The following is a 144,179-nucleotide window of genomic DNA, read 5'->3' as shown; positions in this document are numbered from 1 at the left end:
TGATGCTTCCTGTCAGTCAAGAGGGAAGGGGGTTGCCAGGCATGTGGTTGCTTTGCAAGTAATGATTGTGGGGTGTGTGGTTAAGGGAGGTACTTCTGCATCAATCATCTAGCCTGTTTTTTTTAGCAATACTGTGCAGGACTTTACAGTTAGGACAGGTATTTGTTTTGGCAACTTTTGTCACTGCTGCTGATGTCAACAAGTGTCCATGTGTGTAATGTATAACTATCGTTGCAAAGAAACACATTTCATTCATAAATTTATATGTCTCAACTTTCACTATTTTGCAGAATGTCTCTGGTTTTGATTTATGTAGTTACCCTGTCTTTTTAACAGTTTTAATTTTCTGGTAAATCACTGAGGATTAGAGTCATTCATTCACGCAAAACAGCGTTTCATAATTCTTAACATTCAAAATATGCTTGTTGATGCAAAAACCTCTTATTCTGTGAATGTTTTAAGTTTGTTCCAATAATATTTGTGAATTGCTCTTGGTTTTGGTCCTTTGTATGCCCATAATGTTGAGCTGTCTAGAATTCTTGAGAAAAGAACTAGAGGGCTGTGGTGGTACTTTGTAGCTTATTCAGTTCATCTAATATTTGTTCCACTGATACATCATCATGGACTGAAGTCATGAAGTAGGCCAGATGTGATAATTTCATGCTTTTTATAGTGTACATAGATAGCTGGTGCATGCTGGGTTGTTTCTCTTAGCTAGGGTTTGTGCTTTGCTAGGAGACACATCCCAAGAACTAGGTCAAACAGTGGGGCCATATACTTTTATAGCTTTACTGTAAGCTTTATGGTTTTGCTCTGTCCTTCACAGAATATATTTTTTTTGTGGGGGAGGGGGGAGATCAATGAGGATTTTGGTCATCATGTGGCTTGTCAGTAATGGCTCCTACACCTTAGGCTCTGAAAGGGGATGTGGATGCAGAAACTGGTTTATTATCTTAGTGCACTTGAGACTTATGTGAAAATGGTCTCTCTTTGTTCTCTGCTCTTCCCTTATAGTTGATCTTGCCCAGAATCCTGAGCAAGAAGTTGTGAAATATGTTAAGAACAGGGATGGTCAATAACATCAAAAGGTAAAGAACAAGTCAGGAGGGGGAGTTGCTTGCTATTATTTAAGGACAGAGGTAGAACATTTAGCCCAGTGCAAACCCTCCTGTGCACTGGATAACTCCCTCCTTCCCTTTCCATCTAAGGCTTGAAGATTTATTCAGATAGCATAAGCACGGAATAGTGTGGCAAGGCAGATGATAAGTGCTGAGACTTAAGACCAAGTAGTTCTTGCAGGTACATCTAGTTTGGTGAAAAGGGGATTACTGTTCTTTCTCTGGCATATTTATGAACTTGAGGTCCCTAGAGGGCAGACTACAGTTCAAGAGTTTTAAATGTTAGCAAGGGTTATGGCACAGTTGGAATGTCAATCTGGGATATCCAAGATGTAGGCTGATGAAATGCTTAGGACTGGATGTCTGCGCAACTGACAGGTATTATAAGGAGCAATAGAGCTGTTCTTGTGGCAGGTTAGTTGGCTTTGTGTAGGCTGGTACCATTGTTGAATTTTCAATGTTACAAAATGGCAAATGTGTCAGAATTGAATTGCAGATGACAATATATATCTCCTAGGCAGACACTTTCTTTAAGAATGTGTCTAGGTAACTACACTCTGATTCTGAAGTTGTCTTGGATGGGCTACCTAGAGGGGAAAGGAAGCACAGGACCTCTGGAGAAATGTCTAGAAGCTGAATTGTTTATTCCATGGGGAAGAAAGAATCACAGGATGGATTTTGCTGTCAAAACAGAGATGTTGGGGATGTTCCAGGTGACATTATGCCTTGGGAGATAGTGCAGGTCAGTCAGCTATTCTCTGTTTTTTTTTACATACCTTGAATACTCCGGGTGAGGACAGATTGGAGGAGTTGTTGAGGGTTGCAGGCCAGGATCAAGACTCTCTGTGTCTGACATAAGAGACTGATAGCAACAATGAGAGAGTTTCTTCAAATCAAGGGGCATTAGAAGTACAGTCAACAGTCCCTCAACTTTCATTTGGGCAATTTGGCTGCAACAGTATCATGGAGTCTTGTGAGTTTTATCAAGCCCAGGGATTTGAAGTGGTATCTAGTTATTCTTGTGAGATGGAAGTGGAGTTTTCTTCATGGTTTGTATTCCATTGGCTGTGAAGGAGAGGATTTTAGACATATTTGACTTGATAAATGAAACAGGACCCAGGTACTCATGACTTTAGATAAGCATGTGTGGTGCCAGGTAAGAGGAGCCCTAGTAGAATTATGAAGAAACCGTAGGTCATTAGAGTGTCTGGGTTTGTTTACTTGTTGGTATTCATATTTGAAAAGGATTTGAAGCAGGTGCTTTCAATCTTGGCACATTTCCTGATCATAAGGGAGGAAGGAGGAGAAAGTTAAGAGGAAGTAATGCCTAATTGTGATCTGATAAGTGTTTTAGAAAGTTAAAGGTGATTGATAACCCTGAGTGCAATCCTTAGTGATATAGTTGGTTGGGTGGTATGATAGAAAGATCAGCGGTTCTTGATAACCCTGAGTGCAATCCTCAGTAATATAGTTGGTTGGGTGGTATGATAGAAAGATCAGTGGTTCAGGCTAGTGTTAGCGCTGAGTGGGAAAGCATATTGGGCTTTTAATGCAGAGACTTGTTTATGGTTACCTTTCAGGTTTTTGCATGTTTCTTCCCATTGTGGATGTCTGCATAGTATGGGAAAATGTTGGCATAAGGAATGAAATTGCGTTGAGACCAAGTTGAAAGAAAGTGTTAAGTTGAGGATGGTAGGTGATCCCGCTGATGGGGAAAGAGGAAGTGTTCTGGGCACAAGTTGTTTGCTGCCCTTTCAAAAAGTGGCTGTAAGGAGGGGTTTTGTACTCTCTTATTAAAGTGAGGGCTGCTGATGGATTGCACAGAAAAGGAGGTATCACATAAGTTACTGCATAGGTTTACCATGGGGTTATAATTCAAGTTAAGGTCTGGAGGATAAAGTGAGTTGTGCAGAATTTTCAGGTCAGTAAAATGTAAGGAACACACTGTCCAGTCCCTGTTAGACTAGGATATATGTGCAGCTGGAGTATTAGGCCCACTTTTTAGCCCCCCCATTTTCAAGTTTTAGGATTCCATCATTATGTGAGGGGACCAGATGAATTCTGCTTGATTCCCCAACATTCCCTTCTGGAGAACTGTTGCACTAGTGGTGTATAGGGAAGAAGCCCTGACTACAGCCCAGGTGACACTGGTTCAATTAGTAGCTCAACTGTTTGACAGAGTGGCAGGAAGGGATAGAGGTTACCATCCTAACTTGGAATGTGAGTGGTTTTGTGGGTGCCTCCTCAGACAATACCTTGTCAAGGCAGAGGACATCACAGCAGGAAGTATAGGACAAAGGAAGAAGTTGGGTAGGGACAAACCTGACCTGCCATGGAGGAGGGGTGATATTCCACACATTCCCCACTGCATGCTTCTTCCTTAGGTTATACCATGTAGAACCAGTGCAGGTGGGAGAAACAGAGTAGGTCATAAAGCAGAAAATCTCCTGGCTAGAAGATGTACAGCATTGATTCCCCCTCCAGGATACCCTTCAAGTCCTCTCTGGCCCCAGCCTAAATTTGACCATTGGACCAGAGGTGATTGGAGGGCCATTATACCCAGTGAAGGATGTGGTGAACTGGTTTGACTGTTATAGTAACAGAATCTAATTTGTTGAAGGAAGTTAGGTAGAAGCATCGCAGAATTAGATTGAGTAAGCAGGTCAAAGAAGACCTGGCAATTTGGAAGGAATTTTTGATCCATTTTAATGTTGTGTAAATATGACAGACAGATTTCTTTTCAGATGATGAACAGTTGTATATATATACACAGCAGATGATTAGACAAGAGATCTTATTTTTGTAGGTAAATAGTTTTTATTATGTTTGCCATTTGGCTGGCCAACTATAGGAAGATGGACATCATCTTTCTAGAACTGGGGCCTGTTCAGGATGCCACAGTTGTGTGGTAAGGAAAACTGTATAGCAGGAAGGCTGTTTTGCACTCTGATAATGAAGTGATAGTGCAGGTGTTTTTAAAGAAATCTGCTAGATCAGTTGTCATGCTGACTGTCTTGAGGAAGTTGGTATTTCATAGCCTAAGAATAAATGTATCATTTTCAGAAAGGCATATACCAGGATTGGCCCGAGAAGCAGAACCATACCCATAAGCAGTACCATGGGAGGACTGGAATAATGGCAGTTTGTAGCGGGATGGTTAGTTCACAGGTTCTATGCACTAACTAAAAGAAAGGTATATAGTGTAACGATATTAGCTATTTCCCTTTTGTGGAGGGTCTGCCAATACTGAACAGATGTGTTCTGTGAGGATAGTAGTTAGGTATTTTGTGTAAAGATGAGAGCTAGGTGAAGCAGTAAGGACAATGCAAGTGCAGTTGACTAGGTTCATGGGCTTTTTAGATGTCATGAAGCATTTAATGATTTTAAAAATGTGATGGGAAAGGATCAGAGGTATGGCTATGGACAGGAGACTTCCTTTAGGTAAATTGATGCTTGGGTTTTTGCTGAAAGGCTTGCACAAGGCATCTCTTAATTATGAATTATATGCCCTGTGAGCTACACTATTTGTTTTCCTGTAGGCCAGAATGATTTGGATCACAAATTACTAGGGATATTTACCAACACAACTCACAAGATGCAAAGTTCAAGACCACTGGCTTTGACCCAAAATGTTTATCCAAAGTATTTTATTCTCTAGCGCCTTTGTACAAAGCCTTCAAGGAGTTACCTTCTAGGAATTACTAGGGATATTTAGTTGGTCAGATTTATATATAACATAGGAGGCTGTTTTGATCTATATGGCAAATGTAAGACCTATCTGTCAGGTAAGAGTCACTGAGTGCTTTAAAAGGGAACAGTGAAGAAGGAATAGTGAAGAACAGCTTTTCTAAGATTTCAAAGTTATAAAAGAATGTTGTCAGTGAAAGGTGTAATATTAATATATGGAATGTAAAATGCTATGCATGATAGCTTAAGGTCTGAAGAATTTTTCCAACAGAAGGTTCAAAGAATAGAATAATGAGGTAGATGCTAACCTTGGTAGCACCTACTAAAATTTTAATACTGGCCAATTGTCTGTTATTTACAGTAGCAGAGATAAAAACTGACTCATATAAAGTTTTTCCTTACAATTGTCCAGGAAGACCCATTTTTTAATAACATAAAGTGAAAGGCTTTTTGCATCAAGAAAAAAAAAACTGCAGGTTGACTACAAATATATATGTTATGGTACAAAATTACTTTTAATAATATATTATTATCATGCCTGTTAGAATTACATGAATCTGTACTGGACAAGAATTGAGTTTGAGAATAAACATTGCTTTTGACCAGTTTAAATATTTTCACTACTAACATTTGCCTATGTATAATTATATAACTGTGACAGACCCTGAAACAGCTGACATTTACACTTCATTGGGGAAAGAATCATCAGAAACTCTTGGTGCTGGGGTTTTGTAAGACTTAAGAGTTATATCAGCATTTTGAATTTACTCAAAAATATAAACGTTTAATTTAGTGACCAAGTGATCTCTCTGTCCAATTAGAGTGAAACCGATAGAAATGCTTTCCTAAATCACCTGTCTCTGTCATGCAGAGGAATAAAGCCCTGTACTGAGCCAAGGCATCAGAGTTTGAATAAAAAACTTTCTTACTGGAAAAGTTGGGGGGTTGAGAGAGGTTTGAGTCTTTTTTGATGCACTGTCTTAAGGAGAAGAGTATGTTCAGTAGATTTGATTTTCTAAGACAGAAGCACAAGACAATTGCCTAATATAGGTCATCTGTTACAGAAGGGCATGTATCTGGCTATCAAGGTTCATTATGGCAGTCCTTTTTAAAGTTCATTTGAGGAAGCACATATTTCTAATAGAAGGGTATAGTTGACTCTCTTATTGCTGCAGGTCCTGCTGACACCTCCTTGGAAAGGATTAGTGAAGTATATTTGTATGTAGCTGTCTGTCAGGTGCCAGGATACACCATATCACACATGCACTCAAGTCTCTCAACAACAGGTACTGTTATGACTCTGTCATAGTCCATGTTGGTGTGAATGATTTGAGACATACCTCTCTGGACTATATGAAAAGAGATAAGACTGAGCTCTTGGACTATGTGTCACAGGCAGGTATGTCCCTAACCTTAAGCAGTATTTTATCTTTACCTAGGATGACACCTCAATACAAACAGAAAATGACTGATTTCAATAACTGGCTTACCTTTTGTTGTCATTCTAAGTGTATCCACTATCTGTCAGCCTGGGATGACATGATTGAAATGCCTTGATGCTTTGCCAGAGATGGTCTTCATCTATCTCCCCTGGGATTTCAGTTAAGGGCTAAGGCTCTTTCCATCCCCATAGTGCCTTTTTTAGGCAATATCTCAAGGACAAAATTTCCACTGTAAAAACTCCATGTAAAAACAACCTTAGTATTATTTTGCTAAATGCTAGTAGTCACAACATGAATCTGAACTCACTGGATGCTGTCCTCACCTTGGAAGATGCCAAAATTTGTGCCGTCATAGAGACCTAGTTCAAGGCTGTGGAGAGCACCCCAGCCATAGTCGGTTACACCTCCTTCCACATGTTCAGACCTCAAACTGAAGGCATGAAAACTAAAGGAGGTGGTGTATCAATATTCATTAAAGATAAATACACCTCCAGATTGGTTAAACAGTATGATTCCCTGGAGACACTTCAGGTAAAATTAACTATTGATGGGAACCTTATTCAAGTCATTGTCAGCTACAGGACCCCTTCCATGAATCAGAACACCTAGTCTGCCTATTTGGATCTACTCGAGTCTATTAAGATGCATCCAAACACCATGTTTTTTGGTGACTTTAACCACCCAAGCATTGACTGAGTAAATTACTCGTGTTTAAACTCACTTGCCCAAAGGTTCCTTGTCTTCATTAACTTAAATTAATGTGCTGGACCAGCTGGCTGACACCCCCAAAAGGGGTGCCAACATCCTGAATCTGGTGTTTACCAATATGGTGGACCACTGTAGCACCCCCACTGTGAGGTCCTCCCTGGTGAGATCTAACCACAAATTGGTCTCATTTGAAGTAAGTATCTTACTTGACCCCCCCCCCCCACAAGCAACTAAACTAAAAAACTTCTCCAAAGCAGATTATAACCTTTTGCAGGATGGTATAAATAGCTTCACTGCACCTCCTCCCTCAGATGGTACTGGCAACTATGCTGAGCTCTACACCAGTGCTTTATACAAATACCTGCATACCTGCATTGACTTGGCCATACCTGGTAGGAAAAAAACAAGCTACTCAAGAAAGAGAAAACCTGCTTGGTGAACAATTGCTATTAATAGGCTTTACAATAAGAGGAAGAAATTGCTGTCAGGGTAAGAGAGAGTGAGCCCTCCTAAACTGGAAACACTCTCTTCTCAGCTTAAACAAGCAAATACGACTTCTTGTGAAGTCCTCCAATGCAAACTATGAGTCCAAATTAGCTTCCTCAGCAAAGGACAGCCACATGCCATTCTATCCATAGTCTAAAAGAAAATGCCCAGATTTGTGCCAAACTGGTAGTTAATGATACCACATATACTGACCCTGTGGACATAGTTAACCTGTTGACCGATGGGTTCTGTGAAAACTTCACTCCCACGTCCTCGACACACATACCCCATGACATTCATACCACCTGTCTCCTACCTTGTATCTCTAAAGAGCGGGTTGTAAATGCCCTCTCAAACACCAAAAGCGCACCATCTATGGGACCTGATAGCATACCAGGATGCATCCCACATGGGCTCCAACATGAATTAGCAACACCATTGGGTAATCTTTTTATTCATAATCTAAGCACTGGCTTTCTACCAGCTGAATGAAAACAGCCACCATTATCCCCTTGCACAAAGGTGGTGCTTCCAATGACTCCAGGAACTAGAGACCTATTAGCCTGATTAGCCTTATCTAAAAGGCCATGTAACGTATCATCATACACCTTATAAACAAAGATATAGGTAATCTCCATATACTTGACCCTACTCAGTTTGGATTTGTCAAAATGAGATCATGCCTGTTAGACCTGGTGGACTTCTTCGAGATAGTCACCCAGCCCCTGGACGAAGGGAAATCTGTGCAAACACCCTACTGGGACTTAGCCAATGTGTTTGACACTATCCCCACTCAGGCATCACTGACAAATTTACGCAACTAGGCATCAACCCTTATATTGTTAGATGGGCCGCTAACTGGCTCACTGATAGAACTCATATAGTCAAAATAGGGGAATCCACCTCCAACAGCAGACCTGTAATCAGTGGTGTTCCACAGGGATCAGTCCTGGTACCTCTACAGTTTGGAAATAATTTATCTGAAGTACAAGCAAAAACTAAAGGTCTGTGGTTGACAATGTTTGCTGGTGACTGCAAACTGGCAGCAGTCATAGAATCTCCAAATGATGTCAACATCCTACAAGAGGGTCTTACACAAACAAATGATTGTTGCAAATTTATGGCCTTAAACACAATGCAAAACATGTGTAGTATCATTCCTTTCAGTAAAAGCGATGTTCCTGCTAACTACCACATCAGTAGCAACAGCATAAGTACACACTCAGCGGTGAGAGACATGGACACACAGGTTGATAGCAACCTTACCTTTGACCACCGTGTTTCCACAGTGGTAAGAAAGGCATTCTATATTGCTCATCTCATAAATAAGGGCATTGTCTCCAGAAAAAAATAAGTTATAACCCCCCTGTAATCTTCCCTCATCAGGCCAAAAATTGAGTACAATGCCCCTTTTGGTATGTACCTTTCTAAGCACCTGCAGCAATTGAAGAAACCACAAAGGTTCCTCACAAGGAAAATTCAAGGTCTTCGGCATCTATCCTATGTGGATCATCTAAAGTCAGTGTCACTTTATTCTGTTTCATACAGACTACTCAGAGGTGATGTCTGCCTTGCATACAAAGCAATCTCAGACCCTGCTTTATTGGAAAAGCTGCATATCCATAAGTCAAATGGTGCACAGGTTACTCGCTCTAAAGACCTTAACCTGATATTTGACATTAATAAAACCTGCTGGAGGGACAGATTTGTCTCCCAGAGGTTAACACACCTTTGGAACAGACTCCCACTTCATGTCAGAGTACCTCTGGCCCTCTTCAAATACAATCCAGATGGTTGGATAGGTGACCGTAAAGTCACCCAGGAGGTTCAATCTGTGTCCCTCTTGGACAGGGGCAATATGTGCAGATCATGGAAATAAGGATAAGACCTTGGCTCGGCTTGTAAGGGCCCTAGGGCCATTAGTCTAGTAACTTTCTATGATCCTATAGAGATATATAACTTATACATATATATATATATATATATATATATATATATATATATATATATATAAACTATACTGTAGTCTCAATTGTCTTGGAGAAAAGCAATGCCTTGGTTAAGTCTCTCGTTATACTAAAGCTAATGGGTTTTAGTGGCTCTCACTCTGACGAGAAATGAATGGGCAATCAAGCTCCCCTAAGATAGAGAACAACTGGGCAAATGAGACAGTGGTTTGATAGTCAACAGATATAAGGTTGTAAATAAGATATAGAGTAAAAGTTGTCTAGATCATCTTCATCAGTATGTGAGTTCTTACAAGTACAAATTATTTTCTATTACGAAAAACTGAAGGACGACTTGCAGTTGTATAAGTCAGCATTATTTGTAATCAATAATATAGCTTAAATAGACCTGGCAAAAAGTGGTGGGAAAAGCTGCCACTAAGCATATTTAGCATCAATTTTGATTCAACAATTGGCTAGTTTAAAGTGTGAATTGATGTGAGTCCATGCTATATGAATATTAAACATCTAAATGTATCTCTCTCAATAAACTGGCAAAGATCACTACTGAGTTATGGTCAAAATGTTTTCCCTCTTGCAGTTGTTCTTGAAGGTTACTTCAGACAATGCCTTTAAATCCAGCTATTTAATATCAAATGGAATGTTATTATCTTGATTTTCTGCAAAAGGGAACTTGATTCATTATATAATTTTCCTTTGACTCCCTTCACTTTACGTAGCTGTACATGCATTCAGTATCTTGGAGATGACACTTGTTTTCAATAAGATAGTTGTTTTACATTGAATTAAGGCTGATCTCTAAATGACTGGATTTTATTAAACATTAACATTTCAAAGCAACATACAAAAATATTTATCTATGAGCAAGATCTTTGTGATGACAGAGAAAGTAAAATTATTGCCCAATAGATACATAACATGATGTGAGTCAGAAAGATTAGGGATATCCAAACAATCATGTAATAATTGTACTTTTGCTATATTACAAGGCATAGGTATCCCACGGATTATCATGGGGTCAAATTGAATTCCTCTACCTAAAATGAAGTCATGGTTAGAGTAGCAGATATGTTCTGAAATAAATGCCTAAACAAGCTTAAGCTATCTACACATGGTTCATAAATTCAAACCATCCTTTCCACATAATCCTTTGACTGTATCACCTTGAAAGAAAATGTATTTTATTTAAAATGACACACCACATCTACTAATGCAGTTACCTGGCACAAATACATACAGTATCTATTTTTTTTTCCAGTAAATATCAAACTGGGAATCAGATATATCAGTTTTTTGAATGCGGCATACATTTATTTTCATACTTCGACAAAAATGAAAAACTAGTTTTCTTTTAGAAATCACCTGTATGCCATGCAAATTTCAAAGTGATATAATTAGATCAGCCACCTACTATAAATATAGAGTGCATTACAGGAATAGATAAAAACAGAATGTTGCCAAAGAGCTGACATGTCACTGCTGATTAATGAATACTGATAAGTCAAACCATGTTCTCTATAAACCTTTAATGTCAGGAAAATACAAAAAGCTGTCATAACAACAATTCAAACAGGATGAGTGCTTGACTGAATTAAAAAATTTTGGTATAGAATCATGCTTACACTTGCTTGATGTAAGGTAACTGAGATCAAAATTCTTACTAGAGCTAGCAGAGAGACAAACTTCTGATTGGAGCACATGACTAAATGTTGACATTCTTAGTGACTGTAACTTCTGACATAATTTAGAGAGACAATCCAGGATCACATGATTCAGACTGAGCCTAATTTGATTGTATGTAGTAAATCCGTTCAAAGTACTGAGTTAGTCCTTATATCCTTCTGTGCATGACTGAGGTAGACTACATGACAGGGATGGAGACAGATCTAAACCTATTCACAATAAGATGCCTGACAGCAGCTAAGAACACATTTGAAGAATCATTTTAAGTTACTTAGAGCTTATATAAATCTTATATTTTGGTGTCTTACAAGCAAATGTCAAATTTCTGGACTCACAGATTGCTGATAGTAAATTATAGGTCACTGTATTTGATGAATTGTAGCATCAAACTAAAGCCGTGAAGTTATTATAACTGGCAGAGGGAGGAGTTGCCATAACAGTTAAGGTCTTTACCCCACAGGAACAAGGTGCAGAGTTTGAGTCTGGGCAGGATTCAAGAAACTCCATGTAGGGTTCTTGTAGAGCCTACACTGAGTGCTTCTGTGTACACAAAGTTGTGTCGGTGGAGCGCCACTCAGTGCATAGTACTGAAGCATGGCACACTTGAACAAGACTTCAAGGAGTGCAACAGTCTTATTATGGCTAAGAATCCTCTTTGGGAATGTGGATAGCATTTCTGTGTAAGGTTGCTGTCTGTAGCATGGCAATCAGACCTCTTACCCTCCTACAGCAAGAAATCTGAACAAAGCTATAAGTAATGGGGTGACAAAGGGCCAAAAATAGGGGCAATGTTTAAATACTGCCCCTACAACCTTAAATGTTGATAGAATAACAGGTTTTGCAGTGGCATGGATGTTCCAAAGGGTATGAAATTTGAATCTTGAATGTCTGTCATTTTCTGAATTCAATTCCCAATGATTTTCCAGTGATTTGCCAAAACCCCACAAATTTTATGAGAAACAGACCAAAAATATGTAGCACAAATCTGGATATTCTGTGAAAATCTGTACATTTGAGAGGTATGAAGGGAATAGCTTTCCCTCGTTCAAAATTTGGCAGGGTCCAAAACACATTTAAATAAGGAAATATCATGCAAGGGACCCTGGCATAGATATGTAATTCCGCATTAATTAAGTTCATATATTTTATTGTTTTTCATGTCTCTCTTTTTTTGCACGTTTGCATGATGCTTAGCTCATTTGTGCATTCTGCATTTTATTTTCCTGTTTTTTTACATGTTTGCATAATGTTTAACTTGTTTTCAAGACTGGACCACCCATGTATCAGCCAGAACCCAGACAGCCAAAAATAGAAACCAGATGCATTCAGTTAATATCACTGGGCATTGCACAAACTTGGTAAGAAAGGCTGTGCTGCACTAACACTGTCAAGTTAACAATGAATACTAATATAGGGGATCTCATGTAACTAAACCTGTGGCAATAGGTGGTAAGTCTAGGCCTGAAATGCAAATGGTTTGGGGTTCTAGTACAGGGCAAGCAAACTTTTCTTTTACTGAGTTGACATTGCAGATTATAAAAATGAAGTGCAACATAGACAAGTGTTTTCTCAACCTTCTTATGGCAAGAGCTGTAAGTTTAGAACTACTGTACACATGCCATACACTTTTAATGTAGTTCCATGTCATCTCACATTTACTCTCAATCATAACACCTGACATGTAGCTGATATTAATATTTACATGTATGAGGGCTGAGACACTAACATTGTGTCAGTTATTTTTTCCTAGTCATTTATATGGGTATTGTGCATATATTATGAAAAGTATGACTCTGGGTATAATGTTTATTATTGATGCAATTACACTTCTGCAATCCCATTTGAATAACAGAGCTACATAAGTAACTGTATATCAAATCTCTTTGGAATTGCATATTTTATTGCCCACTGTTGCGTGCCACTTACATTGTGCACCCTGGCTTACCATGTTTGCGGGTCTATATTATAACATCGAATCTTACAAAGATTGAATGCTATAATATTGAACCAGTAATGTCGAACGTTGAAAACAGCGAAGGTGCAGGACACCGCATTCTTTCCCAGGGAAAGAATTTGGTGGGCCATTGCTGTGCCTTCGCCGTTTTCAGTGTTCGATATGTTGGAGCATTATGGGTCGGGTTCAGGTAAGTGTGCGATTGTGTGTAGGTTAGGGTTAGGGGGCAGGTTAGATGAGTTAGGGTTAAGGCGTGGGTGAGGTGAGTGTGCGATAGTGACGGACCTTAGGGTTAGGGTCGGGTTAAGGTAAGTGGATAGCTAGTAGTGTATGTAAAGTTTAGTTTAGGTTTAGGTGTAGGATTTTAAGTGTATGTGTGTGGATTGCTGTTTTTTGTGTGTGTTTGTGTTGTGTGTATGTTTCTCGGAATAGTGATTTTTTTCCCTGGGAAAAAAAATCGCTATTCTGACTGTTCGATGTTTGCAGATTTCGGTGTTTAAGGTTCGATATTATAACATTTGTTCTTTGTAGATTTCGATGTTATAATATAGACCCCATGTTTGCATGACAGTAAGTGGCGCACAGCTTTTTCAAATGTAGCAAAAAAACAGACAATTCACACTCTCAGTAAGCGCAATACATGCAATTGGTGGGAAAACATATATTTAAAGTGGAATTGGTGGGAAATACTCATTACACATTGAGCTTGATCTTTAGGAGACATGGCTGGTGTTGGAGAGAGTGTGCAGTTTTGTGTGCAGTGCCTGGATGTTCAGTAGTCCGAAGTTTTTGTTGGGCACCTAGTTAAGGAGTATGGCCTAGACCTATTGCAGCAGGACTACTCAGGTTCCCAGTGTAAGTCTGAGGCCTGAAATAGTTTGGCTAGGGCTTTGACCATTGTGACAGGTATCTCATGCACTGCTGAGCAGTGTCACCATCATTACGATGTCCTCTGTAGGAAGAAGAGGGATACCCTTAATCAGTGGATCAGGGAATATAGAGTGGGAAAAACGCCACAGATATGTAAGTATAAAATGCATTGATCGATAGTAAAAGTTATAGCTGAATATTTATTTATTTATTTATTTCACATGTGTTAACTGGCTTAGTCCAACTGAGTTTGCAAAAACACCCATTTTCAGTGAAGACCCGAGGGGAAAAGCCCCAGCAAACATAAGTAGAAATAAAATGACAACATAAAAACATTAAATAGCAATCACAATACAAAATAATTGTAAAAAAGAAAAGGTTAGTAACTATTTGCATTGCATTGATAGTAAGCAACCTATGTTCAGTGGAGACCCAAGGGGAAAGAGCCCCAGAAAACATATGCAAAAATAAACATACAGGTCAAAAGCGATTAAAATCAACACTGCAAATATGAAATTCATTATAAAGAGAAAAACAAAAGAAAAAAAATTATGAACATTAAGGATTGCACTGATAGTAGGGGATTAAAATTTATTACATATGAGAGTAAAAACAAAAAGATAATTGTTGTTCAAAAGAAGCACAATGTATAGACATTGATAGGAAGTGGGGGGAAGATAAATAGTATGGAGAATGGGAGGGGGCTATAGTAGGTCATAGTTGTAGAGCTGAGGGTTTAAGAGATTAGTTTAAGCAGAAGTTACTAACAAAGAAAGAAAGTTAGAAGATGCAACAGGTTATACAGTGGTAGAGGCTAAGACAACGTGTGGTCAATGCAATGGCATAATTTCAAGTTTAGTAGGTGGGATTTAAGCTCCTTTTTAAAACAGGGAAAGGAAAGGTTGGATCCAATATGGAGAGGGAGTTTGTTCCAATTTAGTGAGTCAGAGTGTTTGTTAAGTAGTTTGCTAATATTCCTTTTTGGTTTATGAACAGAGAGAGGATGCTGATCAGCACTCCAGAGAGGCCGGGGGGGTGGGGAGTAACACTGGAGGTGATAGCTGGGCAGGCAGAGGGCTTGTTGAATATGGAAAATGTAGTGTGGAGTTGCGATTGTAGGAGAAGGTGTGGAAATTCCAGCCACTGAAATTTGTTTAGTGAGATGCAGTTATGTGAAGAGAGTGGTTGGTTTAGAATAAATCTGGAAATTTTGTTGTACATTTGTTCCAGTTTATGCATTGAGGAAGTTTAGATATTGGCAATGATGGGAGAAGCATGTAGAAGACTGGGTAAGAGAAATGCCTGTGCAAGTGTGCATTTAGTAGCAGTGGTGAGGAATTTTTTTGTTCCTATAAAGTAGCCCAAGTTTTTTTTTTTTGATGGCCTGTTGTATGTGTAAGTCAAATTTTAGATGGTCATCAATTATTACCGCAAGGAGTTTGGTGTGTGAGGCAGGGGAGATAGTGGTGCCATCTAGGGAGGAAAGAGAAAAGTTGGATTTAAGGTGAGAGAGTGTCTGAGGTAGGAAGAGAAAGAGTTGAGTTTTCTTAGGGTTAAGGATTAGTTGATTGTTTCTGAGCCTTTTTTCAATAGAGATAAAGGAAGTCTGTGTTAGTGTTTGTAGTTCAGAGATAGTATGGAGATAGATAAGAGAGTAGAGTCATCTGTGTATTGTATTACAGATGAGAGACTGCAGGATGAATGTAGGTTGTTAGTAAAAATGTTGAAAAGGAGCGGTCCAAGTATGTAGCCTTGGGGTACTCCTGTTTGAACAGCAAGTGACGGTGAGAAAGCCTGCTGCCATTTAACAGCATGTTTTCTACCAATAGGATAGGATTGGAACCAGCCAAGAGTAGAAGGAGAGAGGTTTAGGTCTGAGAGTTTGTTAAGAAGGATGGGATGAGATACAGTGTTGAAGGCTTTAACAAGATCAAGGAATAGACAGGAGACGAGGAGGTTGTTGTCCCAAGCTTCTACAACGTTTTGAGTAAAGGATAATAAGGCAGTCGAGGTACTGTGTTTAGGGTGGAAACCATGTTATGAGGGGGTGAAGAGATTTTTGTGAATGAGATGGGACAGTAGTTGAGTATGTATACATTTTTCAAGGATCTTAGAGAGCGGTGAGAGAATAGCGATTGGTCTATAATTAGAAGGTTAAACAGAGTCACCACCTTTGTGCAGAGGAGTGGTATAGAAGGGTTTACATATTTCTGGTATGGTAGATTCCTGAATGGAGCGGTTGATTAAGATAGATACAGGATATGCGATAGAGTCAGCAGTAATTTTCAGAAACTGAGGGGGGAGTTTATCAGTGAAGGGAGAGCATGGTTTTAGTTTAAGAAGGAGGGATTTGATGTATTTAGTAGAAACAGGTGGCAATATAAAAGGCTGAGAGACAGAGGAGCATAGAGGTTTAGGGGGAGGTGAGGGTGACAAAGAAGAGTTGGGATGAGCAGAATTACCAGAGGGTAGGAGTTTAGAGATGTTGTCTTTGAAGTGTTTGCTGAGTAAGTCTGCAGTTTCAGAGGGAGAGTGATATGCGAAAGGGTTAGGGATGGTAGGAGAACCATTGAGGAGCAGGGAGTTGATAGTAATCCAGAATTTTTGGGTCATTTGGGTGAGAGCTTTAAAATTTAGTGAAATATTGGCATTTATCCAAAATAATACATTTTTTAAATGATTTCTGAGTTGCTTATAACCATGGAGAAAGGTGGGAGTTTTAGTGGTTTGCCATTTTGTCCATAGATCATCTCTTTCATGCATCAAAGCATGAGTAGCTTTCGAGAGCCAGGGTGCAAAATTGGATTTGGTTCTGATTTTGTGAGTTGGGGCAACAGAGTTTAGGGCATCAAAGAACATGTGGTTGAATTTAGCAGCAGCATCATTGAGCGGGAGTGGGAACGTTTTTAGGCAGAGAGTCTATGGTTAAAGGTTTCAGGGGAAAAGTTAGTCAGTTTCTTACAAACTCTGTAGAGATGGGACTTAGAATGATGAGGAGAGTGCCTTAAGATAGAGATGGGAGAATGGTCACTAATAGAGTCAGGGAATGTAGAAGGGTTACAGTAGTTGTTAGGAGAGTTGGTTAAGATCCAGTCAATTGTGGAACCAGTAGCATTTTTACTGTAATGGGTAGTGGTAGTGATCAGTTGTGAGAATCCATACAGGTTAATGAAATGTTGGGATGAGTGGCCAATAAGGGAGTTCCAATCTATATTGCCATCTCCAAGAATGACGGTTTCATAGGGGATGGAGTTGTTTATCCAGGAAAGTATATGTTCAAGGATAGGGATGTTTTTACCTGAGAGGATATAGATAGAGGCAATAGCAAACTTCCTATAGTTATTGATGTGGCAGTCTAGGAGCAGTACTTCAGCAGGGAAGAAACTAGGCAGGGTAATGTCTATAGGTGTTAGCGTCAGTGAGACAGAGTACAAGATACCCACCCCACCGCCTTTTTTGGATGCCCTATCAAACCATTAGATATTGTATTGAGGTGGCAGAAAATCAGACAAATTGATATGCGGTTTTAGCCAGGTTTACAATAAGGCCAGGATGTGAGGTTTATGTTGGGCCAGCCATGCGTGAAGTTCAGACATTTTGTTGTTAAGGCTTTGGATGTTCATTGCAGCGACAGAGACATGTTTGAGGCTGGAGATATTTGTGGATGTTGTTGGGGTGACAGCAGATGAAGGTGGAGGGGTAGTGGAGAGAGGGGAGGGACCAGGATTAGAATGGATGTCACCAGAAACCAGAAGAGCAAAGACAAGATGGAAAAGGTAATGGTGGTCAGTAAGGGGAATGGAGTACTTGAGTTTGGAAATAGGAGTAAGAGTGGGGTAGGCCATGACTATACTCAAGACTGATATTCATAATGGCATTCTGTTTTGTTTTTCTTTTCCACAGCTGCTGAAGAAAGGGCCTCGGATGTGAGGTCACATGGAGTGGGCCTGGCAATGATGAGGGAAGCATGTGGTATGCATGCATATATAAAGTACTGTTATTGTAGCTTTAACTTTTAAAGACAGATTACTTGTTATTTCAGACAGCTGTGTATAACTGAGCATGCATATCTCAACTGTAAAAGCAGTATGCATGCCTTACTCTGTAGCACAAAGCAATCATTTCACTTTGTCAAATAACAGAGAACAGGCATGTATAAAGTGTAAAGGGAAAGTCTGCATGCATTAGTCTGTAGTCCAAATGAAAAGATCAGTATTACAGTAGTCAGCGGTTGTGGGTCCAAAGACTGTACTTTCCACATATACAGTAGTGTGTGACAATAGTGTTATGTTTACAGCATTATGTACACAATGCTATTAGCTAATCATCATTATAGCAAGTTACTTTCAGACCTCAATACCTTTATTATGACTAGCCTGCTATCATGTGTAAGCATGCATATGTGCAGTATATGCACACATGAATGATTGCTGTCTGCAATCTAATCAGCACTACAGTGTCTTTCTGTTAGTAAATGAGTAGTCTTCAAAGTAGTAAAGAAATTTCTTAGGATTTAGTTGTGTTAATAGTAAAATGTAGCAGAATTTAGTGAAATATTTGTAGAAAGGTTTTGTATATTAACTGTGAATTTAGTAAAGTTTCCTTTTTCTCTCTCACCCTAACCCTTTTCTTCTTTTTTTATTGCTTAATTAGGACCTCTGGAATTACTATTTAACTCTAGCCTCCAAACAGGCTTTATGCCTCATGAATAGAGGAAGGCAACAGTCATCCCTCTGCACAAAGGTGGGCCATCTACAGACCCTGGAAACTACAGACCCATAAGTCTGATTAGTCTTATATGTAAAGCCATGGAAAGAATTATCATGGAGATGATCAATAGAGATATAGTAAACCTCCAGACAATGGAACCAACCCACTCTGTTTTAATCAAGGGCAAATCATGCATACTCAACCTGGTGGACTTCTTTGAGAAGGTCCCCAAAGCAATGGATGAGGGCAAAATTATTCACACTGCCTACCTTGAGCTGGCCAAGGCATTTGACACAATACCCCACTCGGGCATTGTTGACAAACTCAGGAGGTTAGGTACAAACCCGTATGTCACCCGGTGGATAGCCACCTGGCTCACAGACAGGACTCATGAAGTTAGAATTAGGGAGTCCACCTCTAAAAAGAGGCTAGTCACAAATGGAGTCTCTCAGGGATCAGTCCTTGGACCACTCCATTTTGGCATTTACTTCTCAGAAGTCAAGGCCAATGTCAGTGGTCTCTGGCTGACTAAATTTTCAGATGATTGCAAATTAGGACTGTCATTGAATCTCACACTGACACAAATGTTCTCCAGATGGGGATGACACAGACAAACAACTGGTGTCAGAGACATGGACTAAAATTAATTGCCAAGAAATGCATGAGTATCCTTTGGGAAGTCCTCCATCCCTGGTAACTATCATATTGACAACACACCCCTTAGAGCTGACCAAGTAGTCAAGGACTTAGGGACACACATAGATAGTAATCTAGCCTTTGATCATCCCATGTCTACAATGGTGAGGAAATCATTCTATGTGGCACAACTTATAAATAAAGATATTGCATCTAAGTCCAAGGAAGTCACTGTTCTACTATATTCGGCATTCATCAGACCTATCATTGAGTGCAATGCTCCCTTTGGTATGTACATAACCAGGCATATCCAACAACTGGAATGTCCACAAAGGTTCCTCACTAAAAGAATACAGGGTGTAAGTAATGTGTCCTATGCAGACCGCCTCAAGGCCCTATTCCTGTATTCTGTCTCCTACATGCTTTTGAGGGGAGATCTATGCCTGGCATAAAAGGCATTGCCTGACCCCACTCTGATGGACCTCCTGCATATCCACAAAACAAAAAGTACCACAATTACCCATTCTAAAGACTTTAACTTTGCTTGTGATATAAATAGGACCCACTGGAGAGATATGTATGTTTCACAGAGACTACCTCATCTATGGAGCAGGCTCCCCATCCATGCTAAGCAGAGTTCCTCCCTAATCCAATTCAAGTGCAGCTTGGACAACTGGATGGGAAACTGGAAATTCATCCCTGGTTTGGCACCTATGTGTCTGATGCAAACAGGTAACCTGTAAATGGTTCCATCTCCCAGGCCCATGCTTACACTTATCAAAGATATCAGAACTTGTCAGAGATTTGGGATGCATGGCTAGGCTTAAAATGGTCCTTGTGGTCGTTAGTCTAGTAAACACCTATGAACCTATGAAACTATAATTTGTTTTTATTTTGTGGTTCTTATGTTTAAATGTTGTATTTCTTTGTTTTAATTTATTATTTTTGACTTTGTATTTGTTATTATATAATTTGTTTTTGTTATTTTTGTTATGTTTAATTTTTGTTTTTATTTATTCACTTATTTATTTCTTATGTGTCTATTTTTTATTTTCATTTATTTGTATTTTATTTTATAAGTGTATGTTCATGTTTTTTCTTTTATTACTACACCACAGGAGTGTCCCCCATGATCTTCCTTCTCTCACTCCACCAGATACAGCACAGAGGCCCAGCATGTGTGGACTGAAGCCTGGCAGTATCCCGTCTGCTCTCCCTGCACTACCTGGGCTATCAAGTAGTTCTGCCCCAGTGTATAGGCCTGTGATCACCTATGGGACCAGTGATGCAGGGAGTGCATTTATCACCCAGGGTGATTTGCCAGGTATGATTGTGCACAGCTGATGGACACGCACCTATGCTAGATGGCGTACCTGTCATAGATGCACATGTTGGGCACTGCGACCGCCAGCGCAGTGAGGGGACAGCAGTGACAGATCCACTGGGTGAGGACTTGACTCCCATTGTCACCCATCCTGACATCCATGAGACCTTAATTTCCCCACCCTCACACCAACCATGGTGTTCACCCCACTCTTGTTTCCTTCACAATCCCTGTATCTTTTCTTGTATCTGTGTCTGTCAGCAATGGCTTCCTCAACTTAACAACTTGCCTGCCCTAGATATGCCTATGGCCCTTCCCCACCATTCCTCTCTCACCAAAAAAAGGGCACCTGCCCCCCCCAAAAAAAGTGTCCCATACAAAGCTCTCCTTTTCACACGTGTCTACTTGACACACTAGATTCGGTCCAATTGGCTATACAACATGATTACGTTGTTGTCACCTCTATCACTGGAGGTAACAGTCCAAATTCAGGTAATATTGTATACATCTGATCAGTTTTTCTATTGAAGAAATGGATATCTATGGTTCTCTCCTGTACCATTTCTGCATATCTTTTCACTTTTCCCCCTTGCTTGCTCCCCATTTTATCACTTTCGTATCTTCCCCATTTCTTTTCTTTAAAGAATGATTGATCGATGGTGAGTGATGTGCACCATCACTAAGCAATGGTAAGAGACAGTAGTATCAGTAAATGTATGTACAATTAGCATACACACTTGTAAAATTCATAATTGCACCCCATTTTGAACCCAGTACCATCCGCCTCCAACAACAAGGAATTAACCCTTCGAGACACACAGTTCTTTAGCAGGTGTATTTTATATAATCAGTATTAACTGTCACATGCCATGGTCATATTTACCCTTTGTGTTCCCCAGTGCTTGCTCCTTATATCACCAATATCATATTTTCAACATCAACGGCATATGAAGTATCATTGCACGATAGACATGAAAGTTTTACAAAGTGCACCGTCTCTATTTATTTTTATAAAGCATGTGTGTCATGTTGCACATCTCACAGCCTCACTAAGCAAGGCAAATAAAAATGTTAATAACTAATAATGAGAATAGTACGAAATAGTATTAGTTACAGCTTTATTTTGAACCAGTTTTATGTGGCCAAATAAAGGAACTTATCACTGGCTGAAGTCAGTTACTACCTGCAGCAACAGATTCAGTTAAGTAGCAGGTATATGCTGTAGCAATGAAGTCTGCAATTTTCTTAGTGTGTAAAATACACCTGCTACTTAACTGACTCTATAGCACCATCTGTTATTGCATTGATTCAGCCTGGTTTTGGTTCAGATGGTACTGGTTCAAATACAGGTGTATGTAACAGTATCACTTTTATTTGTAAAGAAATTTTATAAATTGGGATACTCATGAATCCATGGCACCATTTTTGTGGAACATGGTATTTGTTTGAATTATAGGTTTATATATAGTTGTAATTGCTTTTCCAGTAGGCGCCTGTCTTTGTGCAATGAACACCATTGCACACTATCACTCACCACTGGGCACAGAGTCTATAAAGAAAAGAAATGGGACTGACAGGAAAGTGGTGAAATGGGGAATGAGCAGGGGTTAAAACAAAGTAAAAGGAGGGCAAGAATTTGCAGGAATGGTGTAGAACGAGCCATAGCTATCCATTTCTGCAACAACAAAACCTGATAACATCTGATGACTATTAGCTGAATTTGGATTGTCACTTCCAGAAAAAGAGGTGACCACAACACAATTGTGTTGCATAGCCATTTGGATGAAATCAAGGGTGTCATAAAGACTCTGGTGTGACATGGAGGTATATGTATGCGACAAAATTTTTTTTTGGGACAGGTGCCCTTTTTTCCTTTTTAGCAGAGAGACAGAGTAATGTTGGGTCGGGATCTAGGTATGTGTGGTAAGGTGGGTATGTGAGGAAGCAATGGCAGACAAACAAGACATACTAGGCGAGACACAGGGATGATGAAGGACACAAGAGGGGGATAAACATCATGGCTGAGGAGAGGCGGGGCATCAAGAGCCAGTGGATGTAAAACTTGGAAACAGTGAGAATCAAGTCCTCACACAGTGGACTGTCATCACTGTCACTTGACTGCATCACTAGCTGCAGTGTCTGACATCTGCATTTCCTTGCTTTATTCAGAACAATGATGGACAGCAGTGTCTCCACCCAGAGTAGGCATGCACCAACTGTGCGGTGCACAATCCTATGCACCAACCTTGGCAGTTCATCACAGGGAATAAAATCACCACCTCTGCCACTGTTCCTAGCTTATCTTGTGAGGCAGCACTACTTGAGGGCCCAGGTAGTGTAGAGGCAGCAGAGGGTATGTTACCAGGGTGTATCCTTGATGTTCTGGGACATGGTGCCATAGCCAGTGGTGTGGGGGCAGGTGGCTCCTGTGGGACAGCTCTACCCCACTATGCTGTGGAAAAAAAGAAAAAAAAAAAGTACATAAGGGGCAGTGAGAGAGAAAAAAAGGAAAAACAGCAGCAACATCATAACTGACATACAAAGCAGTGACACAATTATTTCACTCTATTATGTTACCTTTACTATGAACAGTATAAAGTGCAAACAAACTTTTTTATAATGTGTCTGAATACCCAGTGGAAAACAAATCTACACTATACTACAGATTTCAGCCAGCAATCCTTTATGTGCCCATATATTGCTCATATGCAGGCTCCACTTCTATTAATTACATTTTCTAGCAGGTCATTTCTGCTACTGCTTGAGAGGTCTGCAGTTACAGTGCAATAATGATGAAAACAAAACAGTACTTGTTTATTTGATAATTGTGGTGTTTGAACTGAACACAGCTACTGACTACTGCCTACAGCAGTAGTGTTTTGTGCTCCCACAGAGTACTGCATGCATTCTTTCCTATTACAGTTGCAATATGTATGGTCTATGTTATAGTACTGTATTCATAGGACTCAAACTTGTACATCAATAAATCTGGACAATGTCATATGGAATAGGGGGCCAAAATCTGAAAAATTAGGGATGACTGTTTCATACTTGCTCCTACAAACTTATTAAGCTGATGCAGTAACACGTTTTGCATTTGCATGGCTTTTCTGAAGAGTCTTGGGGTCTGAATCTCACATGTCTGACATCAGTTAGTAAAGTCAGTCCTTAACCATTATGCAATTATGTGACTGAAAACCACAATTACATCTGTAACTCTACAAAGACTGGACAATCTGTGGGATTCTGTACAGTCGACAGGTATTACTGCATTACATACCAAATAAGCCCATACCTCACAACCTCTTAAAGCCACAAATGTGGACCAAGCAATTACTACTTGGGGTACAAAGGTGCACAAATAGCAACACATTTTACATATTCATGTACAAACCCTAAAAGTGATACAATAACAAGCTTTACAGTAGCACAGATGTTCTGAAAGGTATAAAGTATGAGACAAATGTAATTTTCTGACTGCTGTCCTCAATGCCTTGGCTAAGATTTGCTAGAAAAACACAATTTATGAGAACCAAACCAAAATTATGAGGCAACAATCTGAATATTCTGAAAGATCCATACAGCTGAGAGGTATTACAAAGCAGTGTTTAACTTTTAATACTACAATAACAGTGCGGTTGTGATGCATACATACCACATGCTGCTTGCATCTTTGCCAATTGACTTTTATGGGCTCTTACATTCAGATCATGATCTGCCTCAGCTGTGTTAAAAACAGAACAGAATAGAATACCATTATGAATACCAAGCCTGTCTATGTGCAGTTTAAAATATTACAAATAATGTCTGAAAGTCATGCTTACACATCTGAGGGGTGCCATCAGTCTGACATTCCTTGATCCAATGGTTGAGGGTATCCCTTTTCCTCATCCTGAGGTCACAGTAGTGGTTCCTATACTGTTCACCAGTGTGGGAGATACTAATAGCACTGGTCACAGGCCAGACTATTCCATGCCTCTGTCCTTGACTGAGCCATGATAGTGCCTCTGCAGGAGCTGGCACCCATGGTCATTCACTCTAACAAACACTCTAGACTCCTGTATACCCCACCTTTGAGCCCTAAATCTCAAACCCTCACCAGAAACACATTCCATGTCTGTCACAGAGCAAGTCCAATGTAGAATGATATTTTCCCACCAACTGAACATATCCGTGGTTACTCAGAGGGCACACTTTCTGATTTCGCAACATTTGAAAAAGCTGCCCATTACTTAGTGTCATGCAAACAGGGTGCAAAGGGTGCAACATGTTTCGCGTGATGGTAAATGATGCAGAATTTGGAAACGAATACAATTTCTATGTTATCTGAGATACAGGCAATTCTGTGACTTTATTGGTCCAATGAGAAGCACATGCCAAGCCAAATAGCAGGAATATACTTGCCTGAAAATAATACACATTATACCCACACTCATACTTTTGCTATTAACTAGGCAATACATAGATTAATAAAAATTTACATAACTGACACAATATTACTGTGTCAGTCCTGTGTCATATAAATATTATATAAGGTACACTAGGTCACCCCCTATAGGTGAGAGTGACTATAATGTGAATTGGTACAACATTAAAATTGAATGGCATATGCTATATTCGAACCCTAGACCATATGGATGTTAGTTTTGAACTGACAGCTATTGCCACATGAAAGTTGGGAAATTGTTTCTCTGTGTCAGTTCATTGCTAAATACTGCAATGTGACAACAGTGAAACAGAAATTGCACAAGTTGTACTCAACCCAAGGACCATGTAGACTTCATCCCTAGACTTAACACCTACTGCCACAGACTAAGTTACATAACATCCCCTAAGTTTGTATTCATTGTTAAATTCTTACTCTTAACTGTAGAGCAACTGAGCTTAGCAGGTTTGCACAATGCACAATTACATTACTAGAAAACATCCAGTTTCTATTTTTGGCTGTCTGGGTCCTGTCTGCTGTCTGGGTGGTCCACCCATGCATTTTGCGCAATGCTGGTCTACATACAAAACTGATTTGCATAGCCAAATGTGTTTGTGATTAGCAGTGCATCATGCAAACAATGCACCCCTACAATTCACCCCCCTTCATCCACTAAGGTAAGACAGAAGGTGAAAGAAAAAAGGGGAAATACAGTTTGTTACTACACAGGAGGTATGTCTGCAGAGGTCTGGATTTCCATTCTCACTCCAATGTACCTTCAAAAAACCAGATGGGTGCCTTATCCCTGTTGGCCACACAAGAAGCTTGACAGCAGCCAACTAAGTTATCCATCACACAACACTATTCCACAATGTATTTTAACTGATATCAAGCCATCAGCTTTTAGTTATACATGCATTATATGAAATAGATTTGGATGTACTGTACTTAGTGATCACACAACCTGTTAGGACTATTGCATGAAATTATACCAATCTGTGTTGCTTGGCCATTCAGCAGTTACCTGACCAGTATTCAGAGATATGCAGTGTGAAATCCAGTCTACCTTATTTACCTTACATTGTGTGTGTGTATATTAACTGAGAATAGTATGATATGCAGTTGTCAACAAATGAAGGCCAGGTTGGATGTCACAAACACCCATATACTGCTCTTTTGATGGTGGGAACAAAGGTTAATTTCTGTTATGGCACATGCAAGGATACATTGTTCTTATAAGGTGGTGGGCCAAACTGAGGTCAAGTTATGGCACAACTTTTCTATGTAAAGATATTCCATTACAAACATATGATTCTAAACTGAGGGCATGCATTGATCACCAGTACTTTTGAGAGTTATGAGTATGTGACTCTTGCATGCCTTAAGACTATTACTTTCTAATAGACACTCACATGTTACTTGTCTTTCTGTACATATCTCACACCTTTTACCTGATTACTGTAACACGTGAGGAAATGCAAGTACATGCCATAATAGTATTATGCATTGCAGTACAGGTCACTTATAAGTGCTGTGTCTGTACTCCACACTTTGTGACATCCCTAGGAAAAGCCAGCATGGAGTCTGCATGGATGCTTTATATCTTGTTGAATAGCCTCACAGGATTGGTTGATTAGCATGCAGTTCACCTGCTTATACAGTAAATAGCATCTCTGGAGCACAGACTGGGAAAGATACAATCCATTAATAATTTACTCCATTATACAAAGGCAAATGTGTAGCTAGCTAAACTAATGTTGAGGAGAGTTAGTACTAAGACAACCATATTTCTTCACAGTATTTCTCTACAAAAGATTATGGCACTCGAGCAGGTATGTTCCCATTTTGATACCTACATAATGCATGTGCTGGAATGCAGTTAAGAATAAATGTGAAGTAATGGCTTGCACACTTTAATCTGAATGCATTACTTAGAAGTGTAATTATGGCGTAGCCTTTGTTGTCAAGCCATTTCACAGGTGTGCACCACTAAGAATACCTGAAATAGGAATGCTGTTACAAATACATACATATGTTAGATGGACAGGTCCTTTGATAACACTTTTAGCATCTCAAAGATGTTTTGTTAGCACAATGGGCCTTTAGCATGTCATATTGTTTGGGGGGGCGGCAAAGATGAGTTAGTGGTAGGCCACTCAATAGACTGCACTGTTATTTTGAGTTTGTGAGCATATTATATTTACTGTTTTGGCACAAACAAGGATATGTTTCTCTTGTTGGTCTCCCTGTTCTACATCCTCCATCTTGTTATTTTTAGAAATATGCATACTGTTTCATGTTTCTCCATTGGGAATATTGACAGCTTTCTTTTACTGCTTTATTGGTAAACAGTTAAGTTGTATTTATGAGGTCCTCATGTATTATCATTCTTTTGTCTTGTAGGACACAATATGTCTGCTCACCATAAGCCCCCATTAACAGATGCAAAGAATGATCTGATAATTGATGCCTTAAGACTACATGCCGCTGTGCTGCTGTCCAGGGGACAGGCCAGTATGGCTGAGTGTACAGCCCTCTGGGATGAATTAGTGGCCAACATTAACACTGTTGGGTGACACAATTGCACATATCAGCAGGTGTGGTACAGAGCAACAGACATGGTAGTTGCTGCATGTAGGCATGCAGCTGCTGTGGCATGCAACCATCAAGTCACAGGTGGAGGCTCTACTTCAAAACCCCCTGTCACTGCCACTGAGGGATTCCTGGTGAACATTGCTACCCAGGACAGCTCCCAGCAATCCATGGCACATTATGTTCTTGATGTGGGTGCAACTCCTACATCGCAAGAAGAGATTCCGGGTATGTTTTGTTAGATGATAATTAGAATACTGTGGCATAGTGCCCTAACATCAATAATGTATATGTCTGTGTCAGGTGTTTGTTGGGTGGGTGGATTTAGGATTGCTATAGTTAGAAGCTTAATTTGAAGTCATCAGCTGCATTCAAGTTGACATTTGAGGTACTGCAGGTATAGAGGTGTAAATGTGTTACCCACTGTTTTACTATTAAATGTGCTGATGTTGCCATTACCTCTTGCTTTACTTATTTCAGGACCATCAGGAATACAGAGATGTAAGCCTCCTGCAGATGGTAAGCCTAATACATTTATGTCAGCACTGTAGATAAATTTCACAATATCAAGATATCTCATAACTTGTCCTCTCAGGCCTGTTGTATGTATTGCTGTATTGTCTGTATTAGTGACAGCAGTGTACTTTTTTAGCATATATTGCAGCCTCGTATTGCAGGTATTAATGTACTCCTGTGTTTCTCCCTTTTTATCACAGGTGAGCATGGCAGTGGGCGTGTGGGTAGTCTGATATCTGATGTCAGTGTCTCAACAGACACTGATGATGATGATGGCCAAACTGAGGCAAAGTTGGGGGGTACAGACATTGAATCTGGCACAGAGGATGACATCCAATGACCCCCTTCATTTTGCCTGGTTACAGCCAGTAGGCCTACACCTTCCCAGTCCACTGAGGCCAGAGATATTGGATAGGTTGAGAATGAGGACATTGATCAGGGGACTGTGGCTACTGCAGCTTCAGTGTCTGTTGAGTCTGCCTGTGGCTGATGTGTTGGAGAAGTGACATTCAAGATGGATGATAGGGGTACTCAGAGGAGGCCTGCGGTCCCTCCTCCACCTAGTGCAGGTGTTTCATTCCTTGTCACTCAATGGATGTTTATGGCCATCGTGGAAGTACAGGCATGTTCTGAAAGGTGCTTCAGACAAATGCTCAGGGTTCTAGATGTGGCACAGTCTGACATCAGTGACTGCCTCCACCATGCAGCCAATTCAATGGATCAGTTGAATCTCATGTTGAAACACAGAGTGTCTGTGATGGAACAAGTGGTTTATATCATGGACCATGCAGTGTCTGTGATAACATGTCTGCTGGGAGGGGGACATTGTCCACATGGGCAAAGGTCAGCCACACCATCTGCTGCTAGCCAACATGGCCATACCCTATCACAATCATGTAGTGACAGTACTTTCTCTGCACCATCAGGGAGTGTGCTGTCCACACCCAGACATGGCAGGCCATGGGTCATGGCTCTAGGTGTTCCCATGAAGGGAGTATGTCCAGCAGACAACAGTCAATGTTAGTCAGTAGCACTGCATCTGACCTTGGGTGTGGAGGTGCCAGTACATCTCCTGACAGAGCCAGGTCACATGGTCGGGGGGGCGACATTATGAACTGACAACTCTACCATGCACAGCTCAAACCTGTCTAACATACCAAAATGTAGAACTAGTACTGAGCTTGGCTGTGTTTATGCATACTGTCACACACCACTTTCATATGGAGGACCCCTACAGACACACACACACACACACACACACACACACACACACACACACACACACACACACACACACACACACACACACACACACACACACACACACACACACGCGCGCACAACAGTTACATGGTTCAGCCTGACTGCTTCCCTGTTCTTACACACACACACATTCAACAATGTTTTTTGTCAGCCTAGGCCTCCTGCCCCCCCCCCAAAAAACACCCTGTGTAAATGATGATAACCATGCCATATCCCTGATTTCTCTCTTACTAAAGCTTTGTACTAAAGCAACCACTGTAGTAGAAATACAAATGACAACACCAGATAATCCAACAGCATTTATTGTAGCAAAAAAATTCTGTTTGTGTAAAAAAGATACAAAATTCCCACTCTAGCGCCTTGGACAAATGCCTTTAAGAGAGTATAAGATTACGTTCCCACAATGCATATATTTATACAAAAAACATTAAGTAAAACTGATTAAATATTATAACAATTAAATAATTGTAGCACCCACTTCCAAATAAGTTCCCTGTTTAACTCTTTTAGGAACAGAGTACCAAACTTCAAGATAAAATTTGCCTCCTTTTGAAGCAGATTACTTTTTAATCACATGCCTGGAACATTTTTATTTTTTTTCTATAACAGTGCCTTTTAAATTTTTACCATCACTATCATAACACCTCTTAAAATGTAGCCCCAAAGGACTTTCTAACTTTTGATTCTTAATATTTCTGAGATGTTCTAAATATCTAACACGAAAACTGTTTGGTGTTCCCTATATAAAATATATTACATTCACATTTTAAAACATAGATAACTCCTTCTATATTACAACTATATACATCACATGGAGAATATTTTTGTCCATTTGTATAATCAAAAAAAGGAATAGTAAAATTACATATTGAACAATGTCCACAAGGTTTCATACCAAAGTAATGTATAGACTTTCTAGGCACTTCTACTGGAAATACAAACTGAGCATGAACCAGCATGTCTTTAATGCTTTTACCACAATATGTTTCTGGGGGAGAATTTCTGGCAGAAACCTATCCTGCAGCAAAAAATTCCAAAAAAACATAATTATTTCTAATCATTTCTCCAAAAACACATTATAGGTGGTTACAAAAAACATTTTCTCTACATTTTTATCACTAACATTTCTATCTGGTTTTCCATTATATTTACTAAAACTAACACAGTGGTGGCTTTGCAACACTCTATTCCTTGCTTTCTGCATAGACTGCGTGCTATAACCTCTTTTCTCAAACATTCTACATGTTTGAGATACTTCATCTAGAAGTTTTTCACTGTCATTTGTTAATCTGCTAATATGTAATAACTCATTATAGGGAAGTGCACTAGTCAAATGGGGTGGATGGCAACCAGTTCCGTCCAAAAAAATGATTAATATTATCAAATTCCCGATGAACATTAGTTCCCCTTCTTCACCCATATTAACATCCAAAAAAACATTTTCGCCACATTGTAGGCCAGAAAACATACCAAATCTGTTTTTATCAAGTCCCTGAATAAATGAAGTCACCTGAGATCTGCCTCCCTCACATAAAAAAAAAATTATATCATCTATATAACAAAAATATTTTATTACATAATGTTGAAAAAAGTCCATTCTGTAAAGATGTTCCACTTCAAAAGTCCCATAAAGAGATTTGCATACATAGGGGTGAAACCTGCCCCCATTGCTATGCCTTTAATGTGTTGGTATAGAATGCCATTAAACTCAAAAATGGACTAAATCAATCAAGGAATAGGACAATGGGGTTTCCCCTAAGAAAAACTTTAATGCTTCCATGCCTGTTTCATGTGAGATGTTAGTATACAAGTTCTTCACATCTATTACTATCCAATATTTGTCTTTATTCCATTTTACCGATTTCACTTTATTAAGAAAGTCAAAAGTATATTTTACATATGAAGCCAATTTCTCTACTGCTGTCAACAAATATTCATCTAGTAAAATACCCACATAGTGAAGAAAGTAGTTACATGCAAAGACAATTGGTCGACCTATGGGTCTAAAATACTTTTATGTATTTTTGGGAGATAATACAATTTTGCCATAGTACACCCTTCTATACAGAATTTCTTTTCCACATCTCTTTTTGTAAAATATCCTAACCTAACCTCTCTGAATTAATTCAGTAAATGAACTTAAAACTGTTTCATAATTACTCCATATTACTTCCCTGTACACTTCTTTATTTGCAAGATTATCTAAACACATTTTTAAATACTGTGCACTATTCATTATTACCAATTTGTTCCCCTTATCTATAAAATGGTTTAAAAACCACATCCTTCCTTTCACTCACATTTTTAAGCCAACCACTCATTCCTAGTCAAATTATACTCTACATTTCCATTTTTTCTTTTAAAAAAAGTTGAAAATGCTTTTTCTACCGAAAATGTCACCATACTAAAAAATTGTATTCTAGTTTCATTAAGAAATGAAGGAATATTCTCACTTCTACTTTTCATTTTTTCTGTATCTGATAGACGGTATGCATTTTCATTTTCTTCCATTTTTAAAAAAGGAATCACACGAGTAAAACTCAGTAGAAATACTACCATCTAAAGAAGTTTCACCCCCTTCAGAATTCATAGAAACATTCATGCTTCTATTATCAGAAAAATGCCAGAGCAGGTGTAACTTCCTAATAAACCACATAAACCACCAAAATAAAACACATCAATTTTAACATGTGTAGTCTAGGCATAACAGTTGGAATATACTTCAAACCACTATTCAGTACTGTATTCTCGATATCTGTTAAGTCAGTTCCTGACAAATTCAATACATAATCATCACTTTTACATTAATATTAACATTTGTTCGCCTCCTAGGCTACCTTCTCTTGCCTTGACTCCCCTTGCCTTCTCAGATACTTTTTCCCTTCTCCTCTGGTCTACTGTGTGTGCCCCGCTTCGCTCCCCACCCTACCCCCATATCCCACCCACCCCTAGGGGTCCTACCTTTATCTCTCCTCTAGACACACCCCCTTCTTTTCCACCCTATCACAACCTCACATATTATACACTAGCCACAACTCACAAACACACTTACATAATTATAACAAACCCCACTTCTCTATCACTTACACACCTAACACATTATAACACCTTCTTTATACCTTTCTTTTCCACAGTACCTCCATCCTAGAATATCACACTGACTCACAACTACCTCTTTAAAACTTCCACTATGCCCCAGTTACAAATGAAACTTCCTGTCTCCTTCTTATTAGTAGTCTTTCTCATAACCACCTACTTCCTAACCTCCTATGAACACTCCCTAACTGCTTCTTTCTCACTTCCCTCTAAACATACCAGTACACCTGTTACATCCCTACCCCCTTCCATCTTACATTCCACTTCTCAATCCACATACCTACTTCCCAAATACCATAGGGTTCTACACTGCAAACTACTACAAACTAAAGTAAAGAAAATATTTGACACAATTATAAAACATACACCTGAAAACTATCTTATAATCCTCCATCTACTACAAGATGGAGACATTCAACCCAACCCAGGCCCTCTGTACTCCAACAAAACATACACAACTCACATCAAACCTCTCTCTCCCTCATCCACTGCATCCTCTGACTTATTATCTTTAGCCTATCTCAACATACGTAGTATCTGCAACAAAATCAGTCAACTGCATGCCCTTCTAGAAGTAAACAACTTTGACATCCTATGCTTATCAGAAACCTGGCTAAAGCCCTCTATTAAAGACATTGAAATTACCCCACCTGGATATAGCATTCTCAGATCTGATCGTACCTCCAAAAAGGAGGTGGAGTAGCTATTCTTTATAAAACACAACTAAAGCTTACTCTTCTGGACCTTACCCTTAACCAAAAATTAATGCCGAAATAATTGGTTCCAAAATACAAATTAACAACACTAAATCTATAAACATCATCTGTGCATACCTCCCCCCTGGAAATAATATCCCCATCTTAGAACAACTTCTCGAACACCTCTCTATAAACCTCCCTCAAGAAACACTATTTCTTGGGGACTTTAACATCGACTGGAATTCTTGTAGCAATGCTAACCCCACCTCCCACATAAATCTTTTTGGTTTCAAACAACTTATTGACAGTCCAACTAGAATAAATAATAAAAGTAACAAAGAAACCACCTTAGATTGGATTCTTACAAACTCCCCCCTACAAAACTACCAAACTGGTATCCTTCCAGAAGATCTTAGTGATCACTCACTTACTTATGTTATTAGGGCCAAAACTAAGCTAAACCTACCTACCTCACATAAAACAATATATTCAAAAAAACACTTTAATTCTGAAGGATTCCTAACAGAGCTGTCACAATACAACTGGACCCCTCTCAAATATCTCTCACTCGACAATGCTGTTGAACACTTCAACTCAGCATTCCTGACCATCCTGAATCAACATGCCCCAAAACGTATCATTAGAACAAAGACCAAAATAGCACCCTGGCTAACTTCTAATACCAAACAAACAATAATACTTAGAAATAAATCATGGAAAAAATGGCGGTCCTCCAGAAACCCAAACGATCACCGTATCTTCAAAGAACTCAGAAATAAAACCAAAAAAGCTATACTTGCAGATAAAAAAAATTATTACCTTGAACTACAACAATCAACCAAAAAAGAACCAAAAAAGTTTTGGTCCACTATCAATAATCTTCTTACCCCAGGCAAAGTAGTTACACCAAACCCACAAAACTTAGATCCTGACAACCCCTCTTTAATAGCCAATAACTTCAACACCTTCTTTACCACTTCCATACAAAATCTAGCTAACCACTTAACCCCTGATTCCTCCCAACTGCTCTTAAATAACAGTGACAACTGCCTTCCACCCCTGCAACTTCAACCCATACCTACCTCCTACATACAATCTCTTTTACAAAAACTTAAATCTACTACACCCTCAGCTGATAACCTTCCAGCTGAATTTCTTCAAATAGCAGCCAAAGCTATCGCCTACCCTGTCTCCATCCTCATAAACAGATCCATAAAAGAAAGTACTTTTCCCTCAATCTGGAAAATATCTCATATCATACCCCTACACAAAGGAGGCAAAGCCACAGACCTTTCAAACTTTCGTCCTATAGCACTATTATCTCCTCTAGCTAAAATCATGGAAAAATGCATACACAAACAACTACTCACCCATCTCCTTCAAAATAATCTACTTGCAGATACTCAACATGGATTTAGACCTTCACATAGTACTACCACTGCTCTACTTTCCTTTTCCAACACCATCAACTGTAATCGTAACAACAACAAACTAACCTCTTCTCTTTTCCTAGACCTATCAAAAGCCTTCGACATGGTCAACCACTCACTTCTACTACACATATTAAAATCCCTTGCTTTGGATACCTCCTCCTTAACCTGGTTCTCTTCTTATCTCGAAAACAGACAACAAGCATTACTCTGGAAAAATTGTCTATCTTCACTACTACCTATCTCTTTAGGAGTCCCACAAGGATCCATACTAGGCCCCCTCCTATTCTCTATCTTTATTAATGACCTCCAAGCATCTATCCAAAACACTACATGTATACAATATGCAGATGATTCCACAATTATTTGCACAGCCTCCACTCAATCTGAACTCCACTCACTCACACAAGCTACCTTTTCTATCGTCGAAGACTGGTTCTCAAAAAGATGTCTTCTCCTCAATTCCAAGAAAACAAAACTACTACTTTTCTCACCTACACACAAATCTACACAACTTAACTTCTATTACTGCAGGTGATAACTCCCTCATCTCCCCAGACTTATCAACTAAACTACTTGGTGTTACTATTGATAATAATCTAAGCTATGATTACCATATCAACAACACCATAAAAGCACTCAATAAAAAATTGGCACACTATACAGAATCAAACCCTACCTAACACCTGAAGCACGGACCACCTTAGCACAAACACATCTCATCTCGACCCTATTGTATGCCTCCTCTATCTACACTAACCTCTCAAAAAGTAACCTAAAGAAACTTACGACATCCTACCACAATATAGCTCGCTTTGCCACAGCATCCCAGTATAGAACACACCACTGTCTAAACTTAAAACATTTACACTGGTTGGAACTTCCCAACAAGATTATATATCAACAACTCCTGATAACACATAACATATTATATCAACCATCTAAAACACCAGCTCTCACTAATCTTCTGAGCCCTTATAATAACCTGAAACAACTACGTTCTGCAGAAAAGCTTCAAGTCAAAACAACTCGAATCACCAATTCTGCAGGTAACTGCCTTTTTCCCAACGCAGTAGGCAAAATATGGAATAACCTCCCTTCCCACATTACCTCAATAGGCTCCTTTGATCTTTTTAAAAAACAACTTCTTGCACATCTTACAAACTTCTGGCTCTGCTCTTGTACCAATCCGACTGAGAAACCTAATACCTTCTACTATCATTCTTCCTCACTTCTCAACTACAATCCTTCTCTGTGTTCTCAAACATCCTAATGACTCTACAGTTTCTACTGTTCTCAAAAAAAAAAAAAATTATACATTGTATATACACTAATATGTATGCAATGATTTGTATGGAGTGTAGTTCTAGATATAATCAATGTCTCTTGTAATACATAAATAGTATTCTATGTGTTTTATTTTTTTCTTGATCCAGACTAATAACTATCCATGGTAACTTAATATCTGTTAAAGGATCTCATAGTTAATCTTCAATTTTGTATAACCTTTGTTTTAATTCTGAGGAGCTTTTCTCCCCGGGCCTCCACTGAAAATGGAAATTATCCAGCTGGACTAGCCCGGTCAACAAATGTAAAATAAAATAAAATAAATAAAATAAATTTGAAGTCTGTAAAATGTTAGTACCATTGAGACTTCTTCCCATGCTGCTGCTGCTGTTTCCCCCAAGCCATTTCTGATTGTCCTAGTTTTCTCCTCCCAGTTTGTTTCTGGTTTGATACTAAAGTTTTCTTGCATATAATTACTCCTTTGTGGTGTAGGTAATGAGGGGTAGTCATTATTTTTGTCTGACCACTCTACAGAAGCATCTGTTGCTTCCAAATAGCAAGAGACACCATGACGCTTCTTGTTCGTTCCCTTTCCATAGGAACACCCTCTGCCAAAACAGCGGCTTTTATTGGCTGAAAATTTGAAAGCAGTTTCATTTGCATACTCTCACAGATCTCTTTGCAGTTTTCTCACTTTCCTTTCTATTAACTCTTTAGTCTGTAAATGTACTGAATTAATGTAATGAACTGACAACTCTACCATGCACAGCTCAAACCTGTCCAACATACAAAATTGTAGAGCTAGTACTTAGCCTGGCTTTGTTTATGCATACTGTCACACACCAGACACACACACACACACACACACACACACACACACACACACACACACACACACACACACACACACAAATACACGCGCGCACAACAGTTATATGTTTCAGCCTGACTGCTTCCCTGTTCTTACACACACACACACACATTCAACAACCTTTGTTGTCAGCCTAAGCCTCCTGCCACCCCCCACCCCAAAAAAACCCTGTATAAATGAAGATAACCGTGCCATATCCCTGATTTCTCTCTTTTAGATTCAGGGAAACTAAAGATTTTTGCCTGATGCACAGGGTGTTTAGCTGCATTATTGCGTAGTATATCTACATTTGTGTTGTTTAAATGTTAATTGTACCTGGGAATTATTTTTGCCTTGCCAAGTTGTACAATGGATAGCATCATCATTTCACTATTTTATAGTATATTTTCTTGTAACGGTTGTAAAGTCAACAACTGCAATGTGTCTTATTACTTTCTAACTCTTCTTTTTAATGATTATCCAGTACAAACATATGGTGCACATCATAAACTAGGCCATCACATTCAGATCTCTCAAATGCATGACAGCACTGTAGTGTAATGTCATCGGAACAGTGCAACATCATGCTTCCTGTTGCATGTAGCTCACCAGAAGCATTCATCTGCAGGATACCCCACAGGGCTTTGACATCAAGCTAAAACAGAGCCTACAAACCATGCCATGATGTATGAGTATAGATTAAAACACATGTCACTTTAATCTGTCTTGTATCGAATTATATGATGTCTGCCTGACATCTAGGCCACTGTCTGATCATGCCCTAGTGAGATACATGCATATACAGTACTCTGATACAGCTGATGGCATCAGCATTGTCTGTTGAACATATGGGAATAACAGTGTCCTGCCTGCTGGTGTAAAAATGCTGTCTGTAATATCAGGTTACAGCCGACTCACACACACAGTTGACTGTAGTGAGAATAGAACTCCTACCCATCTAAGGTACACAGACTTGTTGTATCTTTCGGCTTTTCCCAGTTAGGGGTCGCCACAGCAAAACTCTGGTCCACTAATGATTGGCAGCAGATTTTTACGTACCGACTTGCCAGGCCTGACGCACAACCTTCAATAAAGGTACGCCCATTCACGCATGTCTCCACACAGAAGACGCTTTAGCTGAGAATCGAACAGGACAACATCTTACTGTGAGGCGACAGCGCTACTCAGAACCACCACCGCAGCTATCTAAGATACACAGACTACAGATCATTAAATGTAACACACATGCCATGGCACAAATCTGACTTGCATTACACCACCTAACTTAAGTAACTCTGCTAAGCCAAGCAATCATAGTACCGTACCCACTTAGGACTGTTAATCTACTGCTCATCCCATCTCTCCATAAGTTAGGGAAAACTACCCAGCAATGTTGTGTTTTCCATAAGCAACTAAAACCAGGAGAAAACATATAGTAAATCAATTTGTTATCCTTCTCAACTATAGTGAGCATCATCTGCTCTCTCGGAACCTTATTCTACGTCTCTCTGCATTTAGTCTGATAGTAAATCTATCACAGGAATCCTAAACTTAGGAATATCTTCTAAAATTTAATATTATATTATAAAGAACAAATGTTTCCTATCTGTTAGTTAATATGTATGTCAAAGTCTCTTCTACGGAAATTGTATGTCAAAAGTCTGTCCTTAAAACTATGTTTTGTAAAAAAATGTTTTCTTGGAGCATTTCTCCCTGGGTCTCCATTGAAAATTGACTTGTAATCCAGTTGGACTCTCCCAGTCAACAAATGTAAAATAAAATAAAATAAATAAATTATCCGACAACCCTTTATAGCTGATGACATCACCAGTGACTGTTGAGGACAAGATATATGTCCCACCTGCTGGTATAAAATGCTGTCTGCAATATCAAGTTACAGCACGCACACGCGCACACACACACACACACACACACACACACACACACACACACACACACACACACACACACACACACACACACACGCACACATGCACGCACGCACACACACGCACACACACACACACACACACACACACACACACACACACACACACACACACACTTGACTGCAGTGAGAATAGAACCCTTACCTAATCTAACTGCACAGACTACGGAGCACAGTACTTAATGCACACATTATGGAATACATCTGACTTACACAGGAGTGCAGCTAGTGTGGAATGCCTGTGTAGGGATGAGCAGCTATTAAAAAAAGTGCCAGCCATACCATTGAAGAGGTAACTGTGGGATACCACTTCTATTCTACTGACTAGAGAGACACACACACACACACAGCCAAGTGAAGTGAGAACAGTACCCTTACCCATCTAAGTGCACAGACTACAGAACACAGTACTTAATGCACATGCCACAGAACAAGTTTGACTCATACAAGAATGCAGGTGAACTTATAGTAGATGACATCAGCAGGCTATGTGAGGAACAACAGCTTGGGAGGCCTGCTTAGCACATAGGGTCATATGAGGCTAATAGCTTAACAGCACTAGGCTGCTTAGAAGCCTAGCTGTATAACAGCACAAGTACCATATTGAGCATATCTGGATGTTTGAGTTTAGGAGTGCAAGGCTGTGAGAACCACCAAATGGCACTGTCCATGAGGGCCCACACAACATCATAAATTACACTTTGTCCAGTGGTTGATATATGTGTGGAAAAAAATAAACTGAAACACCATGGTTGTAATGCTTGTGGGTGTGTGGCCAACACATGGACTGACATCAGACAGCATCATATATACATTTCCATAGCACGTTGGGCTATACTTCTCAACCTTTTACAGCAATGAATCTGGACAAAGCCATACATATTGGGTTGAAAAAGGACCAAACATAGGAACAAGTTTTACATACTGCTCTTACAAACTGATACAGTTGATAGAATAATATGTTTTTCATTAATGTGAATTGTCTGAATGGTAGGAGTTTTGAAAGTCAAATGCCTGGCATTGTTTTCTGGCTTAAATAGCCAAGTATTTTCAAATTATTTGCTAGAAAACAAGCTTTTCATGAGAATCACGCAAAACTGTGATGCCAAAATGAGGACATTCTACAAATATCTAGACAGTTGGAAGGGTTGCATTGGGCGGCAGATTTGCGCTATGGTTAACTAAGTGTACATGCATGTGAGCTACAGCTTTTTATGCATAGGTAAGCAGTGTACAAATGCAAAATGCTTTGCTAATGAGTAACAGTTACTCCATGCTAGGCTTTTACGATGGACGAAAGCATTTATTGAATGTATCCAGTTTCTATGTCTGCCTGTCTGCTTCCTAGGTGGTCTAGTATTAGTAATGCCATGCTTCACGAAACCCACATAACTACAGCCAAACCTGCCGTCATTTGTTTGTGCTATGAGGAGCAACACGAAAACAGTAGAATAAGAAAAAAAGTAGGAAAATAAATGGAAAGGGAGACATACATGAACTGAGCAAAAGCAAGGTATGACATAAACACTACAAAATGATACCACACATCAGATATTTCTACATAGTTTAGGATGTGAACTCTCACACCATTGCAGATTCAGGCAACAAGATGGATGCCTTAGCCCTCTTTGCTACACAAACAGCTTTGCAGCAAAAAACTGAAGTTATTGTTCACACAAACAAATGAATCAGAATGTACCCTGCTATGAGATCTTTAGCTGGGACTTGTACTTTTAACCCTCTTTATTATATTTGGACGTAGTGCACTTACTGATTAGGATTCTGCTTCAAATATACAGTTTTGTCTTACTTGTCTGTATTTTGTGGTACTTCATCAGTTATCTAAGCAGAACTGTGAGAAATTGAAGTGCGCACAACAGTTGCATGGTTCAGCCTGACTGCTTCCCTGTTCTTACACACACACACATTCAACAATGTTTTTTGTCAGCCTAGGCCTCCTGCACCCCCCCCCCCAAAACACCCTGTGTAAATGATGATAACCATGCCATATCCCTGATTTCTCTCTTACTAAAGCTTTGTACTAAAGCAACCACTGTAGTAGAAATACAAATGACAACACCAGATAATCCAACAGCATTTATTGTAGCAAAAAAATTCTGTTTGTGTAAAAAAGATACAAAATTCCCACTCTAGCGCCTTGGACAAATGCCTTTAACAGAGTATAAGATTACGTTCCAACAATGCATATATTTATACAAAAAACATTAAGTAAAACTTATTAAATATTATAACAATTAAATAATTGTAGCACCCACTTCCAAATAACTTCCCTGTTTAACTCTTTTAGGAACAGAGTACCAAACTTCAAGATAAAATTTGCCTCCTTTTGAAGCAGATTACTTTTTAATCACATGCCTGGAACATTTTTAATTTTTTTCTATAACAGTGCCTTTTAAATTTTTACCATCACTATCATAACACATCTTAAAATGTAGCCCCAAAGGACTTTCTAACTTTTGATTCTTAATATTTCTGAGACGTTCTAAATATCTAACACGAAAACTGTTTGGTGTTCCCTATATAAAATATATTACATTCACATTTTAAAACATAGATAACTCCTTCTATATTACAACTATATACATCACATGGGGAATATTTTTGTCCATTTGTATAATCAAAAAAAGGAATAGTAAAATTACATATTGAACAATGTCCACAAGGTTTCATACCAAAGTCATGTATAGACTTTCTAGGCACTTCTACTGGAAATACAAACTGAGCATGAACCAGCATGTCTTTAATGCTTTTACCACAATATGTTTCTGGGGGAGAATTTCTGGCAGAAACCTATCCTGCAGCAAAAAAATTCCAATAAAACATAATTATTTCTAATAATTTCTCCAAAAACAAATTATAGGTGGTTACAAAAAACATTTTCTCTACATTTTTATCACTAACATTTCTATCTGGTTTTCCATTATATTTACTAAAACTAACACAGTGGTGGCTTTGCAACACTCTATTCCTTGCTTTCTGCATAGACTGCGTGCTATAACCTCTTTTCTCAAACATTCTACATGTTTGAGATACTTCATCTAGAAGTTTTTCACTGTCATTTATTAATCTGCTAATACGTAATAACTCATTATAGGGAAGTGCACTAGTCAAATGGGGTGGATGGCAACCAGTTCCGTCCAAAAAAATGATTAATATTATCAAATTCCCGATGAACATTAGTTTTAATATTTCCCCTTCTTCACCCATATTAACATCCAGAAAAACATTTTCTCCACATTGTAGGCCAGAAAACATACCAAATCTGTTTTTATCAAGTCCCTGAATAAATGAAGTCACCTGAGATCTGCCTCCCTCACATAAAAAAAAATTATATCATCCGTATAACAATAATATTTTATTACATGATGTTGAAAAAAGTCCATTCTGTAAAGATGTTCCACTTCAAAAGTCCCATAAAGAGATTTGCATACATAGGGACGAAACCTGCCCCCATTGCTATGCCTTTAATGTGTTGGTATAGAATGCCATTAAACTCAAAAATGAACTAAATCAATCAAGGAATAGGAAAATGGGGTTTCCCCTAAGAAAAACTTTAATGCTTCAATGCCTGTTTCATGTTAGATGTTAGTATACAAGTTCTTCACATCTATTACTATCCAATATTTGTCTTTATTCCATTTTACCGATTTCACTTTATTAAGAAAGTCAAAAGTATATTTTACATATGAAGCCAATTTCTCTACTGCTGTCAACAAATATTCATGTAGTAAAATACCCACATAGTGAAGAAAGTAGTTACATGCAAAGACAATTGGTCGACCTATGGGTCTAAAATACCTTTATGTATTTTTGGGAGATAATACAATTTTGCCATAGTACACCCTTCTATACAGAATTTCTTTTCCACATCTCTTTTTGTAAAATATCCTAACCTAACCTCTCTGAATTAATTCAGTAAATGAACTTAAAGCTGTTTCATAATTACTCCATATTACTTCCCTGTACACTTCTTTATTTGCAAGATTATCTAAGCACATTTTAAATACTGTGCACTATTCATTATTATCAATTTGTTCCCCTTATTTATAAAATGGTTTAAAAACCACATCCTTCCTTTCACTCACATTTTTAAGCCAACCACTCATTCCTAGTCAAATTATACTCTACATTTCCATTTTTTTCTTTTAAAAAAAGTTGAAAATGCTTTTTCTACCGAAAATGTCACCATACTAAAAAATTGTATTCTAGTTTCATTAAGAAATGAAGGAATATTCTCACTTCTACTTTTCATTTTTTCTGTATCTGATAGACGGTATGCATTTTCATTTTCTTCCATTTTCAAAAAAGGAATCACACGAGTAAAACTCAGTAGAAATACTACCATCTAAAGAAGTTTCACCCCCTTCAGAATTCACAGAAACATTCATGCTTCTATTATTAGAAAAATGCCAGAGCAGGTGTAACTTCCTAATAAACCACATAAACCACCAAAATAAAACACATCAATTTTAACATGTGTAGTCTAGGCATAACGGTTGGAATATACTTCAAACCACTATTCAGTACTGTATTCTCGATATCTGTTTAAGTCAGTTCCTGACAAATTCAATACATAATCATCACTTTTACATTAATATTAACATTTGAAGTCTGTAAAATGTTAGTACCATTGAGACTTCTTCCCATGCTGCTGCTGCTGTTTCCCCCAAGCCATTTCTGATTGTCCTAGTTTTCTCCTCCTCGTTTGTTTCTGGTTTGATACTAAAGTTTTCTTGCATATAATTACTCCTTTGTGGTGTAGGTAATGAGGGGTAGTCATTATTTTTGTCTGACCACTCTACAGAGCATCTGTTGCTTCCAAATAGCAAGAGACACCATGACGCTTCTTGTTCGTTCCCTTTCCATAGGAACACCCTCTGCCAAAACAGCGGCTTTTATTGGCTGAAAATTTGAAAGCAGTTTCATTTGCATACTCTCACAGATCTCTTTGCAGTTTTCTCACTTTCCTTTCTATTAACTCTTTAGTCTGTAAATGTACTGAATTAATGTAATGAACTGACAACTCTACCATGCACAGCTCAAACCTGTCCAACATACAAAATTGTAGAGCTAGTACTCAGCCTGGCTTTGTTTATGCATACTGTCACACACCAGACACACACACACACACACACACACACACACACACACACACACACACACACACACACACACACACACACACATACACGCGCGCACAACAGTTACATGTTTCAGCCTGACTGCTTCCCTGTTCTTACACACACACACACACATTCAACAGCCTTTGTTGTCAGCCTAAGCCTCCTGCCACCCCCCACCCCAAAAAAAACACCCTGTATAAATGATGATAATCGTGCCATATCCCTGATTTCTCTCTTTTAGATTCAGGGAAACTAAAGATTTTTGCCTGATGCACAGGGTGTTTAGCTGCATTATTGCGTAGTATATCTACATTTGTGTTGTTTAAATGTTAATTGTACCTGGGAATTATTTTTGCCTTGCCAAGTTGTACAATGGATAGCATCATCATTTCACTATTTTATAGTATATTTTCTTGTAAGGGTTGTAAAGTCAACAACTGCAATGTGTCTTATTACTTTCTAACTCTTCTTTTTAATGATCATCCAGTACAAACATATGGTGCACATCATAAACTAGGCCATCACATTCAGATCTCTCAAATGCATGACAGCACTGTAGTGTAATGTCATCGGAACAGTACAACATCATGCTTCCTGTTGCATGTAGCTCACCAGAAGCATTCATCTGCAGGATACCCCACAGGGCTTTGACATCAAGCTAAAACAGAGCCTACAAACCATGCCATGATGTATGAGTATAGATTAAAACACATGTCACTTTAATCTGTCTTGTATCGAATTATATGATGTCTGCCTGACATCTAGGCCACTGTCTGATCATGCCCTAGTGAGATACATGCATATACAGTACTCTGATATAGCTGATGGCATCAGCATTGTCTGTTGAACATATGGGAATAACAGTGTCCTGCCTGCTGGTGTAAAAATGCTGTCTGTAATATCAGGTTACAGCCGACTCACACACACAGTTGACTGTAGTGAGAATAGAACTCCTACCCATCTAAGGTACACAGACTTGTTGTATCTTTCGGCTTTTCCCAGTTACGGGTCGCCACAGCAAAACTCCGGTCCACTAATGATTGGCAGCAGATTTTTATGTACCGACTTGCCAGGCCTGACGCACAACCTTCAATAAAGGTACGCCCATTCACGCATGTCTCCACACAGAAGACGCTTTAGCTGAGAATCGAACAGGACAACATCTTACTGTGAGGCGACAGCGCTACTCAGAACCACCACCGCAGCTATCTAATATACACAGACTACAGATCATTAAATGTAACACACATGCCATGGCACAAATCTGACTTGCATTACACCACCTAACTTAAGTAACTCTGCTAAGCCAACCAATCATAGTACCGTACCCACTTAGGACTGTTAATCTACTGCTCATCCCATCTCTCCATAAGTTAGGGAAAACTACCCAGCAATGTTGTGTTTTCCATAAGCAACTAAAACCAGGAGAAAACATATAGTATATCAATTTGTTATCCTTCTCAACTATAGTGAGCATCATCTGCTCTCTCGGAACCTTATTCTACGTCTCTCTGCATTTAGTCTGATAGTAAATCTATCACAGGAATCCTAAACTTAGGAATATCTTCTAAAATTTAATATTATATTGTAAAGAACAAATGTTTCCTATCTGTTAGTTAATATGTATGTCAAAGTCTCTTCTACAGAAATTGTATGTCAAAAGTCTGTCCTTAAAACTATGTTTTGTAAAAAATTGTTTTCTTGGAGCATTTCTCCCTGGGTCTCCATTGAAAATTGACTTGTAATCCAGTTGGACTCTCCCAGTCAACAAATGTAAAATAAAATAAAATAAATAAATTATCCAACAACCCTTTATAGATGATGACATCACCAGTGACTGTTGAGGACAAGATATATGTCCCACCTGCTGGTATAAAATGCTGTCTGCAATATCAAGTTACAGCACGCACACGCGCACACACACACACACACACACACACACACACACACACACACACACACACACACACACACGCACACATGCACGCACGAACACACACACACACACACACACACACACACACACACACACACACTTGACTGCAGTGAGAATAGAACCCTTACCTAATCTAACTGCACAGACTACGGAGCACAGTACTTAATGCACACATTATGGAATACATCTGACTTACACAGGAGTGCAGCTAGTGTGGAATGCCTGTGTAGGGATGAGCAGCTATTAAAAAAAGTGCCAGCCATACCATTGAAGAGGTAACTGTGGGATACCACTTCTATTCTACTGACTAGAGAGACACACACACACACACACAGCCAAGTGAAGTGAGAACAGAACCCTTACCCATCTAAGTGCACAGACTACAGAACACAGTACTTAATGCACATGCCGCAGAACAAGTTTGACTCATACAAGAATGCAGGTGAACTTATAGTAGATGACATCAGCAGGCTATGTGAGGAACAACAGCTTGGGAGGCCTGCTTAGCACATAGGGTCATATGAGGCTAATAGCTTAACAGCACTAGGCTGCTTAGAAGCCTAGCTGTATAACAGCCAAGTACCATATTGAGCATATCTGGATGTTTGAGTTTAGGAGTGCAAGGCTGTGAGTACCACCAAATGGCACTGACCATGAGGGAGCACACAACATCACAAATTACACTTTGTCCAGTGGCTGATATATGTGTGGAAAAAAATAAACTGAGACCCCAGGGTTGTAATGCTTGTGGGTGTGTGGCCAACACATGGACTGAAATCAGACAGCATCATATATACATTTCCATAGCATGTTGGGCCATACTTCTCAACCTTTTACAGCAATGAATCTGGACAAAGCCATACATATTGGGTTGAAAAAGGACCAAACATAGGAACAAGTTTTACATACTGCTCTTACAAACTGATACAGTTGATAGAATAATATGTTTTTCATTAATGTGAATTGTCTGAAGGGTAGGAGTTTTGAAAGTCAAATGTCTGGCATTGTTTTCTGGCTTAAATAGCCAAGTATTTTCAAATTATTTGCTAGAAAACAAGCTTTTCATGAGAATCACGCAAAACTGTGATGCCAAAATGAGGACATTCTACAAATATCTAGACAGTTGGAAGGGTTGTATTGGGCGGCAGATTTGCGCTATGGTTAACTAAGTGTACATGCATGCGAGCTACAGCTTTTTATGCATAGGTAAGCAGTGTACAAATGCAAAATGCTTTGCTAATGAGTAACAGTTACTCCATGCTAGGCTTTTACGATGGACGAAAGCATTTATTGAATGTATCCAGTTTCTATGTCTGCCTGTCTGCTTCCTAGGTGGTCTAGTATTAGTAATGCCATGCTTCACGAAACCCACATAACTACAGCCAAACCTGCCGTCATTTGTTTGTGCTATGAGGAGCAACACGAAAACAGTAGAATAAGAAAAAAAGTAGGAAAATAAATGGAAAGGGAGACATACATGAACTGAGCAAAAGCAAGGTATGACATAAACACTACAAAATGATACCACACATCAGATATTTCTACATAGTTTAGGATGTGAACTCTCACACCATTGCAGATTCAGGCAACAAGATGGATGCCTTAGCCCTCTTTGCTACACAAACAGCTTTGCAGCAAAGAACTGAAGTTATTGTTCACACAAACAAATGCATCAGAATGTACCCTGCTATGAGATCTTTAGCTGGGACTTGTACTTTTAACCCTCTTTATTATATTTGGACGTAGTGCACTTACTGATTAGGATTCTGCTTCAAATATACAGTTTTGTCTTACTTGTCTGTATTTTGTGGTACTTCATCAGTTATCTAAGCAGAACTGTGAGAAATTGAAGTGCGTAAGGCATTCAATATCCGTGGCCTTAAAATGTGTGTGGATATTAACTGGGAGTTATTTGATATGCATTTGCCAGCAAATGAAGGCCAGGTTGGCTGGCATAAACAGCCATATACTGTTCATTTCGGGGGACCATTGCTGACTTACTGTTAAGGCACTACCAAGGCTACATTGCTGTTTTTCAATTTCTCTAAGTCTTTTGGGTTTCTAATACCATGTCAGGAATGGACCCACTCTTAAGTCAAAGTACAATTAAAGTTCAGGAAATTAGTATTGTTTCACTCTTTGATGTTAGCCAAAAGTGCTCTTTGCAGCACCTGCAATGTACCCAGTAATGACTCCTTCTGCAATTCGTACAGTGTTACATGAATTGGTAACATATCTAAATACGGTTGTAAATTCGTTTTTGTAAGACCAGTTGCTCTTACTACTATTGGAACTGTCTGGGTATCTTTCTTCCACATTGTTCTCATTTCTGCCTGCAGATCAAGGTATTTTATAAATTTGTGTCTCTCTGTACGCAAGACACTGTAGTCACTAGGTGTAACGGTTTCAATGATCAATACTACTTTTGTCTTCTTTTCTTAGACCACTATTTCTGGTTTTCTAGCATCTATCTTTTAAACTGTTGGTACTGGGTGATCCCATGTGATATAAACTACATCATTTTCTTTGATTCTTTGTGGCTCATGTTTACAGTATTTTTCAGGTACTTCAATACCATAATGTTAGCACAATCTCTAGTGTAACAGTCTCGCCACATTATTATGCCTTTCAGTATACAGTCCCTCTGCCATTAGTGCATCACAACCAGCAACAAGGTGTATGACTGTTTTCAATTTGGTTTTACAAAACCTACATATGTCTGTTCCTCCCACATGTTCAATGGACTTTGTAAACCAGCATGTATGTATCCCACTGTCTTGCGCTGCCAATATTAACCTTTCATTTCTTGATGTGAATTCACCTCTCCTTAACCATTCCTGCATTTGTTCTTGATCAACATGAGGCTCTTCCAGAAGTTTTCTATACTTGCAACTGTATTTATGTTTTTTCCACATTTCTTGCCTTCACATATGGTCCTTCACCTTATATTCTTTCTTTTGTTTTTTAACACATTCAGTTGCTGCCTGGTTTTTATCTACTTCTGGTTTGATTTCCATTCCTGCTTGACGTTGATATGCTTCTGCTAAATTATGCAGAGATGTCATCTTAGATTTATTCTCCTCATGTTTCAAAAATCACTACATTTGGATCCTGTGAGGTCAGCAGATATGTGTGGAGTCCCACAATTGTAGATCTATACATGTAATCAATTTCAAGGTGGCCCAATGGGAATATATAATCTTGGTATAGACTGATTTTTATAAATCATTTGGGTGGTGAGCATGAAGCATCCTTCTTGTTTTAATATCCAAACTATCCAACACTTTTTGGGGCCAGTCAATCACTGCAAAACTATAAGTTAGGACAGGAAGAGCAAACTGATTTATGGCTTGGATCTTGTTCCTAGATGTCAATGCTGTTTTCAGGATTAATTTAAGCCTTCTAAAGTACTCCTTACTGAGCTTTATTCACATTTTTTCATGTTTTATTGCTGATCTTTCATCGATTCCCAAGTATTTATACACTCCCTCTTGCTCAAGTTCATATATATCACATTCTTGTCCCAAACTGATGTTTTCCTGATGCTGCAGTTTTCCTTTTTTAAAGGTTGCTTTTGCAAATTTATCAAGATCAAATGTCATTCCAATATCATCTGAAAAAGTTTTGACAACCTGCAGCTGTGCTTTCAGTTCCTCATCTTATGAGCTATACAGTTTTAAACTGTACATCAGCTCTTGGGGAGAGCTCATGTACTGTTATGTCACAAACAAGCATAACTTGTTCTTCAGTGGGAAAACAAAGCTATTACAGCTCTGGGGCAAACAAGGATATGATGCTCTTGTTGCCCTCCTTGTTCTGCTTCCTGCCTGTTGTATGATCTTGAGAAGGCTTGTGAAGTCAGAAACTGCAATGTGTATCAGTATTGTCTAACTTCTCTCTTTACAGATTTTCCAGTACAAAGGTATGGTGCAAAATAAGGCCTTGCAGTGAGCATCAGCATACTTCAGAGGGAGGACTGTGTGAGTCTTTGACCTCTGATGCCTCGTACTTACTAATGGACACATATGAGTAAAGTAAAGTTCACTCTGCTGTCACAAGTTAATGTACTTTTAACACAAATCCACAGCACTATTTACTTAATTATTGTTCCAACCTACTAAATACTGGTGTATGCCATAATATCATTCAAAAACTACACTCTGGATTCAAGACTTACCTTGAAAATGCAGAAGTGGAGACATTTTGAGTTCAAGGCTGACTCTGTCTGATGCATGGAGTACACAGCCAGTACATGGGGAGGTACAGTTTGTGTGAGTTGCCTGGCAACAATTTTACTATGTTGTTGAGTAGGAGAAAGGTATCAGGCAACTCATTGGTCAGTGAATGTGCTAAGTGTTGTTTTTAGTCAAAGGAAGGGCATATTGAACACACCTATGTCTGCCTGCAGGCACAGCAGCTGGTGGTTCCTCCTCTGAGCCCTCCTCTGACTGTGGCTCCGGTGACCTAGGCACTGGTTGGGGCCTGTGTATCCCTTCCCCTAACTGATGCTGCTGCAGCTGTTTCCACAAGGTCAGATTGTGTAGCAGGAAACATACTGTGTCTCTGGATTATACTGCAGGGCTACACCAGACATATCTAGGCATTGGAACTGTGACTTCAACAGCCCAAACACATGCTCCATGATGCTTCTGGTTTGGGAGTGTGCCTCATTATGTTATTCATTCATGGGTGTGCATGTGCACTTCTAATGAGTATCATCATCCATGCTTCCAGTGCATAGCCAGCACCCCCCAACAAAGGACCCTGTGGGATGTCCCCCGTAACAAACATGATACAGCTCTGATGTTGACCAGATATGACAGTCATGATAATGGCCAGGGTTGCCAGCACACACACAATCAAGATTACTCCCTGGGCATTGCACATGACCTGGCAGCTGAAGTGTGGTATCCTTTGCAGTTAATGCAGATTCTACCATGCTCACCAGGTGATGCCTTAATATGTACATGAGTGCAATCTATGGCACCCAGTACTTCAGGGTAGTGCGCTACAGAGTAGAACTGTTGCATATCGGTAGCCTTCTCCTCATAACTACAGGTAAAACATGTGTGTTCACTGGCATGTATTAGCATAACATCCAGGAATTGGTGGAGGATCCTGGATGCTGATGCCTGTGACACACCCATCACGTTCCCAGTTGTTTTTTGACAAATACCTGTAGCTAATATTCTAAGGACTACACATCCATTGGGATGGGTTTCCCTTGATTAGTTCTAGCTTTGAGTTGAGGGCAGCAGAGCTCACAGAGTACATGTAAGGTGTCCCTGTCCAGTCTATGGTGCGTTACATTCTCCAGGTCATGTAGCATCTGATAAGTTGCCCTGGGCCAGAACACTCTTCTTCCTGGCCTAAGCCTGTTGTCATCAGCACCAGCAGCATTGACTGCAGCCTCTAGCATGTGCAGATGTAGAATAGCTGCAGCAGCCCCTAGAATTGTGTCAGTTAAAAGTTCCTTGTCTGCACTTCAATGGTATTGAAGTACGTAGGAAAACAAGAATGGAGGTTACATGGATGCTTTACAACATGTAGAATAGTTGTACTGTGTTTGATTGGTTCATGAAAATGGAGTTCACCTCCTCATGCTGTAATTAGCATCTATTGCACACACCTGCTGCTTTCCCATCATTGTGCTATGCACACCTCCGTGCACCCTGAGCAGTTATGCATAAATAAAGCAAGCACTGCAAAACTGTAATTCCTCTTCTCCATTCCCATGATATAGCACAAACATTCAGTATAAACAGGGAAGCTTACCCACTCTGTACTCGAGCCCAGGATCTTCTGCAATCTAGCCCTACACATACATGTGGTGCCACGGGACTATTTACAAGAGAAGCATAGCAAAAGCTGCCATTTATTCATCCTCCATTGTGAGAAGCTGCACTACGTGCACCATCGTACAAACAAGAACATTAAAAAATGTACAAAAATTATTACAAATGGACAGAAAAGACAAATTTTACAAAAAAAATCTGAGGAAGACATGCTACCTGTGATTTGTGCATAGCTTACATGCACCTTCACCCTCCACAGACCGACCTATACAACTTTGAAAGTGTAGCGTGACAACCCCCCCCCCCGATGTCATCACTCACTGTTGACATCCATTGAAAAGAAAAACACTGTGGAAGCGCCTACATGTAGTGAACATCCCAACAGGGTTACTCTTTTTTGGGATTCAGCAATACCAATGTGTTTTTACCTAATTTGCATGTTAACTGTGCTGACAGCCTGGTATCTACATGGTTAGTAGCCGTGTCTGCAGAAAAACTGCATGGGAGCACAATGATAGAAACACAATTTATTTACCATTTGTTGACCGGGAAAGTCCAACTAGGTTCCACAGATCCTGTTTTCAGCGGAGGCCCGGGGAGAAATGCTCCAGAAGCATGTCTTTAGAATGTGGGAGGAAACCCACGCGAATGCAGGGAGAACATGCAAACTCCACACAGAAGGCACCCCAGTTGAGAATCGAACCGGAGAACCTCTTGCTATGAGGCAACAGCATTAACCGCTGCACCAGTGCGCTGCCCACAAGGGGGTGGCTATTCCTATGCCCATATATGTGCTGCATACTTCATATGTTTACAGTACAATGTAATAGTCTTTTTCAGGATGTTCAAACATTGTAGCAACCTGCATTACATACAATTACAGTTTCTTTTGGGGGTGGGGGAACAAAGGTGCATTTATGTCAAGGCCCTTACAAATGTTTTTTTTTTTTATTGTTTAACTGATATTACAGCATCCACATTGTGTAATTAGGTCAAAATATGTGTGGGGTAACATGTTGAGGTCAGTTCTGTACAAAATTTAAGAGCTTTTACTTGCTCTTGCTTCCACGTAGACTCCTTTTTGTGGCTGTAATTGAAAAGTTTCCAAATATGCGAACAACACGAACGCAGAGCCTACACAGTTGCTTTATTTTATTTATTTATTTTATTTTTATTTTACATTTGTTGACCGGGCTAGTCTAGCTGGATATATTTCCATTTTCAGTAGAGGCCCGGGGAGAAAAGCTCCACATAAATTTTAATTAAAGGTCAAAAATAGACAATCAAATTGACAAATCATCATAAATGGCGAGACAATAAAAAAATAGAACCCAATTACAGGTATACACATAAAAAAATCACATTTCTAAGGATAACAGTATTAGCTGTAATAACATCAAGAACAAGGCATAAAGCAGAGAGCAAAAATTGATTTATAATAATTTATAGAACTAATCTTAGTACCAAAAGGAGAAAGAGAAACTCTATCGTAGGAGAGGAGGAAGGGAAGCAGTTTAAGAAAAGTGAAGGAAAAGTAAAAAGAATGGAAGAGAGAGATTAACAAAGGGGAAAGAGGAAACAGACAAAAAAACTCTAGGGAGATAGATTGAAGCAGACTCACAAAAAGAGAGAAAGAAAATAAAGTAGTAGGAAAGCTCAGAGTATTAGAAAAGCACAGAAGAGGTAAAAGATTAGTCAGGTTTTGTACAGGAACAGAGCCAGTGGCTTTGGAAGTAATCTTTGATTTTATGTTTAAAGAGAACAACGTACCTCCCGTGTGGAACAACACCAAAATGTTCACAATAAGATCCACACCAGTAGTTCGAGCCACAGAACCTTGTATCAGCAAAATAAATCCACCGGAAAGGCTAAATCCACGAATGTATTTAATAAAAAATACAGCAGTTTCAAACGTTAAGCGCTTTCACTAGACGCAGCTAGCTTCTTCAGAACGGTTAAAACAGCTGATTCCACCTTGTTTTAAATAACAAAGCGCCAAAGTGCTAAAATACCTTATTTAAAGTCATATGAACATTATAAAAATAATAATATCATATATAAAACAATTTGTAAATACTTAAACAGCAAATATATACAATTAAATAGCTCTATACTCAACAGAAAAATATGTAAGATATTAACATCTGTTGCTAAATCTAAATTAATTAAATAATTAATTAAATTTACTGTGCTTAACATAGTGAGTCTATGCAGGTACTGTAGTAAATAAAAATTTGTGTATAAACAATTGTGATATACTGTTGTTCAATTAATGTTCAACATCAAGAGAGGCTTGATGGTAAAATAATCATTAATACCTGGTCTTTTATTGGCATCCGTTAGGATTTGCCAATATAACTCTCTAAAGGCAAGGAAATTTTTTATGTTACCACCTCTAGGGTTATCTTTAACTATCTCTAAGATGGCAAATTCAAATACATGTTCAATACCCTCAGTTATAACGTGCCTAGCAAGTGCATTCTTAGTATCTTGTTTTTTTATACAATATAAGTGGGAATATATCCGTTGTCTAAGGAGTCTTTCAGTCTTGCCCACATAGAAAGATGGGCAGACTGTGCATAAAGCGATGTATACTAACATCCTAGACTTACAATTACCCTTAACCGGGTAAATTCTAGTACTATTCACATTGCCCAATTTTATTGTGTTCTTAATACAAATACTATTGCACTGTCTGCACGTCCCACATCTCGATGTATGCATACTCTCAATGGGTTTCAGATTGCCACCTTTTTCTAATATTTTCTTAACATTCAAACCCATTTTGTTCACAAATTTGGGTTCTGTCCCCAATTTCTCAACAACAACTGGATCATTCAATAAAAGATGCCAATTTTTAATTAGAATATTCTTAATGTGTTGACTATAAGGGCTGAATTCTAAAATACATGCTCTATGGAATTTTGTAACTTTGTCTAGTGAGACAACCTGATTAGTGTCCTGCACATCCATAATATTAGTGTCAACCATAATACAAGATGTACTATTTGTCCCTAATAAAGGTTTATATTTCACACCCCATTGACTTATCACGTATGCTGATGTATCTACCATTAAATCATTATCATAACCTCTGTCCAAGAACAGTGATGTGATGTAATCAATTTCCTTGACCATGTCATTATAGTTAGAACACATTCTAACTGCCCTGACACACTGTCCTTTGTAGATGTTTCTCTTCGTCTTTCTGGGATGATAACTATTAAAGTCCACATAGGAATTAGTAAATGTGTCCTTTCTGTACACTGTAGATTTCAGTATGTCCCCCTCAGCTACAATCAGGGTGTCCAAATAAGGCACTCCTTGTTTGTTAACCAATGATGTAAATTTTAAGTAATTGGTGCTGCTGTTAATATAATCAATAAATGCCTCAAAGGACTCTAGATTCCCTTCCCATAAAATGTATATATCATCAAGGAATCTAGAATAGTGTACAAGGGAATTCACATAACTCCCACTCAAGACATGTAGTTCTTCCCATTCAAGCATAACCAGGTTGGCGTATATGGGAGCGCAAGCCGCTCCCATAGCCACCCCCCTGGTCTGCTTGAATATTTCCCCTTCGTGGAAAATGAAGTTATTATCTAAAATAATACTCATGAGCTCTGCCAATAGTTGAATTCTATCCCAAGACATAGTTGTATGTTTTCTCAAACTATTGGTAAAAGCTTCAATGCCTTCATCCATAGGGATGGAACTGAATAAATCGACTACATCTATGGTACTGAATAAAATGTCTTGATGGTACTTATTGACAGGAAAATGTGATAAAAATTCCCAAGAATCCTTTACCAGATGTTTCACTTCCTTATAAATAGGCTTCAATAACGTGTCAATTACCACACCTATTGGAAACGTTTTGGACCTACTTCCTGAAATAATAGGACGGAAAGGTGGATTCAGCTGATTTTTATGTACCTTGGGAATACCTATGATGGTAGCTAGGACTGGATTTTCAACTGTCATATACCTGTACATTTCTTCAGAAATGCGGTGTTCCAAAAGGTATTCTTCAAGGTACATATCTATTCTATGGTACGCTATATTTACCTCATTGATAGAGGAGGTGGAATAATTACCTGAATGATGTAAAATGTCCAGGATGCTGGCATTGTAACTAATGGTGTCAAATATAACTATGCCGCCTCCTTTGTCAGGTTTCATAATACGTACATTTCTGTCCTTTTGTAATTCCAGTAAAGTGTTCCTCTCCTCAAACGATAAATTCTGCTTAATATGATACTCGCTTTTACGTTTGTGAAATCTGTAGATCTCATTAGTAACTACTTGATCATATAATTGTACACTAGGATGACTTATTGGGATGAAAGAACTAGGCTTCTTCAACCCCAACGTGCCCGTACTATATCCTTGGTCGTTCTCCTTATTGTTGCTAAACATAAGTGCCAGATTTAATTTTCTGGTATATTTCTTAAATTCTAAAATGTTATCAACCAGGTTAAATTTAGGGGTTGGAATAAAATTAAATCCCTTGGACAAAAGGTCAAAATGTGTTGACCTTAATTTCAAACTACTAAAATTGTATATTTTGAAACTTTTATATTCATTAACTGCATTGTTAGTCACAATACCAGTATCTTCCAAAGGGATAAGTGCATTGTTCTTTTCATCCATCTTATTTACCATTTCTTTTTCCACTTCCCTACTTTCTTCCATTTCCCCTGATTCCTTTCCCCGGGTCCGTAAAAAAACCTCTCATCATTTACATCCCTACTATTATCTGGTTCACAATCAACAGTAGCCATAAACTTTGTGTCGTGCCTACTATAATCCCATCTATAACAAGTATTTCTCCTATACTGTTCTCTGTCCCTATTTAACTTCTTGTACTTCCTATCAAAAGCACTTTTTGCTCTACTATCAGCAGTTAAAAATTGTTTATGAAACAAATTCTCCCATTGGGGGAAGGCTAAATCCTTGTTGATAAGATTGTTCAAATTCTCTACCTCAAGTAAAAGTTTGCATAATTTCAGATCATTATGCTTGATCAAAAGTTTCATAAACTGAAATCCAAACTGATCAAACATGGAATTGAACTCTGTTTCTACTTCAATATTTACATCAATTCCTTGAGGCATTTTAAAAAACCTTAACCCCATAGGAACTATATTCAAAACAAGACAGTGATTTAAATAAGCATTATCTAATTTGACAGCATTTATACTGTTAATTTTCTTCCCAAATAAATATATCATGTCTTTTAAAGTTCCTTTGTCACCGTTGTGTACATCAGTATTAGTCTCCCACCGGTCATTGTCAAATTTGCACTCCTTTCCGAGAAAATCCTTCAAATTATGATGCTTCCTTACAGAATCATTCAGTCGACTAGTCTCTGTATTCTTTTTGTTATGCCCAGTAGGATTAGCATAAGTCCGAACATTATAGGACTGTTTGGGTTTGGTGCCAATCCTTTTCGCTTCCTCGGTCATGTTGCCAAATGAGAAATCAAAAGTAAAGTCAGTCAAAGCTGTCTTGTCATGATCACGGAAATTGTGAGTAGGTAAATCAATGTCCACACTAGGTGTAGGCTTAAAAACTTGACCATTTGGTATACCCGGAGACGAAGTATCCGGTAAATAATCAAGCCGTTTGTTATCGGAAGTGTTAACAGGCAGTTCAGTATCACGCATAGAGTTAATAGCTACAGTACCTTTAATTTGTGCAGAAGGTGGTTCCTTCTGAACTGAAACCAATCCGGGAATCTTGCTAAACAAATCCAGCATCTTAGCGACTTCACCTCTCAATGCCGAAACCTCCGCCCTGAGGTCCGCAATTTCGTTGCCATGTAAAGGGGAAGCGTCTGCTGTTGAACTGTGAAACGATTCCATGAACAACAACAGAACAACGTACCTCCCGTGTGGAACAACACCAAAATGTTCACAATATGATCCACACCAGTAGTTCGAGCCACAGAACCTTGTATCAGCAAAATAAATCCACCGGAAAGGCTAAATCCACGAATGTATTTAATAAAAAATACAGCAGTTTCAAACGTTAAGCGCTTTCACTAGACGCAGCTAGCTTCTTCAGAACGGTTAAAACAGCTGATTCCACCTTGTTTTAAATAACAAAGCGCGCCAAAGTGCTAAAATACCTTATTTAAAGTCATATGAACATTATAAAAATAATAATATCATATATAAAAACAATTTGTAAATACTTAAACAGCAAATATATATAATTAAATAGCTCTATACTCAACAGAAATATATGTAAGATATTAACATCTATTACTAAATCTAAATTAATTAAATAATTAATTAAATTTACTATGCTTAACATAGTGAAGCTATGCAGGTACTGTAGTAAATAAAAAAATAAAAATTTGTGTATAAACAATTGTGATGTACTGTTGTTCAATTAATGTTCAACATCAAGAGAGGCTTGATGGTAAAATAATCATTAATACCTGGTCTTTTATTCGCATCCGTTAGGATTTGCCAATATAACTCTCTAAAGGCAAGGAAGTTTTTTATGTTACCACCTCTAGGGTTATCTTTAACAATCTCTAAGATGGCAAATTCAAATACATGTTCAATACCCTCAGTTATAACATGCCTAGCAAGTGCATTCTTAGTATCTTGTTTTTTTATACAATATAAGTGGGAATATATCCGTTGTCTAAGGAGTCTTTCAGTCTTGCCCACATAGAAAGATGGGCAGACTGTGCATAAAGCGATGTATACTAACATCCTAGACTTACAATTACCCTTAACCGGGTAAATTCTAGTACTATTCACATTGCCCAATTTTATAGTGTTCTTAATACAAATACTATTGCACTGTCTGCACGTCCCACATCTCGATGTATGCATACTCTCAATGGGTTTCAGATTGCCACCTTTTTCTAATATTTTCTTAACATTCAATCCCATTTTGTTCACAAATTTGGGTTCTGTCCCCAATTTCTCAACAACAACTGGATCATTCAATAAAAGATGCCAATTTTTAATTAGAATATTCTTAATGTGTTGACTATAAGGGCTGAATTCTAAAATACATGCTCTATGGAATTTAGTAACTTTGTCTAGTGAGACAACCTGATTAGTGTCCTGCACATCCATAATATTAGTATCAGCCATAATACAAGGTGTACTGTTTGTCCCTAATAAAGGTTTATATTTCACACCCCATTGACTTATCACGTATGCTGATATATCTACCATTAAATCATTATCATAACCTCTGTCCAAGAACAGTGATGTGATGTAATCAATTTCCTTGACCATGTCATTATAGTTAGAACACATTCTAACTGCCCTGACACACTGTCCTTTGTAGATGTTTCTCTTCGTCTTTCTGGGATGATAACTATTAAAGTCCACATAGGAATTAGTAAATGTGTCCTTTCTGTACACTGTAGATTTCAGTATGTCCCCCTCAGCTACAATCAGGGTGTCCAAATAAGGCACTCCTTGTTTGTTAACCAATGATGTAAATTTTAAGTAATTGGTGCTGCTGTTAATATAATCAATAAATGCCTCAAAGGACTCTAGATTCCCTTCCCATAAAATGTATATATCATCAAGGAATCTAGAATAGTGTACAAGGGAATTCACATAACTCCCACTCAAGACATATAGTTCTTCCCATTCAAGCATAACCAGGTTGGCGTATATGGGAGCGCAAGCTCTAAAGAGAGGTAGAGATGTGGTAAGTGTTATATCACTGGGGAGCAGATTCCAGTTCCTTCCTACAGTATTATTGAATAGAGAGTCACCAGAAGAATTATTAGTCTTTGTAATAGTAGCCATACGTTTACTGGAAGAGCGAAGGGAGTTTAGGTTGTTATAAGGGATTAAAAGTTTAGAGAGTATAGGGGTATTATTGGGTTGGTATAGAATTTTATGGGCAATAGTGAGTTGAGGGATTAACAGAAGGTTTTGAAGTTCTAGCCAGCCTAGAAGTTTCAGGTTAATACAGTGATGAGTTCTGAAAGGGTTGCCAGTGGCAAAACGGGCAATGTTGTTGTAGCAAGTAGCCAGTTTGTTAAGGTTGGCTTTCCTTAGGTTAGTAAAATTGGTGAGGCGAAAGAAGAGTTGACAGAAGATGGGAGTGGGCAATCTTGGCTCTGGATGAAGAGGTTAGGAAAGGTTTAATTCTATATAGGCTTCCTATTTTTCTATTGACTATTTTAATGGTGTTGTTGATATGTTGATCAAAGGAGAGGTTATTATCAATTGTTATTCCTAAAAGTTTTGTTGTTGGATCAGGGGTGATGAGAGTGGCATTATTTGAGGAGATGGTGAAGTGCAAAGGAGTGGACCGTGTGCTAGGGGAGAAAAGGAGAAGTTTAGTTTTTTTGGCATTGAGGAGGAGGTTACGTCTGGTGAACCACGTTTCTACTGTGTTGAAGACATTTTGAGTAATAGATGAAAGTACATTAGGAGATGAAGCAGAGCAGATAAGTGTGGAGTCATCTGCATATTGAATGCAGGCTGCTTGTGGGATTGCTGAGTGGAGATCATTGATGAACAGGGAGAAGAGAAGGGGTCCTAGAATGGAGCCTTGAGGTACACCGATGGAAACGGGTGTGAGTGAAGAAATTTGGTTTTCCCACCGAACTGCTTGTTGTCTATTGCTGAGGTAGGATGTAAACCATTTAGTGGCAAGATTATCAAAGGAGAGGGATGTAAGAGTGTTAATTAAAATGGAGTGGTTGACCATATCAAAAGCTTTAGAGAGGTCGATGAAGAGAGCAGAAGAGAGAAGGTTGTCGTTACGGTTCCTATTGATGGTATCTACAAATGATAGGAGAGCAGTGGTAGTACTGTGATGAGGTCTAAAACCGTGCTGACAGTTTGCTATTATGTTGTTTTGAGAGAGATACTGTAAAAGTTGATGGTGAATACATTTTTCCATTATTTTTGCTAATGGAGAAAGGAGGGCAATTGGTCTATAGTTTGAGTATTCAATGGAATTCCCACCTTTATGTAATGGGATAATGTGGGAAATTTTCCAGATGTTTGGGATAGTTCCCTCTTGGATTGTCCTGTTTATAAGTATAGATACTGGATAAGCAATTTCTTTGGCAGCTTTTTGGAGAAAAAGTGAAGGGAGTATATCAGCAGAAGGGGTACAAGGCTTCAGTTTGTGAATAAGTCTAGAGATGAAAGAGGTAGGAATAGGTTGTAGTTTAAAGTTATTGGAAGAGTGTCTTTGGTTTATTGGTGGGCAGGAGTTGTTAGTGCTAAGATGTCCAGCTAGAGATAAAATAGTGTCAGTGAAAAAGGAGTTGAAAGCATTTGCAGTGAGGTGGGGAGTGTCTGGGTCAGCATTAAGAGGGGTGGGAGTTTTGGATGTTCCTGGGGAAAGGAGTCTGTTAATAGATGACCAAAACTGTTTGGGATTGTTATGATGAGTTTGTTGAAGTTTGCAGTAGAAGTTTTTTTTCAGTAATTATTGCTTTTTAGTTGAGTTTCTAAGTTGGTGGAAATGAAGAAGATCGTGGAATTTCTATGGCATCTCCATTTGGCCCAGACTTTATTTCTGGAGAGAATTTGCTTTTAGTTTCCTTAGAGAGCCATGGGGCAATATTGGGTTTCATTCTGATGGTGCGTTCAGGAGCATGTTTGTCAAGAATGGATAAGAAAGTGGCATTAAAGTAAGATACTGCATTTTCAAGAGGAAGAGATTTTAAGGGGCTCCAGTTGCATTTGCTGAGTTCATTTTGAAATAGGTCTATGTTAAAAAGTTTTGTTGAGCGTATTTTTTGAATGTTAGGGAGGTTTGGGAAATCAGTCTTTTCTCTAGTGATATAGGTTAAAGAGTGATCACTTATATCATCAGGCAGTGTTCCTACTTTGTAGGCCTGTTTGACTTTGTTTATGAGTATCCAATCTAAAATACTCTCTTTACTGTTAGGCTTGTTGATTCTAGTGATAGTCTGGTTGAAACCATATAGGTTCATATGAGAGGAAGGATTTTCTGCATTGATAGTATTCCAGTCAACATTAATGTCACCCAGAATTATAGTTTCTTGGGGGTAAGTAGTAGATACCCAGCTAAGAAAGGGTTCAAGTATGGGTATGTTGTTCCCTGGTGGTAAGTAGATGCAGATAATGTAAAGGGATTTCTTGTTGTTTATTTGGAGTTTTGTTATGACGGTTTCTACTTTACAGTCCAGGGTAGGATAAGCTGGAAGAGTAGAGATATTTAGTTGATTCTTAAAAAGAATTGCTACTCCACCACCTTTGTGTTTTGGTCGGTCAAGTCGTACTATACTATAGCCTTGGGGTAAGATCTCAGTGTCTTTTGTATGTGGTTTGAGCCAGGTCTCTGAGAGGCAGAGAATGTCAAATGAATGGATATCTAGGAGGGCGTGTAATTGAGCTATTTTGTTATTTATACTATGAATGTTAAGGTGTCCTATAAGGAGGGAGTCATTAATTTTAGGTATATTAGTTTTGGGAGAGGGATAAGTTGGCCCAGGATTAGGGTGGATGTCTCCATCTTGTAATGTAGAAGGATTTGGTCTGGTTATTAAATGGTTCTTTAGAGAGATTTGTAGTTTTAGTTTCTTATTGGTATGATGGACATACTTAAGGTGTGAGAGTCTGTGGTATTTAGGTAAGATATAGTTGGGGTTAAAAGTAATGTTGGAGTGTAAAATGGGAGACGTATGTGTGAGAGTTGAGGTGTGTTTGTTGGAGTAGATAGGGTGGACAGAAAGAGGACTTTCAAAAAGGTAACAAGGTATGCTGAGAACAGGATGGTAAGGAGTAGAACTGTGAGTGTGAGCATAGTAAGGAAAGTGGGAGGCATGATTAAAGGGTAGAAGAGTAGTAGTAAAGGAAGGAACTAAAATAGGATAAGATGGGAGAAGGGATATAAACCTATAAGAGAGGGAGGAGTGGAAGAGGGTCAGTAGGAGGTATAAGAGGGTATAAAAGGGTAGTGTAAGAGGATGCAATTAAAATGAAGTAGAAGACAAGTAGAGAGCTGTGAGGTCAGATATAAGGGAGGGAGAGAGGGATAGAAAGAGGTAAGAGGGAAAGGGGTGGTAAGGGGTGTGGTTAACAAAGGAGCGGGAAAAAGCAGGGCTAAGATATTGGAAGTAAGAAGTAGGGGGTGTGTTTAGAGAGGTATAAGAGTAGGACCCCTGGGGGTGGGTGGGAATTGGGGGTAGGGAGGGGAGCGGAGTGAGCCCGCAGGGCGAACGGAGCGGGCATAAACAGCTGAAGGAGAAATGGGAAAGGAGACAATCAGTAATGCTGGTAAGTAAGGTAAGAAGGTATATAATGAGATGAAAAGGTAAAGTAGAGACCAGTGTCTCAGGGAAATGATAAAAGTTCGGACAGGTTAAAAGCAGTATTGGATCATACAGTGAATATAGAGGGGGAGCAGGTTTAAGTTAGGAAGGAAAGTATGCAGTTTACAAGGATAGAGCAAATCAGTGAGAATAGGGGACAGACAGAGTGAGGCTAGAATAGAGGTTAGAGGGGATAGGAAGTCAGAGTACTAGTTTAACAGATGAGAATGGCTAGTAGGAGCCAAAGGGGAAACAGCAGAGGAAAAAAAGAAACAGAGGGAAGGAAGCCACCTGTAGGTAGCACAGATAAAAAGAGGGAGAAACAGAGAAAAATAAATAAGACCAAGAAGGGGTGAGAGGGAGGGAGAGAAGTTAATTAAGATGGAGGAGAGTAGAGGATACAAAGGGTGGGAGAGGGGAAGCTAAGAAGGAGAGGTACTGGCTGCTAGAGACTCACGCACAGGCGAACTATAAGACCCTTTTAGGAATACCAGAACAGGAGCCTAATCTACTAACAAGTCTATGTCCATAACCTACTTTCTTTCCTTGGTAGAGAGCACAGTATAGGACGGGTAGTTTCAATCACAGGAGGGTTGTCTTTCCTTGGTAGAGAGCACAGTATAGGACGGGTAGTTTCAATCACAGGAGTGTTGGCCTTTAGATGTTATTGAATTGCTCCACCATGTTGTTTTGCTTCATTAGCATAAAATTCAGATACTTATGCTGTAATTTGGATGCCATGGAAATTTCCATATTTTCTCATGAGTGCATGCTGCTTCGCAGAGTTTACAGAGTCTAAAACTTGTCGCGCCTGTGTGGACATATTTCTGTATAATCCCATGATCCTATGGTGATTTCTAAGTTGATATTGCAATAACATTTACGCATTAGTGCAGCATTACTATGGCGGTAATTCTATGGTTTCAGTCAAAACCCATCACATAGAGTACACTTAAATTATTTTGAGGAATACAACAGTTACAATAAGGCAGAACATTCACAACTAGTCATGTATGGCACATGTTCACATACATACCACATTTCCCCTGATTTATTATCACTTCTGTTAGAAGGACTTAGTAGTAAAATAATTTCAACCATGACCAAGAGTTTTGCAATATTGTAATATTAAATGAGATATGATGTTGATATTTCATAAAACGTTCAATCTACAATGTTCTGAAAGATGCAAGGATATATAATAGGAACCTTCAAACAAGTTATTGCAGCTCACCTTTAAAACATAGCATCATTATTATCATAGCATTAACCAATAACAATGTGTAATTTTATAAATAAGATTAATTTATTCCAAGTATGTGGAGGCAGGGCTAGTCCATACACATATATAATATAGTCACTAGGATAGCATGTAACAATTGAAAAAGACTTTATCAAAAAATGTGGTCGACATTTGCAGAACTACCCATAATACACAACATTAGTAAGTCATATGGTTAACATATGATCAACATTACTATTTAGATGAATTGCAAGGGTCTATATTAGAACATCGATCTTTCAGAACATCGAATGTTCTAATATCGAACCCTATTCAGTGAATGCTGAAAATAGCGAAGCAGCAGAAAACCAAATTTTTCCCAGGGAAAGAATTTGGTTGTCCATTTCTGTCGCTTCACTATTTTCAGCGCTGTGGTGGAACGTTACGGGTCGGGTTCAGGTAAGTGTGTGATTGTGTGGACGTGAGGGTTATGGCAGGGTAGGTGAGTTAGGGTTAGGGCACGTGTGAGGTGAGTGTGCGATAGTGACAGACCTTAGGGTTAGGGTTTGGGTTAAGGTAAGTAGATAGTGTTGTGTGTACAGTTTAGTGTAGGTTTAGGGGTAAGATTTTAGGTGTATGTGTGTGGACTGTTGTTTGTTTGGTGTGATTGTGTTGTGTGTATGTGTTTCGGAACAGCAAATTTTTTTCCTAGGAAAAAATTCTCTGTTCTGAATGTTCGATGTTGTCAGCGTTCGCTGAATTGGGTTCAATATTAGAACATTCGAAGTTCTAACACTTCGATGTTGTAATATAGACCCGAATTGCAAAAAGCAGCCAATGAGCCCAAGAGCCAATAAAGTGCAGACGCTTTAACGGAAAATATGTTGTGCAGCTAACTTACTAATGAAGGCCTGCAACACTCCATGATATTGCATTAGAATTATATAAAACAAAGGCAGACTGCAGTAAATTATGAGGAAGCTTTTTTGAAGGGTGATGCATTTAGACGAACATCTCTGTCTTACAGTAATATATGTCATGCATTTGTACCTCAAGTAACAGCAGTCTGTGCCTTTTTAGTGGTAGTAAGCACTGTAGGAATATCCAACTCACGCAAATATCACCAGGACAGGGAAACTGTTAAGATCATGAGAATTACAAGTCACCATTGCCAAGATTATGACAAAAATTTACTGTTATTCAAATTGCTGTTTTACAAATCTATGACAGGTTATCTTTGTTTGAAGCTGTGTGTGAATCTATCAGTTTCACTACAGGAAGAAAGAAACAGTTGTTGGAGAAGTCATTTTGATTCTGATGCAATATTGTATTAGAAGCTGTATCTTTCAGTTCTCACTTCTTAAGGCAAACTTGCAGTAAATTTTAGTTTATAGCTCTGAGAAATATATATATTTTTTTGGCATGCAGCACACAGTGAAAATCATCTTCTGCACTGAGAAGTTTAAACATAAATCAATCTTTGAATAAGACATTGGGGAAAGAGGATGCAATTTTCAGTGCATTTTGTATATTACATTGATGAATGGTTTGGCAGGGCCAGTCATGATTTAAGATTTTTTTGTATTGGTAGATCATCTTCTCTTAAATCCCTAATGTATATATTGTCTCAAGACAAATAGATGTCTTTCAGAAAACAAATTATGTCATCTAGCTAGTTTATCTTTGGCATCATTGTGTTACAGCAGTCCACCTAAGATGAGACCCTTTTTGTATTCTTATAAGCAGGCTTCCAGGTTTGACATCAAGTTTTTAGTGTCCTTTTGCCTTGTTGGTAAGGTGCATATTGCAACAAATAAAGAGATCCACAAAACAAAAAGCCAGCACCAAGGTGTATAAAGTATAACTTTATTACAAAGTTATCACATACAGACAGACAGACTGGTTTCGGCATAAATTTCAAGCCTTCCTCAGTGTAACCATAAATGAAAATCACCACTCCTTATATATATCCCACATTGGGCTGGTCTTTTAGCTGTAGAGTATTGGTTGGGTGTTGCTGAATTATATCCTCCAGGTTTTAACACATTGTTACTATTGATGACGGAACTTGTTTTGACCAAAAATGTTTTTTACTACCAGGACAAATGCATCTGGCAAGCCAGGGGAATGGCTATGGGGGATCTTTTGCCCCCATTTATGTCGACTTATTCATGGCATATGTAGAAAAACATATCATATATGACCCCTCACATAATTTGTTTTTGCCAGAAATGGATATCTGGTGACGTTATTTGGATGACTGTTGGCTTATTTGGAAGGGTGAGTTGGAATATCTACAGGAATTTGTGGAATACCTGAATGGAAATAAATGGGGGATTGAATTCACCTGTACACATGATCTAAACCAAATCACGTTTTTGGATGTCTTAGTTGCCAAAAATGTGGATGGAGCTTTGGATACACAGGTTTTCTGCAAATTTCTTGAATATAATTCCCTCCTACATGCGTCAAGCTACCATCCGCCACATGTCATTCACAATATACCAAAATCTCAATTTATGATAATTAAATGTATTTGTTCTGGTAGTGATAAATATGGCCATCACAAAACAGATATGGTCAGGAGGTTAAGGAACGTGGGTATAAACCTGGAGTGATTACCATAGCATGCAGGGAGGTCAGTGGTATGGCAAGACAGGAATTGTTACAATATAAACACAAATCTAATGAGTCAGACCCTATTAGATTGATTACTACATATGAGCATGACACAGGCATTTTCTGTGATGTGGTACAACAAAATTGGAACATCTTACAGGCAGATGAGAAAATTAGGGCTTTGATTGATGACAAATGTCGATTTGGGTTTAGGAAGGGAAGGATGTTGGCATTCCACTTTAATCATTATAAGGTGGGAGGCCAGGTGGTTGCTCCAACCACACAGTCCACTCTTTTGGGTGATGTAAGGGATTTTATAGTTGTGGCCATTGTGTACATTGCAACAGACTCATTCAGACCAAAATGTTCAGCAGCCGCAACACCAGTCAGGTTTATGATATCAATTTTTTTGCCAGTTGCTCATTTGACTGGGTTATATATCTAGCCAATTGTTCATGCTCAGCCTTTTATGTGGGCCAAACGTCCAGGCCCATGAAATTCAGGATCAGTCAGCATTTAAGTGACATCAAATTAAAAAAGCATACAAATGCATTATACAAACACGTGGTTAATCATCCCTCAGCATCTTTTAGATTCACTGTCATTGATATTATTAAGGGGGACAGAACAAATAAAACTGTCTGGCACAATATACTTAATAGTAAAGAAAATGATGGATCATTAAGCTAGGTGCTTTAATTCCTCCTGGGTTAAATGAAGTATTGTGAGCAGCCAATGAGTTTTCTTGTTTAATAGATGGGTGTGTATATACGGAGTGGTGATTTTCATTTATGGTTACACTGAGGAAGGCTTGAAATTTATGTCGAAACCGGTCTGTCTGTATGTGATAACTTTGTAATAAAGTTACACTTTATACACCTTTGTGCTGGCTTTTTGTTTTTTGGATCACTGTTTCTTTAAGCTGTGCACTACTGCACTTGCAGGGGATTATCCTGGACTATGCAACACATAAAGAGGATAATTTTTTTTTCGATGTTCCAGCTATCAGCACTGCTGGACATGTAGATCATAACTGTGTGCTCCTGAGCAGGACAGACTCCCTTGTGGTATGCTAGATGTCTGCAGTTCTGGACTGTAAACATTTTAGTCACTTAAATTAGGTAATTTTCCCCTTCCCTGCAGATACTAATTTGGCAGTACTTTAGAATGTTATCATAGGAGATTTATTTATTTTTTACGGTATTTCTTGCATGGGGAGAAAGTGTAGACCTCAGTGATTCAGTGTTGTCTGTGTTTGTGCATGTCAGTCAATAGAGCTTCCTGTTTGCTTGTTCACTTATTATATATTTATGTTATTCATATTCTGTGGGCTACCAAAATGGGAATAATTGCATAAATGAAATATTTCCTTCAGAGTAACAAAGTTTTCATTAGATAAAATAAGACACATAATATCTCAGTTCAGAAATGCTGACAGAATGGAAGACTTTTGTGAAGTATGGTTCAGTTACCTCACTTACTGTAGTTCATATACATAATTATGAAGTTCACAAGTTTCCTTCATGAAGTTGCTAAGTTCCCACATATTAGTGGATATATATTTGTTTCTGTCAAAAATGACAAAACTTGGAAGGTTTGCAATATTCCTTTTCAGCATACACACAAGCACAGTCCATAGGATATGACCCAGTTCTAAAATATAGGTTCATAAGATCATAGGTAGAAACTAAGCTAGCTGCCCTCATGGGTTATTTTTAGACTAGCAAATATCTCTTTTGGTGCTTGAATTAATCCATCCCATTTTGATGTTAGATTAGCCTCATTCATCCCATGTTCACTCATTATATATTACCCCTAACAAGAATAACCGGGATCATACCATAGCTAATATGATGGAAGCCTTGCATAGGGTATAGAATTTTGGAGCTGTCATTGTCCATGAATAGTACAGGGGACAGTCTTGGGATAAATTTTCAGTTTCCCATCTATAGATCCAAGTTGTATTTGTGTATGGAGAGATATGAGCTTTGTTTTACGTAGATGGGGAGCCTGTTCCAGAGCAGTGATATCCTCTAGGAGATATACTCATCCATCTAAGCCATGATGTTGATACTGCAGAAGAGGTTTATATCCCTAGATTCAGTTTCTGATGCCATATGAAGTGCTGATGTGCAGTAAATCCATCAGTACTCCATCAGATGATGCCTTTTATGTCAGACACACATCACCTCCTAACAGTCTACGGGATAGTGACTATAAAGGCAAGGTTTTCAGTTGATCCATGCAGGACATATTATTTAGGCCTTGTATCCTTTTATTAAGGTATCTCTGTGGGAATTCCAGTTATTGCATGTGTTCAGTCAGATACATGCCACACGGGGCTTTACACTCAATGACTGGAGTAATAAGGGCTTAGAAATGGGAGACAATGACATATCTAGTTCTAGACATAATCCCTGTTTTATACACTCTGCAAGACTTTCTTAAGAAAATACACCCACGTTAGTCAAAAGTTAGGCCACATCCACATAGGTTCATAATCAGGAGCAAGTGGATCAACTCATAGGGACATATTGTCAATGTGGTAATTCCCCTGAGGTAGATGACTTCTCAGACTACATAATAATCCATTTTTTGGCATTACATTTCTGTCCATGATTTGGCATAAGTTATTTCTTTGGGACAAACCTTTCTGCAGGATGACTAAGTTATTTGAGATTCAGTCACTGTTACTAATTTGCAGTCATCTGTAAGCTTAGTAAGCCAGAGCCCTTTGGTACTTCTTTTTTACTTCAGAGAAGTAGGTGCTAAACAGGAGAGGTAGCAGCACAGAAGCCTAGGGAACCCCACTGGTGACTGTTCTTTTTGTTGAGGTGACTTCCTATGCTTTGATTTCCTTCATCCTTTGTGTGAGCCATTTGGCAAGCCTATGGGTGACATAAGGGCTTATTTACACTTTATTTAGCTTTTTTACTATTCATGAGTGGGAGATTGTGTCAAAAGCTTTAGCCAGATGGAGGTATGAGATGCGTACCATTCTACCCTTCATCCATTGCTTTGGTGTCCTTTTTAAAAATGTCCACCTGGTTGATTAAGCAAGATCTGCCCCTGACAAATCACAACTGAGACAAGTCTAGTATTTGAAGTTTCCCTCTGTCCTTATTGATTAGTTCTATCATAGGTCTTTCCATATGAGGTTGTTCAGCGTATGAGTCTGTATTTACCAGGGTCTGTGGAAGATTTTCTCTTATGTAGGGGGAGTGACTACAGCTATTCTCCATTCACTTAATACAAAACATTTACAGAGGCCTAGCTTGAACTGTGTTGTTAGCGGGGTGACTAAACCATGCTTCATACTATTTAAGATGCACCAAGGATATTGTTAGCACACATCAATGCAGTTTGTTTTTAGCTTTTGATAGTGCTTTTAGGGCATGTGTGATAGCTGGAAGTGAGCCAGTTTCAGATATACCTTGAAGGACAGATGAAGGGGAGAGGGGGTAAAGTTAGAGCTGAATTTCTCTTCCATTAGATTTGCTATTAAGTAACATTGTTAACAATCAGCTCAGTGTGTTGCTGCGTTGTGTTTTCTGGGATTATGAACATAACTTTAAGAGACCTTGTGATTATATTTGGCTTGGGTAGCTAATTTAACTAATGCATTTTATTAAGATCCTGAGTTGTTTGTTTATTTCAGGGATTATGGCTCTACCATTATTGGAATTACTCTTCTTACTTTTATTGTAAATCTTGTTGATATTATGGTTCCACCACTCGTTAGTTTCTGAAGTTTACCCTTTACTTGCTCCTACAGGGTACAGTTCCATGTATACAGCTGTTTACATGCTGGTATAGGATGGTGGTGTACGTTTTCATGTATTCAATGGAGTTAACTAAGTTTGGTGGGTTTTTAAATCTTGACACTTTAGAGGATGTAATTTGTCTTAAAGAAACTTCTAAAGGTAAATTGGGTAAAATGAATCTTAGGTTTCAATTTTATTTCAAAGGAGACAGCTTTATGGACAGTCCTAGCAAGTGATGAACATATGCAAGTATTAGTTTAAGATGCCCCCATATTAGTAAGGACAAAATCCAAGAAGTCGTTCCCCTAATGGGTACTCCAGCTAATTGTTACAGGGCATTTGTATTGACAAAGTCCAAGAATATCTGTGTTTGTCCATTAGCGGTATTGTAAGTTTCCTAGTCTATAGTTTGTTAGTTTTGATCACCTAGAAAAATGGCAATGTGTTTAATACTGATTCCTGTAGATAGGTGTTGTAGCTTTCTTGAGGTATAGAGGGAATTCTATAACTAGCTAATATCTAGTATGAGACCTTTCTGATGGTCATTCAGACATCATGAAATTCTGCTGCATTACGCTGCTTTACCAGCCTTAATGTGAGTCTCTTCTGGATGAAGATCGAGACACCTCTACCTACATCCACCCTTCCCCATGCATTAGGTTGTCTAAACAAGTGGAAGTTGTTGTAGTCCTGGACACCCAGAGTGCTTTCTGCCATTAAAGCATGTCATTGTCACTACACAGACATCAATGTCCTCCAGGGTGAGCAGGGTTTCTAGGGAGTGTAGTTTCTTGTTTGGGAACCTAACATTGAGCAGTAACACCTTTGTATTTTCCTATGCTTGTTTCCTTATGTTAGTAGGTTTATCAAGATGGCATTGCCTACAAGAAGGCACTCTGGGGGTGGAGAATGCTTTTACCAATAATTGAAACCCTAGAACAGACAGATGCAGACCATCCCTGCTGAAGCAGTGTGGTCTGTGGATCATCTCTTCCCACACTGACAAATATTATCCCCTCCACAAATAATGTAGAAAACTAAGCCAATTATTTTTTTATTATATTGAGGCATCATCATTGGATAAGGTAAAATGCTGCTCAGTGGTAGGGTCATACGTGCCTGGGAGATACAGTCTGAGATCTCCATTATGTCTGTCTTCATATAGTCCACGGAGATATACCTCACATCACTAAAACCTGCACAAAATATGGTAGAGTCATACTGTTACTTGTTGTTCAAGAACTTGAGTGCATGCAGGATCTGATAGATCCTGAAACCAAACACACAACTAACTGTCACTCTTTCCTTGCTCAGCCTGGTACAAGGTACATCTGTATGTCTTGTGTCAATACCTGTCTTATGGGCTCAATATCCATGACTTTGGGATTCATTGTGCTATGTGAGGAGGGAGACTTACCTTGTTAACTGTGCTTTGTGTTATGTTTTGTAAGTCTTGGAAGTTTAGGCAAGTTCATTTTTAGAACCCCTGCATATGATACGTTATGTATATTGTGATGACCTTGGTGAGGTGTGATGTGTGGTGTACTGCTGGCGGTTTTGGTGTCTGAGTTTACCATATGTGTAAGATTTTTGCCTCCAAGGACGTTATATATGCACATCTCTAATAACTGTGCTATGCTGTTTGAGTAACAGATGATCATTAGACAGCATGGGACAATTCTTACTCTGTCTCAAGATACCCATGTCAAATGGAGAAGTTGTGAGGAAGTACTCATCTACAGTTTCTACAGGAAGGACACTGGGTGGGGTGTGACTAAAACTGCATGGAGTTCTCTAAGTTTAGGATAACATTTGAGTGAGCCTGCTGCTAAGTATTTGAAGTTCAGTACAAAACAACTAGCCTGGAAACAATCTTCTGCCACCAGAAGGAACTAATAAATTAATTATAGTAAAACCTCACTAATTTAAATGTAGAAACAATGCAAGCAGGATCAGTACACTCAATATTAAGCATATTTATCAAAGGTCTTGTAGCCTGGTGAATAGTTTAAGGGGAGAGACTTATTGATTAAAGGTTTTAGCTCATAAATGCAAGATGGTTGTCAACTACTATACATTGTGTATTCTCAATCTAATTCTCAGCATTTTTATTTAGTTTTCCAGATGGAAGACTGGAGTACCACAACAATGATACAACTATGGTGGGAATAAAGAGTCATTTTCTCCAGGTGCAATTTTTTTGTATGATTTTCAACTTTGGATTAAAGCGATACCTGTATGGGGATGTCTATAGATGCCAACTGGTTATGGCTAGGCAACACAAGGATACAGTCACTCATACTGGTGCCACATTAGGTTCATAGGTTAGTATTACACTAACTGCCATTGTGGCCATTTTAAGTCTAGCCAGTTACCCCATGTGAGAATCAAACCCTGCATTTTTTATCTGAAAGGTAAACAACGTAACCATTATGGCAATCTCCACACCTTAACCATTATGCCAACTCCACAATATTTTTAGATTTTCTTAAATACATTTCATTTCATTTCATTTATTAACCAGGTAATTGAATTATCATCCTCATCATCAACAACCCCCCTTTCCCCCCTTTTCTACATGGGGTCAGAGTGTTGTGTCACTTGTTGCCATCTCTCCCTATTCAATGCCACTCTTCTACCTTCTTTGGCAGTCATGCTTGATGGTCACAGGTATTCTCTCACACAGTCCACCCACCTCTGCTGGATGCCCTCATTTCCTCTTGCCTCCATCCTGAATGCTCTAAATTTTCTTCACCAGATTTTCTTTTACTTTCCTATACATGTGCCTCTACCACCATAATCTGTTCTCTTTGACCTTTTCTGCAATTGGAGCTGCCATGGCTTCTGCTCTTAAATCCTTATTCCTTCATCTGTCATACAGTGTACATCCTGTCACCCATCTCCAGCACTTCATTCCCATCACTTATAGCTTCCTCAACTGCTTTACCTTTACTACCCAGGTTTCTGTACCATACAGTAGTACTAGTTGCACCACTGTTTTGTACACCTTACTGTTCTGCTTCTTTGGCATTTTTCTGTTATACACTCTGTTCCAGTTGGCTACAGCCTATCTGATTCTAGTTTTGACCTCGTCATTCAGGCTTCCTTTCTCCTCAACCACTCTTCCCAGATACTTGAAGCTGTTGGTCTATTCCACTACAGCTTCTGTCTCTCTTTAGCTTTGTCTGATTTCTCCCACTTGCTGCCATTACAACTGTTTTATCTGTAGTACTCAGTTTCATCCCATGTGCCTTCAGTGGTGCATCCAATTTCCCCACCAGGTGATTTGCATGGTCCTAATATTACCCTTTTAAATCACAATATGAACTCAAAGGCAATTGCAAAGCTAAACTGATATGTCTGCAATTTTAACAACAAATTTGCAGCAAACATAATATTAACAGCAATATTTATGTGTATTGATAGTGCAGATACACTGAAAATATATATTTTGCATCTACTTTCTTAGTTAAGTTATTGCCTAGCATTTTAGGTGTTTTAAATGTGTTATATATACAATATATATATATATATATATATATATATATACATATATATATATATATATATATATATATATATATATATATATATATATATATATATATATATATATATATATATATATATACATCAACAATGTTACACAGTTCAGTTTAATATATCTAAACGGGTACCTATTACTTGATCGACAAGTCAAAACAGCGACACTCACATGTTCGACTCCACATCATCGACACTTCATAACATCGACGTTTCAGGTAAGCGATCTTCCCCCTCACAGGACCCATGGTAGCACTCGTTTCTGTCTTTTAACACGTAAGGTTTACGTCATTCTTCAAAATGTACCCTGACAGCGTTGTCCTTACCTTCTTAATAGTGAAACGAGTGCTACCATGGGTCCTGTGAGGGGGAAGATCGCTTACCTGAAACGTCGATGTTATGAAGTGTCGATGATGTGGAGTCGAACATGTGAGTGTCGCTGTTTTGACTTGTCGATCAAGTAATAGGTACCCATCTAAACATATCTTTGTTTTCTGCAAGCCCTTGTTGCAACAGAGAAGCATTCTTTCTTTTACCAATAATGTTTGCCCCTTCTATCTGTAACGTAATCCTGGGTCACTAAAGCACTGATAACCATTCCCAATTGCTGAAATTTGAATGTTTTTGTGTTTTTTGACAGTTTTCTGAGCAAAATGTCTTATTTCCTAAGACGTGTTTCATCTGGCTGGTTCCTCTGAAGAATTGTATTCTAAAGTCATGCTCCAACATATACAAATATAGATATCTATGATTGCTCCCCCAAACCATCCACTAATTTCAATATGAGAAAATGTGACTCTGAAATACATAACAGTTATTAGCATCACTGCATATTCAAAAATCTTATTGCCACTGCTGAGAGGGAGAGACATGTACTTAGGACATGGTGACCTGAACATTCAAAGGAGGTAGGATGGCAGGTAAGACTAATAAAAGAGAAAGGTATTGCCGAGTCTAAGCACTAGTGTCCAATGAAAATGACAAATAACTCACAGTCAAGTATTTGCTCCAACTATGTTAAGATTACATTGAGGGTTGGCGTAATGGTTGAGGAGTTTACCTCATAGACATACCTCTCAACCATATCAAATTCCTCTCTATTTACCAGTTTTGAGTGGCAAATAATGGGGTGCCACAAATTCCAGTGTGGTCTTTTTAATTCCTGACTTTTTAAAATTTTTATTTACAAGTTTAAATAATGGCTTACGTCATCATGCATTGCCAGGCATGCATGGTGACATCAACTTTGTGAGGCAGATGACTGCCTGTTGGACTCTGTTGGACTAGTTTGGATTTTATTTATTGCAGCAGCAAGCAGACTCCTGGTTAGAGGGAGCTGTGTGCACAACTTTATTTAAATTCTGCAAAAGTGTTCACCCAGCATTTACCCATGTCTGCACTAGCTAGGAGGATGAGAAAATGTACTTTTCTCTGGTGGCTCAACTAGCAGGTAAGGAAAAAAGAAAAAAAATGCATGTATCAGAACTGATTCTGCACTGTGAAGCTTATAATCAGTGGCTATCTGCTGGAGTACATTTATCTGAGGCAGCTATCAAATGGGCAATAGTCCATTAGCAGTGCTGATCAAATCTTATTGCATCTGATATGATGCATCATGCATTTGGCAATAAAAAAATAATAAAAGCAAAAAAAAAAAAAAAATGAAAACCGGAAGTGGCCAATGATTCGTGCATACAAAAGAGCTTAAAACTGAAACACTTTAATAAAAGCTTTCGTTCTGCTATAAGCAAAACTTCTCAGCCCTTACCATGTTGTTTTATTTATTAAAGTGTTTCAAGTTTCAGCTCTTTGATGTCTGTGTATCATTGGGTATTTATGTTTTATAGTTTGGTTTTTGTTCTTATGTCGATTACTAGAAAATAAATAATTATGCTGATCCAACGATGAGGAGCACTAAAACAAAATTATTTGCTTCTTGTACAGCATCTCGCTGTATAACGTAAGCAATGTATATGCAAATTTGAGAAAACAAACATGCAGTGAGATACTGCACTAGAAGCAAGTGATTTTGATTTAGTGTTTCTCATCATTGCATCAGAAGTTTAAAGTCCTGCACTATCACCAAGGGTCTTGTGGTAAGAGTGCAATACCTGATTACTGGAAGCTCTAAGTGAAGGCAGCTGGAAGGGACTGGACTTTTTAATCAGCGTATCTTGCATCTGTAAAAGCTAAGAGGAGATAGCTGGTCTACTTCATGGAAAATTAAATGGTATGTGGGGATGCTGCATTTGACAATCGTACTGTTTTTTTTTTTTTTGATCTGATTGCGGAAAAAGGTAGGATAGTAAAACAGATGCCCATTAATTCCAAGTGTGATTATTTCCTTTTTCAATTAACATTATATGGCAGGTACACATCTTCTCTATGAACATACTGTAAGGTTTGCTAAGATACGTCTGTAATTTATTTCCCATAATACGTCAGTTTAATATGTACCTCCTTCTGGAACTTGGATAGCACAATACCTGGGGACATAGCTGTTGGAAATCTGCAGGGTGGCATCTCCTTTCACATCATAAATTGAGAAGGGTAATTGAGAAGATAAGTGGTACATACAAATTGTGGGTGTGGGATGGCAGAATGGCTGGTGAAATGCACAGTACAGGCATTTTGTCTGTGCTGGTGTTGCATCTAGATCCTTATTTTGCTTTACCAGTTCACTTGAAGTCTGCTTTGCAGGGCAATAGGAATGTATAGGGTACAGAACATAAGGATGTTTTTAAAATCTGCTGCAAACCATTTGAGAATAAATAATGGGCTTACAATACAAGGGCAGTCTGCTTTGTTAATATTTAAGCACTGCAAGAAAAAAACATTTCTCCTAAATTCCTAATAGTATTTTAGTTAGAATTACAGGGTTGGCATAGAATACCAAGTCTGGATCTTTGTTTTGCTGTTAAGTCAGGATTAGAATCCAATAAAGTCCAAACTGGTATCTTTGTATAGAAATAATGATGCTTTTTTCTTACGAATAGGACTATGCAACACCCTTTATTTTACTAAGAAAAACAAAAGAAAACTGCCTAGCACTTCTTTAATTTTTTTTTTTGAAGGGTAATGTTTTCTAACTCTTAAATGTTGTTGCCTGGAAAGTGTTTCAACTTAATCTTTACTTTTATTTACTGCTCTATTGAAAAAAGAGCTCACTCTTTCCCATAAAACAAGTGAACAGTATACAGAAAATAGTGTGTCAAGCATTTGTTACATGAAACTTAAAGCTAGTGAAAAATCGGATTGGATTCAGAGAGAGAGAAGCATAACATAGCTCCTGTGTCAGGTTGACTGTGTTTAATGTGCCAAGAAAAGAGTTTGTAACTTTGTACAGAAGTGAGAGACAGCCAATGGACAGCAGAACACATAGGTGGGATTTGGAAACAGTCAAAGTGGTGCTGAGGTTACAGTACATACAGGTCGATGCAGCAGTATCAGTCAGCAAAGGAAAGGTATTTTGAAGTCACCAAAAGGTATAAATGTCACACACACACACACACACATACACACACACACACACACACACACACACACACACACACACACACACACACACACACACACACACACACACACACACACACACACACACACACACACACACACACACGCGCACGCGCGTGCGCACAGTGGAGTGAATGTTGGTATCCCAAAATTCTACTGGCGTGGGTGGGGTCACATACTTATGCATGCAGATTTTATGTTAATCAGTGTACAGATTTTTGGCCAGTTGCACAAATGTTTCATTGGCCTTTGTCCAGATTTTTGTAGTTTCCAGGTTTAGAAGCATGCTCATAGACAAAAGGTACTAAATTTGATTCATACCACTGAGATGGGAAATTTGGTTAGGATTAAATTGGCCCAAAAGGGCAGATAGCCTAGTACAAGGACAATAACCTATAAACAATATTTATTTTATTTATTTATTTTGTTTTATTTTATTTTACATTTGTTGACCAGGAGTGTCCGGCTGAGCTATTGCCCTTTTTCATTGAAGGCCCAGGGGGAAAAGCTCCAAAAAGAAGCACTAGTCATGTTTTATATGCCGAAGGTCATATGCTTCTGATAGATTTGGAAATATATGGATATATTGCTATCCAATCACAAATTATTTTAGATATTGCCTATCCTGTTTGTTGCACTAACGTGCTTCAGTACATACTTCACCAAGCACACAAAAAAATCCACTCAACTTGAATACATAGGTCAAGGCAACATATTGCTTTATACACTGAATAGATGGCTATAGTCTTATGTTCCGGAAAATACCTAAACACCATAGATATATGAGACAATAAAACATGTAGTTACAGTGTATATATATATATATATATATATATATATATATATATATATATATATATATATATATATATATATATGTATCCACACAATATATAACACTATATATATATATATATATATATATATATATATATATATTATATATATATATATATATATATATATATATATATATTGTGTGTATATATCTATCTATATATATATATATATATATATATATATATATATATATATATATATATATCTAAGTGTGTGTGTGTCTCTGCATCTCTCTAGCTGTCTACATGTTTATAGAGAGAGTGTCTATATATGTGGAACTACCTGTGTTTCTGTGTTCTAATTACACAGAATGTGTCACCCTTGACACTCTTCAGATTATATGTTGCAGACTGTGGGCATGGGCTCTTAAGTTATGTACCATCACTTTATTTTTTAAGATATGATGCAGATCACTGAGTCACATTTTATTGGGACCTAATAATATAAGACTAATCTTGCGCATGTACTTCAAAATAAATAAAAAAATATGGAGGAGGATCTCCACAACTCTATAAGGTAGAGTCACCTACATCCCTTTACTTAATTTAACCAACTCTCTGGTGTCATTTCCTCGTGGTAGGTTGCAACCTATTTGTTTTTGACCCACTTTGTTTAGATAGGCTCACAAATTGAGGTATAATGGAGCAGGACTCCATAAATTAACCAAATAGCACTTGGGAGTTGCATATATATGTGTGTGTGTGTGTGTGTGTGTGTGTGTGTGTGTGTGTGTGTGTGTGTGTGTGTGTGTGTGTGTGTGTGTGTGTGTGTGTGTGTGTGTGCGCACATACACGTGTTTCTGTGCATCTTCCAAATATCATAGTATCATGGTAGAACACTAGGCTATTGACCCAGGGGTCATTTTAAGCCTAGCAAGTTCCCCAAAATAAAATTTGATAGTTAATTGTTACCAAATGTTTTGTGGGGGGTGGGGGGTATATATTCTTAAGTAAAGAAACAATCACAAGCTTCCTCTGAGGAAGAGACACGGATGGTAGACCAGGAGTATACTTGTGGACCCGCATCCACTGATTCAGGTTCTGCTTAAGAAAATGAAAGGAGAACTGTGTTCCACATAGATGGGAAGCCTGTTCCAGTAAAGGGTTGCCACTGACATGCATATTTATCCATCCATGGCATACTATTTATTTTGCTGGCAAAGTTTAGGCTCCTATATTGGGTGCATTTGATTTTAGTTTTTTTTCTGAATGTGTAACAGGTCCATTAGTTCTGGATCTGAGGAAGCTTGTAGGGTAGGCATAGGTTGCCTCTCAGCAGTCTGAAGGAAACTGAATGTAGGGATAATGATCTGAGACATTCTGCATAAGATTTGCTTTGTAGCCCTTGTTTTCTTTTATGTGAGAAATCTCTGTGGACACTGCAATTGTTGCATATAACTAGTGAGTTACATTCCAAAATGGTAATTGTATTCTAAGATAGATCTTATGAGGGTTGGACCTAAATGCCATGCCTTTACTTATGATCTGTACAATACGGAATGATTTCTTCATCACAGTAGAGACATGTTCATCAAATGCCAAATATATGTTTACATGTGTTCCCAAGTCCCTGACTACAGGGTCTGCTTTCAGAAGTGTGTTGTCAATGTTGTACTTTGCAGGGGAGGCTCTTTTGTCAAATCATAGTATGATGCATGTTTTAGAATTGAGTTTTTGACCATGACTCTGGCACCAGTTATCAGTCTTTGGCAGGCCCTCATGGAAGATATTAGTGTCCTGGGCAGACTTGATGACTGCTCCCAGTTGGCAATCATCTGCAGACTTGATCAGCTAGAGGTCCCTGATGCTAGCCTTGACATCAGAGAAATAGTTGCCACATAGCAGTGGCCCCAACACTGAGATCTGGGGGACTACTCTAGTCACCAGCCTTTTTTTAGTCATAGATTCCCTTATTCTAAGTTTTTGGGCCTGTTAGTGACCCAACTTGTTGTCCAGCAGGAGGTGTATGGGTTAATACTTAATTTAGTGAGCTTGTTACCAATGTCTGAGTGAGGTATTATGTCAAATTCTTTGACCAGATCAAAGTAGGCAGTATGTACAGATCTGCCTTTGTCCATCTCTTTGGTAATCTTTCAAAAGAAGTCCACCAGATTTAGCAGGCAAGACCTACCCTTAGCAAACCCAGCCTGGCAAGGGTCTAGTGTTAATAGCTTGCTGCTGATATCATTTATGATATCCATGATTAACCTCTCCATAACCTATCCCAGCAGACCTGTCAGACTAATGGGTCAGTATTTTCCCAGACACATGAATGGGCCACCCTTGTGCAGTGGAATAATCATTGCAGTCTTGCAATCATTAGGTACTAAGCACATTTGGAGGCAGTGATTCTAATAGAACTGATAGTTCATGTTTCATACTATTAAGTAGGTATACTGAGATGGTATCAGGACCCATTGATATAGTGTTCTTGACCTTATAGAGTGCTTTGAGCAACTGTTCTGTAGTGAGCTTTTGGGACAAGATGGATATCTCAATTTTCTAAGGAATATGGGAGAAAGGGATAGAGAAGGGTTTAACATTTGAGCCAGATTTGTGAGGCAGGAGATTAGCCACATCTTCTGTTTTTTTATGTAGGTGGCATCATTTGCAATTAATATATTACATTGTTGTGTATTGTCTTTGTGGTTTCAGTCATAGCTGAAGAAAGCTTCATGGTTATCCTTGACCTTGGTGGCTCTTTTTACTTTAAGTTTGGCTTTTGTGGACTTTAACCCCTTAAGTTGCTTGCATCGGTTGATGAAGAAGCTTTTACCTTGTTGGCCACTGCTCCTCTAAGTTCTGCCTTGTTTTTTTTTTTTCTTTTGTTGTATAGCTTATTATTGTTGGAGTTCCACAAGGATAGCATGTTTTTAGCACTAGCCCTGCATGGATTTCTGGTAGGTACAGCAGTCTCTGTATAAGGTATCTGTGAACATTTCTGCATAGGCAGCAGTATTCTAAGTGTTAAGGGGGCTTGAAGTTTATTTACAGTGTCACTTACTAGAAAGAAGTTTTCCTTAAAGTAGTTCTTAGAAAGAGATAAGGTTTCCAGGTGTCCCTGATATTACTTTTACTTCAAATGAGACAGCTTTATTGTCTCATCTGACTAGCGAGCACATTACTCGGGGGGGTGGATTTAGGGGTGCAACATTCTTTTGTGTTTGTAAAGACCAGGCTGAGGATATTTGAGCCAATAGTGGGTGTATGAACTAGCTGCTCCAGGGTGCTGGTGTTTATAAAGTCCAGGAATTTCTGGGCCAGTATGCTGGGGGTCTTGTATGATTCCCAGGTTATACTGAGGTAGTTGAAGTCATCAATGGATATGATGTTGGTATGGATGGGGAATATGCAGTGTGTCTTTAAGTAAGTATTCTTCATTTCCTTGGTCGTTTTCAGGGGCATACAGCTTGCAAGGATATAGTATGGGACCTTATTTATCATGATTTGGACATGGAGAAGCCGAAGCCTGTCATGCTGGTCCATCAGCCTTGAGGTGTGTTTATTTTTAATTAATATACAGACACTTCCACCTTTTTCCCTTCCTGTGCAGTAGCTAGTCTAAATGTGTGGAAGGCATTACAGTCCTATACTGCTGGGGTACTCCCCACTTTAAACCCTGTCTCAGTGACCGCACAGACATCTATTCTCCAAGGTGAAGACAGCCTTCAGAGAGTGGGGATTCTTGTTCAGACAATTGAGCAGTAATACCTTCCGATATTCTTTGTTTGTCACAGCAGTGGCAGAAGGTGCTTAAAAAAAGGCAGCATAAAGGTTGAAAAGGTTTTAACCAATATCTGAAATTCTGAATGGGGGGACAGGTTCTGACCATCCCAGGGAAAGCAGTGTAGTCTATTGACCAAGTCCTCCCAGGCCGACAAATATTTTAATCCCTTCCAGTGACACCATACTTTAAATTCATTGTTGAAGTCAATTCTTTTCTGTTCATATTATGGCATCATCGTCAGAGAAGGTAGAATGTTTCTCAATACCAAGGTCACACCAGCCTGAGACACACAGTCAGAGAGCTCAGTCATGGCTCTCTTCATATAGTCCAGAGAAGCATATTTCAGATTGTTAACAACCACATGGACTATAACCGAGTCATACTTGTGTTTGGCGTTAAGTGACCCAAGTGCATGAGGGATATGAAGGATCCTGGTCCCTGGTAGACAGCTGACAATGACTCATTCTTTGCTTAGCCTAGAGAGCAGGGTATGTGTGTGTCTTGATAGTCTTGTGGGATGAAAATGTGGGAATCAGTTAAGCATTTATGTGTTTTTAAGTTTATGAATAAAAGTGGTAATTCTGCCTGGTTCTAGTTTACCTGCTTCTTCACAAGTGCCTTAGGTCAGTTCCTGGTTACTACACTTTGTGTGGGTTGGCACTGGACTGTCCTCAGTTCACTTTTTGGGTTATATCTGTGTGTCTCACTATAGAGTCTTCTATTACCAAAACACTAGGTTGTTTGGTGTTAAACCTAACGGGCTCAGAAGTTGAGACAGCTTGGGTTGTATCAGCATGTGACTTGAGTGTAGTTGTGAAGTGCTTTTGAGGTTGCTGAGGACTTTTTTTTGTCTGTTCCATGTCTGGGAGGACTTTGCAGTTTGAAGAGATTACATTTGAGATCCACAGCAAATGTGAGTCTATGTGATTGCTCTGTTCCATATGAAATTGGTATCATGCTGGCAACCTGTTTAGTAGTGTAGGTGCTATCTGCGAGAGCCTTGCCTCCAGTGACATTGTAAAACTACATCTCTCACATACCTTATTTGTATGTTTGAAGATTAACTGGTTGTCAGAATACATGAGGCAATTGATGCATTGCCTCATGATGCCCATGTCGAACAGATCAGCTGTGGAAATATCAGGGAAGTGCATATCCATGGCTTTGGATTTTAGTTGCTCATTCTACATTGGGGGGGGGGGGTAGTACAAGGTAGGTTCACAGCTGACTAGCTTGGTTGCTGAAGGAGCGTAGATTACAAGCAAAACTACCTAAAACTGTCTATGGTAAAGCTCGAGAGGTCGGTGCTTTTCAGCACACAGAGTAGTCTCTCAGTGCATAAATTAGTTGCTCATTCACACTAGCTGCTCAGTGCACAGCTTGGGATTTAGGAAGAAAGAGAAATAGTTGTATAAGACATTTTAAATTGTAGATGCCTGCATCCAGACAGGGTACTGCTAGCCCCTACTCGTGATGAGCAGAGTCCCTTAAATGCTACGGATTTATACAGGCAGAAACAAAGTTCAAACAAATGAATTAGCCCTCTGGCCAATAGCAAGCACGCACTTGAAATATCAGATGGTGTATCCCAGTATTAAGTGACCTATCCCCTCACTACTGCCACTATGGAGCAGACCAAAGACTTCCTAATGAAAAATCACAATCTGGGTCCAGACAGAGTACAAAATGAATAGATTAAGGCTAGAAACCAAACAGAAAGTTCTGGAAATCAAAGAAAATGGCCATGACAAGAGCCCAGGGCACTGATATTTTCAAACTAATGAGAGGGTCACATTAGATAACACACAGAATAGTGATACAATGCTGACAGATTTTCAGATAAAGTGCAGTTCAATACTCTGCAGTAAATGTACATTAAATGTACAGTTTTGGCTGTGTCTGAATGCAGCCCAATAAATAATCAACAATACCTGCCAAACAATGGTTTAAGGTGCAACTTCTTCAAAAACAGCACAGTTCAACAGCAGAACTTTACATATTTGAAATACAATGCAATAGAGTCTTAGGGCAATCCTTAGGTCTTACCTCAGTTTAAACAGTGGTGCAACTTTAATGGACAAAATCATGTGTCATATCTTTATCTGGACCTTCCAACGTTAATACGTCACCAAGAAGTACTGTCTTTCTGATGATAGGAAATTGGTGGAGAAAACTGCAATAGAAGACATTTTCTAAGATCTACAAGTTAAGCAAGGATAAACAAAACACAACACTTTATATATATATTATGCACCCTTTCAGATACAATTTTCCATCATCTAGGTACATCACAATTTTATTTTCTTATGAAAGTAAAATTCAAGGAAAGATGCACTGAATAGCTTGTTCTCTATTGTTTTAGACATTTTTTTTGTAATTTATAACTTATGTAAGCTAATGAAATGTTTGATTTTTCTTGCCTCACCAGCTGCAAAAATAAATTCTGAACAATATCTCTGAGTGGAGAGGGGTTGCACTACTGTCCATCTGGAGTTTAATAATGCACTAAATTCAAAAGAGGCACCTATGACCTGAAGACTGAACCTGAATTTTATTCACCCAGCTGCACAAAGATGAAATGCAGATATTTTCATGAAGATCAAGTGCTCAGAAAAGATAATTTGAGCATTGCATTATAAGATTGCTTTTCATCTTGTACTGAATTTATTGCACAGAAGAATATGTAAAACACTAAAGTTCTGACAGTAAAGGAGGCAAAATACAGTTCTCAATGCAGAAACGTCTTTCCTTTTCATCCATTCTGTGACAACCTTGTATAGTATAATCTAATTTAACTGGAACTGGGATCACAGAATTTGTCATATGGAGGGTCACATAAAGATAACCTCAGGCAAAATTAATAAATAAATTAATAAAAATATTCCATAATTTAGTACTTTAAGGATCCTTTGATCAATGTGTTATGACTTAAAGAAAGCCTCGACTTTTTGTGCTGTGTCTGACTAAGCCACTACCAAAGGAAACCTAAGATCTCCTGAGTCACTAATATAATACATATAGCATCTAAAGTGTTGCCCTTCCTATTCCCGTTCCAGTCTTCCTTTCCTCTATCTCAGATATAACTGCACATATGTGTAGCGCTGCAAAGTAGCAGTGCCTTGTATAATTTGTTCTATGGCCTCAATAACCTCTCTGTGAAATACCACTTCTTTATATGTATATGAAGCTGCCTGTTATTTTCTAGCTGCTGATAATGTACCCTCGCACCACCACCCCCTTTATCTTTTTTCTGGAAATCTAACTTTGCCAATGACTTGTGATGTGGTGTATCAAAATAATTTATCCGGTTTATTTACATATTCTGTTGTCTACAAGTATGGCCATCATACAATTATGATATATTGACACTGCACACTCTGCCTGGCTGATTAATATTATTTGCTCAGTACAGGTAATAGAGATGACAGCAGTACGGCAGACGTGGCCCTACCAGTGCTGAAAAAAAATGAATGATGTCATTAGCATTTTAGAAAGCCAAACTTTAAGATGTGCTTTGCACTTGCCTGTTGCTTTTATCAGCATTGTGCATAATATTATACAATTCAGCCTTGGAGTGGCTATCAAATTTTAAACATTTCTTTTAAGAAAGTTATCTGTTGCAGACTTTGGATTGGTGGCAGTTAAGCCAGTGTTATAGCAGAATACACAACAGTAGTAAATCATTTAGTACTTCATCACTGTTTGCTTTTGTGGTAGATACCCCTCAAGCAACATGAATAAAGTTCAGCACAAAAATCTATCTCACAAAAATATATATACTCGCATGTCAAGATCCATGATAACCTATGAGATGTACTAAAATCCATGGAAAGTTAAGCAAGGCCTCAGTATTGATCAAGATATGGGAAGTGAGCAGGAATTATACAGTGACTGGCACTCAACAGAAAAATATAATGTCAGCTTTCCTGAGGCCTAAAAGTGATTGGTATATTTGTTGAGAAGGACGATGGAGTAAAGTTTTTAAGGAAAAATAAATAAATAAAAGAACAGTACTGTCATATAACCTAATTTGTTATAATGATGAGTGGGGTGAAATTATTCTAGCTCTACGACATTATTTAAATATAATTTTTCTCTATAAACAAGGATGAGACACTAAGTAATGTTTATTTTTTATGTATTCGTTTGTTTGTTTTTAAAAAGGAAAACTCCCTTGCTACAAATGTAATTTCCAGTGATGATTTAGCTGATTAAGCTGGGTTAAGGACTAGATCTAAAAAAAAATGACCCAATCTCTATAGGAAAGAGACCATTAGCTGTTATTAGCCATAACACATTGTGCCTCTCTGCTCTTCACATTACTTCTCTAATAGTACATATAATTTCAAGCATTGCATACAGATGCAACTCTTTCAGTTCCTTTCGTGTTAATACTTCTCACTCTAGCGCTACATTTATAATGGAAATTTGGAGGAGGCACTGCTGAGAGGTTATAAAATGTCAGGACTAAATTAATAGGGATTGATCACAAATTCTGCCAGATTACTGACAACAATTAGGTTATCTATTTGACTGTCTTAAGATGAGATGTATTAGTGCAGAGAGCATTGATGTGCATGCAACACATAGCAGACTGTCTTCACTAGAAATAAAACGTTCACATTAGCACCACATGTTGCTTTGCTTCAGAAAGGAAATATATAGGATATTGATTTTGTTCACGCGCCACCACAAATTACTCTCAATGGCCTTAACTGTTTAATAAATATCCCATTTTCATAGCTGCATATTTTCATATTTGGAAAGATTTTGCATAATTGAAGATGTGGCTAACTTAGTCAGTACTGGTGTGTTGAGTGATGCACCCATGACTATAGTCATGTGACCCTCATTTTGTAAGTAGTTTCAGCATCTAAAGCTGTAGCAGGGAGCAATGAGTGTGCCCATTCTTGGGGGGGGGAGTGCATTTGGGTGCACCTGATGGTTTATACCTAGTGGACTCTAAGGATGTGCAGGGGGTACTCTCATTTAGAGAATAGGTAGGGACGTTGGCTGAGTTGTCATAAAGGTGAGCTGATATGCCAGCATGTCCCCATTGCATGTCTGCCCCAGGACATTGATGGGAGTGTGTGGTTGGAGGAAAAGTTAGACTGAACTAAAATACTCTAAAACAGTGGTATGACAATGTATCAGAGATCTAGATATGGTACAGTCCAGGGGAAGTTGGGGCTGGTTAGTAAATCCTTTGAACAAGGAAAGGAACCAGTTGTAGGTGATAAGTGCAGAGAATCAAAAAGAAATGTATGGATGGTTATCACTAAAGTAGCTGAATGACTACATTTAGTTCTCATGCTTTCTACTCAACATACAGTTCCATGAACCAGAAGCCAAAATAAAATGACTTGACCTGGTCATGTGCGGTGATGTTGTGATTAATATACTCACTGTACTGTTTTGCAAGTTGATTGCCTTTTCATGTTGTTGAGTTTGTATAAACAGGAAGTTTTAGTGGGCTATCCAGTTTCCTCTCATATCCCAAAGGCATGGTAATAGGTGGCTTGACAATGTTCCTAGCTACCACAGAGGGTGTGTGTGCGTGTGTGTGTGCGTGTGTGTGTGCGTGTGTGTGTGTGTGTGTGTGTGTGTGTGTGTGTGTGTGTGTGTGTGTGTGTGTGTGTGTACATGTGCATGTGCATATGTATATGAATGAGAGTATATTTGTGGGCATGTGTACTACATGCATCTAAGTGTGGTTGCCTTTATGTGAATGTGTGCATGTGTGTCTGTGTGTACACCTAGGTATGTGTGTGTCTCTGCTCCTGCACACAAATGGGTGTGAATGCATTCTGTGAGGGACTGCAGTCTTGCTCAGGATAGGACTGATTATATACTTTAAACATGTTGCATGCTACAATAAATCGCTGGCTCTACCTTGACACTGAATATAATAAAGCTGGAAGGAGAAAATGAATTGATGCATTTTTCGCCATCTAAACAGTGCATGTTAATTGGCTGATAGTTTCCTACAGAGCTTCATACATCTCAGTCTGCAGACATTGAAAATAGGAACAAAGGCCCTTGAAAAGTAAGTACACACAGCCAAAAAATGTGGGAACCTAATTAGAATAAAATATGAAAACCAAATAGCACATAACTCTTCCTGGCTCTAGAAAGAATGTGAGATACTACTCAAATACATGAAACAATTGATGGAAAAATTTAAACACATTATTAAAAAGACAGTGTAAAAGCCATAGACTTAATGAACTGCATTGCCAAATTATACCACAGAAAGTCCAAAAAGTGTATGTGATGAGAGAGATTAAGAAAATTGTGTGAATGGATAAATCATGCCTGAAAATAAAGATATTCCTCCCAGAAATAGCAACATTATATGCAAAAGTAAATCAGGCCTGAAAATAGGAATGTTCCTCAAAAAATAGTGGCAGCTGAAAGGTCTGCAGATGTTATGGTCAAGAAAAAAAAAATGTGTTCAGCAATATTTTCCTCTTTTGGTTGGAGGTTATTTGCATCCCCCTTTAAAGGTATTATCTCCATATGACCCAGGAGAAATTTTGAGATCACCAACACAAGCTATAGACATTGCCAGACAAGTAATGTTCTTTATAGTTAAGAGAAAGTTTTTCCAGAAATAGGGCATACATCGGTACCTGCTGTGCTGGTATAGCTAATTTAGCTATGCAGACTTAATCTCTAGAGCTAGTGTATGCTTTATCATCAGTTCAATGTACCTGAAGAAGCTAAAAGAGTGCAGGATCATTTATCGCATGGAGAGATTACTTTGATTTTCCCTTAAGAGCCTGAATGAGAATGTATTGTGGGATAAGGCATTTACTCTAGCAAATGTCCATTTTTTTAATGTTTATTTCTTGGTCCTCTCGGACCTCATTTATGCTTGACCAGCCCCCAGTGCACCACAACCATGCTAGGGCTACCAACCATTCTCCTACCTTCCAAACCTACTTTAGGCCATCCTAGAAGGTCAGCTCATCTGTGTTTCCATATTTTTAATGCATTTCCCATTTCCTTTTCCCTACCTCCACAAGTATTGTTGATTGCATCCAAGGGCACTTCCCTTATTTGGACTATGCTTCCCCATAAGAAGTATATCACCAAGCATCTTCCCACTCAGAAGAGGCACGTCCATACCTTCCAGTCACTCAAGTCACTAATCAAACCCTGGTTGGGTGAGGCACAGTAAGGGCTTTATCCCTCTCTGCAACCACTGTGGCTCAATATCCAGTCTTTCTGGAGAAAAAACATTGAGGCATCTTGAAGTTTGTTTAAGTAATTAGTGATGTATATGCTGGAGGAGGAATTACATTCAATGATGGGTCTAAAAAGGGAGGGCAAAGTGGTACTATAACTTCTCTGGATCATAAACAGTCACAAAGTGGGAGAAGTTTGAATGGTAGAAAGATTTTAGGTTTAAAGATTTTTTAACCATGATAAAGATGTGATGGTCAAATGTGTTTGTTATCAACATAGGTACTGAAGTCTGATGAAGGGATGAAATTTAAGTGGAAAGCTAATATGGTATATGGAGATGATACTGAATTTTACAAAAGAAACGATACATTTTTTAGTATTGAGGGTAAGCCCATGATTACAGCATTAAGCATTTGTTTAGTTCAGCTCTTCCTGGAGAATTTGATTATTAAAATGGGATTTGACAACCACCCCCAGTTTGCAATTATCAAAGTACATGATTAGCAATAGACCACTGATTTAAGCTTTCATGACAGAAAAGTACATAACAAAGAGCAGAGGCTCATGATAGATTATTGTGAGAAACCACTGCTAATGTTTTTTCTGTCTAGAGTGAGCATTACATTACAACATAAAAAAAAAAAATTGTGAGCTCCAACCAGTAACCTGTTAGCTGTCCAGTAAACTGCATATGTATTAATGCTAACTTGGGAGAGTTTGTCAATAATCCCAGCATGGCAGATAGTGTCAAAGGCCTCTGAAAGTCTCAGGTAGGAAAAATGACCTATCTAACTCTTTTAAAAATTCAACCAGGTAGAGAAGACATGAACTGTATTGTCCAAACTTGAACTGGTGTGTATCCTGGGATATACAGTCACCTATATAATTGTATATTAGTTCAGCTATAATACACTCATAGCCTTATAAATTATTCTAGTGACACTAATAAGTCATGATTCACAGGGTCACTTGCAGGACCACCTTTATCAAGGGCTTCAAAGCTATTCTCCACAACTTGGAGATGTATGCAGGTTGAAAAGTTGATAGAGAGACTTTGCTACGAGGGAATTAACACTTTTTTGCAGGCATCCAGAGATATTGCCAGCACCTTTTTTTTGGGAAAGTATCAAAAAGACTTGTTCAAGATAGATTATGGAGGAGGAGGAAGAGGAGTTGCGAAGGGGAATAGGGGAACAGTAAGAAGTGGTTATATGGAAAAAGGTAGAACACAATTTGTGTGCTCAAATAGCACAATCCTTGAGGTCAGAGAAGGAATTTAAATTAGAGATAAGTTCAGCACAGAATTGTTGATGGATTTAAACCTTGTGGTCATCTTTTAAAATTGGTTGTAATTCTAAGTTTGCAGTTGGCCTTGCATTTTCCAGTGGCAAGCTTGAAGGATTTAAATACCTACTTTAAAACTCAGTTATTATTTATAAAGTTAGATGACCAAGAACTTTCTTAGGTTCATAGGTTCATAGGTTCATACTAGGCTATCTGCCCGAGGGCATTTACAAGCCTAGCCCATAGTTTTGTGGCTTACGCCACCCCTTTAGTATGGGGAACTATACCCATTATTTTGCTGTGCCTCTGTCGAGCAGTGACACTGAGGTAATCCCTGGGGTATATCTCCGATCTCCCATCCATTGGTCAAGATTTCTCTTGAACAAGGCCAGCGAGGTGCTCTGCCTCACATATACCGGGATTTTATTCCACAGCATAGGGAGTCTTTGGGTGATGAATCTATCCCTCCAGCACGTCCTATTTATAGCCATGTCGAGGTTTAAGTCTCCCGCCCTTGTGGCTCTGACGGATCTAGATTTTTTGAGGTGAAGCATATTCATCAAATCTGGGTTTGACATGGCCTTGTATGTTAGGCAAAGGTCACCTCTGAGCAAGCGGTAAGCGACTGAATAGAGCTGGAGTTCTTTCAGTCGCGCAGCATTGGACAGATGTTTGAGACCCTTTATCCTTTTGGTGAGGAACTTTTGTGGCCTCTCCAGCTGCTGCAAGTGTCGGATCAGATACATTCCGAATGGGGCATTGTACTCATTCATTGGTCTGATGAGTGATGAGTATAGGGAGACTATGACCTCCCTTGATCTAGATGAGAATCCCTTCATGATAAGGTGGGCAATGTAGAAGGTCTTCCTAACTACTTTAGCTACATGGGTGTCGAATGACAGACTACTATCAACCTGGGTCCCCAGGTCCCTGATAACTTCTTCTGTGCTCAGTGGATTGCCACCTATTTGGTAGCTAGGGGTAACCTTGTTTTTCCCGAAGGGTATGACTATGCATTTTTTGGCATTTAACTTTTGGCCATGGCTCTGGCACCAGTTATCCGTTTCTGTGAGACCCTTCTGAAGGATATCTGTGTCAGATGTGTTTTCTACTATGGCGCCCAGTTTGCAGTCATCTGCAAACTTTGTCAGCCATAACCCTCCTGTGTTTGCTTGTACTTCGGAAAAGTAGATGCCAAACAAGAGTGGGTTCTTTTTTTTATGGAAGGAAGTTCTTCCTAACAAGGCTCAGTAACTGGACCTATTTAAGTTCAGCTCATTCAGTGATTAAACTAGATGTCCAATCAAACAATTATATGTTGCCAGACTATGTGCCTAGGCATCTTGTAATGGATGCAGGCTTAGTGTCATTTTGCAAATAATGTTTTTTATTTTTTTTTCCTATGGCAGTCTGTTTAGATTACACTTAAAGTATAAAGTCAACATAATCAGGCAAGACAAGGTCTTATTGATTCATAGGTTATGAGGCATATACTAAGCTAATGACCAACAGGGCCTTTGTAAGCCTTGTCTTGCAACCCAACTCACTTGTCTCCCTTTGTATAATGGGTGTTTATTAGGATGGGGTATGTTTGTAAAGAAGCTTGTAGAGGTTATGTGGGGGAGGTATGTTAGTTTGGGCATCACTATCTGCCTCTGGCTATCAGAGATATGGGGGCCAGACCCTGGGTGAATTTCTGATATCCCATCCACCGGTCAAAGTTTGTATAAACAGGGTAAGGGAAGGACACTTCTTTACATGGATGGGGAGCATGTTCCAGAGCATGGGGATCCTCTGAGACATATATCTGCCTCTCCAACATGTCTTATTTATATCACATGTAAAATTTAACTCCTTGGATCAAATAGTTCTGATGCTGGTGTCTTGCACATGTGCAGTAGGTGCATCAGAGGTGATCTGAGGATGCCTTGTATGGCAAGCATAGAATGCAGGAGACTGAGTATAGAGCCAATGTGTTATTACCCTGGATTCTCCTGGTAAGGAACATTTGTGCACATTCCTACTGTTGCATATGTCTGGTCAAGTACACGCTGAATAGGGCATTATACTCAATGGTGGGTAGGATAAAGTAGCACTATGACTTCCTTGGGCATGAATGCAATGCCCTGAAATAGACGTTGGGTGACATAGAATGATTTCTTACTACCTTGGCCACATGTCGGTTAAAGGCCAGATTGTTCCCAGATCCCTAACTAACAGGTCATCTCTTTGGGATATCTTACCAGTGGAGTAATTAGCCTGGGTGTCAGTTTTCTCAAAATTCACTGCAATGCATTTCTTGCCATTGAGTTGTAATTCATGACTTAGTCACCAGTCATTTTGTCTGTGTTAGACCCCTTTGTAAGATATTTGTGTCATGGGGGAATTTATGATATCTTCCAGTTTGCAGTTATTTGTGAACTTGGTCAGCCAAAGACCCTTGACGTTAGCCCTTACCTCTAAGAAGTAGATGCCAAATAGGAGCATTCCCTGCATGGAGCCCTGAGGTACCTCGCTGGGGACTAGAAATAGTCTACACTGAGATTTCAACCCACACATAGTCATAAAACACTTACATCAACCTATTGCTTAACCACTTCAGCTAATGGACATCATAGGCCTCATATATATATATATATATATATATATATATATATATATATATATATATATATATATATATGTATATATATAGGTATATATATATATAATTTACTATCATTTCAGCAATCATTACAATGGCAAACATAGCTCCCAACCGTTCAGATTTTTGTATCATATTTTTGGTTTGAATCTCATAAAATGTGTGGTTTTCTAGCAAATCACTGGGCTAATATGTGGATTGAAGTCACTAAATAATGACATGCATTTGAGTTTCTGACTTCATATCCTTCAGAAAAATGCACAATAAAACAAATCCTGTTATTCTAACAAATTTATAAGTTTATAAGAGCAATATTTAAAATCTGTTCATATTTTTGGGCCTTTGTCCCCCTCATTATGTCAGGCTATGTCAAGATTAGTTGTGCTAAAAGGTTGATAGGTATGAATTGGAAAAATTGGCAAATTGCTAAATAATGTGAACAGAAAGTTACAAGATAAGAATACTGAGGAGTAAGTCTTTGAACAGTGTTGAACACTGAATCTTCTAACCTGTGCGAGCAGAGGGAAAAGTGCTAATATGGGTCCAGAACGGGGGGAGGGCAAGTCCGAGTGTTCAAACAAGTAGTCCTCAGCATTCTCATTTTGCAATCCTCTGGTCAAGTTATTTAGCGATGCAATGTTGTAGCAACTGCTAAAATTATAATAAACTATATATATATATATATATATATATGGGTCTACTACTAATGCCCGAAACGACGATTCCCCGACAGAAAACTCACCGACGCCAGATGACCGACAGGTAAGTGTACCGGCAGGGTGATTTGCCGACAGCGGAAAGACCGACAAGGGAATGTGCGATCGCGACGCGGTAAGTGTGCGATGGTGACGGAGTTAGGAGCGGTCAGGTAAGTGCTCGAGATTGTGGGATGTCGGGTTAGGCTGTGGGAAAGGTGAGTGTGTGTTCGTGTCGGAGGTATGGTTCGGGTAAGGTAAGTGTGTGCTAGTGAGGGATTGTAGTTTAGGGACGGGTTAAGTGAGTTAGGGTTAGGGTGCAGGTAGGTGATGTGTGCGTTAGTGTCGGAGCTTGGGCTAGGGGTGGGTTAAGTGAGTTAGGGTTAGGGTGCAGGTAGGTGATGTGTGCGTTAGTGTCGGAGCTTGGGCTAGGGTGGGTTAAGTGAGTTAGGGTTAGGGTGCAGGTAGGTGATGTGTGCGTTAGTGTCGGAGCTTGGGCTAGGGGTGGGTTAAGTGAGTTAGGGTTAGGGTGCAGGTAGGTGATGTGTGCGTTAGTGTCGGAGCTTGGGCTAGGGGTGGGTTAAGTGAGTTAGGGTTAGGGTGCAGGTAGGTAAAGTGTGCGATAGTGTCGGACCTTAGGGTTAGGGTTTGGGTCAGGGCTAGTGTGTATGCTATGTAGTGTCGCGTGTTGTTTACGCCCGTGTCGGTGTAATGATGTTCGGTGTTTTGCATTGTCGGGTTTGTGTCGGGTTTGTGTGTTGTCGGTCATCTGGCGTCGGTGAGTTTTCTGTCGGGGAATCGTCGTGTCGGGCATTAGTAGTTGACCCATATATATATATATATATATATATTATATATATATATATATATATATATATATATATATATATATATCTATCTATCTATCTATATATATATATATATATATATATATATATATATATATACGTACATATATGGGTCTAGGACTATTCACTGAAAGCACATTTCACTGAAACACATTTGACTGTGCACAAATCACTGAAAGCTCAATTCACTGAAAACACAATTCACTGAAACACATTTCACTTAAAGTTATATATGGCATTTTCCCCACTGTAGTGTGACCCTGGAGTTAGAATATATAGTAAGGGGGGGTACCGCCTATTTTAAATATTTGTACTATACACATGGATACTTGCAATTTCAATAAATTACTCTTTTTTAAACTTAATATATATCCAAACTATGTGGAAGGGGGCTACACCCTCAACACCCCCCTTACTATGTATTCTAAGTCCAGGGTTGTTACTGTGGATAGCTTGGATGCATTTAAACAAAGAAAAAGTAAAAACTTGGTACTTGCGTATTATCACAACCAGATTTCTAACCTGGTGTACTTCCTGAAGTTATCGCAAACTGACTTTATAGTAAACTAAAATGGGGTGTGTGAAGTCAAAATCAGTGTTGTATCACCTTGCTTCTGAAAGATGAACTGGAATAACGGCCAAATTCCTTTTCCTTGGTACTGTCCTTTACCAGTGTAAATTCATGCAAAATAAAATGAATCAGGAAGAATGAAGAATGCAGTGCTTCTTACGTAAACAGCCACTGATTCTTCCACAGTGCAATGTAATCATCATTGTGTTTAGTCTTACTGAATACTCATTTCAGAAAAGCAGTTACCAGCAAAATGCAAGCCATTCAAACGAATGCAAACAAGATGTGCATTGCTGTTTGTCTTGAGGCGAAGTGTGCCACAGAGGCTCGCAGTGATATAAATGACAATACAACATTTTAGAAGAACAAATAAGTGCACGTTAAAAAAATAACCGATTGCATGCCTTACTTCAGCCCTCCATTAATTCAGACCAAAACAAAATGGTTACAAATATAGATGTGAAGAAGCACATTCATCACAAGCTTGATAGCTGCTTTTACTGGCAAGATGCTACTGTGCACCTTAATGAGCTTTACCATTCACTCTCGCCTCTCAACGACAGTACCCAGGAAGAGGAATTTTCCTGTTATTCCTGGTCCTGCTTCAGAAGCAATGTGATAAAAAAGTAAGTTGTAGTTTGCACACTGGATTTCACTGTAACATAAAATAATAACTTTGACAAAGTATTTTGGCAGGAGAAGGGCTTCTAAATGAAACGCTTCTTCTGCCCCAAATCTGGTTGCAATAATACACAAGTGCCAAACACTTTAACATATATATATATATATATATATATATATATATATATATATATATATATATATATATATTTATAGCAGACACTGGTAAGACTAAAACTGCGGTGGTGGTGCTGCGGTAGCATTGTCGCCTCACAGTAAGATGTTGTCCTGTTCGAATCTCAGCTAAAGCGTCTTCTGTGTGGAGACATGCTTGAATGGGCGTACCTTCGTTGAAGGTTGTGCGTCAGGCCTGGCAAGTCGGTACGTAAAAATCTACTGCCAATCATTAGCGGACCGGAGTTCCCCTGTGGTGACCCCTAACCGGGAAAAGCCGAAAGATACAACAACAACAACAACACTGGTAAGACTTAAACCCACCTCACAAGTAAAATACCACTGACTGCGCCATTTACATTACTGCTTTATGAAATAACATTTAATTTGTCATGATAATTTTTACAAATATTATTAAGTACATAAACTGTTTAATTTTAATTTCATCTGGTTAACATTGGTATGCGCTGTGTTTTGCTTTGTTTTACTTGCTTAAACTGTTTCACAGTTGACAGTTTATCAGTTGTCAATTGGCAGTTGCTTCCTAATGAATCTGTTACCCCCATTCTGTTTACGGAATCCATTCTATGAATGAACTGCTTTACTTAAGGAATAACCGACGATGTGGTGTGGTATATTGAAGATTTACTCACATTTGGTGTGGTTTAATCATGAGGGTGAAGCCTGAGTGATTAAATAAATAAAGCCAACCATGGGTAATTTTCAATATACCACAACCACGGAGTCAGTTATTGTTATTATACAATGACATTATTTAAGAAAAAAAATACTTACTTTTCTCTTTGTATAACGGTGCATTACTGTTCTTCTGCTGGTTGTAGTACACTGCTTCCTTGTTTTGATGTACTGACCATGCGTATGGGACTTGTGTCCCACGCATACTCAGTATGCATAATCAGTACATCAATGCTTTGAAACAGAAGCAACGGAGAAAAGAATGTCTCTGTTGCTCCGGTTTTTTTTTTTTTTTTTTTTTTTTTTTTTTCTTGTTAATAAAAATGTTTTTAGCACTTTATACCAATGGAATAAAGTCCAGCCGACCAGACTTTTTTCCATTGGTATATTGTGGGATTTATAATGGGCATGCTGGCCAATCAGCGTGCACGTTTTGAAATATTAATGGGGGGGGTTATTGTATAATAACTGATATGGACTTTGTTTTTATTTGTAGAAACTTTTTGACAGTTGACAGTTTAGCAGTTGGCTACTGGTGGTTGCTTCCTAAAGAATCTGTCAGCCTCATTCTGTTCACGGAATCCATTCTGTGGTGGTACTGCTTTATAAACTGGTATGGACTTTTTATGACAGAAATGACTCTAGTTATTATTTACTGATTGCCAGCTCTTTAATTTGCAAGGTTGTGACTGCCCGGACTTAAAACTTAAAATCTTTTGGTAACAGTTAGTTAAAAAACAGTAAAAAGACAAAATGTAATATATGGATTTATTTTGATCTGCTGTCTGATTATAAGGGTTAATGTAAGAAATCCCTGCTGTTATAAAATTTAACCTCTTTAATTTAAAATAGAAATGATCACATTATTTAAAATGTTTCTCTTCCATATTTTTCTAAGTCTTCTTTTTCTGACCTCTATTATAAGATCTTATCAAAACCATCTACTCTTACAATACCCCTCCTCTATAAGTTGTAATCCCTCATCACTTCATGGTAAAATAACACACTTTCATATAGCACCACCAAACCTTTTTAACTCCACCAAATTAGCAGTTTTTACAAATACTGTAGATATGCACATCAGTACATCATTCTCATACTTCATAAATATACTAAAATTACATTCAAGACCCTAATCCAAGTTTTGCAGGTAAGATTAAACCTCAAACGTAGTGTTGACATCCATCCAAATCCAGGCCCCAAAGATAATCCACTACACCTAAACGCACTACCCCGTCCTCATGTTCACATTACTACTAACCCTGCCCATAGAAAATCAGACCTTTTACTTTTTAACATGAATCTTAGGACCAAAATGAACAAAATACATGAATTTCATGCATCTCTCTCACTGTATTCCCCTGATATAGAAACTGTAACTGAAACCTGGTTAAAGCCTGTGACAAGTGACAATGAAATTCTAACTCAGGGCTACAACATCCATAGATTGGATAGATTAAATAAACATGGTAGAGGTCCAGCTATTACTTACAAAAATACACTCAAACTTCAATGTTTAGTTGAAATACTGTTTACTAGACTTGAAATTAACTTCAACAAAGCCCTAACTATTATAGCAGTCTACATCCCTCCTGGTAACAACCCCACTTTAATTGAGGATTTTGTTTACTGGTTATCTTTAACATTCTCTCAAGAAATTATAGTTATAGCTGACATTAATACAGACTGTCTATCCTGTACTTCTGACAGTCTTATACATTTCATGAATTTATATGGATTTTCTCAGCTAATTAAATCCCCTACTAGAATTGACAAAAAAGCTAACAAACAGTGACTAATAGACTGGATTTTAACCAATAAACCTTTAGTTGCTTCCCAGTCTGGTTGCCTGCCAGATAATATTAGTGACCATCTACCCAATTACCTTATTAGACAGTATCTACACTCCTCTAAAAACAGTACATATAAACAAATTTGCTACAGAAAACATTTTCTCACCACAGATTTTCTTATCAACCTTACAGCAAAGTGACTGGTCCCCACTAATATCTCTCCCACTAGATAAGGCAGTATCATATTTTAATAATACATTTTTAGACATACTCAACAGCCAAGCTCCTCCTAAAACTATTAGAATTAAGGCAAATTATGGTATCTGGCTAACTAAGGAAACTAAACTATTAATTAAAACCAGAGATAAATCTTGGGCACACTACCAGACCAACAGAAGCTAAATAGATAAAGATATAGATAATTACTGGCAACTTAGAAATAAAGCCAAGAGACAGGTCAAATGTGATACAAAATCCTATTACATTGTGACACAAAACAAATATAAAAAGAACCCTAAAAAATGTTGGGCTTCTATAAATCAACTACTCAGGTCAATCTACAATTCCAACACCCACCACTACTAATAACATAAACAGTATAACTTCTCAACTTAATACATATTTTACTAATCCCATATTAAGTTTGACCAATGATAACAATAACACACCTCTAACTATTCCCAGAGCTCCAAAAGACTCACTTATTTATTTTAGTTAATATTTGTTTACGGGGAAAGTTTGACTTGGAATGAGTCAATTTTCAGCAGAGGCCCAAGGAGAAATGCTCCAGAGGGATGTCTTTGTAACGTAGGAGGAAACTGGATCAGATGGAAGAAACCCACATGATCGCAGGGAGGATATGCAGATTCTGCACTGAAGGCACCCCAGCTGAGAAATGAACCGGAGAACCTCTTGTTGTGAGGTGACAATGCTAACTCCTGCACCACTGTACGTCTATTGCCTTTTCCTTCTACCCTGTACAAATCAGCACCATAAAGAAATTACTCAATAAACTTAAGCCTACTTCTCTTGCTGCTGATAACCTACTTTTTGAATACCTCAAGATAGCTGCTGACGGTATCTCCTATCCAGTCTCCATTTTGATCAATAGCTCCATAATTGAACAGTATGTTCCCCAAATCTGGAAAATAGCTTATATCATACCACTTCATAAAGGAGGGTTATGTTTAGAACTTTCTAATTGTAGACCAATAGTAATTTTATCTCCACTATCTAAAATCTTAGAAAAATGCATCCATTCACTGTTCCTAAGCTATTTACTATCAAACAACCTTATACCTAATTCTAAACATGGCTTCCAACCCAATCATAGTATCATTACAGCTCTCCTAACATTCACTAACATCAACCATTACAGAAATAATGGTTATCTTGTCTCCACTACATTCCTTGACTTGTCCACTTTGGTACTATCTCCCACCAAAATCTACTTAGTGAACTCTCATCTGTTAATTTAAGCCATAAAGCTATTACATGGTTTCATAATTACCTGTCTGTCAGAAAACAATCTGTAAAATGGCAACATGATTTCTCCACTCTGCTACCTGTTTCACTTGGATTTCCACAAAGCTCCATATTGCATCCACATTTATTTAGTATTTTTATCAAGAAGCTTCATACTGCCACCTACCTAGCTACAATTTTACAGTATGCAGAATATTCCACTCTCATATATTCTGCCCCCTCACTCTCTAAACTTCTATGAATAACCCGACATTCCTTCACAGCAGTAGAATCCTGCATCTCTGACTCTCAATTAATTATCAGTCCCAGCAAAACTAAACTTATGATTTTTTTCAAATAAAAAAAACTTTGGATCTGCAATCTCCTTTTCATGTATAGTCTTCTAACAATTCCAAGATAGAAACTGTACTACACACTAATTAATCTACTTTGGGTTACAATTGATAATAACATGTGATTTGATAAACACTTGTCTCTAATCATTAAAAAATCCCATATTAAGCTAGTTTCACTATATAGAATTAAACATTACCTCACCAACTGCACAAAAGGACTCATCTTCTCTCTACTCTTCTTTATGCCTCTCCTAGCTTTACCAATCTGCAGAAAACAGATGTAACAAAAGTAGATGCTTGTTATAATAAGATAGCCAGATTTGCTACAAACTCACCATATAGATCACATCACTGTACTGCCTTATCTCAACTAAATTGGCTAGAGTCACCCAGTTATCTTACTCTCCCTAACTTACTATAGACAATTACATTATATACCAGCTTGAGAAGTGTCTGGCTCTACATAATCTACTTCAGTCTCAGTCTGACAGAACACAACTGAGATCATCTGATAAACTCCTGTTACAAGTCACTAAGGCTAACAATCTCTTTAGAGATGCTCTCTACTCTAATCGGATTTGGAACATAATCCCCCAGTACATTTTAACCACTGCCAAATCATCACAATTTAAAATGGCTTCTAAAGTCACATCTAATTCTTGGTTGTGCTCATGTCTGCCTCCTGGCTGACTATTTTTTTGTGTGTCTCATTGTTTACATTCAGCTGTATTGTTTTTCTTATACATTCTTTATCTTTTTTTTTCTCTGCAGATGTTCACTGTCTACTTGATATATGACTAACGTTTTTCACCTTTAAAGTCATGTTAAGTGTGAAAAACTGAACGGCTGACAGCCCAGCTAGATAGAATTTTGTAGACAATTCTATGTCATTGTAAATATTAATAAAATCCACAGGCTGTTACACAAATGTAAAGAAAATGTGTTAAATGTTGAACTTCAAAAATGTAACCACAATGCACTCTGCTGGAAGAAAGCTGAAAAACTAAAGCATTTTATAACTGTTTGATCTGAAAGCTCGATACAGAATGTCTGGACTAAGGAATTCCTTCTATTGTTTTAAGATCAGAGTTAATTGCAAGATTTTACATGTATAATGTCTTTTATTGTTGTGGTTTCCTAGCCAGGTGCAAGATCAAAGAACTATTGAAACTGAGTTTCTGTTAGCCTGGAAAATTAAATCAGAAGTTTCAAGAATTATGTAATCTAAACTGAGTCAGCAGTGATGTATTATCAATTTAAGACTTTCTCAGAGAGAGAGAGAGAGAGAGAGAGAGAGAATGAGAGCATTTTGCATTTGTCTTCAGAATTGACAACTCACCAGTACTCTGCCTTTGCCCTGTATGTAAGTAGGATCTTAGACTTTAGTGTTTCTCTTAGAAATAGAAAATAGTAAGTTTAGTCTAGCTGTTTTCTATATTTATGTCAGACTATTCTATAGAATTATTTTAAGCATTTTCCTGTGATCTCTGAACTCTTGACTAGCACTGTGTTGAATTGAGGAGAGTTGTCTTGTGATTTTATTATTTATTATTAAATATTTGTAAACCTTTCAACTGTGGCTGTTTTGTGTAGATATAATTTAATCTCTAGACTACATCGCATGTATATAGTGATACTGTACAAAGCCACTCCAATAAGACTTAAACGTTCTGGTCACACTTACTAATTGGATAATAATATTGCACAGTAAAACTGGACACCCTTTGGGAAGGGCCTTATTGGTAGCTGATAAATAGGGGTTCTGGTGGCAGTGGATTACTACCTTATAGCCTGGACAGAAGGGGCACAGCTAGTGAACCTGTGCCAGCCTTCCCCAGGAGGGTTTGTGTGGTTGTATATAAATCATATCTCAAAGTGCGTGTGTGCGTGTGTGTGTGTGTGTGTGTGTGTGTGTGTGTGTGTGTGTGTGTGTGTGTGTGTGTGTGTGTGTGTGTGTGTGTGTGTGTGTGTGTGTATGTGTGTGTCAGCTACTTGGGCAGGGACATGAAGCACTAGTTGGGCAGAGGGAGTGCTGGTAGTACTTGGCTTGGAACCCTGGCTAAGGACTCCACTCTATAGCTGTGCCAGTGGGGAGTCTTATTGGTGATCTGGAGAACTGACTGTGATCTCTGTGTGCTCTTAAGGGAAATTGTACTTTACTGTGTGTGTATTTGTTATCCCTCCCAATGTGGATGCCCCTCACTTGTGTTAGTGGTGAGGATTGAGGCTCCTTGATTACGGTGCCAGTGTACGGGCATCACATATTAATTTGTGGCAGTGGTGTTAATTGCTGGCAGTGGTGGGATATCCACACCACCATATTAATTGTTCGGCACATACTAATTGGCTTGTAGTGATGTGGATAGTGAATTCCTGTATCTTTTGTAAAGTGATCACTGAAGGTGTTGTTGTACTCTAAATCAGCCACACAGTGAATATTTAGAGTTCATATCACAATTGTTTTATTTCTTTTGTTAGCTTAGTTAGTCAGGGAGAGCAGGCAAGCATGTCTGCAGAGGAGTATGGCAAGCTGACAAGGAGCCTGTTGGCTGAGATGTGCCAGGCTAAGGGACTGGTGTATGGAAACCTGACTAAGGCCTACATGATTGCAACTTTGGTCACAGCTGCATCAGAAAACAGCAATCAGGAGGATGATCAGACTGGCCGTGGAGATGTACAGTAGTCAGAGAATGGACAGCTCAACCATTCTGCAAAGGACTTAAAAATCCATCTGGAGCGAAAGAGACTTGAGACGGAGGCCAGGCATTTAGAATCAGAAGCAGCAGAGAGACTGAGATATCTACAGGCTGAGGAGAATGAGAAACTGCTATGACTGGAAGCTGAGGAGAAGGAGACCCAGAGGCAGCATGAAAAGGAGATGCTGACTCTTCACCAGAGTCATGGAGGTAATGGGGAAGGGAGTAACCAGACCCCAGAAGCACAAAAGGTCAGTAAATTTCTTCCACATTTACAGAGGGGGATAATTTTGATAGTTTCATTCATATGTTTGAGAGGGTATGTAAAGAGTACGATGTTGACCAAAGGTTCTGGGTACGGTTCCTGACCACCTTACTCCATGGTAAAGCTGTAACTGTGCTGTCTAAATTATCGGAGCACAAATTTTTTGATTATACTGCTGCTAAGAATTGTCTGTTAATTTTTTTAAGCTAACACCTGAAGCTTATAGGAAAAAGTTCCATGAGCATAGACACAAGGCAGATGAAAATGTGTGTGAATATGTTGCTGAACTGAGCACTTATTTTCATAGGCGAGTGAGTGGATGTCAGGTCACCACTTTTGAAGGGCTTGCAGACCTTTTGGTGAGGAAACAAGCCCTTAGCACTTTGCTTGAGGACATGAGGGTCTGGTTAGCTGATAGACAGTGTGCTACTTCAGATGAGTTGGGGAAGAAGGGAGACCTATACCTAGCAAGCAGGGCATCAATGCACAGGAAAGGGATATCTGGTGCTGCTCATGGGTCTAAAGGAACCCATGGTGGGCAGCCCAGACAGCCCCAACAGAATCTGCCAGTAACAGGGGAAGCCACTAGTCCAGGTACACGTCCAGGACCTAGGGTTAAATGTTTTGAATGCAACCAGTGAGGCCATGTGGCATATAGATGTCCATTGATGCAAGGTGGGGAACAAAAGTAGAGAGCCAGTAAGTGGGGAAGTCAAAATGCCAATAGAAGGTTGTCTCAAGACATATGGAGTACCAAACTAACATCCTGTAAATGTCCTGATAGGGAAGGATTTTGAAGAGGCAGTACTGTGTTTTAATGCAGTTACATGCAATCAGGCTTGGAGACAAGCATGTGGGTCTGGTAGCCTGGGGGAGACCCAGTTAGACCGCACACTTGCAGCCAGGACTGGTGAGGTGGTTACATCAGGGAGGGAGCTACCCTATAGTAGTGAGACTAAAGGTGAGACACAGCTGCTTGTGGGTACTGATGTTCCCTTGAACAGAGTGACTGTAAAAGTAGAGGTGAGTAGTAGTAACCAGGCTGACAGTGAGGCATCACTTTCAGAGGACGTCAGACTTCCTTTGGAAGGGGAGCTGGGAAGGGTTACAAAGAGAGAGTTTAGACAGGCTCAGCTCTCAAACCCTACATTGCAAGGCCCGAGGCAGATAGCTAGTGAGACACCTGATTTTCAAGGGAAGGGGGATTCTGTATAATGGGAAAAAGAGTTACTGTATAGAGAATGGACCCCTGAGGAAGGGCTAGAAGGTGAGAGGATGCAGCAGTTGGTAGTGCCTCGAGCCTACCATCTGGCACATTTAGCCATAGACCATAATATTCCCTTTGCAGGTCATATGGACATAAAATGTATGAAGAGACGTATTGTGCAGAACTTCTATTGGCCTGTAATTTCCAGAGATATAACAGGGTACTGCAGGACCTGTGAGCAGTGGCAAAAGGTAGGCAAGGCAGGAGATAAGGTGAGAGCTCCTTTGATGCCTTTGCCAGTGTTTGAGGAGCCATTTCAGAGGGTAGCTATGGATATGTTTGGAGCTTCTGAGTATCCCAAGTTCCAAAGGAGAAAAGTATATCCTAGTGGTATTGGATTATGCTACAAGATACCCTGAAGCAGTGGCTTTGTCCTCCTTAGAGGCAGAAAAGGTGGCAAATGCTTTGTTAGAGATTTTCAATAGTGTAGGTTTCTCAAAAGAAATACTGACTGACAGATGTGCCAATTTCATGTCAGACCTCCTGGCTTGTCTGTGGAAGTTCTGTGGGGTGAAACACCTGAAGACCACCCCCTACCATCCTCAGGCTAATGGTCTTGTTGAGAGATTAAACTCTACAATCAAGTCCATGCTACAGGTATTTGCAGACCACTTTAAGAGGGAGTGGGAAAATATTTGCCCCATCTGTTGTTTGCTTACAGAGAGGTTTCCAATGAATCCACAGGTGTATCAGCCTTTGAGTTGCTATATGGGCAGAGCACCCGGGGACCTCTGGATTTCATTCAAGATGAGTGGGAGAGTGAGTGTGAATCTCACAAGGAGTCTGTTGTGACATATGTCCTAAACATTAGGACAAGGCTCAGGGAACTGATGGGCTTGGCCCAGGAGAACCTGGCAGAAAAAGGTCTGGTATAACAGGAATACTCAAGATAGAGAGTATGCTGTAGGGCAGCAGATAATGGTTCTCATTTCTGTCAGACACAACAAGCTGCAAGCATGTTGAGAAAGACCCTACAAGGTGGTAAGAAAGGTAAGTTATGTTAACTACATAGTAGAACTGCTAGGCAGGACCCAGGGGCACAAATTGTACCATTTTAACATGATGAAACCTTACCATGACAGGGAGGCTCTTGTGCAGAGTATTTGCAGTGGATTGCAGGAGTCTGAAGGAGATCTGGTAACTGATATCCTCAGTGAGGCTTGGACTGACACCTCAGTTAAAGGGATAGCAATGTCCTAGCAGCTTTCTTCTACCCAGATTCGAGAAATCTGAGCAGTGCTACAGGACTTTGGGGACATGTACAAGGGAAACCAGGGTTCACCCACCTGGTGCAGCACCAGTTGGATACAGGACCCCAAAGGCCTATTAGGCAGGCCCCTTATAGGGTGCCTGAGAGAGTCAAACAGACTCTGGGGGAGGAGATACATGAGATGTTGGAACTAGGTGTAATTCAAGAGTCCAATAGTCACTGGGCCTCCCCAGTGGTGCTGATGCCAAAGAAGGATGGCAGCACCAAGTTTTGTCTGGACTACAGGAAATTAAATAGTCATAAAGAGTCAGATGCTTACTCCATGCCTAGGACAGATGAGGCCCTAGAGCAGTTGGATGGGGCTAAGTATCTTACCACCATTGATCTTACCAAGGGTTACTGGCAGGTGCCCTTGAGTCCCAGTGCTAGAGAGAGGTCAGCCTTTGTGACTTCTTTTGACTTGCATGAGTTCACAAAGATGCCCTTTGTGGTGTAAAATGCCCTGCAACTTTCTAGAGGCTGGTAGATCATATCTTAGCAGGAGCAGGATGGTCTGTCCTTGCTTACCTAGATGATATTGCCATCTACAGCCATTCCTGGCAAGAGCACCTTCAACATGTCAGGGAGGTACTGGGCAGACTACAGAGGGAGGGGCTGACAATTAAGCCAAGCAAATGTCAAGTGGGTATGACAGAGGTCTCCTGCCTGAGACATAGAGTGGAGAGTGGTAAGATCGGGCCAGAACCTGGAAAAGTGGAAGCTATTCAGGTTTGGCCTGCGCTGGTTACCAAAAAGCAGGTGAGGGCATTCTTAGGGACAGCAGGGTACTACAGAAAGTTGATCCCCAGTTATAGTACCATAGCTGCTTCCCTCACAGACCTGACAAAGAAAAACAGGCTAGATAAGTTAGTATGGATCAAAGCATGTGAGCAGGCATTCCAGAAGCTTAAAGAAGCTTTAGGGAGGACCTCCTGTGTTAACCAGTCCAGATTACATCAAAGAATTTGCTGTGCAGGAGGATGCTTTGAACCATGAGGTGGGTGTTGTAATTAGCCAGATTTCCTCAGAGGAAGAAGAACACCCAGTGGTTTATCTCAGTCGTAGGCTCCAACCTAGGAAGGAATGCTATGCAGCTGTAGAAAAGGAAGGTCTAGCCATGGCACTGCAGAAACTTCAGCCTTATCTGTACGGAAGAAAATTCACTGTAGTTACAGATGACAATCCCCTAACATGGTTACAGCCAGCAAGCAAAATGCCGAGTTACTAAGATGGAGCCTAGGGTTGCAAGCGTATGATATGTCAGTGCAGCACTGCAGTGGGATTAGCAATGACAATACAGATGGGGTCTTAAGACAGGGAATTGGGTAAGGTATACTCCGATAGACGTAACCCCCTCAAGCAATATTTCTCAAAGGACACTTGAAAAACTTCCTTGAGTTCTCAGGGTTGAAGAAATGTGAAAAACTGAAAGGCTGCCAGCCCAGCTAGATAGAATTTTGTAGATAATTCTATGTCATTGTAAATAATAATAAAATCCACAGGCTGTTTCACAAATGTAAAGAAAACTATGTTAAATGTTGAACTTCAAAAATGTAACCACAGTGCACTCTATTGGAAGAAAGCTGATAAAGTAAAGCATTTTATGACTGTTTGATCTCAAAACTCGGAGCCAGAATGGCTGGACTAAGGAATTCCTTCTATTGTTTTGAGACCAGAGTTAATTGCTAGAGTTTACATGTATAATGTCTTTTATTGCTGTGGTTTTCTGGCCAGGTGCATGATAAAAAAAATGTTGAAACTGAGTTCTGTTAGCCTGGGAAATTATATCATAAGTTTCAAGAATTATGTATTCTAAAATGAGTCAGCAGTGATGTATTATCAATTTAAGACTTTCTCAGAGAGAGAGAATGAGAGCATTTTACATTTGTCTTCAGAACTGACAAATCACCAGTACTGTACCTTTGCACGTTATGTAAGTAGGATCTTAGACTTTAGTGTTTCTCTTAGAAATAGATAGAAAATAGTAAGTTTAGTCTAGCTGTTTTTTTAAATTTATGTCAGACAATTCTACAGTATTATTTTAAGCATTTTCCCATGATCTCTTAACTCTTGACTAGCACTGTGTTGAACTGAGGAGAGTTGTCTTGTGTTTTTATTATTTATTATTAAATATTTTAATCCTTTCAACTGTGGCTGTTTTGTGGAGAGATAATTTAAGCCCTAGAGTACATTGCATGTATATAGTGATACTGTACAACGCCACTCCAATAAGACTTAAATGTTCTGGTCACACTTAGTAACTGGATAATAATATTGCACAGTAAAATTGGACACGCTTTGGGAAGGACCTTAGTTGTAGCTGATAAATAGGGGTTGTGGTAGCAGTGGATTACTACCTTATAGCCTAGACAGAAGGGGCACAGCTAGTGAACCTGTGCCAGCCTTCCCCAGGAGTGCCTGTGTGGTTGTTTATAAATCATATCTCAAAGTGTGTGTGTGTGTGTGTGTGTGTGTGTGTGTGTGTGTGTGTGTGTGTGTGTGTGTGTGTGTGTGTGTGTGTGTGTGTGCGTGTGTGTGTGTGTGTGTGTGTGTGTGTGTGTGTGCGTGTGTGTGTGCGTGTGTGTGTGTGTGTGTCAGCTACTTGGGCAGGGACACAACGCACTGGTTGGACAGAGGGAGTGCCAGTATGACTTGGCTTAGAACCTTGGCTAAGGACTCCACTCTATAGCTGTGCCAGTGCAGAGTCTTATTGGGGATTCAGAGAGAAAGGGAAAAACCAGCCCCAGACTGACTGTGCTCTCTGTTTGCTCTTAAGGGAAATTGTACTCCCAATCTGGATGCCTGTCACTGGTGTTAGTGGTGAGAAATGAGGCTCCTTCATTACTGACCCAGTGCATGGGCCTCACATTAAGTATCACCCTACTTTCAGTCTCTATTCTCTGTCTAGGCTCTTTTTAATTACTCTAATTATCTCTTTGTTTCTAAACTCATCACCTATACCCTGTACAGTGTTTTGAATAGTTTATTTATTTTGCATAGTCATATTTATCTTAATTCATGTTTAAAAATGTATTATTCAAAAACATTTGTTTATTTCTTACTATTTGTATGTATAAGTTATGCTCCATAATATTTTTAATGTATAATATTTTAAATGTATTATGTATAATTTGAGTTTTTCTGTGTATTCTATTACTGTATAAGTTACAAACTATATCATTTTTATTTGTATCTTTCCCCGGGACTCTGCATATATATATATATATATACATATATATATATATATATATATATATATATATATATATATATATATATATATATATATATATATACATATATATATATATTTATATATAAAATGCTTGGGTTGGCTGTTTATCTGTAGTGGGAGCATACAGTAAAGAAATGAAAAAGAAAATCAGGGCTGTTATATTACTTGGCCAGAGAAGGTGCGGTAATAAGTGAGGACCAAGCAGTAGGTGTGTTTGGGAGGAAAAAGGTCAGATATCTCAGTCAGTGCTCCTAGTGGCAAAATGTGCTTTTTCACAGAGGGAGTTTGCAATGATAAAATAAGGAAGCAATTAACCTATTTTTATGTAGGAGTGCTGGTGGTCAAATTACAAGGTAATTGTCCTTTGGGTGTGAATGACTTCATATCCTAATATCAGTAAATAAGATAACATCCTGGCCATCAGGGTTAAGTATGGCTAGTTAAACTCCTCTAGAAAGTGTTACTACTGTCTTCACTTGCAGGCCTAAATATCTGGTAAGCATTAAAGACCAAATAATGGAAAATGGTCACTGCTCTGGAAGCAGGTTTGATTTGTCAGTACAAGCATCAAGACGTTTTATTATTTAGGTTCCTATAACTGAGTTGTGATACACAAATATCTGACAAATTTGCATTTATATTTATTAGGTTGGTATCTTGAGTGGACGGGCATTGATTAAAAAAGGCATTATGGAGTTAAAGAAAGTCTTTGCCAGTATATGAGTACCCTGATAAGATAGGCGTAACTCATCCTTTGCAAAAATATGTGAGACTGTTTTCTCTCTCCCTCAAGAGTGACAGACAGTTGGCCTACTCCAAATGACAATGATAACTGAGTCAGATCCGCATTTGCTTATATTATGGTATCATTCTCCATGATGTTTATATACTGCTCAAGACTAGTTTCCATTCAGCCTTAGAAACAGACTCGGGGAGTGCCTTCTTGTCCTTCTTCATAAGTATTAGGGGGTGTATTGTGTCATTCATACCCACATGAACAATTACCTTGCCATATTAAAACATGCTGTGAAAGGACTTGAACATCTTGGTGATATGGTTGACTCTAGCAACAGAGAGGTAGTGGAAGTGGAGGTGGTGGAGGAAGCTGTATGTGGTATGTGATGGGTGTTAGTGTATTGCTGAGGTTTGGCTACAGTGCATACATTTATAGTACTGTGCCTAGGAGGTCTTTTTTTAAGTGATTTTCAGAGTACCCAAGAATAAGAAGTCTTTGTGTTTCTAATGTAATGTATAGGTGTACTGTTAAAATGAGCACAGGCTACCAGTTTGTGTAAGATGTTGGCCTCAGTTTGTAGTAAGCCTATATCACAAGTGATAATTCAATAAAGGAGTTTGAAAAAAAGTTGTAGTAAGTATTAGTGCACCTGTCACATGTGCACTTATCCTGTGATAATAGCAAATGGTTAGCAATAAGAATGTGTCAGTTTATTACCAGCTTGGGGTGCCTAATGTTAAAAAGCTGGCAAGAAATGGGGCAGAAGCAAACTGAGAATCCATGGTTGATTTAAAATCTATATATTTTGCATTATTGAATTTGCTGATCCTTAGTTTTTATGTGAGGGGAGGGGGAACTCTATAATAAACTATATCATATTATATTATAATATTGTAATAAAGAGAAGGCCCCCAGCTTTGTGACAAACTAAGTGTCAATGGTACCACTTATACTAAACCTGAGGACATCACCAACCTGCTAGTGGACAGGTTTGGTGAAAACTTCACCCCTTGTCCCCACCAATTATACCCCATAACATACCTGTCACCAGTCCTCTGCCTGGTACCTAAGAGAGCAGGTCATAGCCACACTCTCTAAGGCCAAAAACACAGCCTCTTTGGGATCAGACAGCATTCCAGCATGCTTATTAAATGGTCTAAAACAGGAGTTAGCAGAACCGCTGAGCATACTCTTCAATCTCAGTCTAAGCAATGGCTTAGTCCCAGCTGAGAGGAAAACAGCAACTGTAATCCCCTTGCACAAAAGGGGTCCCTCAACTGATCCCAGCAACTATAGACCCATAAGCCTAACCAGCCTTATCTACAAGGCCATGGAGAGAGTCATCATGGATCTTATCAACAAGGATACAGGTGACCTCTAGTCTCTTGACCTAACCCAGTTTTGCTTCATTAAGGGCAGATCTTTCCTGCTAAACCTGGAGGACTTCTTCAAGAATGTCACAAAGGCCCTGGATGAAAGCAAAACAGTTCACACTGCCCATCTTGACCTAGCTAAGGCATTTAACACAATTCCTGACTCAGGCATCATTGAGAAACTCACCCAGCTGGGGATTAACCCTTTCAAAACTCGATGGATTGCCAACTGGTTCGAAAACAGAACACATACAGCAAATCTGTTACCAGTGGTGTTCCACAGGGATCTGTGCTAGGCCCCCTACTGTTTGGTATCTATTTTACAGAAGTCCATGCAAAAATAGATGGCCTATGACTTACCAGCTTTGCTGATGACTGCAAACTGGTTGCAATCACGGAATATCCAAAAGATGTCAACATACTACAAAATGGGCTTACAGAGCAAATGATTGTTATTAAAGCCATTGACTTAAACTAAATGCAAAAAAATTCATTATCATCCTCTTCGGCAAATGAGAAACCCTTGCTAATTACAGCATTAATAATATCCCCGTAAATTCAAACCCAGTGGTGAGAAATTTAGACACGTAAGTTGATAGCAGCCTTAATTTTGATCATGAGGTGTCCACAGTAGTAAGAAAGGCCTTCTGCGTTGCACATCTCATAAGCAAGGGTATAGTATACAAAGCTAAGGATGTTATAACTCCCCTGTATTCATCTCTCATCAGACCAATAACGGAGTACTATGTTCATTCTGTATGTACCTCATTAGACATCTGCAGCAACTGGAGAGATCTAAGAGGTTTCCCACCAAGAAAATTCAGGGCATACAACACATGACCTACATGGACAGACTGAATGCCCTATCACTTTACTCAGTATCATATAGACTGCTTAAAGGCGACTTATGCCTGGTCTACAGAGTAGTCTCAGACCCTGTCTTAATGAAGCTGCTGCTCATCTGCAAATCCAATGGGACAAGATTCACTCACTCTAGGGATCTTAACTTAGCCTGTGATATTAACAAGACATGCTGGAGAGAAAGATATGTCTCCCAAAGGTTGCCACTCCTCTGGAACAAACTCCCAGTTCATGTAAAACAGAGTTCCTCAATGACCCTATTTAAGCATAACCTGGATAATTGGATGGGAAACTGTAAATGTACACCAGGGTTTCACCTGTGTCTCTCTTAGACAAGGACAGCTGGTGCTGATCATAGATTTACACACTGACATAGACTATAGCTCTTGGTCCATACGTGAACAAGGGTATAACGGGTAGGCTTGTAAAGGCCTTAGGGCCAATAGCCTAGTAACCTCCTATGATCCTATGATCCTATAATCAAAGGAAACAGTGAAGCAGTGCTAAAAGTGCAAAAGCAGAGCAGTACTGTATAAAATAGCACAACACACTAGTTGTATGCTATATAAAGGGATAGTGAAACTCTTACAGGACAGTGCATATCAGTGCAACTCTGTATAATAGAACAATATGGTACACTGTGATAGTACACAATACAGTAATACTCAATATAGCTCAATATACTACAACCCCAATACACTCAACATAATACAGTACAATGTAGACTAGTATTATAAGTCTGAGTTAGTGGCACTAAATACAGCAATACAATAAATCAGGAGATGTTCAATAAGTAATAATATTAGAGTGCTTGAGCAGTAGACTGGAATTTTAAAATTTGGTGATAAATGCAGTTTCAATTATTAGAGGATAGCTGGCAACAAACATTGTTCAAACAGTACAATAATTTAGACGGTTTTATAGTTTGACAGTGCAGCGAATAACGTATGTTACAAATTATGGTATATGGCTCAGTGTTGTGCAACGTTATAATGCCTTGCCACAAAGTACAGTACAGCAGTTGTTTAGCTGCTCTGAGGGTGAGAATGATTTGGAGGCAGAAGCTTTTTGTGCACCTCTGAGTGTAAAGCATTCCTGACCATGAGTTATAAAATATAGAAGAAGGTTGTACTCCCCCATTGTGGACTACAGCGTTTTTCTGAGAGATGTGATCCAGACTGGCAGCATGCCAGATAGTTTAGAGAAGGCTGGTACACTTCTGTACATTGCCTATGAATAGATAGCCCATTCAGGTATACATATGAGCTCTCTGCCCAGGATTGTTTATGCCATTAATATCAATGTTAAAGACTGAATATGCTCTAATTAAGAATCTCCTTAATGATATTGCCTAACTTATGACACAGAGCAGTGACTGGCATTGTATACATGCTAGGTGTGATGTGCCATTCCTACTGCACAGAGCTAGCATTAAAAATTCTGTCCCACTATTCTTTTCTCTTCTCTTTTACAACTAGAGGTATAACACCAAGGTAGCAGACAGGAATACACCTAAAAAAAATCAAGAAATTAAATTTAGAAAAAAATAGTTATGAATATTAGCAACAAAGAATATTACTCATCATTTATTTACAGTTAGTTAACAGAGTAATAGCAGAAAATTGGGATATTATTCCATATTGCAGCTAATACAGTTGAAAGATTGTAATGCATGTTCATCACAAAAAATTAAGTTCAGAAAGTTTGAAATAATAAATGCTTTCATGATCATATGCCATAACATGTTATTAAGCTTGCATCCTATTATGGAAAAAATAAATACAGTGATTAAAAGATGAAGCATCTGTCAAACAAAAAGAATATATATTGGTTAATGGGCATTGTTTCTGATTTCACCTATATACCTGTCACCAGGCTTATAGCAGATCCTTATTATTACATGAATACTCATGTCTCAGCAGAACTAACTGTGCCTGGATGGGTGAAACAGGTGTATTTTCTGTTTATCTTCCCCAAAAATAAGAGCAGAAACAGAGGCAGAAAACTCAGGAGGCTTTAAAATACACACTTCTGACACCAGCACCTCTTACAGTAGTGTATATCACATAATGTGAAATATGTGAAGCAAGGAAGTTTGCACACTCAGACCTGAGCTCATATCCATGCATCAGTGTTCCCATTTTGCAGTTATTATTACTTCACTAGTGAGGCATAGGTATTACCCTTATCTGCTATGCAGAGTAAGGAGAAATGAGGAGTATGGTATAACTAAAAATGATGTTACCGTCAGATGACTGTACACTCTGTACTCTCCCATTATATACATATACTGTCATATTAAATCTGTATGCTACTGTTAACAGTTAACATTGTAATGTAAACAATACAACACTCTAAGCAGCTAATGTATAAGAATATATAGCAAAGTAATGTTGTGTGACAATATTTTCATAAACTGTGCCTTTCTATGAGATATGGGCCTCCGAGATAAAAGAGTCTTTTTCAGAATTTTGCTAATTTTCAGTAAAAGCAAAGACTTGGCATATGCTAATTATTATACAAGAAGCAGTCCCAAGCTCTTTGGCTTAGTTAACAAATCTACACTTTGAACTGCAGTGTCTACTTAAGTAGCATAAGTCTATGTCACTTTTAATGTCTCTCACAAATGAAAGGCCATAGAACACATCAGCAGATATCAAAAAATGTTATTATTAAAACAACTAATATTTCTCTGCTTTATGGGTCTCAGTTTTGACTTATGTAGAAGAGCAAAAAAATGCAGTTTAACCTGTCTCGGAATAAATAAACTCAAAAAACGACTTCAACTAAGACACACCTTCTGTTTGGAAATAATATTGCCATTAGAACTGTCCTAGAATCTCAGATGTACCATTAGCATTTGTGAATATCATTATGATAAAAGTAAAACCACTTCAGTGTGCTTTTAAATTCAAATGTTTCATTCTGGAAGAGGATCCTTGAATGCTATTTAAATGATTAGTTGGATGAGCAGCATTACAGACATGCTTGTTTTTCAATTTTAATGGCTCGTGCTTTAATTATTTTATTAAAGGGATTTAAAGAATTGTGGTGGCATTTCTACTCTTATTAAGAATAGAGTATCATTGAAATGTCACGTTCTTCAGTTCTGCCTATTTCCAGGTTCATTTTAACTCAAAAACAACAGAAATAGCAAATAAAATGTGCTGCAATAATTTGGCAAGTTATGATGATATCCCTTAATTGCTTAACAATGATTTTATTTTTACTTAAATTTTGCTTTGTTAACTATAAAACATATACAAAGTACAATGAAAATGCAACATTTGCCTGCTGTGGGACCCTGAACAAATCAGTTAACCAGGAAGTAGTCATGGACTCAAAATAAAAGGTCCATAGTCACCAGTGTTCCAACCTGGTTAATAAATACAAGTAAATAAGTATGCAAATAAGTAAATAGATGTATATGTAAACAAGCAAACATAGCTCAGTAGCATAAGTATGCTGTGTGTATATGTATGTTAGTGCTCCTTTGAGAATATGTGTGCGTGTGTGTGTTTGTGGGTGTGTGTGTGTGTGTGTGCGTGTGTGTGTGTGTGTGTGTGTGTGTGTGTGTGTGTGTGTGTGTGTGTGTGGGTGTATGTGTATGTATGTGTGCATGTGCACATGTGTGCGTGTGTACTCGTGTGCATGTTTTGTGTGTGTGTGTGTGCGTGTGTGTGTGTGTGTGTGTGTGTGTGTGTGTGTGTGTGTGTGTGTGTGTGTGTGTGTGTGTGTGTGTGTGTGTGTGTGTGTGTGTGTGTGTGTGTGTGTGTGTGTGTGTCTATGTGTCTGTGGGAATATAAGTGTGCATGTATGGACGTAAGTCTTTTTGACCAGTCTGTGTCATACCAGAGCAGCAGTTTTAGTTTCCAAGGTTAAAGAAATGTATTGTGCCTTCTGCAGGCTTTCAGCTTTTTGAATGACATGCATAACTGTAAAGTGCTCTTATATAACTGCATTCCTTACAGTGGAATGTATGAGTTTCACTTCTCCTATCTACATTTGATGCCACACTTGATCTTACATGAAAGGCTGAAAAGAGATCTCTTGCACATTACCTGCTTATTTGACCAGACTGATGAATGTGCAGTCTCTTGTCCATACTTAACAATAGACCAATAGCTAAAAATAGCCATTAAGAAGTTGGAATGTAGCCATCACGGCTGATTAGCTATGCCAGGATTAAGCCATTCTTTATGAGTTGTAATTTAGTTCAGTTACTGTCAATTTTGTTCTAACTGTCTTGTTATTCCTAACAAGAAATATCTGGCCCTATGCATGTTTGTTTATAAATACTATAATGAACATAAGTATATCTATACATATATATATATATATATATATATATATATATATATATACATATATATATATATATATATATATATATATATATATATATATATATTTACATATATATATATATATATATATATACATATATATATATATATATATATATATAGACGGAGAGAGAGAGAGATACATACATACAAATATTTCAAGCACAGGCATTAATGCCCTTCTTACTTGCCAACATGTGTTCCCATAATCATAATACGTGTCCAGGCTGTTCTTAATAATATCTAAACTAGTGCTTTATTTAATGTAATTTGGTAGTCTGTTCCATGCATCAGCTACTCTGTCAGAGAACCAGTTAATACACTTCGCATTCCTATAGAAACGTCTACATTGGTTGTCTTATGATTCTTTATTACTTTTTGATAACCCCAAACATTTCCAGAAGTAGTTGTCTCTAAATACCCTATATACCTCAATAAGATCTCCTCTTAGATATCTGTAAGAGGCACTGTACAAGTTCAAATATCTTAGTCTTTTATAATAACTTAAATTTTCACATCCATGGGTGCCCTTGGTATATTTCTGCTGTACTCTTTCCAGTTTACTCATGCCTGTTTTCTTATAGGATTTCCATATTGTTATTCCATACTCAAGTTTGGGTGTAATATAACTGACAAACAATGACTTCATTATTTTTGATTTCCTAGACTTTATAAATTTTTTTATACAACGTATGGTTCTATAACTATCATTAAACAATTGTTTGATATGATTAGAAAAACTCACAGCTGGATCTACCCATATAACCAGGTCCTTAAATGAGTCTGCAGTTTCAATCACTGTGTGCTGTAAATGTCTGCATATAGACTGTAGAACACCTCAGATGAAAGAGTTAGGTCTGAAAGATACAACCTAAACAAGTAAGGGCCTAGGACAGAGTCCTGTGGGACACCTTAAATGTAACCAAAGATTTCACCTGTCCAGTTGCCGTATGATACTTGCCATGTCCTATTTGTAAGCCATGCAGCTATCCATCTTATCAAGAGTATATTGATACATAGTTGCACGCATTTGTTGATCAGAGATTTGTGTATGACTCTGTCAAATGCTGAAGTTAAAGCTATATAAACTACATTACAGCACAATGTTTCATTCATAGCTATTATATTGTTATAGAACATCATAGTACAGGTGGTGATAGATCTATTTTCAAATAACTTACCCAATATTGCCTTCACCATTATTTTACCACAACATGAAAGTAGACTTAAGGGTCTATATGACTCTTAGTTTGTCCTACTCCCCTTTCCTGTAAAGACAGGTTTAATAAGCACATGCTTCCAATCTTGACGAATCTCCCCATGTTTATATGACCTAATGAATAATAAATATAATTGTTACTAATTTCGTCTCCTCCCTGTGCTTTGTTTGGATCCAGTTTGTGCAGTTCGTTTTCAATATAATCTAATTTGTTTCCAGTATCTGAGGTTACCTGGATGCCACTTGCACAACTTATTACCCATTTGTAGAGCCAAACGGTTTTGCATAAGATTTTGTAAATATATCTATAATCTGTTGGGTCTGAGAATAAATGTTAGAATCTATACACAGTGTATCAGTTTGTATTTCTTTACTCCTTCCATATCTCATGTATCTGTAAAAGGCTTCCTATTATGCTCAATATCTTTATATACATTTTCTTCAATTTTTTTCTTGATCTTGTCTCACACTGTGCTTAATCTGTTTGTCCAGATTGTTTCTTTCAGTTTTCAAAGTTGTAGTTTGACCTCTCTTCCATTTCTTATATGTTTTGTCTCTCACCTTAATCAGATATCTTGTTCTTATGGAAGTATATCCTCCTGACATTGTATGACTAGATCCTGATGTTAAACATTTTTTTATTGTTTGCACTCATACAATTTCTCCATCAAACTTTTCATATTTCATCTGCAGTTTTTCCACTGAACACCTCACTCCAACTAGTTTTACATAGTTTACATAGTGACTGTTTTTTTTTCCATAAAAACTGTAATTACCCTTATATGCATTGATTTAGATTACAGTTTCTCAGAATTGTCTAGCAACAAATTAAGCTTTATAACCTCATGATCACTGCATATCAGTGGTGGTTAAACTTGACTTAAAGTAACAGTAATTTCTTTAGGAACACAAACAATGTCTAGTATGTTCCGTCCCCTGATAGTATTTTTTTTTTTACAATCTGAAGCAAGTGTTGTTGCTGAATATAAGTTGTGAATAATTTCCTTACTAATGTTGAATCAATATTATTCCAGTCTCTTTCTGGTAAAGTTAAGTACCTTGGCTAATATTTTTCTTCACTCCTGTGTTTCATGTAAGAAATGTATGAATTTTTCTAGGTCATTTGCACTTGACTTTGGTAGTCTATACACTCCAACAATTGTTATATGTTCAAGGGCTGTCTTTATTGTCACAGTTATATCTATATCTGTATAGATATAGGTGCAAAGAGCTTCATCGATGAGTGTTTACTCGATAAGGAGGGAACAAGTACATCTGCTTGAAAATCAGCTATTTGAAAAGCGATGACTTTTTATGTCAGAGATCATAATACAGTGGGGATCAGGGAATATGCAGGTTCCCCACTGTAGTGAAATGTTGAAACTGGAATATGTAATTAGCAGGGGTGTTGTGGGGTTAGGGGAGGGCTTTCTCCTGCAAAAATCTGTTTTATTTATTTTTTGATTTTTTGTGAATCAATGTTTTTTGCATTTGAGTTGTTAAAATTAATGATTTCCAGATAGGCAATTACTGATGTCTCATAAAATGTATACTGCCCTAAATGTATATATATTATATATATATATATATATATATATATATATATATAAATGAATGGTCGAGACCATAAGATCGAAGTTTTGAAACTTTGAACATTTTGAATAGATATCGCTGTACAGCAGAGAAGAGGAACTTTACCATTTTCCTCACTGTAGTGCGATCTTGGAGTTGGTATATTTATTTAGCAAGAGGTGTGGGGGGTGCATGGGAACTTGCCCTCTCCCTCCTGCAAAAATGTAAAAAAAAAAAATCTGTTTTCATTTTTTATTACAATTTTGTTTTGAAGTGTCAAAAAACTTAGATCTTATGGTCTCGACCATTTGCAGTTCGAGGTTTTGAAACTTGGCTTGTTTTTTGCCTTTCCTGAACTAGCCTAGTCCAGATACAGATTTGCTGTATCCAGGAATGTTTGTAAGCTTCTGTGCCCCCAAGCCTTTCTGTGTTGGATGGAAACCTTCTAGCTTATCGGTGGGAGTGGTAAGCACAAGGTAGCCTATCTACCACAAGAGGAGTGGTTTCTGGCCCAGAAATTGTAGTTTATTGGCCATTTGGTCAGTTTTTCCATCTCTTTCAACTTTCTGGTTTAAAAGCCCCCATTTTCACTTGTTTCCTGCCTTTCTTGTAACTAGTCTAGTCCAGATACAGATTTGCTGTATCCAGGACTCTTTGTAAGCTTCTGAGCAGTGTCAAAGTCTGCTCTTCAATTTTTCCCTTAGATCTGCTAGTTCTTTCTTCTCCTACACTTTTATTAGCTTATTAGTCTAGCACTTTACCAGACTTCTTGTAGCAATTATTGTAGCCCACAATAGTTCTACCAGCACTAAATGTTCTACAAGGAAACAGTTCCGGTACTTATTATTACTGCTCACCCCTCCAGGCATATCTAAAGGTCAGTTTCCTGTGCTTTCTCCTATTAACTTGGTGAACTTGGGCATCTTGAGGCATTGTAGCAACTTCCTCATGTACACAGACAACCCTCTCCTCTTACCTCCCAACACTCAGACTTGTGAGAGATGCACTTATATATCCAAATTGGAAGCCATGCACTCTCCAGCCAAGATCAGAATAGCTGGTCAAGAGCACCACACCACATGGAACAAATAGCCCTCCAGAACAAATACCAGCACTGCCTTCACATAAAAACACAAACCACACACCCACCTTCACCGAGGCTCTCAATAAAAATCTACCCAAACAGCAGACACCTCCAAGGCAGAAATGCACTTGACCACCACAACACAACACTAGTCATGAGACACATACTCTCCTAAACTGTGTGCCACTCAACCAAAGCCCCTAAGGCAAAACAGCATGCCTAACACACTAGTCATAGGTGACTCGATAGTGAGGCACACTGACGTGTCACTCACTATATTGACTAAGGAGAAAGTAACAGTCAGCTGCCTGTCAGGTGCCAGGATCCGCCACATAACACACACACTCAGGTCCCTCAACAACAGGTACAAATATGACTCTGTCATTGTACATGTGGGTGTGAATGACCTGAAACCTACCTCCCTGGACTACATGAAAAGAGACATGGAGGAGCTCTAAGATTATGTAGCCCAGGTGGGTATGACCCTAGCCCTGAGCAGTATCCTGCCATCACCCAGAATAATACCATAGTACAAGCAGAAAATGATTGATTTCAACAACTGGCTAAGTTTTTGGTGTCATTCTAAGGGGATCCAGTATCTGTCTGCCTGGGATGACATGACTGACAGACCTCGATGTTTTGCCAGAGATGGCCTGCATCTGTCACCCCTGGGCTTCTGGATACTGGCAAAGGCTCTTGCCACCCCTATAGTGCTTTTTAAGGTGGTATTCCAAAGACCAAATTACCACCATAACATCTACAAACAAATGTAATCTGAGGGTTATGCTGCTCAATGCCAGAAGTCTAAATCTCAAAATGCACTCACTCGAAGCACTCCTTAAAATGGAGAACATTGACATTTATGCTGTAATAGAGACCTGGTTCAAGGCAGCTGAAAGCACCCCTGCACTACCAGTCTATAACTCATTTCATACCTTTTGGCCCCAGAATTTGGACTGAAGCTCCAAAGGCAGTGGTGTTTCCATATTCATAAAGGATGCACAAACCTCCGGACTGGTAGCCCAACATAACACATCTGAGATACGTCAGGTGCAGCTAACATTGGGTAAGACAGTGATTCAGATCATAGCCTGCTATTGGTCCCCAACCATGTCCCAAGACTCACACACCAAATTCCTAAGCACCCTGGAGAATATTAAGGTCCAACCTAATACTCTCTTACTGGTGACTTCAACTACCCCTCCATTAACTCGGAAAACTATGCTTGCACCAATACACTTGTCCAATGTTTCCTGGAATTCATTAATTCCAATGTCCTAGATCAGCTCTGTTCTTACCCCACTAGAGGTCGCAACATCCTTGACCTGGTCATTACTAACATGGGTGAATATTGCTCTACACCAATAGTCAACTCCTCCCTAGTTAGCTCTGACCACAAACTAATCACCTTGGAAATCCACATCCCACCCAACCCCCACACAAAGGTAACCACCATGAAAAACTTCTCCAAAGCTAACTTTCCGCTCCTAAAAACAGAGGTGGCTAACTTCACGGCACCCATGGAAATGGAGAATAGTTGCATGACCGCAGAAGCATACTCCAATACACTGTATGAAAATGTATACAAATGCATGGATCTTGCCATACCCAATAGAACCAAGACGCCCTCTTCCAAGAAAAGTAAGCCAATCTGGAGGAAACTGATGCAGAATAAGCTAAAGTCCCAAGACTGGAATAACTCCCTTATCAGCCTCAGCAAAAAGTTGAGATCCCTCATCAAATCCTCCAAAGCTAGCTATGAAAACAGAATTACAGCAGATAGTACAAACAACCACAAGGCCTTCTATAGTTATGCAAATAATCTCCACAGCTATACCCAGATTTTTTCTGAGCTACTGCACAATGGTACCTCCTATACTGAGCCAACAGCTATTGCCAATATACTGGCCGTCAAATTCAGTGCAAACTTTACCCCTCTCTCTCCCACCAAAGGACCAATCACAATACCAGTAGATTGCCAGGCACCCAGTATTACTGCTGCACAGGTTAAAACAGCACGGTCCAAGGCCAAGAATACAGCTTCTATGAGACCTGACAATATCCCTGGCTGTGTTCTACATGAGCTACAGAGTGAACTGGCACCTCACCTATGTGCCCTGTTCAATCACAGCATCACCACAGGCTTTGTCTCTACTGAATGGTATAATGCTACAGTCATCCCTCGCCACAAAGGAGGAGGGACTACAGACCCTGGGAACTATTGCCCCATTAGTCTGATGAGTCTGATATGCAAAGCTATGGAATGAATCATCATGGAGCTAGTAAACAAGGATATAGGGAATCTCCAAACTCTAGCTCCCACACAGTTTGGTTTTGTGAAGGGTAAATCATGCCTGCTCAACATTGTCAACTTCTTTGAGTCAGTCACCAGAGCTGTGGATGAAGGCAAGGTGTTTCATACAGCCTACCTTGATCTGGCCAATGCCTGTAATACCATTCCCCACTCAGGAATCATAGAAAAACTCACTAAGCCAGGTATCAACCCCTATATCACTAGGTGGATTGCAGACTGTCTCACAGGTAGAACCCACAGTGTGAAAGTAGCAGACTCCAAGTCAGACTGCAAACTAGTCATGAGTGGAGTCCCACAGAGTTTGGTCCTGGGTCCTCTGCTGTTTGGTATCTACTTCTCTGAAGTCCAGGCCAACACAAAAGGACTCTGGCTTACAAAGTTTGCAAACAATTGAAAGTTGGGAGCTATTATTAACTCCCCAAGTGATGTTGACATCCTACAGAAAGGCCTCACTGAGACCAACAACTGGTGTCAGAACCATGACCTTAAGGTCAATGCCAAAAAATGTGTCATCATCCCCTTTGGGAAAAACCTGGTTCCCATGAATTACCACATTGATGGTAGTCCACTGAACACAGAAGGCATTATAAAAGATCTGGGAACACAGGTTGACAGCAATTTCTCTTTTGACCATCACATTGCCATTGTGGTCAGAAAGTCCTTCTATGTGGCACATCTCATTACTAAGGGTTTTGCATCCAGGAAGAAAGAGGTCATTGTCTCCCTTTACTCTTCCCTCATTAGGTCAGTCATCGAGTACAATGCCCCATTTGGCATGTACCTCACTAGACACCTGCAACAACTGGAGAGGGTGCAAAAGTACCTCACAAAGAGGATCCTAGGAATTAAACATTTGTCCTATATAGAGAGACTCAAACAACTCCAACTATTCTCTGTCTCATATCACCTACTTAGAGGTGATCTCTGCTTGACTTACAAAGCCATGTCTGGCCCAGCTCTTTTAGAAATGCTACAGATAAAGAAATATCAATCCCTCCACACCACATGCTCCAGAGACCTCAACCTCATTACCACAACCAACAGAACATGCTGGAGGGACAGGTTCTTAACTCAGAGACTGCCCATGCTATGTCCAGACTTCCAATATATGTCAAGCAGAGCACCTCATTGGCCCTCTTTAACAGAAATCTTGATGAGTGGATGGGAAATAGAAAATTCACCCCAGGGATCACTCCAGTGGCTTTACTCAACAGAGGCACTGGGAGCTAAGGTTGGGTGGCATGATGCCAGGGTAATCCCATGGGCTAGGCTTGTAAAGGCTCCAGAGCCATTAGTCTAGCACACACCTATGAAACTATGAACCTATAAAGTAGATCCAGCATAATATCCTGCACATATGTAGGTAGCACAGTATGTACTGTTGTTTACACCTCCTGAATAAGTATGTTATGATATAAACACACATGATGCTATATATGTGATGGTCACACAAGGTTACATGTCAATGGAGGTGAATGGTTGTGATATAAACATCACTGACATTCTCACTGGAGAGGTATATACAATATGGTTATGTGCATACTCTGAAGATCTGCAAAATGACTAGTCTGAACATGACTGACATGTCACCATACCTCTCAAACAATCAGGGACACATAGCAACGGACTCCTTGACAAATGTAGTAACAAACAGACACAGTCCTGGACACTTTTAAAATATTATGACCATTAACCTGCAGTATTGACAGAATACATGATTGTAATTTATTATACATGTTCTGCAGTAACAGACATCTATCATTGTAATGATTGCCAATGTTTTATGAAGGGAATTCACCACCCTTTCCCCAAAAGTGACCACTTTTTGGATGGGTTAAGGGGGCAATGTTAAACCTGGAGTTGAAATCAGGGGAAGACCTCGTAAGTTGAGAGGTTTGTATGATACATAAGCCACAATCCCCTCCTGCAAGAATCAATCTCATACCATCAATGTTGTCCCTGAGCTGTGTATTTACTGGGTGCAACACAGAAAGACGTATCACACATGCATCTAGTAGAGTACCTTGAAGAGAAATATGCACTGTCAAATCCTAATGGGCATGCATGCCAGAGAATAGTTCTGTATGGTCTACCAGATGTGGGAGCTCAATGTGCCAAATATGAACCATTTGAATAAAGTATCCATACTTGATGTAGGTACCAGCCATACAAATAACAACACATACAAGCACCACACTATTAGGAGTGGATTCCTTACACACAGATGGGTATTGCATGCATCTGCCACATCTCATAGCAATGATTATTGTCTGAAACATCTGCAATTGATGTCTAAATGAAGAAGTGAAAAATTATAAAAGAGTCAGCACACTGAGTCAATGAGTCCAAATAAATCCAAATTTTATTGAACTAGCCAAAAACAAACCAGTTAAATTAAGAAGTGATCCATGATAATCAATGATACAGCAGTATGCAAGATTGATGGCAATGCATCAATTATGCCCATGTGCACAGAAATGACAGCAGTCCAAAGTCAATTATCAATGAATGAGGAAGATGTCACTATAATATTGTACACATACCAAATAATACATGGAGCACCCTCTGTAAGTACATGTCAAACCTCAACACGTGTGACAAAGGCTAGCTGTCTGCTTGACATTTCCAGTGAAAATTTTATACTGCCATGAAATCCTTACATAAATCCATATGTGTTCATGCAAACTATCAAATAGTAATACTCATGTGATGTAGAGGTATGTCTGTGATGTAGTAAAGTCATGCTATAGCTGTACCTATGCTATAATTGGACTGTAAGCTGTACATCACCTCCAAATAAAACCTTGGATATGAATCACATGTGACAGAGTGGAAATGTTAACACAGTCATACAACTCCATCTATTTCACATCATCACGTCAGTTGTACATCTTATGTCTATATGTTTTATCAATGAAAATGTTTGAGTGAGGGGCCCTGACACCATATATGGACATAATGCAACTTCTGCAGTAACAGACATGTTCAAATATAACGATTGTCAGTATTTTATAAGGGAAATTTGCCACCCATTCCTCAAAAGTGACCACTTTTTGGATGGGTTAAAAGGGACAGTGTTAAATATGAAGTTGAAATCACAGGCAATCCTTGACACAATACTGACAGTCATACAATACTGCTGGGGAACACCTGTGTAATCCTTGTGAATAGTAACACAATAGTGCATACAGTAGATTCCCCATTGTTGTAAGTGAATCTCAAAATATCATATGTTTGTTTAAAATATATCTGAATAATAATTACAAAATAAAATATCTTGCATTCTTATTATTTTCCATAGCATTAACTATTGAATGTTTAACAGTGAATAATCTAAGAAAAAGGCTTGATTTTAAAGACAATAGTTTAATATTTTGGCACGAGTTTAAAAATGGCAGTAAAACACATTCAGCTGAGTACTGATTAGCCAGATACAAGGTTTGTCCATAGGCAAACTTGCATGCGTCTTCTTTCTGTGCTCTTGCTGCTCTGCGCAGTTTCATTTCTGGTATCAATGTTGCTGACCATGAAACCTTGCTTGTATTTATGTAAACATAATGAGTAGCATGAATATGCAATTAACAATGCTGCTTCTTGTACAAACGCATACTCTATGTAGACTTCGAGCAAAACAGAGTTTATTGAATCCCTGGGAATATCTTTATTTTACTGATTATTCTCATGGAATGTTCTACACAGATCATGTATCACTCCATGTGCCACTGAAATAATATACAAATATGAAAGTATCAGTTGTCAGTTTTTTAAATCCTTTATCAAAGTAGATTGGCAGCATATGGTTTAAGATTACAAAGTTCAATAACCGTATAGTAAAAATATTCAGTGTTTCCAACAAGTATTAATTAATGTTTGGTAAATGTATATTAACTAAACTTGTATTATTCAGCACTCCATTTCCAAGATGTGTACCCTAGTCACAATTGCTACCTCTCCAAAGTTTATTAGCAATAGCCTTGAAAGTAATTGCAAATAACTGAAAATATTGGGTTATACTTTTACTCACAGGGTCTAGAAATATTTGCTTTTGGTCAGAAAAATAAATATATCCTATTACTGTGAAAGCAAATAAAAATAATCACAGAATATAATTACTGGATAACTTGCATGCACAGAACTGAAAGTATGCATTTTATAGGTTGTATAAAAAAGCAAATTATAGCATAGTGGGGTGTAATCAAATTACTTAGCCTACATAACTGTTTGGCAATGTGATTTACTATATGTATTCAGGATTTGTTGTCCAATTTGTGCTAAATCTTTGTATTATTTCTTGCTAAATGTTTCCCATGATATGTATTTACTGTTTTACCTAAATGGCAGTTTTTAGTCATGTTTTATAATTGTGTTGAGTCATACTGTGTGATCTGTGCAGCAGCTAAACAAACTATATGGTAGCATCCACTTATATTTTATTACCTAAGCAATTGTAAAACTGTTACTCTCAATATGAAAGCTTTGCATTCTTGTTTTTATGGGGCCAGTTTGTGATTGAAAAGTGTCTTTGGATGAGCTTACCTAGTCAAGAAACATTCATACAGGCATACACTCATAAACAATAAAGTTGCTGCGTAAAGAAGGTAGACAGAAAGACACATCTTGTTGGAGATGTAACTAACAGAAACAAATTACATACATATGTTCTGTTTCAGAGTCTATTACTGGCTAAATATCGAAAACAGATGTATTTGTTCCATATGGAAGCATGTTCAAAGACTACTACAGGTTATTAAGGTCTTACAATCACTGAATGGGAAATATTGAAAAACCTTGTCCATACTGGAACTTGACATTTTCCTCTTTAAATTTGTTCGTGTGGGCAACAGAACTGTAACAAAAATAACCCAACATAAAAGGTGCCATAAATTCACAGTCCTTAGCTTCACTCTCCTTTTGCAATGAACTAGTCTGGAATACTACAGGAGTTGTAGTGTACTCCACAGTTTAAATGCTTTTGGTCCTGGAAGATACCAGCAAATTGAAACAGTACAGAAATGACATTCCTAATCAGAAATTATTTTTTTATTCAAACGTTATCACACTTAATAAAACCAAAATGTATCAAACAATCTTATACTAGCTGAAACTAGCATTAGCTGCATCACAGCCTTCGTGTAGTCCCCTCATGCAGCAGTCAGATCTATGTTAGAGTTTGTTAAAAATAAATATACCTTAATTAGATTATGTTATATTTAATTAGATTTATAGTGCATTACTGTTGTAGGTATTTATACGTCATATTAACAGTTTTTTTAAGACAGTAACTGTTTCTTTTTCAATCAATAACCAGTTGTTTTAGTAAATGCAATAAAGAGAATTTGTTATACCAACCCTTTTTCTAGGATGCGGGTGTTTGTCATTTCTTCTAACAAAATAAATGTCTTGAATTTAATAAATCCGTGCACTGCATTTCATTCATAGTACTTTTCTACAATTTTGCTTAAATTGGGAGAGAGTGTACAAAGCAAGCATCTCCCACTCCTGTAAGTAAGAATCAGCCTGGAGGCTATTATGTTAAATAGCAGGGAGCATGAAGAGACACAACTGTTGGCTTGCAGCATGTTACGGCTTGGAAGAAGAGCCGGTTTCAGACAAACATGCATTCTAAGGCCTATTTCAACATTTGTGCACATTTCTTAAAGACACGTTGACTTTTTTATATTGTTGTCAAGGACTGCATGCTCAGAATCATAGTCTTTAAATATCTGACACACTTCCATGACTTCTACCTTTCAAAGTCTTCTTAATTGTTGTGCCCTGACATACTTTTGTGGTCTTATTCAAATCTTCTTTGTTTACTGTCAGTGAAGGAATGGTATGTCTACCATGAAACTGTATGTCAGGAATTAAACAGGCCACTTTTTTTGTAAATCATAGCATGCATTTGCATCATGGTGACAAGCTCACATGCCCATATATTATACACTGCCATAACTCCCTATAGCTTACCACAGATCATAGAAATGACTACACCATCTGTTGGAGTGCTTGCCAGGATTGTGAAAAAATGCCGTACATCCATTATTGCCATACCTTCAACTCCTCTAGTCTGTCAATGAACCCAGATTTCGAATGGTGAAGTCATATCCCTAACCCTGGCATTAGTGGGCAAGCAATATGGCAATATTTTGGGGTGCTCTCTCTTTTTAGTTCATTTATAATTCATATGTTTATTTACTTATATATTCATTTATTTTCCTGTTTATCTGTAGAAGGTATTTAGTTATTTACTTATTTATTATTGTTGGCCTTTTTAGTCTTCATCTCTTTCTTTTTTCGCTGTGTTCTTGCTACTCTATTTCAAGTGTCCTTTTTCATATATATATATATATATTTGAAAATGTAATTTTCCCTGGCTAACATTTATTTACAGTAATTTCCTTTTTAGCTTTTAGATCCTTGCCAAGTGTATTTTTTGGGAAAATTAAAAGTCATTCCTTTTGTTTTACACACAATCTTTTCTGGTATATTTTCTTTTTCTTTTTATTTACATTTTTTCTTACATAATGTTTTTCTGCTGTTCTATGCTCATACTTTATTTGTGGAGTCAACATTCCTAAGTTCTTTCTTTCTTTTTTGTGTTAGAATTGTTCATGCGTAGGTTGTTTTGATGTTCAGCCTTTTATTTCATGATATCTTACAGGGAGATGCTGCAGTGTTTAATGCCTTTTTACATAGTACTGCAATTGTTTTCAGGTAGCATGCTGCTTATTTTTTATTGTATTTTTAATATATATGCATACACATTAGGCTGGTAGGTATGTAGAATTGCTGCTATCTTCTCTCAAATTTATAGACGATTGTATTGTTCTTTGTGGGTGTCCTATTACAAGAAGAGAAAAATAATATTTTACTTGTTTGCTCTTCTTTTGTCTTGGATTTTACTGCTTAATAGTATTCAGGATTCCTTAAGGACAGCAGTAAAAACACCCTGCTAATGTAATGTCGTATTTTGTGATTCATAGACACATTAGCCACAATCAGAAAAAAAAAACAAATAAATATCTAATTTTCATGTCTGTAAGTTACAGTTAACTATAGCAGACTGCAGTTCAACATTTAATGTGATAGTTAATACTGACATCTCCATCATAACAAAGGCACATGAACCCTCTCCCCACACAAACACACACTCACACACACTTACATCCAAGCACACAGAAAAATTCACACATTCACTCACTGTGCATACTCCATACCAGCCCTGTTACAGAATGTCTATGATGTTTCCTTTTCCCCTGCCCTGTAATTAATAGATTGTTATGGTCACTCCTTTTTGCCAGATATTAGAGTTTCTCAATTCATATCCTTTAGTAAATGCATGCTAGGGCAAAACTTTTCTCTTTGCCATATAAGGCTGTGTGTTATGCCTAATGTTTCCTGTAATCTTACCTTGTATATCAGGACCTTTTGCACATATTGCATGATGCCCAAGATCTTCATTTATAACTTAAGAAAAAGCCTGCAGCAAAAACTTATCACATAATCCAGTGGGCTAGCCATTTTTTTTTTATGTCAATGATACCAAGTTCATATTTGTATTTTGCTTAATTTTTTCACTTATTTACATTTTATCCCTGGTGTTTAATTATTCCTTGTACCTTTGTTTTACATATTTACCTTTAAGGTATGCCATATGTAGTATACCTTGTGTCTAGTGTCTCCCCCAGAACCAAGTTGTGTTTATGTGCTACTTATGCACATTAAACAGAGTTATCCCTCGTGGCTAGTGGATCACCCAACCCCTCTACCCCATTACTGTTTACGCACAACTCAGGGACATTTTCCCTGGTAGCTAGTTTCCTCCCACCACAATCCCAGTGTTGTTTAATTGCCACTCAGTCGTGTGTATTATGAGTGAGTATACAGAGTTATGCCTGGTAGGTAGTGGATCCTCCCATCCAATGATGCAGTCTGTGATCATTAGTCTAGGGGTGTGGGGAAGTATGACAGCCACTTTAACTCCCCTCCAACTTACCCCATCACTAGCTCCCCTACTACTACCTCTCAGCCAGACACACACACACACACACACACACACACACACACACACACACACACACACACACACACACACACACACACACACACACACACATGCAGACCCTCCCATAGACTAAAGCACATACTTCTGAATCCTACCTTACCAATAAACATCCGAGCACTTACTTCTACAGCAATCCATGAGCATGGCCAACTATTCCAATGTGCAAGAAGAGGTCAAGCTAATCTACAGTGCATCAATTTCTTCCTAGAGACAGTACTGGTGGAGGGAGAGGACACGTCTAATTAACATATGACTCTCCCTCAGCCGACTCATTAGCATCCAGCATGGGCACAGGGACAGCCCTCTCACAGTGCTGCACATCTTCATGGAAAAGCACCATGGTAGGACAGCCTTTGAATTCCAGTACGTTACTTTGATGTGTATAAGATATACAAACCTTGTGATAATCTTTATGAATAATGTCTTACTTTACCTTTTCATATAATCGTGCTCATGTTTTTTGCCTGTATGGTGGATCTGTAAAATATTTTTATACTGATAATTTGGTCTTGCCATGTTTCTTTTTCTTTTTTTTTTTTCTTTTTACTTACTCTTGTATGCACTTTAAATTTCAAATGAACTCTGATTTACAGAAAAAAAAAAGTGTTGCACTGGTTCATTGTCAATCAGTACCATAAACACCCAAAAACTTGACATAAAGTAATAACAATTGTAAACAAACCTGTTATGCTTATGATCACAAATAACAAGTCAAAACTAAGGTTTTACATGGAGGCTTTGACATCAAATGTGGAGACTCTGCCCCTACACCCCTGTAAATTACACAACTGTGGAGAAAGAAGAGACTTTCTTAACTATATTATAGCTGAACTGTTGCAGTTCAGCTGTAATATAAAGCTACTATTTTCATGAACAACTCAAGTTATCATGTGCCATGACAAAACTAATGGCACTCATATATATATATATATATATATATATATATATATATATATATATATATATACATACACAGGTTTACCTTCAAAATGTTGAAAGCACATAGCTGAATGTACACATTGTTGAAATGTTTCCACGAAATCTGTATTGCTGAAATTTCAAAAATCCAAAAAAAAGTGAATGCCGACATTTTTGACAACTCTACACCAAAAAACAAATGATAATGTGGGTCAAAAGGGGCTTTAAGGGGGTGAGATTTTGGGGTGCAGAATAATAGTGTTTGAGATTTTGAGAAGTCACACTTTGGAGTTTGCAGAAGTGGTGTTGACGATGTGACTGTCAACATTTTGAAGGTAAACCTATATATATATATATATATATATATATATATATATATATATATATATATATATATATATATATATATATATATATATATAGACAGAGAGAAAGAGAGAGAGAGAGAGAGAGAGAGAGAAATAGAGATGACTGCAGATAAGCTTAAACAAATGTTAGTTTATTCTAATTATTTTTCCTGGTGCTGTGTTTTACATTTTGACCTCAATTAATTTTGGCTTCTTTAAAGTAATTGCATTTTTTAATTTAATTGTATCCCCCAGATTCAGCAAGCTCTGCACGGTGTGCAGGAACAGTGCAGGAGCTCCTGGAGGCAATATCTTTGCTGTGCGATCCAGAAATAAGCTGCAGGGGGGTGCATGAGCACTCCTGCACTATTACTGCATGGACGCAACTCCTATATGCAAATTACCCCATTTGCAGGTGAAAACCATGCAAATGAGGTGAATTTGTGATCCAGGAAGCTGTCAGCCAGCCGTGCAGGACTAGTGTAGTCTGCAGAAATGTACTTGGTTAGTAACCGAGTACATTTTTGCAAACTACAAAATGGAGCCATGACAGCTCCAAATAAAGTGTGTACATTATGCAAAACCATGTCAATAGCCAAATATATGGCCATTGGCATGGAAAATAGTTTAAAAAAAATATATATATATTTTTTAGCCGATTTCGGCTATTTAAGCATAGGGCAGTTGCATGCAATTGGGGTCGGGCTGAAAATATAAAAAATAACTTGAAATAAGCATTCTAACCAAAATCACTATTTTGCCATTATACTCAATAGCAGGCAGAAGACAACATGGCCAGTGAATAGTGGTTGCTAAGGGGGTAGTCTCAGTGAGGGACCTGTAACTATGCATTAGCATGCAATACTATGCAAATGAGGGCAATGATACTGGATCCCAGATTTCCCCTCAATGCTAGTCAGCACCCAACAGTGTAAGTGCAGGAATAGCATGGTTCAAGCCTAAGAGTTAGCTGAGATCATAGGGGTGTGTGTCAGGCATACTGTAATCAGATTGGAGCCCTGTGGCTCGGGTTTGCCCTTAGCTTAGCAGAGCTAAGCAAGGGGGTATGTTTGAGGTTGCCTAGCACTCTTTACATTGCCTAAGCAGGTGTGCACACTGCGCACCGGGTTTTAAAGGGAAAAAAAAGTAAACCAGAAAATTGCAGCTCTGTGCATATTTGAGCACTGTGTTTGCACGGCACTCCCACGGGCTTAAACAGGAAGGCAATGGGAAGGGAAAACAGCAGTAGGAAGGTAATCAAGGAGAACTAGCATAGCTGGCAGGTAAAATGTATCAGAATCAACCAATTACACAGGCAGCAGCCTAGCCCAGAACACTACTATAAACTATGAAAACACATTTCCCTATGCTTTTTTCCCACATACTCTACACCACTGGCATATACAAGTGGGGAAGTTTTAACAAACAAAGAGGATGCAGCAGCTATCATACATCAACATGTGGAAGAGGCTGAGGGTGGTGAGGATGAGAATGCTGTCAACCAACCCACAGTGAGGAGACGGAGAAGAGTATACAGACCCAGGGTAACCTACCAGGGGCTACATGAGCTGGAGATAGTGGAGCACTATAGGGTGGACAGGGGACTTTCTACAGCAAATTGTTGAGTTGTGCCGGCCACACCTGACACACAGAAATAGCAGAGGGGAACCCATCCCAGTGGATACCAAGGTATGTGTAGGCCTAAGAATATTAGTCACAGGTACCTTCCAAAGGCCAACTGGGGATATCATTGGGATCTCTCAGGCATCAGCATCCAGGGTACTCTACCAGTTCTGGATGCCATGTCAGCACATGCCAATGAGCATGCATATTTCCCCAACAACCGGGAGGTGTTGCCCAGCAATATGCGTCTCTTCCACCAAATAGCGTTATACCCTGAGGTAGTGGGTGCTATAGTCTGCATGCACATATGCATCAAAGCACCACCTGGTGAGTGGGGTAGGGTCTACATCAACCGCAAGAGCGTCCCCTCCATCAACTGCCAGGTTGTGTGTGATGCCCATGGCATTATAAAGAATGTGAGTGTGCTGGCTGCCCTGGAAGCTATCCTGACTCCCACATCTGGCATGTGACACAGCTGTACCACAGATTTGCCAGTGGGGACATCCCTTATGGTCACCTAGTGGGGGATGCTTGTTACACACTGGAGCCATGGCTGATGACACCCATCAGAAATGCACACACACCCAAAAAACAACTCCATAATGAGGCACACACATACCAGAATTATAATAGAGCATGTGTTTCAGATGCTCAAGTCATGGGTCCGGTGCCTGGACACATCTGATGGAGCCTTGCAGTACTCACTAGCTACATATACTCAAATTGTCATTGTATGTGCCATGCTACACAATATGATCCTGCGGAAACAGCTGCAGCAGGAACAACATGGGGCAGGGCCACACAGCCCCCCCCCCCCCACCATTGCCAAGGCCTGCACAGGCACAGAGTGACTCAGAGGAGGAACAAATTGAGCCTGCCCCAGTAGGCAGAAGGAGTCATGCCCAGTATGCCCTGGCTTTGGCAAAGAGGCAATGCATGGCAAATACACTGACACAATAGGGACCCAGGGAATGACACATCTCTCTGACTCGCACATGCAGTAAAAGGGATGCCAAACATGACACTACCTGTGCTCAACCATGTATAGGGAGTGTACTATGTGCATCCAACATACGCAGCCCTCCATCACCATTCTCAATACTGGCACACCCACAAGGTAAGTCACTCTTCTCACCAATTGCCAAATGGAGTAGTATGTATTGTTACTTTTATCTATGGTATGGATGTGAGCATGCAAGGTAATCAGGTGGCTGAATGGGATGCAAGCAGATAGTAGACATCTATAGTGACAGCATGCTGTAACAAACACTGGTGTCATCATAGTAGCCAATTCTACACATGGTGACAAAACCTACTGCAGAAAATGTGCTGGGTCACATGTGTGTCTATATGACACACACATGCCAGCCAGGGAGACTCACATACCAAACAACAGTCTCAGCCAGCAGGACAGGTGTAGACAAACACAAACAAAGGCTAGCTAAGGTCTCTGAATGATGGCTATGGGTAACCTCCCCCCAGGCCTACACAGACAGACTACATCAGGTCAGGCAGTGGGATGTTAGTTCTGAAGATTAAGAAGTCAGAAACTGATATGTAGGTCAATCAAACCTAAGACCTGTAATACACTGATATGCTGCTAGTCAGCATGATAGGTTAGAATACATAATGAAATGGAGTACCTGACATACCAGTACAGTCATAACAAATGTGTACAAGTGTCAAGTGTGCCCCCCAACCCTATGTAGAAAGGTAGTAACAGTCAGGTGTGCCCCCCATTCCTATGTAGACACATATCAACAAACAGGTGTGCCCCCCCAATCCTATATAGAAATGTAGTAACAGTCTGGTGTGCCCCCCCCAATCTTATGTGGAAATGTAGTTGCAGTCTAGTGTGCCCCCCCAATCCAATGTAGACATGTAGTAACAGCCAGGTGTGCCCCACCCATTCCTATGTAGACACACAGTGACACACAGGTGTGCCTCCCACAATCCTATGTAGAAATGTAGTAATAGTCAGGTGTGCCCACCCCCCTATCCTATGTAGACACATAGTAACACACAGGTGTGCCCCCCAATCCTATGTAGAAATGTAGTAACAGTCAGGTGTGCTCCCCCATTCCTATGTAGACATGTAGGAACAGTCTGGTGTGTCCCCCCAATCCGATGTAGATCATAGCAACAGTCAGGTGTGCCCCCCACCAATCCTATGTAGAAATGTAGTAATGTGTATGTGTAGGTATAATACAAGTAGAGCACAGATTACCTGAGGTGGTTTATGGTAGCAGCATAGATTGTAGCATTTGTACAATATGCAGGTATGCGTGTGTTAGGTCGGTGTGTGTGTTTCATATTGTGCGAGAGTGGTCAGTATGTATGCATGGTGAGGTTTGTCCTGGTGGCCATTGCCCAGTACTGCTGATGACAGGGCCAAGTCCTCACAACTGCAGTGCTAAACACAATGCTCCCCAGTATAACACATTCTAGCAGTAAGCCATTGTAAATGTATGGAGGTAATATGTGAAAGATGGACATGGCATGACTGTTGGGCCAGATATACAAGCAGCACACAGGGGAAAGTACCCCAGACAGACAGTGTATATTGTGTAACCATTAAATGGACACACCCTTGGAATTGTACATACAGGTTTGCATCACATTATCTGGGCTTGTAGTGGGGAATACTGATGTTGTCTGGCCAAACACTCGCAGACAACAAAGGTCATAGGAATGGTGTATTGAGAAACAGCTGATGTCCTTGCACAAGCCAGTATAAGTGGAATGCCCTATGCATATCTGTGAGTCAGATGCAAGTAGTGTCCTTAGCACGCATACATCCAGCTCACCTAACCACCACCCATAGGTACTTCTCCAGTCTTATCCCTGCTGTTGGGAATGGGTACAATATGTCTCCCACCTGTGTATGGCAATAGCGAAAGAATGCAGCATGCAGTGTAGGTGTCCCATGCAGGTGTGTCCCTAGCTTTAATCAGCACCCTGCCAGCATCTACACAACTTGATCAATTCTGAGAGAAAGTATTGGCATGAACACCTAGCACACCTACCCTGTCTCCCCAGGGGAATATACTGCATTGCAGTATGGGACTGTAGGACTGACAGAATGCAATGGCCTGCATCACTACCAAATGGCCTACAGTCCTCTGCCAAAGGCCTGTGCCTCACCTGCACTGCCAATGTATGTCATGTAATGTCATGGACTCACAAATAACAACATAACACAGTCCACAGAACCCATATGCAAGGTCATGTGGACAAACAACAATAACATGTCCACCATGTCCCACTGCATGAACTGTGGACCAACACCAATGAACTGCTGTGATGAGGTGATAACTGTAGGAAAGTATCAGAGAATGTTTGCATAATGTATGGAAGAGGATAGAATAATAGAGGGGGGGGGTGGAAGCATGGGCAGCATGGAATGTGCGAAGTCCAAAACACAGTTGTGTGCACATACTATCCCTGGCTGCAAACACAAAAATGGGTGGCTACCAACCTGCTTATAAACCACAATAGGGGTAATGTCCTGACGTATGACCCCTGCCTCTGGGTAACCTGCATGAATCTGTACAGCTGTAAGGTATTGGCACAGCAAGATAAGGCCATACTGTCACGTCAATGGATGTAGAAGTATGGGATCCTCTGCCATCACTTTACCAAGGTGCTGAACCAGTTACACAGAAGTGTCTGCAGCTCCCCCTCCAGAATGGCATTAGTTTGTAGGAATAGGTAGGTGTTTTACCAGAATACTGGACACAGCATTCACCCTGTGTTCCACAGGACATCACTGTGAGCAGGAATGTCTAACTGACAGTACTTGATAACATAAAACATCACAGTGTATAATAGTACACATGTCTGAATACCTCTGCTAACACCAGGATCATGTAGCAGAAGCAGCGCAGACACAATTACCTACAGTGCCCACTATCCTTTGTCCAGATTGTCCCCATATTCTCAACTGATCTACAGATATCCTGCAGAAACAGTTTGCTAGCTGTAGGTGTAGAACACAAAATTTTGCACTGGAGTACAATCTACATGTAATGGATCCACACATTCAATACAGAAGGGCATACTGGGCATGCTCCCACACTTAGAGAAAAGAAGGCAATGTCAGACAACAAAATACTAAAAGATTCATACTGGGCATGCTCACACACTTAGAAATGAAGCCCATGTCTGGCAACAACAGTGGACCATATATATCTGACAGTTGCAGATGTTAGTGCATACACTCCACATTATGCACCAGTCATGCTTTGCACACACATTGGATAGGAATACACACATATATCTAAGAAAAACACACTATAATATGCCAAAAGTACACATACATAGATGTGTGTAAGAGAGTGACAGTGACAAAGATCCTTTGATCTTGAGGTCTGTCCCACCCAGCACACAGCCAAATGGCTACAACCACATGATGTGTAAATGTCACTCACCATGGACATTTGCCTCTGGAATCCCTCAGCATTATAGACTCTGTGGTGCTAGTGCTAACTGTGCAATATAACTGCACAAGGCAGTAGTCATCTAGCAGTTGTATACACGTACCTGTGGAATATGAACCTGTGTGTGCCTGAGTGTGGTGTGTCTGCCTCTAGATGAATGGGTTATACTGCCCTCCCCATTGCTCTATTATGGCAAGCCTGCTGATGTCTGTCACTTTGAAATACACCTTTGGGGAAGGAATAGCCCAGCAATTTCTGTGGTGTGTCCTATAACTGCGTAATGCTGTAGTGTGATATAGTAGTTCAGTAGGGGTTGTATTCCCAGACATGGCAAGTGTGGCTCTGTGTGTGTGTGTTTGCTTGTCTGTGTAGGAAGCAATGCTTTTGAGGTCATTCACAGTCACTACAACCTCCATTGCCCTTCTTTGGCAAGCCTGCTGATGTCATTCCCTTTGAAATACACCTTTGGGGAAGGAGTAGTATACCTAGGGACTGACCGCAGAGTGCCAGACTGTCCACATATATTGGTCATATCTGTGCTGAAGTCCACAGGATCATTACTGTGCTAGCAGTGGTACTGTACTATAATCTCCTTAGGATGCCTGTCAGTAGCTAATGGCATACATGTCAAAAGCAAATTTGACTTCCCACACAAAACAAGTCTGTTAAGACAACCCCTGTTACAGTAGCAACAGTCTACATATATACCTGTAGTACATACATGACATCCCCTTGCACTAAGAGTTTGGGACTATTGGTGCTGAGGTAGGACTCCACTCCATGTTTTGCATATATGGCAAACATATATATATATATATATATATATATATACATATACACAGCTATATATGTCTATACATATACACAGCTATATATGTCTATACATATACAGATATAGATATATATGCACATATAGTTATGGATATCTACATATATATCAACATAAACAGGTATATCTGATTAGATATGTATGCACATATAGTTATAGATATCTAAATATATATCAACATAAATAGGTATATCTGTACACATATGATGTGCATATATATATATATATATATATATATATATATATATATATATATATACAGAGAGATCTAAAATGGCCATATATATGATGCACTACACAGATGTGAAGAAATACATATGTATGAATATATATGTGCATGTACATGTAGACATATATCTACATATGTATATATCCACATTCCTGTCATGTGTAAACATCACGGATGTGTATACTTTCCCAGATGTATCTCACCATATGTATCTGATATGCGCATATTTAGATATAACAACATATGAGATGCAACAGTAATATCAATAACAAGTATTACACAATTGTGGAAGTCACAGCAGTTGTTCAATACTATTCAATATGTGTATTGACAGATAGATTGGAAAAACAACTGTCTTCACAGATGATCTGAAGGTTAATATAAGGAGTAAGGTATTTAATGGTGAGGTATTTATGTTATTTATTTTTTTTACATACTTACGGGTGACCACGGTGGTGCAGTGGTTAGCATTGTTGCCTCACAGCAAGAGGTTCTCTGGTTCGATCCTTGACTGGGGTGCCTTCTTTGTGGAGTTTGCATGTCCTCCCTGTGGTCACGTGGGTTTCCTCTGGGTGCTCCAGTTTCCCCCCACATCCCAAAGACATGCTGCAGGTGGATTGGACACTCTAAATTGGCCTTAGGTGTGTGTGTGCCTTCTGTGGAAGGTTGGATGCTGGGCTAGCAACTCGACACTGTAAAAAACTCCACTGCCAATCATGAGCAGACAGGTGATCTGCTGTGGTGACCCCTAACTGGGAAAAGCCAAAATAAGATTTTTTTATATATATTGTTATAAAAATTGTATATGATCTGTGTGGATTTATTTATTTATGATAACAATGTGTAATATTTTTGTGATAAATGAATATAAGTTAAAAAGATGATTAAATGCATTGTCACTTTAATTTAATGCCTATAATTAATTTATTGGATCCTGTTAAGCTGTTTGCACAGTATATTTGTCAGCTGAAAATGTTGTATTATGATCCTTGAAGGTGAATTGCCGGGGTGCCAGATCACTGTTGCTGGAATAAAAGAAAGGTGCTGGTGGAATTTTTGTGTATTCTGACTCATATTTTCATTAGTTGTGTGCTCTTGTTTAATTAACATCAGTACCAGCATGCCACAAATAGCTGATGTTTCTGGGCTTTCTAATATGCCAGGTTACCTTAATTTTGCTGATATGATTAATGAGCGTGAAAGGAAATTCACACAGATGGACTGATAGAATGTTAACAGCAGATATGTTAGATAGTTTTTACTACCTAGGTTATTCATTGGCTGCTGTGTGCTCCAGGACCCTGTGCTTCTCATCCTATCTCTCCAGCATGTCTACCGTCCACTAGGAGAAAAGAACCCACCAGGCAACTTAGGACCCATCCTAACTTACCAGCTGTAACATCACCCCATAAGTGTACCCCTGTGCTCTTCCAAGAAAAGAAAGAAGAGACTCTCCAGCTTCCTATCCTCCATTAGGGGATAAGAACTCACCAGGCAACTAAGGACCCATCCTAACCTACCAGCTGTAACATCACCCTATAAGTGTACCCCTGTGCTCTTCCAAGAAAAGAAAGAAGAGACTCTTCAGCTTCCTACCCTCCATTAGGAGATAAGAACCCACCAGGCAACTAAGGACCCATCCTAACCTACCAGCTGTAACATCACTTTATAAGTGTACCCCTGTGCTCTTCCAAGAAAAGAAAGAAGAGACTCTCCAACTTCCTACCCTCCATTAGGAGATAAGAACCCAAAAGACAACTAAGGACCCGTCCTAACCTACCAGCTGTAACATCACCCTATAAGTGTACCCCTGTTCTCTTCCAAGAAAAGAAAGAAGAGACTCTCCAGCTTCCTACCTTCCATTAGGAGATAAAAACCCACCAGGCAACTAATGACCCATCCTAATCTACCAGCTGTAACATCATCCTATAAGTGTACCCCTGTGCTCTTCCAAGAAAAGAAAGAAGAGACTCTCCAGCTTCCAACCCTCCATTAGGAGATAAGCACCCACCAGGCAACTAAGGACCCATCCTAACCTACCAGCTGTAACATCACCCTATAAGTGTACCTCTGTGCTATTCCAAGAAAAGAAAGAAGAGACTCTCCAGCTTTCTACCCTCCATTAGGAGATAAGAGCCCACCAGGCAACTAAGGACCCATCCTAACCTACCAGCTGTAACATCACCCTATAAGTGTACCCCTGTGCTCTTCCAAGAAAAGAAAGAAGAGACTCTCCAGCTTCCTACCTTCCATTAGGAGAAAAAAAACCACCAGGCAACTAATGACTCATCCTAATCTACTAGCTGTAACATCACCCCATAAGTGTACCCCTGTGCTCTTCCAAGAAAAGAAAGAAGAGACTCTCCAGCTTCCTACCCTCCGTTAGGGGATAAGAACCCACCATGCAACTAAGGAACATCCTAACCTACCAGCTGTAACATCACCCTATAAGTGTATCCCTGTGCTCTTCCAAGAAAATAAAGAAGATAGTCTCCAGCTTCCAACCCACCAGGCAACTAAGGACCCATCCTAACCTACCAGCTGTAACATCACCCTATAAGTGTACCCCTGTGCTCTTCCAAGAAAAGAAAGAAGAGACTCTCCAACTTCCAACCCTCCATTAGGAGATAAGAACCCAAAAGGCAACTAAAGACCCATCTTAACCTACCAGCTGTAACATCACCCAATAAGTGTTCCCCTGTGCTCTTCCAAGAAAAGAAAGAAGATACTCTCCAGCTTCCTACCCTCCATTAGGAGATAAGCCCCACCAGGCAACTAAGGACCCATCCTAACCTACCAACTGTAACCTCACCCTATAAGTGTACCCTGTGCTCTTCCAAGAAAAGAAAGAAGAGACTCTCCAGCTTCCAACCCTCCGTTAGGAGATAAGAACCCAAAAGGTGACTAAGGACCCATCCTAACATACCAGCTGTAACATCAACCCATAAGTGTACCCCTGTGCTCTTCCAAGAAAAGAAAGAAGAGACTCTCCAGCTTCCTACCATCCATTAGGGGATAAGAACCCACCAGGCAAGTAAGGACCCATCCTAACCTACCAGCTGTAAAATTACTCTATAAGTGTACCTCTGTGCTATTCCAAGAAAAGAAAGAAGAGACTCTCCAGCTTCCTACTCTCCACTAGGAGATAAGAACCCAAAAGGCAACTAAGGACCCATCCTAACCTACCAGCTGTAACATCACCCTATAAGTGTATCCTGTGCTCTTCCATGAAAAGAAAGAAGAGACTCTTCAGCTTCCTACCCTCCACTAGGAGATAAAAACCCACCAGGCAACTAAGGACCTGTCCTAACCTACCAGCTGTAACATCACCCTATAAGTGTACCCCTGTGCTCTTCCAAGAAAAGAAAGAAGAGACTCTCCAGCTTTCTACCCTCCATTAGGAGATAAGAACCCACCAGGCAATAAAGACCCATCTTAACCTACCAGCTGTAACATCACCCTATAAGTGTACCCCTGTGCTCTTCCAAGAAAAGAAAAAGGAGACTGTCCAGCTTCCTACCCTCCATTATGAGATAAGCACCCACCAGGCAACTAAGGAACCATCCTAACCTACCAGCTGTAACATCACCCTATAAGTGTACCCCTGTGCTCTTCCAAGAAAAGAAAGAAGAGACGCTCCAACTTCCTACCCTCCATTAGGAGATAAGAACCCAAAAGACAACTAAGGACCCATCCTAACCTACCAGCTGTAACATCACCCTATAGGTGTACCCCTGTTCTCTTCCAAGAAAAGAAAGACTAGACTCTCCAGCTTCCTACCTTCCATTAGGAGATAAAAACCCACCAGGCAACTAAGGACCTGTCCTAACCTACCAGCTGTAACATCACCCTATAAGTGAACCCCTGTGCTCTTCCAAGAAAAGAAAGAAGATACTCTCCAACTTCCTAACCTCCATTAGGAGATAAGAACCCAAAAGACAACTAAGGACCCATCCTAACCTACCAGCTGTAACATCACCCTATAAGTGTACCCCTGTTCTCTTCCAAGAAAAGAAAGAAGAGACTCTCCAGCTTCCTACCTTCCACTAGGAGATAAAAACCCACCAGGCAACTAATGACCCATCCTAATCTACCAGCTGTAACATCACCCTATAAGTGTACCCCTGTGCTCTTCCAAGAAAAGAAAGAAGAGACTCTCCAGCTTCTGACCCTCCATTAGGAGATAAGCACCCACCAGGCAACTAAGGACCCATCCTAACCTACCAGCTGTAACATCACCCTATAAGTGTGCCCCTGTGCTCTTCCAAGAAAAGAAAGAAGAGACTCTTCAGCTTCCTACCCTCCATTAGGAGATAAGAACCCACCAGGCAACTAAGGACCCATCCTAACCTACCAGCTGTAACATCACCTTATAAGTGTACCCCTGTGCTCTTCCAAGAAAAGAAAGAAGAGACTCTCCAACTTCCTACCCTCCATTAGGAGATAAGAACCCAAAAGACAACTAAGGACCCATCCTAACCTACCAGCTGTAACATCACCCTATAAGTGTACCCCTGTTCTCTTCCAAGAAAAGAAAGAAGAGACTCTCCAGCTTCCTACCTTCCATTAGGAGATAAAAACCCACCAGGCAACTAATGACCCATCCTAATCTACCAGCTGTAACATCATCCCATAAGTGTACCCCTGTGCTCTTCCAAGAAAAGAAAGAAGAGACTCTCCAGCTTCCTACCCTCCATTAGGGGATAAGAACCCACCAGGCAACTAAGGAACATCCTAACCTACCAGCTGTAACATCACCCTATAAGTGTACCCCTGTGCTCTTCCAAGAAAATAAAGAAGATACTCTCCAGCTTCCAACCCACCAGGCAACTAAGGACCCATCCTAACCTACCAGCTGTAACATCACCCTATAAATGTACCGCTGTGCTCTCCCAAGAAAAGAAAGAAGAGACTCTCCAACTTCCTACCCTCCATTAGGAGATAAGAACCCAAAAGGCAACTAAAGACCCATCTTAACCTACCAGCTGTAACATCACCCAATAAGTGTTTCCCTGTGCTCTTCCAAGAAAAAAAAGAAGATACTCTCCAGCTTCCTACCCTCCATTAGGAGATAAGCCCCACCAGG

The sequence above is a fragment of the Protopterus annectens genome, chromosome 5.part0 (genome assembly GCF_019279795.1).
Source record: "Protopterus annectens isolate FY-2018-M chromosome 5.part0, PAN1.0, whole genome shotgun sequence".
In the NCBI taxonomy this organism is placed as follows: Eukaryota; Metazoa; Chordata; order Ceratodontiformes; family Protopteridae; genus Protopterus; species Protopterus annectens.
The sequence above is the reverse complement of the archived record's forward strand: the minus strand, read 5'-3'. Positions refer to the sequence as shown.